The sequence below is a fragment of the Engystomops pustulosus genome, chromosome 1 (assembly GCF_040894005.1).
Source record: "Engystomops pustulosus chromosome 1, aEngPut4.maternal, whole genome shotgun sequence".
NCBI classification, from domain to species: Eukaryota; Metazoa; Chordata; class Amphibia; order Anura; family Leptodactylidae; genus Engystomops; species Engystomops pustulosus.
The window spans coordinates 266,447,479-266,591,657 of NC_092411.1; the positions used below are offsets into that span (position 1 = coordinate 266,447,479).

The window sequence follows — 144,179 nt, forward strand, 5'->3', positions numbered from 1 at the left end:
CATCTTAGGCCCCTTTCACACTTGCGTTTTTCACGCGCGTTTTCTGCGCGTGCTTTTGAAGTGCAGAACTTGCATTGCACTCTGACCCATTGTAATCAATGGGCTTTTTCAGACTTGCAATTTTTTTCACGCACACACGCACGTTTTTTTTTAATGCACGTTTAAATCTCAGCATGCTCTACTTTTGCAAGTCACGCGCGTGAAAAACGCACCATACTATGGAGATGCATCAGAAACGCATCACACTCTGAGACACGCGCACGTCCAATGCAAGTGCAATGCGTTTTTCACGCATCAATTGCCATAGAAAAGAGGGTTATCTGCTGGTGAAAAACGCATTGAGAATGCATTAAAAACACCAAAAAAAGGCGCATTAAAAACTGAGTCACTGAACAAACTCTGTCTGCAAACTAATTGAACTATGATGAAAAATGTCAGTTTTTCACTGACCAAACCCTGATCGCACCCTGAGCAAACTCTGATGTGATCTGCAACGCAAGTTTGAAAGAGGCCTTAGGGTCCCCATTGGTATTCACCCAGGGTCGGGACTGCTATTTCTTGGAGTTTTCTTGCTAAAAGTGACACCAAGATTAGGCAAGTCAGGGGGTCCAGACAGAGACAGTCCAGGGTCAGGGCAGGCAAAGACCTGGGAGTACAGGGTACAAGCCAAATACTGTTAAGGGTCAGAACAAGCAGCAGTTGCCTCCAGAAAAGGAACATAGAATCGTTGAGAAGAATAAGAGTCACACAAGAGGGTTTGGGGTAAGGAAATACTAGAACACAGATACCTTTCCACAGGACTTGCAGCAAAGGACCTCTACATTTAGGAACCACTTAGTGGGGGAAAGGTGCCTTTTTATAACTGGGGTTCACAGAACTGGACTGGGAGACTTGCATGCAAAGAAAAACGGGGTCGTGGCCATCGGAAAAACCCAATGGATTCGGAAAAATTGCGCTATTAAAAAAAAAGTGTTGCTTGACACACACTTACATGCACCAGGAAGAGGATGGTGAACTCCGGCGGACCTCGACGCAGCAGTGACACCTGGTGGACATCGGGCGCACGATCTTAGTGAATCGCCACAAGACCAGAATCCTCGTCGGAGAATGCGCAGCTGGATCATGACAGGACCGGGTAAGTAAATCTGCCCCATTGTCTCTTGCCTCTGCTCCTCACCATGGCCAAATGCTTGCCAGCTTCTGATACTGTGTCATATCCCCAAAGAAGCCACATCAAGGCAGGTAGTTGTGTGACCGTGCTTGCATCTCACCCACACCAGTTTTCTGGAAATAAGCTACGTGTATAGAGTTGACTGCCATTAGAAACAGAAGAAAGTATATTGCAATTTGATCAGATCTGCATCATGTAATTCTTTTATAAAGATAAAAAACGTATATATAGTCCAGATGTACAAGGATTTCATGGTGAAGGTCCTCCTCAGAATAAAATTTAGTGGGTGGTTTGGGTGGCCATGGACCCCCTAAAAGGCTTGGGCCCTGGGCTACCGCCCAAAACTCCTTTTTTATAAATCAATGCTGGTGTTGGAGTCACTAACTAAGAGGGATTTATCATATGTTGGTGCATTGCGCACCAGGTTATGTTGATAACCCTGCCACTGGGCCACATGGGATATATAGAAACCTAAAGGGGCACAGGCACAATTGTAGAAGCATGAAGGGGTACAGGTTATAGCAGTAATGCCCAATACCAACCCACTCCCCTGCCAGGCACACCCCTTTCACACTGGCGTATGGGGGTGGGGATAATTACAATTTATGGTAGTGCTCTAGGAATTGTCATTATCCCAGGGACATTATTTCAAGCCCTTATAAATCTCCCCAAAAGAGTATACATTTTTGTGTTTATTAAAACTTAAATTTTGGCCTATCATTTTAAATATGCTGGATTACGACTTCTAAATGATCATATATTGTGACCTTGGTCAAGACTTGTTTTTTGTGAGATGGGCTGAATTTTTCTAATTTTATGTGTGGTTGGATGAACAGTGACCCTTTTTGATTTTTATTTTGCAGGTTCTAGAGGTTGTTACAGAAGAAAATATATGTATGTTGTATCTAGTGTTATTTGTTCAGACAAAAAAAAAATTTCCCTAAGGCCTCATGCACGCAACCAACTGCGGCAGACTCATTGCCCCAGAGCTTTATATTGGGCATGTTCACGTTGCGGTGAGGCGTGTCCCATACCTCACTGCACAGGGAATGCACCAAATGCCGGCACTGCAAAAGATTCCTATTCCTACCCATTTTTGCGGAACTTCCTATTGATTTCTGTGGGCCACCAAGAAAATACACATGTTTGTGTGCCTGAGGCCTTAGTCGGGGGACTTGGATCCCCTAGCATAGTTGTCCCCTGTGCTTCTTGGTCAATATCATATAACTTGGCAAACCTTAAATGTTGCAGTCGCTATTTAATGCAACACTTAAGGTAACAGTCGGGCTTGGTGTTATCAAGCTTTTCCCAGCTGTCAGTTATAGTATGGCTCCCAAAGTGATTGCACATAGATGTACCTCCTGTCACTCACTGCTCCTCCACCCTCTCCCTTGAGCTTCTATCTGAATTGCCAGCAAGTTGGAACGCAGAAGAGATTTCAGAGTAAACATTAGATTAGGGGCAAGTGAAGCTGGAGAAACTATGGTTTTCGCCTGTGTGGATAGATGGAGACAGATAACTACTATTTGGGACACTTCAATTCCTTAGTGCGTCAGTTTCTAAAATTGGAACCGGTCTCGTTGGAAAAGGTTTAACTGTATACAGGATGCGGCATTAACCTTAAAGTGAAATCCTTGTGCTTCCATACACCGCAGAATATGATGAGGGAAGAAGCTATTTATTCCCAAGGGTTAGTCTGAATTTCTGGATGATTTGAAACAAGAAAAAGAGAGCGAAGTGAACCCCCTAAAGTCTTGTTATAGGAGCTAAATGGCCTCATACACTAAATCCTTCATTCCCCATAACATTCCCTTTTTAGAAAGCAGTTTCATCTTCTATATGAAAGTTGTTTCATTTGCAGTCTTCACAAATATAATATTTTCTACAATCTTGCAGGATCCGCATGACAAATGTCTGCTCCTTCCAAAAGACTTACTACCTCGATCCCCAGAGCCTTGAGACATCTGTGGATGGATCCGATAGTATCCTTATCAGCACTCATCTCATGTGAAAGATTTGGAGATTTTTGCAGGAAATTACATCCATATATCTAGGTAGTCTCATGTATTCACACAAACTTTACATTCAGCTTTTTTATCTTGACTAAGCAGTAAAAAATATACTGTACATGTAATACATCTACAGTCATGGCCAAAAGTTTTGAGAATGATACAAATGTTAATGTTTACAAAGTCTACTGCATCAGGTTTTATAATGACAATTTGCATATACTCCAGAATGTTATAAAGAGTGATCAGCTTAACAGCAATTAATTGCAAAGTCAATATTTACCTAGAAAATGAACTTTTTCCCCCAAAACACATTTCAACTTCATTGCAGGCCTCTGCCTTAAGAGGAGCAGCTAACATGGTTTCAGTGATTGCTCCAGTAACACAGGTGTGGGTGCTGATGAGGACAGGGCTGGACATCAATCTGTCATGATTAAGTAAGAATCACACCACTGGACACTTTGAAGGGAGGCTGGTGCTTGGCAGCATTGTTTCTCTTCTGTTAACCATGGTTATCTCTAAATAAACACGTGCAGCCATCATTGCACTGCACAAAACTGGCCTAACAGGGAAGAGTATCGCAGCTAGAAAGATTGCACCTCAGTCACCAATCTATCGCATCATCAAGGAACTCAAGGAGAGATGTTCTATTGTTGCCAAAATGGCTCCAAGCGCCCGAGAAGGACCAGCAAGCGCCAGGACGTCTCATGAAAGTGTTTCAGCTTCAGGATCAGGCTACCAGCAGTGCAGAGCTTGCTCAGGAATGGCAGCAGGCAGGTGTGAGGCATCTGCATGCACTGTGAGACTGCGGAGACTCTTGAAGCAAGGCCTGGTGTCAAGGAGGGCAGCAAAGAAGCCACATCTCTCCAGAACAAACATCAGGGACAGACTGATATTCTGCAAAAGTTACAGGGAGTGGACTGCATCATTTTCTCTGATGAATCCCCTTTCCGATTGTTTGGAACATCAGGAAAACAGCTTGTTCGGAGAAGACAAGGTGAGCGATACCACCAGTCTTGTCTCATGCCACCTGTAAAACCTCCTGCAACCATTCATGTGTGGGGCGGCTTCTCAGCCAAGGGAATCGGCTCTCTCACAGTCTTGCCTAAAAACACATCCATGAAAAAAGAATGGGACCAGAATGTCCTCCAAGAGCAACTTCTCCCAACCGTCCAAGAGCAGTCTGGTGATCAGCAATATCTTCTCCAGCATGATGGAGCACCTTGCCATAAAGCAAAGGTGATAACTAAATGGCTCAGGGAACAAAACATAGAGATTTGGGGTCCATGGCCTGGAAACTCCCCAGATCTTAATCCCATTGAGAACTTGTGGTCAATCCTCAAGAGACGGGTGGACAAACAAAAACCAACAAATTGTGACAAGATGCAAGCATTGATTGTGCAGGAATGGACTTCTATCAGTCAGGATTTGGTCCAGAAGATGATTGAGAGCTGCCAGGGAGAATTGCAGAGGTCCTGAAGAAGAAGGGTCAACACTGCAAATATTGACTTGCTGCAGTAACTCCTTCTAAATGGCAATAAAAGCTTTAGTTACTGATAATATGATTGCACTTGTATTTCTATATGTGATAAAAATACCTGACAAACCAGAGGGCAACAGATCATGGGAAAATATAATATTTGTGTCATTCTCAAAACGAATGAACAGATAGTGTTGTCGTGTGTCCAGCCGAAAATGTCACTAAATAATAATTATCGTCACAATTCAGCCGGCCGCATCACAATTCATCATGGCCGTGTCATGGCTGCTCCATTTACTCATACCCTTATTCAATACCTTACACAAGGGGTTACTGCACCGGGACTAAATGGCACAAAAATCTTAGACCAAACTATATTTGTTAGCCACAGGAAAAGGAAAACCTTGCATAAATAGCTTGTGTTGGAAGAACAGATAATAAGATTTGTTGAAGTAGCTAAGTCTGGGCTGAAATACACGGGGGGGGGGTTTATCATGAAGTCACAATTTATGGCACACAGCCAGAAATTGCAACTATTTCCCTAATTACGCCACCTTTACACCAACGGGGCATGGAGGGGTATGATGGCAGGTAGGCCGACATGGGGCGTACTAGCCCCCCACTGCGTTCTAGCTACGGCCTGCACCAGGAACTAGTGCAGATTATAGCGCAATTCTACACCCAACAGGGTATATAATAGCCAACCGCGGTACATCAAGAGGCTCTTGCTATTTGGCAAAAATGACATCAAGTGCTGGTGCATGGTGTGCCAACGTATGATAAATCCCCCCATGGTTCATGTATTGCCCGCATTTACTACCGAAGAAAAGCTATGGTGTAATGTACTTTTGAATAAAGTTGATCCATGTTTTCTGGCACAAAATTTGCCATCTGAACCCAGCATTAACCCCTGGTTAATAAACATTTATGTTTCTTACTCCTTTCCTCCCAAATTCTTTTATTTGTAAAGGAAAATAAAAATCCTTTAGTGGTGTAGTGTGGAGATGTGCTGTCAGGAACTGAAGACATCTGGTGGCTGCAGCAATAAGTTACAATTTAGTCCTCATACAGTACTGTCACTTACGAGGGAAAGGTAGATACCACTTCTGTCTATGTTAGATCTTTTTATTTTCCTTGTTCAGACCTGTATGAGGCTTGTTTTCTGTGGGAGAAGTTGTATTTTCTAGTAGAACGTTCCAATGCAATGTACTGGGAAGCTAGAAACAAATACAATTGCGGTGAAATTAACAAAAATATGCAGTTGCTCCATTTTCTTACAAGCTCATGCTACAAACTATGGTGACTTATCTGTGCACTGGTTACAGATAAGGGGCTACACCTTTGGCTCATTATTGGCTTATTCCAGTGTTGGACTGGGATGCCGGGGGCCCAGCAGTGAAATTATTTTTTAAGGCCCACCCTACTGCTGAATAGAAATATTCCGATTATTGTGGGAGTCCAGGACCAGATAATTTCCAGGCACTGGCAAAATAAGCTGTGAAATATAAAATAAAGTAAAACCTTTTCCTTCCTTACGGCATGAAGACTAAAATGTAACGAATTGCTGCAGCCACCAGATGTCTTCAGTTCCTGATATATCCCATTGTATGCACATATAGTGGGAAATGTCATCTTGTTTATCCCCCTCACCCTTCAAAGTGTGATGTGGCTATCTAACAACTGGGGGGCATATGCTGTGGCTACCTATCTACTGAGGGGCATGTGATGTGGCTATCTAACAACTGGGGGGCATACATACATAATCTACTGTATATACATTGTAAATGCATTTTGCGTTTTACGCCATGTGAGCACATCCTTAATTAATTCATTAATTAATAAGGGGGTTCAGGCAGGGGGTGCAGTATATATAATATATTGGGGGTGCTCAAAGGACTGAGCTATGTGATTAATCAACCATTAGATTTGATATTTAAAGACTACAGGCAGTCCCCGGGTTACATACAAGATAGGTTCTGTAGGTTTGTTCTTAAGTTGAGTTTGTATGTAAGTCGGAACTGTATATTTTCTAATTGTAACCCCAGCCAAAATATTTTTGGTCTCTGTGACAACTGGATTTTAAAAATGTTGGGTTGTCATAAAATTCAGAAAAAAACATTGATAACTGTTAAAACTGTATATTGTAGCCTAGGATTAAAGTACAGTAAATTAACAAAATCCAGAGGTCCATTTGTAACTAGGGGGTCGTATGTAAGTCAGGTGTTCTTAAGTAGGGGACCGCCTGTACTAAGAAAAATGATTATACACAAGTAAGATGCACTGTTTTGCACTTATCTTCATAATTTCCTGAACAGAGCATTGACACCTCCGTAGTAGCCAAAGGACTGGAGTGCAAATACATATATATATATATAGCTCCTGTCCTATAAGTGTTTTGGTATATGGGATGTGATGTGCCGAGCCATATATAGGCGGTCCCCTACTTAAGAACACTCGACTTACATACGACCCTTAGTTACAAACGGACCTCTGGATATTGGTAATTTATTGTACTTTAGTCCTAGGCTACAATAATCAGCTGTAACAGTTATCACAGGCGTCTGTAATGAAGCTTTATTGTTACTCCTGGTTCTTATGACAACCCAACATTTTTAAAATCCAATTGTCACAGAGACCAAAAATGTTCTGGCTGGGATTACAATGATAAAATATACAGTTCCGACTTACTTACAAATTCAACTTAAGAACAAACCTGCCTGTATGTAGAACATCTTGCTCAAAGGGTAGGATAGTTTAATGCAAGGCAAAACACATGTCAGGTGGTGTCCACCCTTGGTCTGTATATACCTGTGTATGTATTGTGTATAGGTCCATAGTCCTCTGTTATTCCTCTGGGTAATGTGCTAATATTTTATGCTTTCTACATTTTGGTTTTTGTTTCCTTTTTCTTGTGTTGTTATATAGTGGATTGTTTTTTATAAGGTGCCAGCTCCCTTGGAACGTCCAGGAGTCCCGTGGTAAAGGGCCTTACAAACATATTAGCTGTTATCAAATAATTATTATTTATTATTTTCTTGTTGTTATAATTCTCTTATTATTTTTTTCCTAGTGGTTTCCGATTCCTCCCTTTTCTGAGCCTTCACCTAATGATTTACAATGCACACACTGCCACCCTGTGGTATCCACCAGACACTACATGTTACTCTCTTCTGTATTCTTATTTATGAAAACATAATTTGCAGGAAACTAGATTTCCTGCTGTTGTTTGGAAACTTTTCATAAGGATCTGCATTGAGGCCATACATTGAGGATAGCGCATGCTATATCCTTTGATCAAGGCCGAAGGCACACGACCGTGCCTGGTCTGGGAAAAACAGATTATTGTGTGCTGGTTGGGTTCCATGGACCTAGTAGAGAAATATGTAAGCAGTTTGGCTCTTCTGTACAGTCAGCAGACAGAGTCTCCTTGTATCATATATCACAATAATGCACAATGATTCCCAAATAGTTCCTTTCCATGGGTGCAAAGTTACACCCAAATCAGTTTGTAAACTTATATAAAACTCACCTGATGTGAGTCATTCACACTAAGTGAGTTATGTATATTAAAATTGACTTGCTTTGCCCCGCCTCTTTGTTCCTGATTGACATCCTATGATATTCTGGCGGATGGAGAACTCTGTTACATCGTTGGGCACTAAAAGTCATGTGACCCGGATGACATCATCAAAGCTCCTGTTACATCTGCAAAATCTACCTCATGTATGTATACAGCCTGCATGGAGGATGGGGAGTAGTGATGGGAAGTCTAGCACTTCTTAGTAAACTGGATCATTAGGCTCCGCTCACTAAGAAGAGCCAGATCTTCTGGCTCCTGAACAGCTCCCTATAATAGTCAGTCACCCCACTCCACACTAACCCAATTTTATCAGGTTAAAGGGGGCATGGTGAGCCAATTAGGGGCAGGGTTAAGTGAGCTGTTGTTCACACAAAAGAGTCTGCTATTCATGCCGGCTTGATCGCGAATGACCCATCCCTAATGTGGAGAAGTAGAATTCCATGGAGGCTGCTGTGGTTTCATGTGATCAGACATATGCATAGTGTACAGTTAGCTAATTCTAGGATGATGTTGTGATGATGTTACCCTAGTCACATGACATGCTGAGAAGAGGCATGGGATAAGTCTGTGGAGGAGTAGATGGGAGTGGCCGGCCAAGCAGAATAAGCCTTCTCTAAAACCAGAAAATATAACATAACGTTGATTTATGTGATAAGGGAAACTATATTAGCTAAAAGAAGGGTGTCACTTAATAGGACTCTATATAAACCTGTCACTATGTGTATATGTGAAAATGTGGTGAAAAGTTTTCTTTAAATTGGTTAAGATGAAACATTGTTGAATATTTTGGCGCACAGTGTGGGAATTTATGTCACCTCTTCTGAAGCATCACCTCTTTCCATTATGTCAGCTCCTTTATGAACAAACTGTTTTTATTTTAGTTAGGGACTTGAATCAACCTACATATGAAAATGATGATATTTCATTATCGTTTGGTAAAATTGATCAATCATATACCAGACTAGAAAATCCCTCAACTAAAAGAATTGATGGGTGGTCATACAGAATATTGAATTTAATTGGATTTCTGCTGTTTTTTATTCCCTATACAATTTATTTATAAATTATTTTACACTTTTAATAGTAAAAAACACTCGGCTAGGTTTAGACCATATTGTAACATTATGTTATAAGGATATGTCAGTAGATTTCCTGACTTGTTCTTAAGATGGGGGGAGTAGGATATATCCCATTGTATGCACATATAGTGGGAAATGGCATCTTGTTTATCCCCCTCACCCTTTAAAGTGGAAGAGGAGTGAACATGGATGTTCAGGATGCCCCCCCCCCAGTGGTATCACTGTCCTTATTTGGACAGTGACATCATTGAGAACCTCTCTGAGCATACGGTCAGCGGAGGCCGGGGATGGATACATTACCTGTCATCCACCCACTATAGACTCTAGAGGTAGCAGGATGGAAAAACGTATCCTGCTGCCTCCTTCCATCTGTGTTTCCCCCAGTATACAATGTATACTGGGTAGACGGAGGCAAAGAAGGAGCCTCCATCTGCCACTATGTATGTGTACAGTACATTCAGCAGATACATGGGGAGCTTTCCTGGTGTATACACTGAGCATATGCAAACAATGAGGTGTGAATGAGGCTTTACAAAGATTTACACATAGATCCATCAGCCGCTGCTCACTGCCATTCTTCATGTATAAAATTTATATATTTTATAAATGAGATAAATGATCATAAAATAGAAAAGATTTTGTCAACTAAAAAAACTAATGTGAACTAAAACTAGCAAGATTATACAATATAATAACACGTACCTGCTTCTTCCTCCATTGGGGCACAGGCGATGGACGAGGACTGATGATTGTTATTCTGTGGATTTTGCAGCTGATAAAACTGTGTCAGTGTTTACTCAAAATTACGTATTTAATTTCTTGAGTAAAGCATCCTGGTTCCTGTATTACACTGCTTGTGCCTAGGGCAGTTTCTAGGTAATTTGTTGTACAGGGCGAATCTCAAAAAATCGTCCCTCTTCACCTCGAGGTTATTAAAATATATACAATGTGCCCAAATTTTTAGCATAAATAGCCCCCCCATAAATTCTATATATATATATATATATATATATATATATATATATATATATATATGTATATATATATGTATATATATATATATAAATATATATATTAGAGACAGCAATTTATCTATGGATCATAGTGTATCCAGCACTGTCCCACTAAGTTACCTTAGACCAGTGATGGCGAACCTTTTAGAAATCGAGTGCCCAAACTTCAACCAAAACCTACTTGTTTACCATCAAGCGCCACCTTGACAATTTAAACAGCTATCTTTTGTTCCACAACATTCAATCGTATCAGCGCCCTGAGGACACCAATACAGTTGAAAGCAGGAAGGCAAATTCAGACATCATTGTAGCTTCTCTCCAGGGTCTCTCTGTACAGGAAGAATTGTGGGGCCAGTAGTAGGACCTCCAAAAATATTCTGGTCCTGTTCACACCTTCTTACTCCTCTTGCAGTTCCAATCAGACAAATAAATGGCACCTTAAAAGATTTTGTTCTGTCTGGTGAACTTTGTCCTGGGGGGACAGCCTGGGTGCCCACAGAAAGGTCCCCAAGTGCCACCTCTGGCACCCGTGCCATAGGTTCGCCATCACTGCCTTAGACAGTGCTAAATTAATTCTAACATATACAGTGCCCCTCCCCTTATTTAAAATGTACAGTGTCTTCCAAATTATAAAATTGCGCCTGTCGTGAATTATTATAATAGCAATTTACATATTTACTTCACCAGAACAAAGCTAAATACATAAAAACAGCAGCAGTATGGAGTCATATACATAAGTACAGAACTAGAACCAAGCAGTGTACAGAAACACAGGACAAGGTCCAATTCCTGTTCCCTATATATATATATACACTCACCGGCCACTTTATTAGGTACACTTGTCCAACTGCTCGTTAACACTTAATTTCTAATCAGCCAATCACATGGCGGTAACTCAGTGCATTTAGGCATGTAGACATGGTCAAGACAATCTCCTGCAGTTCAAACCGAGCATCAGTATGGGGAAGAAAGGTGATTTGAGTGCCTTTGAACGTGGCATGGTTGTTGGTGCCAGAAGGGCTGGTCTGAGTATTTCAGAAACTGCTGATCTACTGGGATTTTCACGCACAACCATCTCTAGGGTTTACAGAGAATGGTCCGAAAAAGAAAAAACATCCAGTGAGCGGCAGTTCTGTGGGCGGAAATGCCTTGTTGATGCCAGAGGTCAGAGGAGAATGGGCAGACTGGTTTGAGCTGATAGAAAGGCAACAGTGACTCAAATCGCCACCCGTTACAACCAAGGTAGGCAGAAGAGCATCTCTGAACGCACAGTACGTCGAACTTTGAGGCAGATGGGCTACAGCAGCAGAAGACCACACCGGGTGCCACTCCTTTCAGCTAAGAACAGGAAACTGAGGCTACAATTTGCACAAGCTCATCGAAATTGGACAGTAGAAGATTGGAAAAACGTTGCCTGGTCTGATGAGTCTCGATTTCTGCTGCGACATTCGGATGGTAGGGTCAGAATTTGGCGTCAACAACATGAAAGCATGGATCCATCCTGCCTTGTATCAACGGTTCAGGCTGGTGGTGGTGGTGTCATGGTGTGGGGAATATTTTCTTGGCACTCTTTGGGCCCCTTGGTACCAATTGAGAAGCGTTGCAACGCCACAGCCTACCTGAGTATTGTTGCTGACCATGTCCACCCCTTTATGACCACAATGTACCCTGTAACATCTGATGGCTACTTTCAGCAGGATAATGCGCCATGTCATAAAGCTGGAATCATCTCAGACTGGTTTCTTGAACATGACAATGAGGTCACTGGACTCAAATGGCCTCCACAGTCACCAGATCTCAATCCAATAGAGCATCTTTGTGATGTGGTGGAACGGGAGATTCGCATCATGGATGTGCAGCCGACAAATCTGCGGCAACTGTGTGATGCCATCATGTCAATATGGACCAAAATCTCTGAGGAGCTTCCAGCACCTTGTTGTATCTATGCCACGAAGAATTGAGGCAGTTCTGAAGGCAAAAGGGGGTCCAACCCATTACTAGCATGGTGTACCTAATAAAGTGGCCGGTGAGTGTATATATATATGTATCCCCACCCAGCATATAGGTAGAGCCTGTACCCTGCTCCCCATCACAGTTTATAGGTAGCAAGCATACTGCCCCCCCACATTATATAGGTAGCCAGCACATTGTACCCCTCTGCATTGAACTGCTCCACAGCCCCTCCCTTCTGCTCAACCAGAATTCTGCAACTCAGGCCAGTGGGGAGGTGCAATAAAGCAGCTCAATGCAGTAAAGAATGCAGCAGTGTGAGCAGCCTCTCCCACTGCTCCAAGTCCAGCTACATTCCTGAAATATAAATGCATTTAAGTCTTGCTGCTAATAACAACCGGGCCACCATTAGGAATTTTGGGGCCCCTGACTTGTGTCCATCCCCATTGGCACCCAATCCCAGATTGATACATAACATTGTATACACATTTTTTTTTGACCAAAATATTTTAAGCCATGACAAGCTAGACTCTTTTAACAGGACCCTACTCTATAGCAGGTGCCCACTCAGTATATAAATAGCCCCTGCACATGCCCACTCAGTATATAGATAGCCCCTGCACATGCGCAGTCAGTATATAGATAGCCCCTGTACGTGCCCACTCAGTTTATAGATAGCCCCTGCACGTGCCCACTCAGTATATAGATAGCCCCTGCACATGCGCAGTCAGTATATAGACAGCCCCTGTACGTGCCCACTCAGTATATAGACAGCCCCTGTACGTGCCCACTCAGTATATAGACAGCCCCTGTACGTGCCCTCTCAGTATATAGATAGCCCCTGCATATACCCACTCAGTGTATAGATAGCCTCTCATACAAAAATGGAAAAAAGAAAACAAAAGGAAAAAATCCGCTCACTCACGATACTGCTGACAGCGTATTGGAGTTCACATTCTCCTTTGCAGCCCCAGGTGCAGGGAATCAGTCAGTCTTGCCAGCCGACCGGAACATGTAGAAGGATAGGGAAATATTCCAGCACTCAAAATCTTCTAAAATCATTGCCTTTTATTCTTCATATAAAAAAGCGTGCAGCCATATCTGGTGTGACCACCGATACACGATCTACGGACTAAATTGTAGAGCCCTTAGTCATGATCTGACTGATCATGTTTAGTGCCAGTTTAGTATATAGATAGCCCCTGTAGCCCACAGTCAGCTCCCCCTACTCCACCCAACAGTCCACAGTCAGCCCCCCACAGTTCACAGCAGACACCCCACTTTAATGAAATGGCGACACCGCCACCCAATAGTGATGCACCCAGGCCGGAATAGGAGAACACGGAGTCGTGGGGCAGGGGAGAAGAAGCCGAAAGTGCATAGGGGATAAGTGTTCAATTGTCTGACCTCCCTATAAACTTCTATGAAAGACAGGTCACAAGGAAGTGCTTGTAGAGGTGGTCACACATGTATCCCTTATCCATTACCCTATAAGAATCATTTGTAGGACAACCCTTTTAATAGTCAATTTATAGCAAAATGATTTACACACAGCTCAGTTACTAGATTACTTTTTGTTTAGAAAACATCATTGACATTGTGTGACGCAGAGACTGTAGTGTATTACAATGGACCTTGCAATTTACAGTGGAGTTTAAAGAGTAACTCAACCTTTGAAGAATTTCTTTTATTTCATACATGAATAGTACAGGAGACAATAGTAAACTATTTAATATGACTCATTGAGTAAAGCAGCTTCTCTGTGCCTTGTTTCTGTCCTCCTCAGAGAGCTAAGGAGGCTAAAGCTTAACTCTTTCCATACGTGGAACATATTTACCTTGATGATTCAGCTCTGTGGGGAGATTAGACTATCCAGAGACTGTCCTTAAGGAGTTAAGTTATTAGACACTTTATCAGCTTCTCCTTATCTCTCAACTGTCAGTGGATGCAGGACAGAAAGCTGAGTTACACAAACTTCTTAAATAAGGAAGAAAGGCAGGGGAAAAAGAAGGACACAGGATTTCTTTAATAAAGCATTATACAAAATTTACTATTATCGTCTGCTTTATTCATTTATAAAATGTTGCCACAACATTAGTTATGCTTTTATGGCAATTTATGGAAGTGCTATTTAACCAACAAATATAGATACACTTTGCCATTTTTTGAACTGCAATGAAAAGAGAATGGAAATAGCATACAATTTTTATATATTTATATATTTAATAAAATGGAAAAAAATAATAATCATCTAAATATTACAGGTCTAGCAGAATACATGTGATACATTTATTCAACAGCTTTGCCTGGGATATAGAAAATAAATCCAACCTATTTACAGATTTATTGTATTTGTTCGCAGATGATGGGGTGCTCTCGTTTCATCTTTATACAATGATAGACATTTCCCCCTGGAATGAATAAAGAAGTGATGCAGCAGCAAGGAAATGCCTCTGGTGCACAAAAAAGCCCCTTTCCATAGAAAAAAATTAATGAAACATGAAATATCTGGGAAGCTTATACAGTTTCCAACACAATGCTGGTTGTAGCTGTGTTGTGAAATGGGTGCTGGGAGACTCGCTATAATGTAAGAGTTCACATTTAAGATTGTTTCAGATAAAGCAGGGTATATACTTTGTAACCACCACCCATCTCTGTAATGAAATGGGCCACTCCCCATTGTCTTCTCATTCAAATTTGTTATATAGGTTATCAAACCAGCAGTGTAATATACAGAGGCAGACAATAAATTATTTCATGTTATTATAAAAGAAATCTTTAGGCAAAGCTGTTATGCCTAGTGCCGGCCTGAGGGGGCAGTGTTTAAATTGTAGTATACCTGTAGCACATGTAAGCTCAGTTCACATCTTTCTGAGGTCTTCAGTGGAGATAAGCGGATCTGACGTTCCAGTGTCCCCCCTCGTTAATTCTAGACATTGCAAGTTGCTAGAGGCGTCAATATGCCGCATTGGCTGTACGGACGCCAATCCGGAATACGTCTGGATCTCGTAGGTGAACCCGAGTCCTAAACCTGAACAGGAATGCCGGTTCCACTCCCCTCTAGTCTTTAGTTATTTTCTGCAGTTGTTGTGAGGCCATACCAAGGGTGTACGGATACACAACAAAGGTGCAAGTCTATCCATTATACCTTACCTAACTGTAAGGTTGCTGAAAAGACTTTCTCCTGTTCTGTGTGTTCCACCACACCTGGTTTTGGCTCACAATGACTGAAAGAAATAACTGGAGGTCTAACAGAGATGTGAACTGAGACCTACATGTGCTAAAGGTGTTCTAAAATTTAAACACTGCCCCCTCAGGCCAGCACTAGACATAACAGCTTTGCCTAAAGTTTTCATTTATATAAGTAACATTAGAAATCCAAAAACCAATGTGAACAGGATCAAATAGGTATAGTAAGAGGTTTGGCCATTGCCTGGATTGTCCGTATAGGATTAATAGTAATGCAAAAAGCAAAATTCAGTGCACAGGCCCCAATATAAAAACAAGTACATCCTAAATAAGACACTTAACAGAGGTCCAGGACACAAACTGAACCTCCAATGTCATCATAAATAAAGACAAGTCTTGGATTTGTTATTTTAAAACGACATTGAGAATATATCGTAGACACACCATAAAATAGTCAATAGTCAAGATCTTGCTTCAAAGGAGTTCTCCACTGCTCCGTAAAAGCGATGGGTCCGCTAGTCAGGCTAGTCCCGGCCAGCGAATAACAGTCTCAAAAAGTGTGACCCCCGCACTGGAGGTCCTTGTCTGACTAGTCCTTGAATAGACATTGTGTAATTCTTAATGTTTCCTGTGGGGGAGCTGTAGGGAAATTAAATACTTACTTCCAGAGTTTTTCACATTACAGCTGACCACTGGGTGTCCCAGTAGAGAAACACTTTGTAATTTTTTTTTTCAGAACCACGAAACAGAAAACCCCTTTGAGATAATGAATAATATGATGGACTTTGTAGATTTCTGGAAAGAGAACTTCAAAAGTAAACTTCTTCATGCTGCACTAAAGCTACATCACAGCAGAAATGTAGGCTTCAACATTGATGTCATATAATGTCAAAATTTGAAAAAATATACCAAATCTGAATTGTATGTAATGAAATAAAGGGGTTATGATTAAGAAAATGTTGATGTCTCCTTCAAAAAAATAACATTTACACCACAAAACTACATAGATTAGTGCAACATCTGCCAACTACTTGGGTTCACATACATAGAAAAGGAACATTAGTATATGATCAGACTACACAGAGTTTAATTGTTGTCTGTTACCATGGAGACTCTAAAGAAGCTGTAAAAATAAAACTGTATTGTTTACTATTGAGACTTGTAGTCACTGAAGAGTAGCTTGTAGATGTACTCCCCACCTCCCAATGCCCCTAACTATATGGTTTTTCCTCGCTTGAGTAATATATGTATAATACATACTATATAAATGGAGGAAAACTTCTGAACCCCACATGGAGCTACACGCTCCATGTGGGGTTCAGAAGTTTTCCTCCAGATACACTGAGAGCATTTCATTCAGGGAATAATAGATATTCTGTCATACAATCTGCTTAGTGCAGACCCTATACCACCAATTATTTACACATTTTTATGAATGCTAAACTCTCTCTTATACATGTGCTGTGTCCACAAAACCCATAAACTTAAAAAAAAGTACATTATTTAAAGGGAACCTGTCACCAGGAGACCCATTTTTAGCACTCCCCCAGTCCCCACAGAGCATGGTACATACACTGCCAAAGTGTTTTTGTCTAAAAAATTGGTTTTACAGAAAAAAAGATATGTTATATTGTACCTTTCATTAGCATCTGCTGTGTGACTAGGCAGTTGCCCAATAGGAGGGTCTGGAAAGGAGCAGTTCCCCCCCACCCTTGGGAAACATGTGACCTTTTCAAATATATCAATAACTCCCCACACTCGGGATTGGCTGTAGAGGAGCAGGGGGCGTCGCTAAGCCAAGTGATGGGTGTTTTCATATATTTGAAAAGGTCACATGGAGTAGCTGTTTCCCAAGGGTGGGGGGGGGAACTGCTCCTTTCCAGCCCCTCCAAATAGGCAACTGCCTAGTCACACAGCAGATGCTAATATAACATATCTTTTTTTCTGTAAAACCAATTTTTAATACAAAAACACTTTGGCAGTGTATGTACTATGCTCTTTGGGGACTGGGGGAGTGCTAAAAATGGGTCTCCTGGTGACAGGTTCCCTTTAAAGCTACTTTAATCTGTTCCAGGTATGTTGGTACAATCCTGGCTTGGTACGATCCATTGACCTCAATATATTCAAATGCTGAGGTCAGATGCTGACGCATAGAGGTCACAGAGATGGAGTCGGTCGTATGACAATGGCCAAACGAGAGCTGCAGAAGCAAGACCTGGACCATCAGCACTGGGACAGAGGGCGGAGTTTAGTTATTGTATGCGCTATTATATGCATTATAGAATAACTATGTGTTTGTTATCCATAATTTTACTATACAGGCGGTTCCCTACTTAAGGACACCTGACTTACAGACAACCCATAGTTACAGACAGACCCCTCTGACCTCTGGTGAAGCTTTCTGAATGCTTTACTATAGTCCTAGACTGCAATAATCAGCTGTAAGGTGTCTGTAATGAAGCTTTATTATTAATCCTTGGTCCCATTACAGCAAAAAATGTTTAAACTCCAATTGTCACTGGTGTAAAACATTTTTTTGTCTGGATCTACAATTATAAAATATACAGTTTCGACTTACATACAAATTCAACTTAAGAACAAACCTACGGACCCTATCGTGTACTTAACCCGGGGACTGCCTGTACAGTAATAAAGTTTGGAGGTGATAAAGGTGTCCAGTAATCAGGGCAAAACTGACCGCCAACAAAAGTTAACATAGCCCTTGAGCCTAAAATTCTCATAAAAATCGGTGAAAATCCTGGCCGGGTGAGAACACAAGCACATGTTTGTGTGAATGCACCCTAAATAGGGGTTTCTCTTTGTAAATAGATGGTATATACAGGTTTTATGCTCATGGAGGGGTCTGACTTTTGGATTCTCCTTAAATCCTAAAAATACAGGGCCACAGAACTAGTTTAGCCTTATGTCCCATTCACAGTCTATGGGCCTTTAAAATTTTGTCTTTTATCTATTAACACTGTTAGACGGGGGGAATCAAAGACTAACTAGAGAGTGAGTGTTATACACAGGGAAAGGGCAGTGGCTGATGGACGGATTGAGCTGTATCACACTGAGCTGTCTGCTGTGAGATGTAAGAGGAGATGCTAAGGAAGGGATTGAGCTGTATCACACTGAGCTGTCTGCTGTGAGATGTAAGAGGAGATGCTAAGGGAGGGATTGAGCTGTATCACACTGAGCTGTCTGCTGTGAGATGGAAGAGGAGAGACAGAGGGAGGGATTGAGCGGTATTACACTGAGCTGTCTGCTGTGAGATGGAAGAGGAGAGACAGAGGGAGGGATTGAGCGGTATTACACTGAGCTGTCTGCTGTGAGATGTAAGAGGAGATGCTAAGGGAGGGATTGAGCTGTATCACACTGAGCTGTCTGCTGTGAGATGTAAGAGGAGATGCTAAGGGAGGGATTGAGCTGTATCACACTGAGCTGTCTGCTGTGAGATGGAAGAGGAGAGACAGAGGGAGGGATTGAGCGGTATTACACTGAGCTGTCTGCTGTGAGATGGAAGAGGAAAGGCTGATGGAGGGATTGAGCTGTATCATACTGAGCTGTCTGCTGTGAGTTGAAAGAGGAGATGCTGAGGGAGGTATTGAGCTGAATCACACTGAGCTGTCTGCTGTGAGATGAAAGAGGAGATGCTGAGGGAGGTATTGAGCTGAATCACACTGAGCTGTCTGCTGTGAGATGTAACAGCAAAGGCTGAGGGAGGGATTGAGCTGAATTACACTGAGCTGTCTGCTGTGAGATGGAAGAGGAAAGGCTAATGGAGGGATTGAGCTGAATTACACTGAGCTGTCTGCTGTGAGATGGAAGAGGAAAGGCTAATGGAGGGATTGAGCTGAATTACACTGAGCTGTCTGCTGTGAGATGGAAGAGGAAAGGCTAATGGTGGGATTGAGCTGAATTACACTGAGATGTCTGCTGTGAGATGGAAGAGGAGAGACAGAGGGAGGGATTGAGCGGTATTACACTGAGCTGTCTGCTGTGAGATGGAAGAGGAGAGACAGAGGGAGGGATTGAGCTGAATCACACTGAGCTGTCTGCTGTGAGATGTAACAGCAAAGGCTGAGGGAGGGATTGAGCAGTATCATACTGAGCTGTCTGCTGTGAGATGGAAGAGGAAAGGCTAATGGAGGGATTGAGCTGAATTACACTGAGCTGTCTGCTGTGAGATGGAAGAGGAAAGGCTAATGGAGGGATTGAGCTGAATTACACTGAGCTGTCTGCTGTGAGATGGAAGAGGAAAGGCTAATGGTGGGATTGAGCTGAATTACACTGAGCTGTCTGCTGTGAGATGGAAGAGGAGAGACAGAGGGAGGGATTGAGCGGTATTACACTGAGCTGTCTGCTGTGAGATGTAAGAGGAGAGACAGAGGGAGGGATTGAGCGTTATTACACTGAGCTGTCTGCTGTGAGATGGAAGAGGAGAGACAGAGGGAGGGATTGAGTGGTATTACACTGAGCTGTCTGCTGTGAGATGGAAGAGGAAAGGCTGATGGAGGGATTGAGCTGAATTACACTGAGCTGTCTGCTGTGAGATGGAAGAGGAGAGACAGAGGGAGGGATTGAACGGTATTACACTGAGCAGTCTGCTGTGAGGTGGAAAAGGAGAGACTAAGGCTGCATTCACACTACAGTATGGGGGACGTATATACGGCCGACGTATATACGGCCGATATACGTCCCCCATACACTTCTATGGGCTCGCGGCGCCCTACGGCAGCGGTACGGTGCAGCACACGTGCGGCACCGTACCGCTCCGTAGCCCGGGAAAAGATAGGACATGTCCTATCTTTTCCCGTATTACGGCGCCGCGGCCATGCATCGCTATGGAGAGGGGCGGGGGTGAGCTGCGCTCACCTCCTCCTCCTCTCCCCGCGCTGCCGTGTGCCCGCCGTGCTACGGTGCGGCGGGCTCACGGCAGTGTGCATGCAGCCTAAGGAAGGGATTGAGCTGTATCACACTGAGCTTTCTTCTGTAAAATAGATGAGAAAGTAGGTGTAGCTAAGCTGCTGGAATTGCTGGAGCTTGTATCTGAGGTTCATGCATAAGTTATTTGGACAGACTTTAGTGATGAAGTAGCAGTGCCACTGTGCTTTGTATGGCATTTCAAGGCTGCTGCCTGGCACAAAGGGTAAGAAATTAATAATACACATCTATTGGTAAAAAGATTTTAGAGGTTTTTTTATAAATACAGAGAAAAAGTTGGTGAATGTGTATATAGCATTAAACAGTGCTTAGAAAGTGATAGCATATTTTATACTCAAAGATTACATAATTCCATCATTTTTCCAGAAACAGCGCCACTTTTGCCCGTGTGTTGTGTCTGGTATTGCAGCTTATTTGATTTTCTTAAATGCTGATGCAAACTAATGCAAAGCCTGTAGAACCCTTCTTCTTATCCTGGACCATTGAACATCATGAGTTAAATGAACTCCTCCACGCGGTATATGTGCATTATAAGTTTTACTTGGAAATATTTCTCTCTACTTTCAATACATTAATATAACTACTAGATAAAAATAATGTGCAAAATATGAGACTGTCCCTTGGCTTATGTTTCCAAGAAAGTCAAAGTTGACCTCAAGCCCATTCCCAAAATATCATAATGACCTGGAGAAGTTCAGTCCAATATGATCATGTAACACCATAAATACGTTGTGTTCAGTTAGGCCAAGTTTTGTTTCTTTTCGGATGTCTATGTCTTACAGTAAACTTCAAATAAGGAGGAAGCTGAATGCATGCGGTAGAAGATAGAGAAAGGCATGGCCAGATTGACAACTGTGATCCAAGGTTCAAAACCAAAGACGATTTCTTCCAGGCCGTTGTCGTATTGTGGACGGCAGCCAAATGCCGGAGGAATCCAAAGCTGTGATATAACATATAGAAGAACATCTCAGGTTACAAATGAACTGTCACAGTGTATCATGGCACGTATCAAAAACATGTACAGTTGCCACATCAGGTCCTTTGGCACCCTAATCTCACAGATTTAAAGGTAATCTACCATCTAAATCCATCATGATAAACTCATAGACCCAGGCTCTGTGACTGTGGTAATCTTCTTATATTTATTATCCATGGCCTCCTTCCTTCTAAAATCAACTTTTTAAATTATGCTAATGAGCCAATAGGGCTTGTGGGTGTTACTAGAGCCCCTCTGTGCTGTAGCTTCACAGTCTACTGTTTGAGATTATAGAAGGGAGCAGGGGGTGGGGAAGACAGTGTAACAGCTTGTGAATCTACAGCAATGAGGGGCACTGGTAATGTCTCTCAGAATCCTTCTGGCTTAGTAGCATAATTGTAAAAGTTGATTTTAGAAGGAAGGAGGCCATTGTTAACAAAGAGTGTGCATAACTTTCCGTTTGACTTTATAAGATAAGCTGCCATTTTTGTGTACTCGGCCTAGCCATTATATGCCTTGTGTCTTGTATTGTGTGCAGGTTTCCCCCTTCCTAGGCTTTGTCTCTAATTCTCCGTTATCACAGAGAAAAGAGGAGATTATCAAAAGCTACAACAGCAGCATATAGGACATTGTAGAGCAGTACTGGTCAGTATATAAGTGACTAAAGCACTCTGGTGCGATAGCAAACATGCTATTGGTTTTCTCTCCTTCCTGCCGCCTCCTACCCTCTTCGTAGACTTTTATGGGCACACATAATTTAATGATTTAGTAGACTACAGTCCAAATTGAGAAACCAAGATACATTCAGGTGAAATGGTCCATTTAGTAGGGAAGTGAAGGAAAAAAAGAGCTTTGTAAGACAAAAAGTATTTTCCCTGACACAAGCCCACCTATGTGACAAGTCTGGAGAGGATTAGGCCCCGTTCACACGTTGCGTTTTGGTTGTGTTTTCATTGCATTTTGAAGCGCATTACAACAGCTGAGGAGAGGGGATCTGCCTAATTAATGTTAACACATTTGTTAACAAAAGGAAACAGTAATGCAATGAAAACGCAACCAAAATGCTACGTGTGAACGTGCACTTAGGCTGGCGGCACACGTGGCGTTTTGAACCCGTTTTTGGACCATTTTTGTCCCATTTTTAAGCAGTCCATTAAAAAATGCATGCTCCTTTGAAAAATGCAGCAGTTTTTTGACCGTTTTTTGTCCGTCTTCCAATTATCCTCATTAATATAATTTGAAAAAACTGACAAAAACTGATGTGTTTTTAAAAACCGCATGCGTTTTTTAATAGACTGCTTAAAAACAGCCCAAAAAAGGGTTCAAAACGCCACGTGTGCCACCGGCCTTAGGGGGGGCTATTACCTGCTTTAAGTATCTTGCTGTCTATCAATATACATGTTACTGATTTAGCAATTGAATGACATTGCTCTCGATTACTGATTTTGCGGAGATATAAGAGGGGGTGCTCTTATGAGCAGGGGGTCACCTATTTTTTACAGTTATCATTTGCTGACTGTATCCTTCATGAATGCAGTTACAAAAAAACAGGGGCTCAACCTATATTCTTGCCATGCAGATTCACAGCAGTGCAAAACTGACTATTAGGCTACATTCACACTACCGTATGGGGACGTATATACGGCCGACGTATATACGGCCGATATACGTCCCCCATAGACGGCAATGGGCGCACGGCGCCCTATGGGAGTGGGCCTGTCCTATCTTTACCCGTAATACGGCGCCGTGCGGCATGTATCCCTATGGCGAGGGGCGGGGGTGAGCTGTGCTCACCTCCTCCTCATCTCCCTGTGCACTGCCGTTGCCCGCTCCAGTACAGTACGGGCAACGGCAGTGTGAATGTAGCCTTAGGCAGATGCCAATTGCCCAATTTTTCAAGAAGAAATTCCACCCCAACAACACATTTTTAAATCAATCCATGAATCAACATCCCATTTACAGTGCGGGTGCATGGAGAGGACTCACGGGCTGAGCTCTCTCCATAGCCGGTAATTATTACAGCAAAGGCTGTAGTAATGGTAACACCCGCGACCGGTGCCGCCATCTTTCGTGGGGATCGACGCTCCCCGTGACATCGTCGGGGAACGGCGATCCATCGCCATGGCAGCCTCAGGTCTTCCGAGGCTAAAATCCCCATATACTGCCATACTGTAGTATGGCAGTATATGATAGGATCGTACAGACAACCTAGGGTTAATGTAGTCAAAAAGTTTTTAAAAAATTATAAGAAAACCTAAAAACTCAAATCCCCCCCCCTTTCCCTCGAACTAATATAAATATAAATAAACAGTCAAAATCATAAACACATTAGTTATCACCACGTCCAAAAATCTATCAAAATATAATAACGGTTTTTCACTGTGTTTAACTCCGTAACGGAAAATCGCGACCAAAGTCGAAAAATGAAAATTTCGATAAAAAGTGATCAAAAGGTTATACAGTCGTAAAAATGATAACATTGTAAACGTCATCAAAATCCGCAAAAAACAACACCTCCCAAAGCTCCATATACCAAAGAATAGAAAAGTTATTAGCACCAGAAGATGACAAAATCCTCCAAAAAATTTTTGTACAGGAGGTTTTAATTTGTATGAAAACATTATAAAACCTATACAAATTTGGTATCCCCATAATCGTACCGACCCAAAGAATAAAGTAGACAGGTCATTTGGGAATAAACATAGAAGCTTTCTATAGAATGACAGAAAGCAGAGATCTAGGAAAGCGTGAGGAATACCTGAGTGAAATTGGCCCCCCCACCTTGTTCAAATTAAACAAAATTGGCATCAAACATTTGTGCTACGTTTGTGCTGGTTTGTGCAGCAGAAATTTTCGTTTGTGCCGCTATTGTTTTTAAGATATTAATGGAAGTTTCCAGAGGTCATCAGAGGTCAACCAGTCCCCCCCACATTGCCCAAACAAAACTGCTGCCGAACAATTCTCCTACGTTTGTGCTGCTCAAATTTTTGTGTATGCTGCTCTTGTCTTGAATATATGAACAAAAAATGAAAGGTCAAAAGTTCAATCAGCCCCCCCACATTAACCGAATCAAACAAAACTGGTGTCAAATGTTAATGCTACGTTTGTGCTGGTTTGTGCAGCAAAAATTTTCATTTGTGCCGTTATAATTTTTAAGGTATGTTCAGGTGTTTACATAGGTTAGGGTGTTTAGGATGAACTGGTAAAAACAAACCTAGTGACACTTCCCTGGTTTGATCACCAGGGGGAGCTAGCAAACACATTGTACTTTGGAAGAAATTAACTCTGATGACCTCTGGAAAAAAGTATGAATATATTAAAAATAATAGAGGCACAAACAAAAATATTTGCTGCACAAACCAGCACAAACGTAGCACTAACGTTTGACACCAGTTTTGTATGATTCCGTTAATGGGGGAAGCTGGTTGAACTTTTGACCTTTCATTTTTTGTTCATATATTCAAAACAAGGATTTGAACAAAGTGGGGGGCCAACTTCACTCAGGTGTGAGGAATTGATTCACAAAGCATATTGGAAAATTGTTTAACTTTTCTTTACACAAATATCAATTATTTGCTGAAAGTGGACAACCCCTTTAATGCATGACCTTCTTGTATCAACCTTTACAAGATTCTGTGCCAGCGAGTTCCATACTCTGATTGCTTTTATGAGCACTCCATGTACAATCTGCTCAGCTCCTCCTGCTCTATGACATGCTGCCTGCATATAGGACACTATGTACAATTTACTCATCTCCTCCTGCTCTTGCTCCTGCTCTTATAAGCTTGGTCCGACCCCTTTAAAAAGAGGCTGGAGACTTAAAACTCATAAAGAGAACTGTCCCTTTTGATGCCAATTAGTGTAACTTGAAACCACTTACTATAACGTCAATAAAATGACTCTGCAGACTATGTTAAAGTCTACACAGCAAAGCTGTAAATGAGTTTCACAAAACAGAGAATGTCTTTTGTGACTCTATGGATAGCCCCTTTTTAAAAGGTGAGATGATAAAAAATCCATTCAATAATTTGGATTAAAAAATATATATATTTGGTATATATAGTACATAAAATCTGATATAGGCCACAAAACTTACTGATGAGTTGAGTTATAAGCTACATTCCAGTCTCATTGTGACTCCAAAGTCACCTAGCCCCCAGTGTGTGTAGAGGAAGTCAGTCTCTCTTTTCATGCTTATAGAGAACCTGCCGTTTAAATTAACCAACCCAAAATAAATACTCAATTAAAAACTATTAAAAAGTATTGTCCTTATCCCTAAATGGTTCCTTTCCATGACTGCAATGTTAAAAAAAATCATTGCTTGCATTGTCCTGCCCCCTTGTTCCTGATTGACAGGTCTCATTGCTAGGACATGCTGCAATATCATTGAGCACTTAATGTCATGTGACCACGGTGATGTAATCTATTGCTTTTAAGCAGTAAGATTTGCAATGCTTACCCCATGTATGTACCTGATTACATAACATATCAAAAAATAACAGCATGCCTCAATTGAGGCATGGGGAGCAGCTGAAGTCCATTGAGGCATGCTATGATTTCATGGGATCAGATACATACATGGGGCAGACATCTTACTCAGTAAAGGACTTTAGATGACATCATCCTGGTCACATAACATGTTGGGAAGAAGCATGAGACATGGGGAGGAGTAGATGGGAGAGGCCAGCCAAGCAGGACATGCCCCCCCTGATGCCAGGTAATATAACATAACGTTGATTTATGTAGATGTAAAGGAAACAATCTTTAGCTTTAGGGTTTATGAATAGAGCTCTATGGGAACCTAACTTGTATTTACTGTTCTCAGCTCCTCCACTCCCAATGATAGCCCCTTGTGGTCTATATCTTACACGTGTCAGCTGACATCCTGTTTATGACAGGAGGCCATTACAGTCCATCACATGACCATGTTAACAGAATACATGGAGTGACCACCCCTGGAAATGGAGGAACACATGAGATGAATGCACTTTTATGTTGGCGTTTGGTTGGACAACCCCTTTATGATGTCTAAAGCGAGTCTCATGCATAGAGAGACCTTCATCAATTCCACACATCCACACATAGGACTCACCTGATGCAACAGAAGACCAGAACGTAGCTTATAATTCATGAACAAACCCACCAAGAAGAAGATTACTTATGCTTCTAGTTACATCACAGACATTATCAAAAATCTTCCGCAAAAGAAGACTAAATGGACAAACCAATGAAGGGTGAAAAACGTACCGAAATGTTGCAAAGGAAGAGGAATGCAGCAATGTTTTTGAGAATTCTCCTTTTCTTGTTGAGTTTTGCCGACCTAGTCGCTTGCATCGCTATGATGGATGGAGCCAATCTAATGGAGTTATTGTTCTCTTGATTCTTCTTGTCCTCTGCGGAGGCGTCTCCCAGAGACAGTTCTGAGTTTGACATGTAAGGGAACTCCTTGTTACAAATAGTGACAGATTCATTGAAAACCTCATACGAAGGGGTAAGGGACAATGTACTTCTGTTAGACATCGAAAATATCCTTTCAATCGTCCGCCCATCCATAGGTTCCTCTTCTTTCCGGTGTATACACTCAATTATAAACAGATTCTGGATGTATTTTTCAATGATAACTAAGATAGAATAAGGTAAGTTGTACCACGCATAATCTGGATGGGTCTCGGCACAGATAATGGCCAATATAGAACCCCAAGAGATGAGCCAAGAACCACATGCAGAACCTACAAGAAGATCCGAGTCTAATTTCTTGGCCGGGCTCTCACTGTCATCCAATGACTTATTTTCCAATCTGTATATGAAAAGACCGATGATCCCTGCCGTGCACATAAGTGTCAGCACCGTAATGGCAAATACGTAAAACATGGTGAGGGCCGACTCACTCTTGCTCTTCGAACGTCCGATTTGGATGAGATACACAACCAAGACGGCAATGGTGGTTGTGAGAACGATCAAGCCCATGATGGTGCCAGCTGTTATACCATGGAACTTAAAGTGGATCTTCTGCTGCTGGTGATGCTTTACAGTTCGTCCAATGTTCTTCCATAGGACATAGAGCATGGTGGAGGCCAATATATGGTACTCAATAGTGAACGGGTACAGGTAGTATATGCCTTGTGAAAAGATGGAGCATACATTGGAGGTGCAGTTGCATTCTGGGGTATGGTCATCTATAAAGAAATAAAAAGAGTTAACTTGAGTTGTAGAACCTGAATCACTTCTAAGGTTTAAAGGAGGACCAGTCTGCATTACATAATAATGTAATAATATGAATAATGCAATAAGGTGGCATCTATAGGCAAATTTGTGGTCACATATTACCACTTATCTGAAAAGATAAATTATGCTGAGAGGCCGGAGGGCGGATTAAAAATTCTGCTTTCACTAATCTTGGCTCCAAAGCACCTAGAACTATGCTTCTGGTGTCATTTAAAAGTTAAGAATCTCGGCTTTCAACAAACAGTATCTCTGGTCATAATGAAGACAGAACCCCAATGCTTGTGCACATGGGCCAATGATGGTGCCATCTGAGGTGTCCAAAAAGGTATTTCATACCCTATAAGAGGGGGCTGTTATTTTAATGGTGAATATGCTGATGACAGATAATCTTTATGTGGCCCTTCCAATTAGATTGGACTATACAGTACTACAGAATACCTTGTAGCTCTTCAAAGGGAACCTTTTACCAAATTTTCACAAATGCAGGCAGTGACAGGTACCCATAGAGCCCTATTAACTAACTGACACCCTTCTTTTAGCTAAACATTGTTTCCCTTACATCACCATAAATCAACTTTATGTTATCTAACCTGGCATCAGAGGGGGCATGTCCTGCTCAGCTGGCACTCCGATCTACTCCTCTCCATGTTCCAAGCCTCTTCTCAGCATGCCATGTGACCAGGGTGATATCATCTAATGTCCTTTACCCAGTAAGATTAGAAATGTCTACCCCATGTATGTATCTGATCACATGAAATCCTAGCAGCCTCCATGGACTTCTACTCCTCCCCATCCTCGCATGGTGTGATTTCATGTGATCAGATCCATACATAGGGTAGGAATTGAAAATCTTACTGGGTAAAGGACCTTAGATGACATCACCCTGGTCACATGACATTAAGTGCTCAATGAGATAACAGAAACAGAAGGATAAACAGAAAGTAAATTTTAATATGCATAACTCAATTAGTTTGAATGACTAACATCATGTGAGTTGCATATAAGTTTTCAAACTGATTTTTTAACATTGCAGCCAAGTAAAGGAACCGTTTAGGGATAAGGGCGATGCTTTTTAAGCATAGATTTAAGAAGTATTTATTTTGGGTGGGTTAATTTAAATGGCAGGTTCTGTTTGGGAATCAATGTTTTGATTATACCACCTCTCAAGCACCTTGCCACCTGCTTGTAGAGTTTTTACTTGGTCGAAATCCATTGGTAAGTCAATGGGGTTTCAAATAGTAATAGACAATAATTCATGCTATACATTAACATCAATCAATTTTGGAGTTAAGATTTTTTTAGAATAATCTTATTTTGCGGATTCTATAGTCGTAGTAGTATTAATGATTTTCTTACCCATTGTTATGTTCGAAAACCCAAGAGTAATGAGCCTTTCCTTATGTTCATTCAGCTGGTGCTTGGACTCTGATAGAACGCCATTAGCCCATAGCAGGAGGTTTGTAAACACTGCATGGATCAAGCCAAACCTAGAACACATGTCATGAGCAAACATACATTTAACATAGTCATCAGTCAAATGCTACTCAATACTGAACACCTTAGTAAAGAGATATCGGAACAGGTAAAAGCCAAGGTCTACAGGCTCAACGTGATGAGTTTTATCCAGTATTGACTTTACAGATGATCCTTTCCTTACCTTTCCCCCTGGCTGGTGTGTTTAACAAGATGAGCATCTTGTTTCATATTATAAGTGCCCAATTACTGCCTTCATCTTATATCTTACATCTGTTCCAGATTTCTCACCTGATATTGATAGTACACCCTTCCGGACTGACCCCCTGGTCAACCACCTTCTTAAAAGTTTTATTGTCTAACCCTCTGGTTTGAAGAATACAAACCGCTCTATTTGGTCCTGGCTTTGCTATTCGCTCATTTATTCCATGTTGTTCAGTTTTGTACAGTTTTGTTAATGGCATTGCTCTGTGGATGCAAAACCGGTTCTTAAAGAGAACCCGTCATGCAAAATAACCCCCCTAAACTAAATATATTTTCATAAACTGCCATTAGAGAGCATTGCCTCTATCCCTTCATTGTCCCTCTACATGCCTGTAAACCTAAGCACGGTCTCCTACAATAGACGGAGCTTCCTCATGGAATTATTATGGAAATCTCTGTGCCCTTGAACTGATCCCAGATGACAAGAATTTTACTCTCTTCTCTTTCTATTAGTCTCTATAATCCGCTGACAAACTACAAGATCTCATGATCTGCCACTCCACAGATTTGGACCCGCTTTTTAGGTGTAAAGTTATTCTGTATAGAGGTAAAATTCAATAGCAAATTGTCTCCAAGGGCATATGCAAACGAGGGGAGAAGAGTGAGGTTTTGCCTCAAATGAGTCACTTTTAAAAAGGCAGAAAGTGAGGGTTTAAAGAGAACCCGTCAGGCAAAATAACCCCCCTAAACTAAATATATGTTCACAAACTGCCATTAGAGAGCATTGCCTCTATCCCTTCATTGTCCCTCTACATGCCTGTAAACCTAAGCAATGAGGTCCTAAAGCTGTATGCAAATGACCTGTGAAATATCCAATGAAGCATTAGCATATTCAAGCTGTCCACTCTATTCATGAGTGGGAGGCACAGCCACACCCCCAGTGCTTGACTGACAGCCTGTATAATGGTGTGAGGCTGTATAATGATGTGCTTCCTGGTGCTGGTGGCCACGCCCCCTGCAGCCTGTGTGTGTGTGTATAGGAGAGATACAGCAGCTCCAGGCAGCCATGTTACAGCAGAACATGTCAGATTCATGTGTAGCTGATGTCTGTGTCTCTCCCCTGTATATTAGGAGGATGCAGCATGTCAGCAGATGCAGCACACACACTAGCCATGCTTTACTATACATTACACACAGACATGAGCAGGGGGAGGAGAGGGGAGGGGTAACAGGGGTGACATCACTGACTCTGACCATGTGACCAGCCTCATTTACATGATAAAGAATAGATGATTTTACAATGAATAATGTAAAAATGTAAAAATGTAAAAATAATGGGTTGGGTAACATGTAGAAGGCGGGGTAGAGGGAAGAGTTGTAGGGAGTCTAGTCCTGATCTGGTGCACCCCAATAAGTTTGCCAGGCTGGCGGATGAGGGGGATATCAGCTCTGGGGTAGCAATGCTGCAGAAAGACGTGGCCGCTAGCAACCAGGGGAATGTCTGCTCCAGTAAGAAGGGTAATGGGAGCACAGGCAAGGTCAGACAGGTGCTGGTAGTGGGAGATTCCATTATTAGGGGAACACACAGGGCAATCTGTCACAAAGACCGTGCATACAGAACAGTGTGTTGTTTGCCGGGTGCTCGGGTTCGGCATGTTGCGGATCGGGTTGACGGATTACTGGGAGGGGCTGGTGAGGAACCAGCGGTCATGGTCCACATTGGCACTAATGACAAAGTAAGAGGTAGGTGGAAGGTCCTTAAAAATGATTTCAGAGATTTAGGCCATAAGCTCAGGGCAAGGACCTCAAAGGTAATTTTCTCCGAAATACTCCCTGTACCACGTGCCACACCAGAAAGGCAGCGGGAGATCAAGGAGGTAAATAAGTGGCTCAAAAGTTGGTGTAGGAAGGAGGGTTTTGGGTTCATGGAGAACTGGACTGACTTTTCTGTGGGCTACAGGCTCTACAGTAGGGATGGGCTGCACCTCAATGGGGAGGGGGCTGCTGTTTTGGGGGAAAAAATGGCTAGAAGGTTGGAGGAGTGTTTAAACTAGAGACCTGGGGGGAGGGCAACTACACTTGTGCAGGGCAAATAGACAGTGTACATAGAGAGCTGGGAAGAGTCATAGTCCATGGGGGAGGAAGGGGGGCTGGAATAAGATTGGGGAATAAGAACAAGAGGAATACGGACAGGGAAAACCATATAAAGTGTATGTACACAAATGCCAGAAGCCTCACAAACAAAATGGAGGAACTGGAACTCTTGATGTTGGAGCGGAAATATGATATAGTGGGTATCAGCGAGACATGGCTGGACAGTAGCTATGACTGGGCTGTTACTATAGATGGTTATAGTCTTTTTAGAAAGGATCGTATAAATAAAAAAGGGGGAGGGGTTTGTTTATATGTGAATTCTTGCCTCAAGCCCGTCCTGCGAGATGACATCAGTAACGCAAATGTGGAGTCCCTATGGGTGGAGATAAGAGGAGGGAAAAATAAAAATAAAATATTACTAGGGGTTTGTTATAAGGCTCCAAATATAATGGAGGCAGCAGAGGAAATGCTGATAAGTGAAATGGATGCGGCTTCAAAGCATGGTGAAGTACTTATCATGGGGGACTTCAATTACCCAGATATTGACTGGGGGGCAGAAACCTGCAGGTCCTTCAAAGGCAGCAGGTTCTTGTCAACAACAAAAGACAATTACCTGTCGCAACTAGTCCTGGCGCCAACAAGAGGGGGGGCACTGCTGGACCTTATCCTTACCAACAGACCTGATAGGGTATCAAAACTACAGGTTGGGGGGAACCTGGGGAATAGTGATCATAATATCATTGATTTTGTATTACGCTTTACTAAGAACGTTAGTGAAGGGGCAACCAACACTCTAAACTTCAGGAGGGCAAATTTTCAGCAACTAAGGGAAGACCTTAAAGGCATAGACTGGGATAATGTTCTCAAAGACAAAAGCCCCCCCCAAAAATGGGAATTTTTCTCATATATTCTGAAAAAGTCCTGTGAGAAACACATACCTTATGGGAAAAAGCATAAAAGGAACAAGAAAAACCCTATGTGGCTAACTAGTCTTGTAAGGAAAGCAATAAGCGAGAAAGATAAAGCGTTTAAGGTGCTAAAACGTGAAGGTAGCGATGAGGCATTAAAGGATTATAGAGAGAAAAATAAATCCTGTAAAAAGCAGATAAAGGCCGCACAAATAGAGACTGAGAGAAATATTGCCAGGGAGAGCAAAAATAATCCCAAATTATTTTTCAAGTATATAAATGATAAGAAACTAAAAACAGAGAGTGTGGGTCCCCTTAGAAATAACATGGGGGCCATTGTGGAAGGAGATGAGGAAAGGGCCAATCTACTGAATGTCGCCTTCTCAACTGTCTTTACCCAGGAAAATCCCCTGGTGGAAGACACAATGAGGAATAATGTTAATTCTTTTTATAATGTCAACAGTTTAACCCAGGAAGAAGTACGGCGCTGCCTCGCAAGCACTAAGATAGATAAATCACCTGGGCCAGATGGCATACACCCCCGGGTTCTGCATGAATTATGTACGGTGATAGACAGACCGTTATTTTTAATATTTGAAGATTCACTGAGGACTGGTTATGTTCCACAGGAATGGCGCATAGCAAATGTGGTACCAATCTACAAAAAAGGATCAAATAGCGATCCTGGAAACTACAGACCCATGAGTCTAACTGCTGTGGTGGGGAAAATATTTGAGGGGTTTATTAGAGATGCTATCCTGGAGTATCTCACTGTGCACAACCTTATAACCCAGCGTCAGCATGGGTTTATGAGAGATCGGTCCTGTCAGACTAATCTGATTGGTTTCTACGAGGAGGTAAGTTCAAGACTGGATCTGGGGGACGCTGTGGATGTTGTATATCTGGACTTCTCAAAGGCATTTGACACCGTGCCACATAAAAGGTTGGTATATAAAATGAGACTGCTGGGAATAGGAGAAAATCTGTGTATTTGGGTAAGTAATTGGCTTAGTGATAGAAAACAGAGGGTGGTCATTAATGGCACATTCTCAGATTGGGTTGATGTTACCAGTGGAGTGCCACAGGGGTCAGTATTGGGGCCACTTCTTTTTAATATTTTTATTAATGACCTTGTAGTGGGTTTACACAGTCAAGTTTCAATATTTGCAGATGATACTAAGCTGTGTAAAGTAATAAATACTGAGGTCGATAGTTTAGCATTACAGAGGGATTTGTGGAAGCTTGAGGGATGGGCAGAGAAAGGTTGATGAGGTTTAATGTAGATAAATGTAAAGTTATGCACTTGGGCCATGGAAACAAAAAGTATAATTATGTTCTAAACGTTCAATTACTTAGTAAAACTGAAGCTGAAAAGGACTTGGGGGTATTAGTGGATGGTAAACTTAATTTTAGTGACCAGAGCCAGGCGGCTGCTGCTAAAGCAAATAAAATAATGGGATGTATCAAGAGAGGAATAGATTCTCATGATAAAGACATAGTTTTGCCCTTATACAAATCCCTGGTCAGACCACACATGGAATATTGTGTACAGTTTTGGGCACCAGTGTATAAAAAGGATATAGTAGAGCTGGAACGAGTGCAGAGGAGAGCAACCAGGATTATTAGGGGAATGGGGGAACTAGAATACACTGACAGATTAAAAAATTTGGGATTATTCAGTTTAGAAAAAAGACGACTGAGGGGAGACCTCATTACAATGTACAAATACCTGAACGGACAGTACAAGGATCTCTCCAAAGATCTTTTTATACCTCGGCCTGTGACCAGGACAAGGGGGCATCCTCTACGCCTAGAGGAGAGGCGATTTTACCATCACAATAGACAAAGGTTCTTTACTGTAAGAGCAGTGAGACTGTGGAACACTCTGCCGCAGGAGGTTGTTATGGCGGACTCTATGTACATGTTCAAGAGAGGCCTGGATGACTTTCTGGAGAGAAAAAATATCACAGGTTATGGGGATAAAACATTTATTTAATTCTTAAAGGTTGGACTTGATGTCTCCTTGCGTCTCCTTCCAGCCTTATATACTATGATACTATGATACTATGATACTATGAAATAACTAGATAAAGGCTGGGATGGGATCCTTGTGAGCTGCTCCAACAGGTAGAGGTGACAGGACTAGTGGCAGAGACCTGATGACAGGTGTCCTTTAAACTTGTGGGAGGTATCAGACTACCAAGAGCGAGGCTGGTGTTCGGTCGGGAGGTATTGAGGTGGAGATAGCTGTATGTTCGTTGCATAGATGTTCAATTGCCCCAAAGTAGAGACTACAGTGATGGGTGGATTAGGAAAGTAGTCAGAAAGGCCTAGCACTGGGAAAATAAATATTAGTAGAGTTGGCCCAGTAGAGGAGCGAGAGAAGGGAGCTTGATGCCCAGAGTAAGACCCTAATCCAGTCTGGTAAAGCAAAGAGCCCTCTGAAAGTTTGCTGTCTTATACAAGCCTGAAAAATTATTTTGGGGTGAACCAACTTGGGCCAGCTATTCTTCTCTCAAACCTGTAGATCAGTGATTTTCAACCTTTTTTTGAGCCGCGGCATGCTTTTTATACTTAGAAAATCCTGGGGCACACCACCAACCAAAATAGCACAAAATGACACTAAAACAGTCATATTACATATATTTATCTAAATTTATTTTACTCATTCAGTGTGAAACCTGGGCCTGTTTCGATAAACACAAAAGGGATATCCTGGCAGGAATGGTGGAAAGATACACACGAAGCTCTTCCTCAACAGTTCTCAGTTTCTCCCTGTTTTTAGTATATGGTGCTGATTATTATGTGGCTCATATACTGCAAAATAAAGGGGTACAATGAGAAGCACTATGGCCATGAGGCTCATATACTCAGCATATGAGCTGGTACTTGTAGTACTCCAGCCTCATGACTATAGTATTTCTCATTTTACATTTCTCATTGTTATATGCAGTATACTGCTGGAGTACTAAAAGTACCAGCTTATATGCTGAGTATTCTGCCAACAGTTCATATACTCAGGGAAAAGCTCATATAGTCAGCATTATTGGTGGGCACTACCTTGGCGGTGGGCAAATGCGAGAGTCTCTCCGCTCTCAGGATGATGCGCGGCCATCATTTTGACGGGTGAGGTTCAAAGCTTGTGCATGTGTTATTGTACACGTCTCCTACATTGTAAGAAGCCGTGACTGCGCATCGCTGCGCATTGCCGGGAAACAAAACACAGGGGGAACTTTCCCTGCGGCACACCCGACCATGTGTCGCGGCACACTAGTGGTTGAAAATCACTGCTGTAGATGACACTAAATATATATACAGGGCTGGATCGGGCCCCCACCACTTTGCCCCCCAATGGGCCCCCACCAGATGCAAGCGAATCACCAATACTTTATTTGGCCCCGAGGGAACAATAAGTTCCCTGCCCTGCCATAGACAATCGGGAATCAGCGGCTTCCTGTCGCTGGTGGCGCATAGTGTGACGTGGCAGCATGTGACGTCACGGCACCGCCTGTAGCAGGGCGCCGCCATCTTTGTTTACATCCACCCTGACACCGCGAGGGAGGATGAGGACGGCGCGCACCGGGGGAACAATGGAAGGTGAGAACAATTTTATTATTTATACCTAGCACTGTATATAGTTATTTATTATAGGGGGCTGTATGTAGTCATAGGGGACTGTATGTAGTTAGAGGGGGCTGTATGTATTTATAGGGGGACTGTATATAGTTATTATAGGGGGCTGTATGTAATTATAGGGGGCTGTACGTAGTTATAGGGGGCTGTATATAGTTAAAGGGGGCTGTATGTAGTTATAGGGGGACTGTATATAGTTATTATATGGAGACTGAATGTAGTTATAGGGGGGCTGTATGTAGTTATAGGGGCTGTATATAGTTAGAGGGGGCTGTATGTAGTTATAGGGGGACTGTATATAGTTATTATAGGGGGCTGTATGTAATTATAGGGGGCTGTACGTAGTTATAGGGGGGCTGTATATAGTTAAAGGGAGGCTGTATATAGTTAAAGGGAGGCTGTATATAGTTATAGGGGAGACTGTAGTTATTATAGGGGACTGTATATAGTTATTTTAGGGGGACTGTATATAGTTATACTAGGGGGACTGTATAAAGATATTATAGGAGTCTCTATACAGTTATTATAGGGGGACTGTATATAGTTATAGGGGGCTGGATGTAGTTATAGGAGACTGTATGTAGTTATAGGGGGCTGTATGTAGTTATAGGGGGACTGTATAAAGTGATTATAGGGAGACTATGTAGTTATAGGGGGACTGTATATAGTTATTATAGGGGGCTGTATGTAGTTATAGGGGAACTGTATATAATTATAGGGGGCTGTATATAGTTATAGGGGGTGTATATAGTTATTATAGGGGGACTGTATATAGTTATAGGGGGACTGTATATAGTTATTATAGGGGGCTGTATGTAGTTATAGGGGGACTGTATAAAATTATTATAGGGGGCTCTATGTAGTTGTAGGAGTCTGTATGCAGTTATAGGGGGGCTGTATGTAGTTATATGAGGACTGTATATAGGTATTAAAGGGGGACTGTATGTAGTTATAAGGGGACTGTATATAGTTATTATAGGGGGCTGTATGTAGTTATAGGGGGACTGTATATAGTTATTATAGGGGGCTGTATGTATTTATAGGGAGACTGTATATAGTTATTTTAGGGGGCTGTATGTAGTTATAGGGGGCTGTATATAGTTATAGGGGGACTGTATGTAGTTATAGGGGGACTGTATGTAGTTATAGAGGGACTGCATATAGTTATTATAGGGGGCTGTATATAGTTATTATAGGAGGACTGTATATAGTTATTATAGTGGGCTTTATGTAGTTATAGGGGGACTGTATATATTTATAGGGGGACTGTATGTAGTTAAAGGTCGACTGTATATAGTTATAGGGGGCTGTATGTAGTTATAGGGGGGCTGTATGTAGTTATAGAGGGACTGCATATAGTTATTATAGGGGGCTGTATATAGTTATTATAGGGGGCTGTATATAGTTATTATAGGAGGACTGTATATAGTTATTATAGGAGGACTGTATATAGTTATTATAGTGGGCTTTATGTAGTTATAGGGGGACTGTATATAGTTATTATCGGGGGCTGTATATAGTTATAGGGGGATTGTATATAGTTATAGGGGGACTGTATATAGTTATAGGGGGACTGTATGTAGTTACAGGGGGCAGTATGTAGTTATAGGGGGCTGTATGTAGTTATAGGGGAGACTGTAGTTATTATAGGGGGGACTGTATATAGTTATTTTAGAGGGACTATATAGTTATTCTAGGGGGACTTTAAAAAGTTATTATAGGAGTCTCTATACAGTTATAATAGGGGGTGTGGATATAGTTATACAGGGACTGAATATAGTTGTTATAAGGGGACTGTATATAGTTATAGGGGGACTGTTTATAGTTTTCAGGGGCTGTATATAGTTATTATACGGGGCTGAATGTAGTTATAGGGGGATTGTATATAGTTATTATAGGGGGCTGTATGTAGTTATAGGGGGACTGTATATAGTTATAGGGGGCTGTTTGTAGTTATAGTGGGCTGTATGTAGTTAAAGGGAGACTGTATATAGGTATAGGGGGCTGTATGTAGTTATAGGGGGGCTGTATGTAGTTATAGAAGGACTGTATGTAGTTATAGGGGGACTGTATGTAGTTATAGGGGGGTTTATGTCATTATAGGGGTACTATATATAGTTATTTATTATAGGGGGCTGTATGTTGTTATAGGGGGACTGTATATAGTTATAGGGGACTGTTTATAGTTATTATAGGGGGGCTTTATGTAGTTATAGAGGGGCTGTATTTAGTTATAGGGGGACTGTATATTTATTATAGGGGGACTGTATGTAGTTATAGGGGGACTTTATATAGTTATAGGGGGGTTTATGTCATTATAGGGGTACTATATATAGTTATTTATTATAGGGGGCTGTATTTTGTTATAGGGGGACTGTATATAGTTATTTATTATAGGGGAATGTATATAGTTATAGGGGGGCTGTATGTAGTTATAGGGAGGCTGTATATAGTAATTTATAGGGGGCTTCATGTAGTTATAGGGGGCAGTATGTAGGTATAGGGGGACTGTATATAGTTGTTATAGGGGGTGTGTATATAGTTATAGGGGGACTGTATATAGTTGTTATAGGGGGACTGTATATAGTTGTTATAATGGGACTGTATATAGTTTTAGGGGGACTGTATATAATTATAGGGGACTGTATATAGTTATTATAGGGGGCTGTATGTAGTTATAGGGGGGCTGTATGTAGTTTTAGGGGGACTGTATATAGTTATTATAGGGGGAATGTATATAGTTATACGGGCTGTATGTAGTTAAAGGGGGACTGTATATAGTTATAGGTGGGCTGTATGTAGTTAAAGGGGGTTGTATGTAGTTAAAGGGGGACTGTATATAGTTATAGGGGGCTGTATGTAGTTATAGGGGGACTGTATATAGTTATTATAGGGGGACTGTATGTAGATATAGGGGGACTGTATATATAGTTATAGGGGCTGTATGTAGTTTTAGGGGTACTGTATATAGTTATTTATTATAGGGGGCTGTATGCAGTTATAGGGGGACTGTATATAGTTATTCTAGGGGGATTGTATATAGTTATTATAGGAGTCTCTATACAGTTATAATAGGGGGATTGTATATAGTTGTTATAAAGGGACTGTATATAGTTATAGGGGGACTGTATATTATTATTATAGGGGGACTGTATATAGGTATTATAGGGGGACTGTATATAGGTATTATAGGGGGATGGTATGTAGTTATAGGGGGACTGTATGCAGTTATAGGGGACTGTATATAGTTATTATAGGGGGCTGTATATAGTAATTATAGTAGTCTGTATATAGTTATTATAGGGGACGGTATATAGTTATTATAGGGGGCTGTATGTATTTATTATAGGGGGACTGTATATATATTTATTATAGCAGTCAGTATATATTTATTATGGGAGTCAGTATATAGTTATTACAGGGGGCTGTATATATTTATCATAGGGGACTGTATATAGTTATTGCTGGGGGAGCTGTATATAGTGATTGTTGGGGGAGCTGTATATAGTGATTGCTGGGGGAGCTGTATACAGTGGTTGCTGGGGGAGCTGCATATAGTGATTGCTGGGGGGCTGTATACAGTGGTTGCTGGGGGAGCTGTATATAGTGTTTGCTGGGGGAGCTGTATACAGTGGTTGCTGGGAGAGCTGTATACAGTGATTGTTGGGGGAGCTGTATACAGTGATTGCTGGGGGAGCTGTATACAGTGATTGCTGGGGGAGCTGTATATAGTGATTGCTGGGGGGCGGTATATACAGGGGTGTACCAAGCCTGTCTGCTGCCTGAGGCGAGCCATAGAGAGACGCCCCCCCCCCCCCGCCAATATATGTGATATATCAGGGAGTATCAGGACCAGATCCATCATATTGGTTTGGTGTAAAAATAAAGCAATGCAAAATGCATACAGCGGGTATAAAATGCATATAGCGTACCGCCATGTAGTATAAAATGCATACCGCGTACCGCCATATAGTATAAAATGCATACAGCGTACCGCCATGTGGTATAAAATGCATACAGCTTATCACCATGTGGTATAAAATGCATACAGCTTATCACCATGTGGTATAAAATGCATACAGCGTATCGCCATGTACTATAAAATGCATACAGCGTACCGTCATGTAGTATAAAATACATACAGCATATCGCCATGTAGTATAAAATGCATCCAGAGTACAGCCATGTAGTATAAAATGCATCCAGGGTACAGCCATGTAGTATAAAATGCATACAGCGTACTGCCATGTAGTATAAAATGCATACAGCGTATCACCATGTAGTATAAAATGCATACAGCCTCCCCCCATGTGGTATAAAATGCATACAGCTTATCACCATGTGGTATAAAATGCATACAGCGTATCGCCATGTACTATAAAATGCATACAGCGTACCATCATGTACTATAAAATACATACAGCATACCGCCATGTAGTATATAATACATACAGCATATCGCCATGTAGTATAAAATGCATCCAGAGTACATCCATGTAGTATAAAATGCATCCAGCGTACAGCCATGTAGTATAAAATGCATACAGCGTACCACCATGTAGTATAAAATGCATACAGCGTATCACCATGTAGTATAAAATGCAAACAGCGTACCGCCGTGTAGTATAAAATGCATACAGCGTGCCACCAAGTAGTATAAAATGCATCCAGCGTGCCGCCATGTAGTATAAAATGCATCCAGCGTGCCACCAAGTAGTATAAAATAGATACCGTGTACCACCAAGTAGTATAAAATGCATACAGAATACCACCATATAGTATAAATGCTGCATATACATACAGCATATATACACATAAACAAACAGTAGATACAGCATATACACACACAAACATATATACACATATACATATATACACACACATATATACACACACACACATATAACATATATACACACATATTACACATATATATATATATATATATATATATATATATATATATATATATACACACACATATTACATACATATATATATATACACACATATATATATACACACATATTACATATATATTGTGGCAGGGTGGCTGCCACTAGAGAAGCTTTTGGGCATAAAATGTGCATTTTGCCTTATAAAAAGCTGAGTAGAAGACAGACCTGAAAAAGTTGGGTCTGTCTAATTAAGTTGATTAGTTTTCAGCTGGAGGGGCTGCACTAGTACATGGGGCAGACTTCACACTGGGCTCCACCCTGGGGAAGAGACAGGCTACGGCAAAGGCCTGTGGAGCGGTGGCAGTGAACTGTTACTGTGTTTTTGGGGTGGCTGGCAGTAGGCCAGCACCTGGTGAGGTAGGGAACCTCGATGTGTAGTTAGTGCCGGAGAGGCTTAGGTGTTATTTTTATGTTTTGAGTTTGTGTACTGCCAAATAAAGCTGGCTGAGGCCAGTTTTAACCTTACTCACATTGTGTGAATTCCCTGTGTGTGCTGGTCGTCTGCTTAGGAGACGACGATCCCCGGAGCTAATCCCTTACAATATACACACACACATTACATATATATACATATATATATATATATATATATATATATATATATATATATATACACACACACACACACACACACACACACACACATATATACATATGTAAACACATGTTACACATATATATACATATTACACATATATATACACATGTTACACATATATATACACATGTTACACACACATATACATATTACACACACATATATATAAATATATAAATATAAAGTAACCTTACCTGTTCTTGGAAAGTTCGGGGCCTTGTCCTGCAGCGGCGGTGGCGCAGTGCGGGAGCCGGGAGCGGGTAGGTCGAGAGCCAGGAGCGGGGAAGGGGGGGGCGTGAGCGGGGGTTCAGACGGGATGGAGGGGGAGCCGAGAGCCTTGAGGGGGGGGGAGAGCGGTAACGGAGCCTGGAACTTGAGCGGGGGCGGGGGAAGCAGGGAGCCTGGAGGGGGGAGGGGAGACATGAGCGCAGCAGGGTTGAGAAGGGAATGGAGGGGGAGCCGGGAGCGGAGTTATGGGCGGGACCGAAAGTATACGGGGAGTGGGGGAGTTTGATGCAGGCAGGGGGGCGGAAGCTCGGTGCCGGCGGCGTCGGGGGGCGGGCGCAAGGTGCCGGCAGCGTCGGGGAGCAAGGTGGGCTGCAACGCGGTCCCGTCCGGCGTGCGGCCCGGGAGCTCAGTGCCGGCCGGTGCCGCCCCCTCGTTGAGCAGGAGGTGCGCCGCCTGAGACGAGATGCTCAACTCGCCTCATGGCAGGTGCGCCCCTGGGTATATAGCGATTGCTGTTCCCTGTCTGGACTACATTCAATGGGGGCCCCCACCATATTTTGCGCCCAGGTGCCCCCACCAACCTTAATCCGGCCCTGTATATATATATATATTGGACAGTATATAGAGAAAAGAGTGGTCCATAAAGGTAGGAGGGAGGGAGTTCTCTGGAGCTTTCCAGAACAAGCTCTTCTAAATCTTTATTCCTGAAGGTGAAAAGCTATACCCAGTGCTACCCTAGCCCCTCTGTGATCTAGATTTACTCAATGTTACACGGCCTAACCCTCCCCTTTCTTCCTCAGCACTGAGCACTTCATCATGTATTCTCAGTCCTGAAATAACAAGGGGGAGGGTAAGGCCCCTTCTAAACTTGCGAGTGTGACGCGATGAACTCGCATCACACTCGCAACGCATGCTGCCCGGATCGCACGGCCTGAACGTTGCGAACCAGGACTGAACTCAGCATGCCAGTTGAGTCCCGGTTCTCAGCGTTCTGGCCGTGCGATCCGGGCAGCATGCGTTGCGAGTGTGATGCGAGTTCATCGCATCACACTTGCAAGTGTAGAAGGGGCCTTAGACAGTGTAACAGTCTGTAAAACCAGATCACAGAGGGGCTAGGGTAGCAACTCAACTTAATTAGCATAAAAGTTGATTTTAAGAAATAAGGAGACAATGGATAACAAATAGAAGAAGATTACCACAGTCACAGTGCCTGGATCTATGTGTCCCTGGCTTATCATGATGGATTTTGATGCTAGGGAGGACAGTGAGTTTGTAAGATAAAGGAAAACTTTAGGTACCTATTATAAACTAAATAAGGTATGGCGAAGAACGATTGAAGGGTACTTTATGCATTTTTAACCACATGTTTACTTGGGGGGTTAATATGACAGGTTCCCTTTAATTCTTTTTTTTTTTTAATCAGATTGATCTTTATTGGTTTTACAATATTTGTAGAAAACAAACAGCACAAGCAATACTTCATTTGGGGAAAACATCCCTACTTACCCCGTCCACCTCTACCCTCCCCTCTACGGTTCCAGCTCACGATAGCATCCAACATCTAAAATCCTAGGATGGGTCTTGTCCACCAAATCCTGTCTTATGGGATAACATAGACCATGCCCCAGCCCTTCAGCTCCCTTTCAAACATACATAATCACTCACACCCCAAAACTCATGCCCCCCAATCTAATCCTCCTCTCAGTAATGCTTGCGATGCCAATCCCGGTGTATCCGACCACTCACTCCATAATTTCTCAAATTTATCAGGTCTTTTGGTACACTGCACATTCATTTAGCAACAACCCATTTGCTTTGGTAAGGAATTCTGCCTCAGTGGGCGACACAGCCTGTATCCAGTGGGCTGCTATTGTCTTTCGCGCTACCAATAAGAGACGACCAACAGCTGCTTTACCTCTTTTACTCAACTGCACCTCCTCCATGCATCCCAACACAACACATTCCTTCGGCAATTGTGTAGAAAAAAACTTATCCAGAAGATCCAGCACTGCTGACCAAAAGGAAGAGGGGTGTGTCCAGGTCCACAACATGTAAGCCATATCTGCAGGAGTTTCCCCACACTTTGGGCAGGTAACATCAGGTCGGATTCCTATGTCATGCAAAACTTTGGGTGTGCAATAAGCACGATGAAGGACAACCTTCCAGACTCACTACTGGACATAAACGGGATCGCCTCCAGTATCCCCTCCCAATGGTCATCTGTAATATCACCTGCGTCCCTTTCCCACTTCTGCCTAACCCTAAGGGGATGACTGTGATGATGAATTTATTTAGTAAGAGTCGGAACATCTAACAATAATAGGGTCTGTCTTGCTTTCTAAAGAAGTCAGATTCCCAGCGGAACACCCCCCCACACCCACCCCATCCAAGGTCATCAGTAGCTTTGTGGTGCCTAAATGATAGCTGACCATACCTGCTGATACTCCTACCATTCTGTCATCCCCCCATCCCGTAGCTGTTGGAGCTGTGCCGCAAGGTAATAGAGCCATGGATTAGGGTGGGCTAATCCCCCATTTGTCTTTTGAGTGTTGCAATGTTTCCAGATTGATGCGGGGGTGTTTCCCCACCCACACCAAATCTCTGAAAAGAGCTTGGTCCTATAAAACCTGTTAAAAGGCAGCCATGTCGGGGCGTTGTGTAAATCTGGGGCATTACCACCATCTTTACAAGGTTCAGACGGCCTATTACCGTCAAGGGAAGCTTACGCCAAGCTACTATCTTAGCTCTAATTTTACTAAGAAGTGGCGTAAAAATACGTACTTCAAAGTCTCATACATAAGCGGAGAGACCTCAATCTAGAGACCACTGGTATGGGGGCCACCAATCCCACCAAGGCGCCATCCAATCGATCCACCGCCATCAAGGCCAATTTGTGCCAGTTAAGGATCCGAATTCCTCCAACAGGCGCATCACCGCTGCCAGCGAGGGTCGCATATATCCCAAAAACAAAAACGCATTATCTGCATCATATAACGCTATTTTGTTGTGTAGCTGGCCATATCCAAACCCTTCAATATCCGGAGATAACCTAACCGCAGCTGTCAGTGGTTCTATAGCTATGGAAAACAGCATGGGCGATAAAGGACAGCCTTGTTGGGTACCCCTAGTAAGGGGAAACAACTCCGATAGCTTTCCATTTGCCTGTATCCTCGCCCTAAGTGCAGAGTACATCACTCTAACCCAGGAGATGAATCTAGGGCCAAAGCCCATCGCCTGCATGACTTTCCAAAGGTATGACCATTCAACACTATCAAACTCCTTTGCGGCATCTAGTGCGAACACTGCTCTCTGGCCAGCATTATCTGTGGGAATCTGTAAACTGAGGAGTAATCTCTGGATATTAATAGAGGTCGATTTCTGGGGCATGAAGCCCATTTGATCGGAATGAATAATGGAGGAGATGACACGCACCAATCGGACAGGGCCTAAGCTAATATCTTCACATCAGTGGACAATAAAGAGATCGGTCTATATGACTCCGGAGTCTGGGGGTCCTTCCCTTCCTTAGGTAACACCACAATCTTCCTGCATCGACCGGGGTAGGTCCCCTTTCTCAAAGGACTTCTCAAAAACCTTTAGTTGCATAGGTAAAAGAATTCCCCCAAATTTCTTATATATTTCCGTTGGCATCCCATCCACCCCTGGGGCCTTGTCATTGGACATTACCTGCGTTTTCTCCTCTATCTTTTCCAATGTTAGGGGGCCATCAAGCCTTTCCCTGTTCTCCACTGATAGTTGAGGCATGGAAAGTCGGGACAGAAAATTCTCAACTTCATTATCTGTCGCTTGTGTCCGTGTTGTGTACAGTTCTGCATAAAAGGCCTGTAGGATGCCCGAAATGTCCCTAGTGTCAGTGCACACATCACCATTAGACGCTTTTAGGGATCCAATATAAGTTGTCCCTTGTGCCCTTGAAATGACTGATAGCAAGTGGCCTACTTTCTCCCCTTCCTCAAAAAATCTTTGTTTTGTAAACATACGTTTTCTAGCCGCCACCTCTAGCAAATGTGTGTTGATACTTCCTGAGCCTGTCGCAATCTGTGTTTTGTCAGTGCAATGGGGTTCTTAATAAAGTCTACCTCTGCCATAGCCTAATCTAATGCACGAGACCTGGATTTAGTGACACTCACGTGTTTTATCAGGACACCCCTTAAGAAGATTTTTATAGTCTCCCACGTCCGGCTGCTCATCACTCTCAGTATGCGCCTCAAAGAATTGGGCAAGATCACCCAGGACATTGCTCGTCACCAACGTTTGAGTCAGCCAGACGGGATTAATCTTCCACAACCTGACAAAGGCATGGGATTCCCCAGGGGTGGTGAAGGAGATTAACATAGGTGAGTGGTCAGACAATGTTCTCGGGAGATACTAAGCATCAGTCACTTGAGGCAACATTCCAGAGTCCCCCAACGCCAAGTAAATCCGAGAAAGAGTAGCATAAGTGGAGGAACAACAGAAAAATTGTTTAGAGTGTGGGTAGCGGACCCTCCACAGATCTATCATGCCCAATTCCGAGAGTGGTGTACCAAAAAGAGGTCACCCTGCCCCCCACACTTCCATCCGTCAGTAGTCTATGTCTATCCAGGCCTCCATGAGGAACGTTAATGAAGTCGCCTACTACCAGGTATGGTATCCCCGGATGTTTTGCAATATATGCCAACACCAACGTACATTCCACGTTTGTATATGAAGGAGGGATATAGACCGTAATAAGCAGAAAAGAGAACGTACGAATTTTGCATCTCAGACAGATATACCTCCCTTTTGCATCCACCAATTTATCCATACATTCAAAAGGTATTTCCTATGTACAAAAATGCTCACCCCCCTAGCGTATGAGGAATAAACAGCATGATATGCATTCCCTACCTAGGGCTTATTCATATAGTGTATACGGTCATCAGTCAAATGTGTCTCCTGAAGGCAGTATACGGCAGGTTGCCAACTAAGCAGATACCGGAAAACCCCCATATGCTTGGTCGCATCTGATAGGCCTCTCATGTTCCAACTAACTACTGTCACATTCAGAGCCATCTACCCTCACATTCAAACCAGCGTTGATGCCGCCCTCTCCCCCATCCACTGACGTTGCATCTATCCGCTATCTCCCAAGGCCGGAACCGGTCCCTCCCTCCACCCCCTACCCCACCAAAACCAGAACAAATGCCACAAGTAACCCATATAGTGCCTCCACCCGTATGGGCCCTTGGCAACACGTATTCCTATGATGTACCCGCCGGACATACATTGCATATTACATATACATAAACATCTTTGGTTTAGTGCAAACCATCGGGTGTGCACCCACTCACCTCCCCCCTTTCAACTAAACATTGGAAGAAAGGCAGGATCCTACTGCCCTTAATGCAGCTACTCGGATTACCACCTTCACTCCAAAACCAATAACTCAGTATAGAAACATAGGAATAGGAGAACAGTCCCCTTTTGAATATATCCTGTCAGAAGAGTCCAGCTTTAATAACTCCATTGGTCTGCAAGTCCATTGGTCTGACATGTCAGGGACTCTGGTTTTAAGGGCACTACAGCAGGTTCCGATCATTCTCCCTCCTCCTGTGCGCGGTCCCTCAGCTCATGATGGTCTAGCCATTGCAGAGTTGGGACCTTAAAGAAATACACTCACCGGCCACTTTATTAGGTACACCTGTCCAACTGCTCGTTAACACTTAATTTCTAATCAGCCAATCACATGGCGGCAACTCAGTGCATTTAGGCATGTAGACATGGTCAAGACAATCTCCTGCAGTTCAAACCGAGCATCAGTATGGGGAAGAAAGGTGATTTGAGTGCCTTTGAACGTGGCATGGTTGTTGGTGCCCGAAGGGCTGGTCTGAGTATTTCAGAAACTGCTGATCTACTGGGATTTTCACGCACAACCATCTCTAGGGTTTACAGAGAATGGTCCGAAAAAGAAAAAACATCCAGTGAGTGGCAGTTCTGTGGGCGAAAATGCCTTGTTGATGCCAGAGGTCAGAGGAGAATGGGCAGACTGGTTCGAGCTGATAGAAAGGCAACAGTGACTCAAATCGCAACCCGTTAGAACCAAGGTAGGCAGAAGAGCATCTCTGAACGTCGAACTTTGAGGCAGATGTGCTACAGCAGCAGAAGACCACACCGGGTGCCACTCCTTTCAGCTAAGGACAGGAAACTGAGGCTACAATTTGCACAAGCTCATCGAAATTGGACAGTAGAAGATTGGAAAAACATTGCCTGGTCTGATGAGTCTCGATTTCTGCTGCGACATTCGGATGGTAGGGTCAGAATTTGGCGTCAACAACATGAAAGCATGGATCCATCCTGCCTTGTATCAACGGTTCAGGCTGGTGGTGGTGGTGTCATGGTGTGGGGAATATTTTCTTGGCACTCTTTGGGCCCCTTGGTACCAATTGAGCATCGTTGCAATGCCACAGCCTACCTGAGTATTGTTGCTGACCATGTCCATCCCTTTATGACCACAATGTACCCAACATCTGATGGCTACTTTCAGCAGGATAATGCGCCATGTCATAAAGCTGGAATCATCTCAGACTGGTTTCTTGAACATGACAATGAGTTCACTGCACTCAAATGGCCTCCACAGTCACCAGATCTCAATCCAATAGAGCATCTTTGGGATGTGGTGGAACGGGAGATTCGCATCATGGATGTGCAGCCGACAAATCTGCGGCAACTGTGTGATGCCATCATGTCAATATGGACCAAAATCTCTGAGGAATGCTTCCAGCGCCTTGTTGAATCTATGCCATGAAGAATTGAGGCAGTTCTGAAGGCAAAAGGGGGTCCAACCCGTTACTAGCATGGTGTACCTAATAAAGTGGCCGGTGAGTGTAGGTAGTCCCCAGTGCCACCACTCTTAATTTAACCGGGAATAGCATTGGGTAGGGGACATTCACAGCCCTTAGTCTGCGTTTTATGTCCAAAAACTTGGCTCTCCTCCGCTGCACATCTTGTGAATAATCAAAGATATTTTAACCCCATTAATGGTGAGGTCAGATTTGTCCCATGCCTTACGGAAGATAGTGTCCCTGTCTCTAAAATGTAGAATCTTTGCCAGCATTGGTCTGGGCGGGCAGTCTGGTGGAAGCGGCCTTGTGGGGACCCTGTGGGCCCTTTCAATAGCAAACAGCGGGGAAAGCGTTTCCTTCCCAAATTTCGGAAGCAACCACTGCTCAATAAAAGTTGTGGGATATTGGCCCTCCTCCTTCTCGGGTATCCCCACGAGCCACACATTGTTTCTGCATGCCCTGTTTTCTAAGTCATCCATTTTGTCCCAAAGGGTGCCAATCTCATCCTGTGCCCTTCTAGAAGCTTTCTTACATTTTGCAATATCATCCTCGAGATCTGAGGTTCTCTGCTCCACTTCAGTAGTGCATTCAGATATCTTATGCACATCATGGTGCAGAATGTACAGATCTTCCCTCATGCCCCCACCTGCTGTGTGAGGGAGCTGATGCCTGTGTTACAGCGGGCCATCTTGAATATCTGGCTTTCGCGCTATGGGTGCCTTTAGAGGGCATATTTTGAGACAGTCTACAGCAGGATCTTCAGTTTTGGAGCCAGAACTTGGCCAGAAACCGGATAAAAGCAGAATAACCGGTGGGAGCTCTCCCAATGTGCGTCTTCCTGTATGCTCAGCCAGGCCATGCCCATCCTTTAATTCTTTACCCTTAACCCTACAGTATAGTCCATCCAAAACCCATTTCCATCCAATGGTCCCTAGAGAAATCTTAATTGTTGATGATTATATTGCTAGGAATATTTAAATCTGCGTGAATAGCAAAGCCAGGACCAAATGGAGTGGTTTGGATTCTTCAAACCAGGGGGGCGAGGGGGGTCTGACAAAAAAACTTTTAAGAATGTGGTTGACCAGCTGGCCAATCTGGAAGGTTGTACTCACAGTATCAGTTGAGAAATTTGGAACATGTAAGGTATTAGATGAAGACAGAATCCAACAAAGACAAGGCTTGGGTCAAAGTCATGGTCAGAGAAGTTAGTTTCATTACCTCCAATAATACTTCTTTACCCTTAACCCTACTGTATAGTCTATCCAAAACAGATTCCCAGTTAATGGCCCTGGAAAAGGCTTAATTGACAGTGATTATAATGCATGGAATATCTTAATCTAAGAAAATAGCAAAGTCAGGAAGAAATCGAGTGGTCAGCAACAGGACAACGGTTTAGATGCTTCAAGCCAGAGGGCGAGACAAAAAAAAATTATAGAAAGAGAAGCTTAGAAGATCGAACAAAGACAAGGCTTGGGTCAAAGTTGTAGAGGTTCATGTCATCACCTGGAGTCATAACCTCCATTATTACCGCTTTATCTCAGATTCCCACTCAATGGAACTGGAGAAGGTTTATAGGTGAGAAATCTGGAAAGTTAAGATGAAGGCAGAATCCAACAAAGACAAGGCTTGGGTCAAAGACAAGGCTTGGGTCAAAGCCATGGCCAGAGAAGTTGGAATATAAATTGGAAACTGTACCGCATGTGAAATCTAAAAGATCACAATGAAGATAGAATCAATAGAAAAACATTAGGTCATGGTCACGATCAGATGATCAAGTTCAAGACCCAAAACTAGATCTAATGGAATGTACCTTATGGGCAGGAAAGAGGTTCAAATTTATGTTTTTTTAAGCCACCATTAGAATAGGTCATTTGAAGATTTGGAAAGTAAAATGATTGATATCCAAAAGTTTCTAGATATTCTTGCCATTTAATATTTTTATGAATACATTGGCCATAAAATTATATTATGCAATCATTTTTGGAAAATGTGAAAAGTTTTTTTCCTAGGTCATGTATGTAGCCTAGTCATCTGCTATGTCTTAGGACAGAGTTCACATGTTTTTTTTAGTTTTGAGGATTATCTCTTGTATCACTTATAAAAGTCAATAAAAGTGAAAGGTAATTTGACGTTTTATACTCGTAATGAATGACTGATTGTACTTTCATAGCATTTTATAGATATATTAAAGTGAAAACTTTGCCAGCACTGTGTGAGTTCCTGTTATTGTTGGCGGTCCCAGTGGTCAGACACTTGTCCCTTGCTCCATGATTATAGATAGGGATAGAGGACAACTTCATTTAAATTAGTTGTAAACTTCTTGTCCCCCCTAGGTTAGATTAGGGTTACCAGGAGTGACTCTGTTGCCCAGAAAGAGAGGGAAATGGTACTTCATCTCTAAATTACATACATATGGAAAGCATAGGGGTTGATACACATTGCTGCCCCCTAAATAACCTCAAAATTATCTGCCTGTTCCTGTGGCAGTAATTTAGGGTTATCTCCATGTATACGCCGAGCAACAGTAAATTATTATAGATGCAATGGCCTCGATTTATCATAAGTCTCTTAGAGCACAACGGTTCTAGTTGTCCTTAGCAACCAATCAGAGCTCAGCTTTCATTTTCCCACAGCTGTTTATAAAATGAAAGCTGAGCTTCATGGGCAACTAAAACAGTTTTACCTCAGAAACTGGATGATAAATCTCCCCCACTAGGTTATTTAAGGTGAATTTGTGACCATGAAAAATGAGTGTAAAAACCCTTTCACATGAAGGTTTTTCTATCCGCAAACTAGGTCTATTGTGTTTTTATCCATTTTTTAACCTTTCTTAGGTGAAAAATCTGTCAGCAAAAATGGAAGTCTGCCTTAAATGATGTCTTTGGCTTCTTGCCTTTATTTAAATTTGGGCGTGTGATAATTTTCTGGACATGAGTGTAACAGAACCAAAAAACGGTCTGGCAAAATGTTTAAACGTGAATGCAATCCTCAAAAATGTGAGACCTTTAGACTTCAATGGAGAGGCACTAGATGCAAAATCAGATACAAATAGGACAGGGCCTGAAATTACAGCCATACAGACACAGCGCTAGGAAAGAATATCAGTGAGAATGAATCCAGTACACAGAATAGAGACATCTGCAATTATGGCTACAAGAAAACGAACCACAAAAAGGTTAATGTAAAAAGGGCCGTGAATGCAGACAACATGTAATAGGTTAGGAAGACCAGAGCAGATTGTGCAGTACATAGTGCCCTATCTGCAGGCAGCATTTTATAGAGCAGGAGAAGCTGAGCAGATTATACATAGTGTCCTATCTGCAGGCAGCATGTTATAGAGCAGGAGGCGCTGAGCAGATTGTACATAGTGTCCTATCTGCAGGCAGCATGTTATAGAGCAGGAGGAGCTGAGCAGATTATACATAGTGCCCTATCTGCAGGCAGCATGTTATAGAGCAGGAGGAGCTGAGAAGATTGTACATATTGTCCTATCTGCAGGCAGCATGTTATAGAGCAGGAGGAGCTGAGCAGACTATACATAGTGTCCTATTTGCAGGCAGCATGTTATAGAGCAGGGGGAGCTAAGTAGATTGTACATACTGTACAGGCAGTGGGGCACATTTACTAAGAACAGTACAGTCTGTACAAAAGGGTTGCGTTGTGGTGTGATCACTTCATGGATATATGTGCGAGCTGCAGGTAGCATGTTATAGAGCAGGGGGTGCCAAGTAGATTAAATATAGTGTCCTATCTGCAGGCAGCATGTTATAGAGCAGGGGGAACCAAGTAGATTAAATATAGTGTCCTTTCTGCAGGCAGCATGTTATAGAGCAGGAACTGAGCAGATTGTGCATAGTGTCCTATCTGCAGGCAGCATGTTATAGAGCAGGAACTGAGCAGATTGTACATAGTGTCCTATCTGCAGGCAGCATGTTATAGAGCAGGAACTGAGCAGATTGTACATAGTGTCCTATGTACAAGCAGCAGCATGTAATAGAGCGGCAGATTCTAAGCAGATTCTATATAGTGTCTTAGGTATTCAATACTTTCTATATGTATTCTATATTTAAATTCCTACTCTTTCTGTGCTGTGATGTCAGCCACTGAAATTATTGCTAGGTCGGCCTCTATGACTTCACAGCATAGAAAGAGATATAAATGTAGAATATCCTAGTTATTATGTAATTATCTGCTCAGCTCCTCCTGCTCTAAAACTTACTGCCTACAGACTAAACTTTCATGCTGACCAGTTCACTTTAATCTCTGAGACATAAGCAGACCTGAGATCAATAGCCACTATATGACCATCTGTTAGCTCCAAGCTCTGCCTAGTCACATACATCTGATGGAGTGAAAAGAGATGAGTAATATCCATTACTGGAAGGTCAGCGCTGCAGGTAATCCTCAGAGATACAATGATGGTAAGGATCAGTAAAGAGTTCACTCTCCGTCTACATGACTTCATAAAACCAATTTACATCTCACTTAATGGATCAGCACTGTGACTGGACTACTGCATAGAATCATGCAGATAAATGGAACTACATACAGGTGGTCCCCTACTTAAGGACACTCGACTTACAGACGACCCTTAGTTAAAGACGGACCCCTCTACCCCCTGTGACCTCTGGTGAAGCTCTCTGGATGTTACTATAGTCCCAGGCTGCAATGATCAGCTGTAATGTGTCTGTAATGAAGCTTTATTGATAATCCTTGATCCCATAACAGCAAAAATTGTGAAAATCCAATTGTCACTGGGACAGAAAAAATTTTGTCTGGATCTACAATTATAAAATATACAGTTCCGACTTAAGAACCTATCTTGTACGTAACTCAGGAACTGCCTGTATATGTCTTACTTCTCTCCATCCTGTTCCCTCTTGCCGAACGACGCTTATGCACAGCTGAGGCCATTGAAGTCTATACGGGACAGATGCAGCAGTACTGCATTCACCCCCGGCCTCCCCTGAATGTAGGGAGCACTTCAGTGATGTCAGTGTCTATATAAGGACAGGAGGGAAGAGGATACAGTGGGAAGAACATGGTGAGAATCCTTACAGCATATGGCAAAAGCTCCATGTGAACCCAGCTTTATTTTAGCAATAGTGGATTTTGGGCCCCCTGAGCACAGCAGGTAGAACAAAACAGCACCAAGCACAACTCTGAGGGTAGCAGTAGGTCCCCTACCTACTACAACTACTGGAATTGCTGTTTTTCTCCCCAGGTTTTTTCCCCAACATTATGGTGCACATAGGCCTTGTCCTATAGTGGTTAAATACAATACCCCATCGATAAGTAAATAATGTATTGGTCAAACATAAGGTGGTGGTGACAGGGACACTCCGTGTTCTAGTCCTTTTGCTAATGATGTAATGATAGGTTTCCCCTTATACAATAACCAGCTGAAAGAAGTGGATAAACAAAGTATTGATCAAACAAGAAGTAGAGGTCAAAGAGTTGCTCCGTCCAATAGCCCTATTCCAATTGACGTAATAATTTGTGACTTTACATGTGATAGTTTTGTTTGCATATGGCCAGGGCTTCCCAGAAAAGTCAACTTTCAGCAGTCCTCTGCCAATATTGACTGCATGCTTTTCAGCAGTATCGGCAGCACGTCCATAGGCCTGGGTAGCTGTGTTCAGACTTTCCTATGGCAGATAGAATGCAGCTCAGGGTGCAATATTGTTGAGCGATCACATTACATCTACTTGTATGGCATACATAATACATACTACTGGATACTGAATGAGAAACAGAAACTTCTAATAGTAAACATCGGGTCCTTAGTGACCGATAAGACAATAAGTAGCCAGGTGCTGCATATCAAATACCTTTGATTAATTGATCATCAGCAGATGTGACCACTGTTATAAAAGCAGAAGTTTTGATAATTTGCAGATCTGAAGCATTCAGGTGTGTGGTAACAAAATGCCAATGATGGATAGGACATTAGCAATGATCGTTTAGACAAGCCCTGAGATGGGTTATAACTAGAGATGAGCGAACATACTCGTCCGAGCTTGATGCTCGTTCGAGCATTAGCGTACTCGAAACTGCTCGTTGCTCGGACGAATACTTCGCCCGCTCGAGAAAATGGCAGCTCCCGCCGTTTTGCTTTTTGGCGGCCAGAAACAGAGCCAATCACAAGCCAGGAGACTCTGCACTCCACCCAGCATGACGTGGTACCCTTACACGTCGATAGCAGTGGTTGGCTGGCCAGATCAGGTGACCCTGGGATAGACTAGCCGCTGCCCGCGCTGCTCGGATCATTCTCTGTCTGGATGCCGCTAGGGAGAGAGCTGCTGCTGGTCAGGGAAAGCGTTAGGGTGTTATATTAGCTTACTGTTAGGCAGGAGTGATTCTACAAGAACCCAACAGCCCTTCTTAGGGCTACAATAACGTTATACTTTTTTTTTTTTGTTTGCTTGTGGCTGGGCTTGCTGGCACTAGTAGTGCAGCTAGTACCATATTGTGAGGAATTTGCAGGGGGACTTGCTACCGTTGTGTTTAGCTCTTAGTGACACACATATCCACCTCAAACACCAAAGTGGGAAAATTTATAACTCAGTGTCATCTCATCTGGCATAGCAGTGTGCTTTCATACTTGGCTAGAAAATAGCCATAGGAGAATCCAAACGGCTTACTTACGCCTACAGTAGCGTTATATATATTTGATTTCTGGTTGATCTGCTGGTGGCTGTAGTTGCTGCAGTGCATCTACTAGCAAATTGTGAGCAATTTGTAGTGAGAGTTGCGACCACTGTGTTTTGCGCTTAGTGACGCACATATCCATCGCAAAGACCGAAGTGGGAAAATTTATTAGGGGTTGTATTTCAATTAGGCACAGTCTGGCAGTTTCTTTTTATTTTACGTTTATTTTTTCATAACTCAGCGTCATCTCATCTGGCATAGTAGTGTGCTTTCATACTTGGCTAGAAAATAGCCATAGGAGAATCCAAACTGCTTACTTACGCCTACAGTAGCGTTATATATATTTGATTTCTGGTTGATCTGCTGGTGGCTGTACTTGCTGCAGTGCATCTACTAGCAAATTGTGAGCAATTTGTAGTGAGACTTGCGACCGCTGTGTTTTGCGCTTAGTGACGCACATATCCATCGCAAAGACCGAAGTGGGAAAATTTATTAGGGGTTGGATTTCAATTAGGCACAGTCTGCCATTTCCTTTTTTATTTTACGTTTATTTTTTTAATAACTCAGCGTCATCTCATCTGGCATAGCAGTGTGCTTTCATACTTGGCTAGAAAATAGCCATAGCAATAGGATAGCATTGTTTGGTTTTAAAAACTAAAAAACACAAAAAAAAACTAAAAAACACAAAAAAAACACAAAAAAAAGTAAAAAAAAAATTAAAGTTATAACTTTCATTTTCAAAATGTTTAACCCGAGGGCTAGGGGTAGAGGACGAGGGCGGGGACGTGGGCGTCCAACTACTGCAGGAATCAGAGGCCGTGGTCCTGGGCGGGGTGAGACACCACCTGCTGATGAGGGAGCAGGGGAACGCCGCAGAGCTACACTCCCTAGGTTCATGTCTGAAGTTACTGGGACTCGTGGTAGAGCACTGTTGAGGCCAGAACAGTGCGAACAGGTGATGTCGTGGATTGCCGACAATGCTTCGAGCAATTTGACCACCAGTCAGTCTTCCACGCAGTCCACCCATGTCACCGAAATCGGCACTCCTCCAGCTCCTGCACCTCAGCCTCCTGCCCCCCAGTCTGCCCCCTCCCAGGAAAATTTGGCATTTGAACCGGCATACTCTGAGGAACTGTTTTCTGGACCCTTCCCACAGTCACAAACCACTTGTCCGGTTGCTGCTGAGCAATTTTCCGATGCCCAGGTTTTCCACCAGTCGCAGTCTGTGGGTGATGATGACCTTCTTGACGTAGTGGAAGAAGTGTGTAAAGAGGTGTCCGACGATGAGGAGACACGGTTGTCAGACAGTGGGGAAGTTGTTGTCAGGGCAGGAAGTCCGAGGGGGGAGCAGACTGAGGGATCGGAGGATGATGAGGTGACAGACCCAAGCTGGGTTGATAGGCCGGGTGAACACAGTGCTTCTGAGACGGAGGAGAGTCCTCGACCAGAACAGGTTGGAAGAGGCAGTGGTGGGGCCAGACGGAGAGGCAGGGCCAGACCTGGTGCATCAGCGCCAAATGTGTCAACTAGTGAAGCTCCCGTGGCGAGGACTCCTGCGGCGAGGGCTAGATTTTCAGAAGTCTGGAGGTTCTTTAAGGAAACACCGGATGACCGACGGACTGTGGTGTGCAACATTTGCCAAACCAGGATCAGCAGGGGTTCCACCACTAATAGCTTAACTACCACCAGTATGCGCAGGCATATGAATGCTAAACACCCCACTCAGTGGCAACAAGCCCGTTCACCTCCGGCCGTGCACACCACTGCTCCTTCCCCTGTGTCAGCTGATAGTCAGCCCCCTGCCCAGGACCCTGGCACAAAAACCCCATCGTCGCCTCCACGATCCTCCACAGCATCCACCAGCGTTCAGCTCTCCATACCCCAGACGCTGAAGCGGAAACGCAAATATAGTGCAACCCACCCGCACGCCCAAGCCCTTAATGTCCACATCTCCAGATTGCTCAGCCTGGAGATGCTGCCCTATAGGCTAGTAGAGACCGAGGCCTTTCGCAACCTCATGGCGGCGGCCGCCCCTCGGTATTCGGTCCCCAGCCGCCACTACTTTTCCCGATGTGCCGTCCCAGCCCTGCACCAGCACGTGTCAGACAACATCATCCGTGCCCTGACCAACGCCGTTTCTAACAAGGTCCACCTGACCACGGACACGTGGACGAGTGCTGCCGGGCAGGGCCACTATATATCGCTGACGGCACATTGGGTTAACTTGGTGGAGGCTGGGACCGAGTCTGACCCTGCGGCTGGTCATATACTGCCGACGCCAAGGATTGTGGGGCCTACCTCGGTCCAGGTGTTTCAGGCCTACTATGCCTCCTCCTCCTCCCACCCCTCCTCCACCTCCTCCTCCGAACTACCATCCGTGGGCATGGCGCCATCAGTCGGTAGCTCAAGGCACAGCAGCAGTGCCGTCGCTAAGCGACAGCAGGCGGTGCTCAAACTGCTGAGCCTAGGCGATAAAAGGCACACCGCCCAAGAACTATTACAGGGCATCACGGCGCAGACTGATCTGTGGCTGGCACCGCTGAACCTGAAGCCAGGCATGGTTGTGTGTGACAACGGCCGTAACCTGGTGGCGGCTCTGCAACTCGGCAGACTGACACATGTGCCATGCCTGGCCCATGTGTTAAATCTGATAGTTCAGCGTTTCCTCAAGACATACCCCAATCTGTCTGATTTGCTCACGAAGGTGCGCCGCATCTGTGCGCATTTCAGGAAGTCCAGCACAGATGCTGCCACTCTCAGGGCAGCGCAGCGCCGCCTCCAACTGCCCGCTCACCGACTGTTGTGCGACGTGCCCACGAGGTGGAATTCAACACTGACCATGTTATCCAGAGTTTACCAGCAGCGCAGAGCGATTGTAGACTGCCAGATGTCAACTTCCACCAGAACTGGTAGTCAGGTCAGTCAGCTTCCTCAAGTCTACAATGAGGAGTGGACGTGGATGTCTGATATCTGTCAGGTGCTGAGTAACTTTGAGGAGTCAACACAGATGGTCAGTGGCGATGCCGCCATCATCAGCCTCACCATCCCGCTGCTTGGCCTGTTGAAAAAATCTCTGATCAGCATGAAGTCGGAAGCTTTGCGCTCGTCACAAGAGACGGGGGAAGAAGATTCCCTTGTTGATAGCCAAAGCACCCTTAGGTCTGTTTCTCAGCGCATATCGGAGGAGGTGGAGGTGGAGGAGGATGAGGAGGAAGAGGAGGAGAATGTTGGCGAGACACAAGAGGGGACCATTGTTGAGTCCTTCACTGTTCAGCGTGTATGGGCAGAAGAAGAGGAGTTGGAGGAGTTGGAGGAGGAGGAAATGGACAGTCAGGCCAGTGAGGGGAGTGAATTCTTACGCGTTGGTACTCTGGCGCATATGGCAGATTTCATGCTAGGCTGCCTATCCAGTGACCCTCGCGTTCAAAGAATTTATTCCAGCACCGATTACTGGGTGTTCACTCTCCTGGACCCACGGTACAAGCAAAATCTTTCCACTCTCATCCCTGGAGAGGAAAGGAGTGTGAGAATGCATGAATACCAGCAGGCCCTGGTGCACAAGCTGAAACAGTATTTCCCTTCTGACAGCGCTAGCGGCAGAGTGCGTAGTTCTGCGGGACAAGTAGCGAGGGAGAGTAGGCGAGCAGGCAGCTTGTCCAGCACTGGCAAGGGTACGCTTTACAAGGCTTTTGCCAGCTTTATGTCACCCCAGCAAGACACTGTCACCTGTCCCCAGTCTCGGCAGAGTAGGGCTGATCTTTACAGAAAGATGGTGAGGGAGTACGTAGCTGACCATACCATCGTCCTAAATGATCACACAGCTCCCTACAACTACTGGGTTTCAAAGCTGGACATGTGGCACGAACTGGCGCTGTACGCCTTGGAGGTTCTTGCCTGCCCTGCCGCTAGCGTCTTGTCCGAGCGGGTTTTCAGTGCAGCTGGTGGCATCATCACCGATAAGCGTACACGCCTGTCGACTGACAGCGCTGACAGGCTGAAGCTTATTAAGATGAATAAAGCCTGGATTTCTCATAATTTCCAATCTCCACCAGGTGAAGGAAGCTCAACCTGAATAATTTATCCACTCCTCCTCCTCCTCATTTTCCTTCTTCTCCTCCTCTTTGTACAGTAAAGCAGAGGAAACTGGCTATTTTTTGACAGGGCCCACTGGCTCTAGCTATAGTACTTTATGCATTTAATTTTTCTGGAGGGCCACCGACCCGGTCCTCTGTTTTCAACAATTTTTGGGAGTGCCACATACAGGCACTCAATCTATTCAATTTTTCTGGAGGGCCACCTACCTGCTCCTCTGGTTTGAAAACTTTTTTGGACTGCCACATACAGGCACTCAATCTATTCCATTTTTCTGGAGGGCCACCTACCTGCTCCTCTGGTTTGAAAACTTTTTTGGACTGCCACATACAGGCACTCAATCTATTCCATTTTTCTGGAGGGCCACCTACCTGCTCCTCTGGTTTGAAAACTTTTTTGGACTGCCACATACAGGCACTCAATCTATTCCATTTTTCTGGAGGGCCACCTACCTGCTCCTCTGGTTTGAAAACTTTTTTGGACTGCCACATACAGGCACTCAATCTATTCCATTTTTCTGGAGGGCCACCTACCTGCTCCTCTGGTTTGAAAACTTTTTTGGACTGCCACATACAGGCACTCAATCTATTCCATTTTTCTGGAGGGCCACCTACCTGCTCCTCTGGTTTGAAAACTTTTTTGGACTGCCACATACAGGCACTCAATCTATTCCATTTTTCTGGAGGGCCACCTACCTGCTCCTCTGGTTTGAAAACTTTTTTGGACTGCCACATACAGGCACTCAATCTATTCCATTTTTCTGGAGGGCCACCTACCTGCTCCTCTGGTTTGAAAACTTTTTTGGACTGCCACATACAGGCACTATCCAAATTAAATTGTCTCCATAGCAGCCTCCACACGTTGTCTCCATTGCTACCTCCAAAAGTCGTCCATATAGCTGCCTCCATACATCGTCCCTTTATCAAACGAGGTGTGTCAGGTAGAAATTTGGGTTGTTTTCATGGATTCCACATCAAAGTTGTTAACTTTGTCGCCACCCAGCTGTGTTATCCACAAAATATACTGGCAAACTTTTATCATTTACCAATATTATTTCAGCGCTTCTTGCGCTTCTGTTTACATTCCCCTCACCCGCCATATCCTAAACTTATAAGAACGCTACTACACTTGATCTTATACAAAAGGTTCTTAGAAGTGATGTTTGGGGAGTAGCCTAGAGACACGGGCTTGGATTGGCGAAAGCTCGCCTGGCAGCGGAGCGCCAGCTCCATGCCAAGATCCAACTAACATAGTTTTAACTGCAGCACCTTTAATCTACTACTAGTTCACTGCCTCCATACATGGTCCCCTTATCAAACGAGCTTTGTCAGGCAGAATTTTGGGTTGTTTTCATGGCTTCCATGTTAACTTTGTCGCCACCCTGCTGTGTAATCCACAAAATATACTGGCAAACTTTTATCATGTACCGATATTATTTGAGCGCTTCTTGCTCACCTCCTTTGGTTCCTCTCTGCCACCCATTGGTTTGAAGCCTGAGTCCATTTAGGGTATGTCGCCATGCCACTCTCTAGCCTGCCGCTGCTGCCGCTGCCTCTGCATGAAGTCCCCTATAGTGTCAGGGTCAATTATTGGATGTTTTAGATGCTATCTAGCTTCATTCTGTCACTCTGTCATGGCCATGCTGTTGCCCATAATTTTGGCATAATGGTGCGATTAGGCAGCCTCAGAGGCATCCATGCATGCTGCCCCTGCTGTTTCCTGTCCATTTCCGTGGTGTTTCCATCCTTTTCTGAGGTTCCCAGGTGTTTGGCCAAGCTTCCCTGTGCAGAGCCTTGGTCCCCTTGAAAAATGCTCGAGTCTCCCATTGACTTCAATGGGGCTCGTTATTCGAGACGAGCACTCGAGCATCGGGAAAAGTTCGTCTCGAATAACGAGTACCCGAGCATTTTAGTGCTCGCTCATCTCTAGTTATAACACTATTTAGAAATAACTAGAAAGTCCATCATTCTGTAGTTAAACTGATTAAAAAACATTCCAATTTAAAAAAGCTTAAAAGGTACACCTCAGACTCTACATGCCTCAGTAAGCAGGCCACTAGAGTACACTCTACAGTTGTGGCTTGTTTGGAAGAATTTTCTAAAAAGAATATGAATACAGGGCTTCATTTTGCAAAGTTAGATCTTAACAAACCAAAAGACATATGAAGCAGTGACCTTAGGACAGAACAACCCTAGGTATAGATACTTAGCCATATTGTACGGAGTCACAAATAGCACCAACTTTTATGCACTGTGGTGAAATGTGTTTTTTATTTTATAAAAAATTATAGAAATACCAATGTATTCAATGAATAGCTAAAGCTTGGCCAGAATGGAGTCATGTAACAGGTCAATGATTCCAAGAATGCCAGCAAATCTACAACAGAAGGTCTGAGAAGGAAAAGAATCAAAGTGTTGCAATGGCCTAAGGTCCACCCTTCCCCTCTCCATAGAGGAGCGTTCGTTGCCGAGAAACAGCAAAATCTAGGACATGTCCCATGTATTGGCCCTGGGCAGGTTGCGATGCGGTGAGACACATGATTCAGTGCCATGGACCTCTATGGGGGCTGTGATCTGGCCACAAATTTTGCAGTCAAATAATGTCCCCCATAACTGTGCATGAAGCCTCACTGAAATTCTTCCCTCTCCATAGCCGGGTGTCCATCACAACAAAACGGCAAAATATAGGACATGTCCCATACATTGTCCGGTGGCCACCTGGCAAGGTTGCTATGCAGCCTTGGTCCAGTGCTGTGGATCATGGCCCCGTAATGGTTGTGTGCATGAGGCCGAATTGAAATGCTGGGCAAAAAACTTATATGAATAAGGTCCAAATGAATGTCCAAAAACCTTAACGGATTGATGTAACATTGTGAAGAAGAATGGGCCAAAATTCCTCGAGAACAATGTAAGAGACGGAAGTTAGGCAAAATATGGTGATTGCTACTAAAAGAGGTTCTACAACATATTGATTGATGGAGGAGAATAAGTTTTTCACAAGTAGCCTTTAACAAAAAATAGAAAAAATATTCCTGCATCTGCGGACGCACCTCTGCATCTCTACGCCCTAGGCCCAGCACCACTGGTGCCAAATAGCTGATAAGCCAGCCCATAGTTCATTATTCTCGCACTTCTTTTTCTTTCATTTCCTTAAGTGCAGATACACGTTGACCTAGAATCATCCACGTCAAATACATACGTGTTTGATGAAGGCAGTGTGCCGAAACGTCACAATGTTACACGCTTTACAGCAATAAAAAATTCACAAGCTCCTTTGTAAAGTGAATTAATACAGGTTCTTTAGGGACACTTATGTATGACATATATGCAACATAAATTAAAAATATAATATAATTTACCTTTCTAGGGTTTTAAATGACTGGATGACATCCTTGGAATGAAACCATAAAAAGTAGACCTAGAATAAAATAAAAATGATGTGGTTTTATTAACAAAAGCACATGGAATGATAAATAGATAGATAGATACATTTCATTCAATCTATATGTGTTGTCAGGATCTGGGGTTGCTGGGTGGTTGACAAAATCACAGACTCCAATGGTAACTGTCCAAAATGTAGACTTCTTTTTACTTCAACGTCAGTATTCAAATGCAGCAGATAATTCTGAGTAATATGCAAATATGTTTTCTAGGATGGGATAAGGAAAACATTGCCTCTTAGCTCCCTTGTAAGGCAGCCATTTTAACATCAATTATGACTTTAAGGAAGCCTAATGACATGATAAAATCCAACCAGTATATCTATTCCAGAAGAAACAGATTTTCCAACTGTAGACAGCGCTGTTTTAACATAGTTACATCTCTTTAGTACAGTGAGGAAACTGGTTTAACTGAGTGAGAAGTTTTTCACTAGGGTTGGGAAGTAAGAGTTTTTCACTGTGAGTAGACTCATGTTTGATGGGATATAAGGTTACCAGTTTGTACACTGTTCTGCGTGCATCATGAAGCCCCTTCATTTTGGCAATCAGGGAGACCTCAGCTTCTGTGTTCTACTTTTCACCACAACATACCTGTGCAAAAATGACCAATGCAAATAATCACTATACTACACCTTTTATCATCAGAGCTATTTATCTAGACCAGTGATGGCGAACCTTTTAGAGACCGAGTGCCCAAGCTACAACCAAAATCCGCTTATTTACAGTGAAATGCCAAAATGGCATTTTAAGCAGTAACGTATTGCTACCTGTTCTTCCATATCTTTCAATCGTATTGGCTCCCTGATGCAACCAATACAATAGAAAGAAAGAGTACAAATTCAGACTCTCGTTGTAGCTTCTCACCAGGGTCTCTCTGTAGAGAAAGAATGAAGGGTCCAGCAGGGGGACCTCAAAAAGATACTGCAGCCCTGTCCACACCTTCTCACTTTTTCCGCAGTACCAAACAACCAATGAATTGTCGCTTAAAAATACCGCTGAGAGCAGCATCTCTAAAGTTGCCTGGGACTGCAGAAAGATTTGATGGATTTGTTTCTGTCTGATGAACTCTGTCCTGGGGTGATAACCTGAGTGCCCACAGAAATGGCTCTGAGTGCCACCTCTGGCACCCGTGCCATAGGTTCGCCAACACTGATCTAGACTCTTGGGTAATACAAACCCACCGAAAGTTTCCATTGCATTGTGCTACTGTGTACAAACCAAAGTCACCAATGACCCTACCTATGTCTGGGCAAGATTAAAACGGCCTGGTAGAAGCCTTGTTCTGTGCCCGCCGGATGTCTTACCAACTGCTTTATACAATACATCATCACACCAGTAGTTGGGCCAGTCGTCCCTACCATGACCAAGGCAGGACCATGAAAACCTCCATACCCTTACTTTGTCTAGGCCGCCCTGAGACAGTTTTCTGTTTGTGACTACTGCCCCAAGCACCTTCAAAAAGCTTGGTCAAAAAATTTCTTCAAAATGTCCATCCTGCTTTTCAGTCCATTGACAAACCCCCTTCCCAATTGGAAACATTAGGGCACATTTACTAATGGTCCGCACAGCTCATTTTCGTCGGGTTTCCCAACTATTTCTGTTTTGCACCGCATTTAAGTGGGGATATTGGCGCACGTGATCGGATTTTGCCGCAACCGCGCCAAATCGGGGGGGCGTGGCTGACGGACAACCCGACTGATTCGGACTAAGCGCTGGATTTGCAAGACATTGCACTCACATATACCAGGAAGAAGAAGGTGAACTCCGGCGGACCTCAGCGGGCAAGTGACACATGCAGGAAAATGGACGTATGATCTTGAAGAATCGCTCCGGACTTCATCCTCGTCGGAGAACGCACCTCGGGGATCGCGACAGGACCGGGTAAGTAAATGTGCCCCATTTGAGTGCATCGTTGACCAATAGTAACAGATGATCTAAACTAAATATGTTTGAGATCACTTAAAGCGGGTCAGCTATTTACTGCTGGGACTCCTTTGTATCTGATGTTGTAGGACATCTGTTAAGGGGATCAATGAAAATCATACAATTCTGATTGGCTGTGATTGTGAAAAAAAACACCCCTTTAATTCACTTTCTTCTTAAACGTTTCTTAACCATTTGTAAGTACAACATCAATTAAATTTGAGATCATACATGGCAGTCCTCAATACAGGACCCATATCTATTAACAAGAGCAAATACTTGTAATAAAGACAAGAGGAGGCACATGAATCTCCCCCCAGTTTTTAGGCTTCTTTGAACCGCATGCCATTTTGGAGGAGCAAGGCGGGCAGAGATTGGGCAGGGTTGTGAACAGCAGGCATGCCAGATTTACTATAATCTCAAACCAGCGGAGACTATAGCAAAAAACTCTGTTAGTTCAGGCCTGGTCTTAGGCCTAAATTTATGGAGTTTGCTCCTGCAGTCACTGAGAGGCCGGAGTGGATACAAGTTCCGGAGCACCAGGGAGGATAAGTTTAAGCCTGGCTTTTATAACGCCAGTCTAAATGAAACCTTGGTTTTCCCTGGTATTTATGTGGAGGTCTGTACAGCCCCTCTAAAACAATTCAGCAGGTGCTGCTTTATTCTGATATCTCAGTCTAGTGTGATCAGTGTTGGACTGGCCAACCAGAGCAACACAGGATCCTCCATTGGGCCCATGCTCTAACCGGATTTTAGAGGGGGTAGCATAGAATAATCCAATTTGGAGGCTACTAGGGTTTATTTCCAAGGAATTGGTGGAAGGTGTGACCCTAAAATAATTTTATCTTGTGGGCCCAAAGGACACCAGTCCTACACTTATCTTAATGTACAACCCAGGTTATCAAATGGACCATATAAGATGAAGACAATTAATTACATATAATCTTAAAATTGCAAGAAAATTGCAGAGATTATGTTAAATCCATGCATGCCTATGTGTCTTTTACTGTAATCTGGGAGATTATGAATTCTGCCTTCATACACAGCCCCATAATGAATATATAAATAATTTCTGATAAATTTATCTGCTTCAAAAATAGAAATTACGGTACTACAGTAAAAAAATGTTTTTTTAAAAAAATTTCCAGACATTTACAATACAATTCTAGTAAAGTAAATCCCACAGAAGATTCCTCGTCTATGGGTTTTAGGGTATGTTGTGAGTATTCAAATCTGAAACTTGCCCGTCGTGTTCTGCTAATTTTTTACAGCAGTAAATCTGCTGCAAAATCTGTAACAGTTTGTCTGGATTTAGCCTTTTCACTGAGTTCACTATGAAGGTTTTCAATAATATTAAGAATTTTTAAGGGGCTTCTTGAACTGGAATGAGATTCCATCATTGCTTAAATTTGTTCATGACAGAACAGATGAAGACCAACGATTAAAGGGGTTGTCTCAGATTTTTAAGACATGGCGAGGCTATACATGCAAAAAACTTATACTCACCTCCTCTGGACCCAGTGAACCACCGCGGACGATGGCGCAAGCCGACACCTGGGAGCGGAGTCTAAGTGGCACCCAGTTTTTCACGGGTTGAACTTGCTGCAGCATCGTACCACCAGGACGCTCCACAGGTACCACTTTGTCCGCGGTGGTGGCCAAGGTGAGGTGCAGAATCGTAAGGCAGAGACGTAGTCAGGGACAGGCAGGAGGTCAGGACAGGCAGCACAGGATCATAGTCCGGGATGTAGCGGAAGGTCACAACGGGAAATCAGTCTAAACGCACAGGGCAAGGAACACAGCTTTCTCAATGGCAGGGAAGCACAAAGGTCCGGAGGGGCATGAGGGAAGAGGCTGGCCAGCTATTAGATTTCCAGGTGGCCAGCGCCAATTAGCAGGGAGGCACGCGCTGGATTGCAGGAGACAGCACTGGATCGCCGACAGGTGCTGCAACGCTAAGGGGGCATGGGGAGGCACACCAGTTCACTTGCGACGCAAGAGGAGGATCACAGGAGCACCCGTGACATGGGGCTCGTGTTCTCCAGCAGCGTTCTCACTACCGGCCTCGGTTTGTATTCAGAGGCTGGCACTCCCATTCCGACCACTGCTATAACATTAGTTTCAATGTACAGGGGTTGGGCCGGGAGCGCTGGTCTCTGTAAACAGACAGAGGCTAGCAGTGACTGGCCGCACAGCACGACAATGGGAGTGCTGGAGGAGGTGAGTAATTTTTTTTTGTTTGTATAACCCCGCCAAGTCTTATATAAAATTTGTATAAAGTCAAGACAACCCTTTTATGATCCCAACTGATCACTCAATTTTAGGTACAATATAATAAGTTTGTAAAAAGTTCTAGCATTATCTGTTTGGTTATCTATATACATAAAACCTTTGCATACCTATTCTTCACTGAAAAGTCTGGATGGCACAAAGCAAAATTCTACTAAATTAAGACAAGAAATGACCCATTAAGAATAACAGCTACATAGTAATGACATGCCGGGTTAAGAAGACCTAATGATAGGACGATGTCATAAGACCATACAACTACCTAACAATTAAGGTTCATTTGATGGAACAATAGGCAATTCAGTGCATAGAATGGAAACAAGTGATCATAGTATTTATCTAAAGATTAAAAAGATGCAGAGAAATCTGTGAATTAGAGGAATTCATGTAAGTTGTAAAAAAAAAAAAAAAAAAGAAACTTTGGAGGAACTTTTTACCTGTAGTAGAGTGTGGATGGTGTGAGTAACAGGAAATATCCCCTCCGTTATAGATAAACACTCCGAATATCCAATGTAATAGCCGATTTTGAAAGAATCCAAAATGAGAGTGATGACCGCAAAAAGTGTAATCCCACCTTTAAGGGAACAAGAGGAATTAAAATTTTTGTTACTGATATTGAGAATTTTTAAAAACATACCATTATTTCAGATTCTCATCCACAGATGAATAGGCCACTCTAAGTGTTCTTAAGAACCATCATGAGGGCACCATAAAATACTGAAAGATCCATTATTTTACATTGCCCCTAAGAAACAAATGGGAATTATAACAAGTTGAAAAGGCCCAGATAATATCACTTAAAGGACATCTATCACCAGGATGAAAGACTGTAAACCAAGAACACAGAGATACTAGTGTGTGCCCCCTCTAGTAGGATCTGCTCTTCTTTTAGCTTCTTAGGCCCTGGCTTTCAAAATTATGCTAATGAGTCTGAAGGGCTCCAGGTTTCATAGTTGTTAATGGAACCTGGGGCCCTCAGGCTCATTTGCATAATTAAAGCCTTTTTTTTCCCCTTAAAAACAAGGGTATGAGTAGCTAAAAGAAGAGCAGATCCTGCCAGAGGGGGCACATGCCAGTATGTCAGTGTGCTTGGTTTACAATCCTTCAACCTGGTGGTAGATTTCCTTTAAGCACATTGGTGGGGGTTTTATGAAGAGCATATGATGCCCCCCTGCACCCTACTGCTGCTGGGCAAATCTATGCCAGTGCTATAGCCTGCACTAGTACCTCCATGGGGCATGGCCCCGGTCATGCCCCTCTGTGCCCCCTTGGCATTTAGGTGGCATAATACAGCTAGGAATTGTGACTATTTCAGGGCTTGTATACCAGAAAACTGGCAAACAAGCTCTAATAAGTCCCCCTATATGGCTATTCTCAATAATGCTGAAGATTAAGATATTTAAAAGTGTTTTTCAGGATCTGTTGGTCCTATATTTTTGGGTGATGGGGATTAGCAGCCCGATTATAACTGTACCTCAATTCTTGTATTTCCAACCTATAGCCACTTCCATCTTCATCTCAAGCCCCTATCCCTCTCATAGAGACACTTGACAGTGGTCACTCATGCGAGCTACTAATAGGGTTGCTCTAAGCCTTATCCATAATGAATGTGTCAGAGACACATTCTTCTTACAGAATTGAATAATCGATGAAAATATTCTCTAGGTATAGAAAGAGTTAATCTTTATCCTCCTTTTCTTATCTCAATGCTGTGTAAGGGACAACAAATACACTGCTCACTACAGGAGAAAGAAGAGCAGAAAATAGACATAAAGAAGATATTTTCCTTAACAATGTATATTACAAATTTTAATATTATCATCCGCACCGTTTATTTCTGTAGAGAAAAAATTAGCTTCAATGATTTAGTTACACTTTATGGCCTCTCTTATCTGCTCCCATGTAACACTTTACATTGGCGAGCTAAAGGGTAACCATGTATTGTACTTATGACTTTTAGACTTCATATGTCACCATCCACTACTTGGAACGGGAGGCATTGATATTTATCTTGTCTATCTCATACATAAATTAGATTTTAGACTAGCGTATTTTTCGGACTATAAGGCGCACAAAGAATCCTTTGATTTTCTCAGAAATGAAAAGTGCGCCTTATAGTCCAGTGCGCCTTATATATGAACCGTACTTACAGACAACAGCTGCCTTGAACAGTACACAGGTCTGCCACCTGCTGGTCAATCTTTCTTATAATAAGGTGTGCCTTCTAATCAGATGTGCCTTATAGTCCGAAAAATATGATAGTTAGCATATTCTCATATTCTTAGTCATGTAACTGCATTGATGCCGTTTTGATCCTGGCGGTTGAACAATCTCTTTATTTTCTTTACTACAAATTATAACCTGTTCTTACATTCCCTAGTAGCTCAGTGTTTTTTGGATCATTCCCAAGAGAATGGACACCGGTTTGAATTAAGGAGCAGAAGATTTCCCAATGAAAAAGAAAGAGCATCATCCGGCTCATTGACAATGTTCTCTTGGCCAAGAAAATTGCCAAACTGCATCATGTGAGTCCCATGACAGCTAGAAGAATATGAAATGAAGTACATCCCAAAGCCATACATCCCAAAGCCAAGAGCTTGGTGTCCAGGGAATATATCACCGAAAAAGGTGAAGTAGTCTTCACTTCAAAATCACCATAAGATGTATTGGCTTGAAGTTGGAAGAAAGTATGAAAAGTGGACAGCAGAATATTGGAAATTGATTCGGGGTGATGATACAAAAGTCAATAGACTTGGCTTTGTTGGGTGCAAAAGGATTTGGAAGGGAATTAATGGTTTAGGAAATGTAACCAAAGGTCAAGTTTGGCGGAGGAAGCCGGATGTTATGGGACAGTTTCTAAGCCAAAGGCGTTGAATACTTTACCAAGATGGATGGACGTCTCAATGCTAAGTTATACGAAAGTGTCCTAAAAGATGAGTTATGAGGTGTTATGAATAGTGTTCCAGCAGGACAATGACCCAAATGCATTGACCTACATCGAGATTGGCTAATGAAGTAGATCTACTAGATTGGACTCCACAATCCACAGTCCTCAATCAAGCATGTGTGATTAAATTTTAAAAAATGCATTCGTATGTCCTAGGGTCAACATCTGCAAAGAGTTTGTATGTTCTCTCCGTGTTTGTGTGGGTTTCCTCCAGGTCCTCTGGTTTCCTCCAACATTCTAAAACATACTGGTAGGTTGATTAGATTGTGAGCCCCATTGTGGACTAGTAGGCACCAACATTGGGAATGTGTAGAAGAGGATCACATTTCAGTTGACACATGCTTAAGTCTGATTGAGAGCATGCCCATGAGGATTCACGCAGATCAAAAATACTAAATAAAATAATAAAAATGTAAATTTAGATTTTTAAAATACTGTAGTAACAGTGCTGTTATATTCACAAGAATCTACATAACTAAGAATATGTTAATGAGTTGGGAATCAAATTTATGTATGAAATGATGTATGAGATAAGATGATGCAGTCTTACGTGAAAAACTGTAGCGGACGGTGAGATATTGAGTCGAAAACCAAAACTTCTAAATATTGGGGGGATTTGTCACTCACTGAAGTATGCCCACCAGCACCTACTGGGTCTTTCAGGAGGATCTCCAGCCTCCTGATAAATCCAGTGGTGGTTGCGCTGCAAAACAGTTCTACGCCAGGTTCAGTCTGGAGTAAAATTGCGCTATAGGTATAGAGAAGGAATGCCCTACCCCAACCCACCCCACTGTCAGGCATGTCCTCTTCATGCCCCTCCACACCCACTTGGAGTGGAAGTGACGTAAGGGTGAAATGGCGCAATTCCTGGAATTGCACCTATTTCAGGGCTTTTTTTCAGGGCTATTTCAGGGCTAGTTGTCTGGTGTACAAGTCCTGTAATAGGTGCAATTCCCAGCATTGTTACCTTTCGCTTGTCATTGGGAGACATGTATCACTCCTATTGCATTCTTTTTCCTATTGCAGAATCAAGCAGCGTACTAAAGTTACCTGCCTCACGGATCTAGTGCAGTGACCATATTTATCTTTATAGCCCAGATGTTTGTTCAACTTGTGTGACTTTGGGCTCTGAAATTGTCCGATTCTTCACCTAATAAGTCCTAAAACAGAGCATGCTAGACCCAGACTTACTTTCGCAGCTACTATTTGGGACTAAAAAGTCCCACACCGAAAAAAACAAAAAGTCGCAAAAGTAAGACTAAAGAGGCAACTCAAAACTTAAGATACATTGCAATGATAAAGTAGGACAACTTCAGGAAACTTGAAAACGTGGAAGCCGAAAAACTATGACACACGTGCCCCAATGTATATCACCCAGGCAGAAACGGACACAAAAATATGACAGCACACTTAGTTAGCCAAAAACTCCCCTCTGGCTCTTGCTTATACTCCAAGGGCTGTCCAGTTTTGATGTGTCACACAATTTTCTCAAAAGTTATAGAAGACAAATTCCCAAGGTTACATTAGATGTTTATTTTGGATTATAAACCCAAGGTAAAGTATTGCATATGTCTTAAAGGGGTTAGACCATGAAACAAGTTAGGCCCTATCCACAGGGTAGGGCCCAACTTCCTGATCGGTGGGGGTCTCAGTGATAAGAACGGGAGGTCTGATGGGGTCCGAGGTACCTCCATCAGACCCCTTGTCACTCCCCGGCAATCTCCGTCAGCTCCATAAATATGAATGGAGCAGAACGGACATGAGGGGCCATCGACTCCACTCATCTAGGGGAGCGACTAGAGGTCTGGCAGAGCTTCCTCGGACCCCATCAGACCTCCCGTTCTATGATATGTGGGGGTCCCATAACTCAGACCTGCTCCAATCATGTGGACAGGGCCTAACTTGTTTCATGGACAAACCCCTTTAAGGAAGTTTGTTTCATGTTAATTCCGAGTAAAGGTACTTAGACATTTAAACAACCGGCCCCTGTGACCTTTTAAACACTTACAATCTAATGGTCAGCTGTTCATAGATCTTTTAGTCTTCATATAATAGCAGAATAGGTCATAACAAAAGAATACTCTAAGATCCCTTTGAATTATTGTAAAATATTGTAAAGGAATTGTGTTTTATAGCATACAATACATTGTAGATGTCATCATATTTCATGGGCTTGGTTCTCAATGATAATAGGAAAGTATGAACAGAACTAATACAGGTTATATCTGTGGATGAGAGGTAGACATAGAGAAACGCCTAAGGCTAGGTTCAAGCCCTTTAAGAGCCTCTAATGTAGATTGTGTCAAAAAGAAAGGCACATTCCTATTTTTACTAGTAAAATGACACAAGTTTTAACCCAATAAGGCCCATTGTGTCACTGATACAGCACTGCCTTCAGAACACTACAATGGGATATACACTCACCGGCCACTTTATTAGGTACACCATGCTAGTAACGGGTTGGACCCCCTTTTGCCTTCAGAACTGCCTCAATTCTTCGTGGCATAGATTCAACAAGGTGCTGGAAGCTCCTCAGAGTTTTTGACCTCATTGTCATGTTCAAGAAACCAGTCTGAGATGATTCCAGCTTTATGACATGGCGCATTATCCTGCTGAAAGTAGCCATCAGATGTTACAGGGTACATTGTGCTCATAAAGGGAGGGACATGGTCAGCAACAATACTCAGGTAGGATGTGGCGTTACAACGATGCTCAATTGGTACCAAGGGGCCCAAAGAGTGCCAAGAAAATATTCCCCACACCATGACACCACCACCACCAGCCTGAACCCTTGATACAAGGCAGGATGGATCCATGCTTTCATGTTGTTGGCGCCAAATTCTGACCCTACCATCTGAATGTCGCAGCAGAAATCGAGACTCATCAGACCAGGCAACGTTTTTCCAATCTTCTACTGTCCAATTTCGATGAGCTTGTGCAAATTGTAGCCTCAATTTCCTGTTCTTAGCTGAAAGGAGTGGCACCCGGTGTGGTCTTCTGCTGCTGTAGCCCATCTGCCTCAAAGTTCGACGTACTGTGCGTTCAGAGATGCTCTTCTGCCTACCTTGGTTGTAACGGGTGGCGATTTGAGTCACTGTTGCCTTTCTATCAGCTCGAACCAGTCTGCCCATTCTCCTCTGACCTCTGGCATCAACAAGGCATTTCCACCCACAGAACTGCCGCTCACTGGATGTTTTTTCTTTTTCGGACCATTCTCTGTAAACCCTAGAGATGGTTGTGCATGAAAATCCCAGTAGATCAGCAGTTTCTGAAATACTCAGATCAGCCCTTCTGGCACCAACAACCTTGCCACGTTCAAAGGCACTCAAATCGCCTTTCTTCCCCATACTGATGCTCGGTTTGAACTGCAGGAGATTGTCTTGACCATGTCTACATGCCTAAATGCACTGAGTTGCCGCCATGTGATTGGCTGATTAGAAATTAAGTGTTAACGAGCAGTTGGACAGGTGTACCTAATAAAGTGGCCGGTGAGTGTATGTGAACAAAGCCTTAATGTGACCAAAAGGACACATAAATGAGATAAATGGCCACTATATGTCAGGATACTGCTAAAAAAGGCATGGTTTAAAACCATACTATATTTAAAATTTCAATCAAAGTTATCCATACATATGATTTTTTTCTATTAGACCTTATGGCATCTGTTTATAGGGGTTTTGCTATAAACAAATTGCATCCCCAATCCACAGGACAGGCGATAAATGTCTGATAAGAGCCCAAATCTCCATCAGCTATCCTGTGAGCTGTGCAGACTCTGGGGGGCTTTACCAGAGCCCCTTCATGCTGAAGCTTCACAGGCTATTACACTGTCTCCCCTTGTTAACTCAGCACTTCCCCCTCCCACTGCTTGATGTAATCTCACTACAGCAGAGAAAGTTTCAGCACACAGAGGGAGGGGGAAGTGCTCCTCCAATTCCAGCTTATTAGCATCCATTAAAAAGTTGATTTTAGAAGGAAGGAGGCCATGGATAAGAAATATAAGAAGATTACTACAGTCACGGTGCCTGGGTCTATGAGTAAATGTCCCTGGTTTATCATGACGGATAGGCTCTTTTAAGCAGAGTCTATCATTGCTTTTTAATGGTACTGTAAATCTCAATTATATAGGGATATATAGGTGCAGTAATCTTTCAGGAACCAAAATGAATAAAGTAAAGGTACAGAAGATTTGCTTGGGATACAGGAGTGCAGATGACAGTGTCTAAACAATATGAAAGTGTTATAAAAATGAAGGCTATGAAGCATTATAAATAGGGGTGCTCTAGGAAAGTGGGGAATGCATGGGGGAACCAACACAAAGCTGTCCGCTATAAGGGGGGGTAAAGAAAAGGAAGCATTATGAGGAGGGGGCTAATAAAATGTATAGGGGGACAGGAATCAGGTATTATACTTCATGGGCACACTACAAGGTGGAGCTAGAGGCAGGTCAAGGGGAGATCTTGGTGTGCTGAGCGTTCTACATCTTGTACCTCTTTTGCCATCCTAAAAGTTGGTAGTTATGAGCATGTATTTCATTTCTGAGAGTGAGCCTCTAAATTACCTCTAATGGCTAGCACCAACCTCATAACCACAATATCTCCCTGCAAAAATAGGGTATAAATGAACTCCACAAAATATACAAATATCATTTATACCAGAAAAGTCCATAAATATGTCAAACTTGGTGCGTATAAAAGTTTTATTCTACATAAAAGACATAAAACTTCCCACAATTCGAGCTCTAAAACTTTGAGGCAGATTGGTGAATCCGTAAGTGCCACCGCAGGTTGCTCCTACTGTACCTCACATTATTGAAGTATTTAAAGGGGTTTTCCCAGGAAACAAGTAAGCCCCTTTCTACAGGACATACCTTGCTGATCGGGGGAGACCGAAGGGGTCCGAGGCGATCTCCGTCAGTTTGATAGAGATGAATGGAGCAGAACGGACATGCACGGCCACCTGGTTCGCTCATCTCGAGGAGCGATGAGAGGTCGGACGGAGGTACCTGGGAATCCATCAGATCCCCCGTTCTCGTGATATGTGGGAGTCTCATGACTGAGACCCCCACGATCAGCAAGTTAAAGGAAACCTACCACTTGTAGTGGCAGGTTTCCGATGGAAATACCGGGCACCAGCTCAGGGTGAGCTGGTGCCGGAGCTTATTTTCGTTAGAGTTTTCGTAGTTTAAAACACTTTTTAAACGTTATAGCCGGCGCAGGCAGGTACGCGCTCGGCGCTTACCGTGCACGCGGCTCTCATTCACTTCCTATGTAGCCGCGCGCACGGTAAGCGCCGAGCGCGTACCTGCCTGCGCCGGCTATAACGTTTAAAAAGTGTTTTAAACTACGAAAACACTAACGAAAATAAGCTCCGGCACCAGCTCACCCTGAGCTGGTGCTCGGTATTGCCATCGGAAACCTGCCACTACAAGTGGTAGGTTTCCTTTAAGCCCTATCCTGTGGATGGGGCCTAACTTGTTTCCTATGAAACCCATTTAAGAGCATATTGAGAGAAATAGCTAAACAGGAAAGAGGGAGTGGTAAGGCAGAAAAGACCTCCAAGTGTGATGCCCACCTTTTAACCAACATTGTGGTACAAAAAAGTGGTGTTAAAGAAATCCAACTAACCCAAACTAATGACCCAATGACAAAAAAAAGGCCCACATGGCAATTTAAGCAGTAACTTAATCCTCCTGGCATTCTTACAGCTTTAAATTGTGTCGGGTCATGATCAAACCAATACAGTAGATATAAATTCTGAACAGGAAGAATTGACAGCCTGGGTGCCCAGAGAGAGGGTTCTGATTTCCGTCTCTGGCACCGACGCCATTTGTTCCCCACCATGATCTATGGTATAAAGATATATTACATCACTCACATCTGAGCCACCGGGCTCCGGCATCAGTATCCTTCTCTATGATACTTCTCCTTTGAGTGTAACTCCCGAAAATGTACCAAAGCATCCACACCAACTGAATGAGCATCAACGTGATCAGATAGGACAGGAGGTCTCTGTCCGTAATCCCAACGGCATGGATGGCCCAGGCGAACATCAGCAGAAGCCCAGCCAGGAAGATATTGAAGCCATACTGGCTGCTGAGGATCTCAGCATTTTTCTGTGGATAGTTATGAATTAAATTTAGATGTAATTTCTTCTCGGGTGACTTTTGAGGTGGATCCGGCAAAGGCAACGTCTCTAATTTGTGTTCATCCGCCATTTTTTCTTTTCTGGAATGAAATAAGAATATAGTTTTAGGAGCAAGAAAACGCTGATAAATTTTACCTTCATATGGGGGAACATTAAAGACGTTTAGAAAATATCACTACACTTGTCCGAAAGTTGTAAGTATTAATACAGTTCAGTCCCATTCTCATCAACCATGGACTGGTGTAGGGTAAGAAACAAGTCATTTTGAACAATTCTTTCATTTACTATAGTAAGGTAACGGGTAACTCTGACAGTAGCCAATGACCATGTGATTGTGCAGGAAGTCTGAGATCATTGGGTTTCAAGGGTGGGCGGTCTTTCAACCACATGCAATGCCATACATGTAACTGTGCCCTATATATTGCAAAAAATATCCCATAACAACCTTAACCATCTTAAATGAATTATCTTTCAACTATAGAAAAAATAAAAAGGTTTTGAGTGTGTGCTCACCCTTCAGTAGAAACGTCCCGATCGGTGGCCGTGCTGGATGCGATGAACTCCTGGTCTGGATCCAAGGTGACACGTAGCAATGACGAAGAGAGGATAAAAGGAAATCCGCACAGGCAACTTGGTAGGAGTTTAAAAAGATTTCTTGAGGCTTTATTAGTTACATATTAAAAATGTGACATCACGATAGGAAAAAGACAAGTAATAGGTGACGCGTTTCGGACAAAAGGTGTCCTTAGTCATACCCATGGGTATGACTAAGGACACCTTTTGTCCGAAACGCGTCACCTATTACTTGTCTTTTTCCTATCGTGATGTCACATTTTTAATATGTAACTAATAAAGCCTCAAGAAATCTTTTTAAACTCCTACCAAGTTGCCTGTGCGGATTTCCTTTTATCCTCTCTTCGTCATCTTTCAACTATATTGGGTTCCATTTTTGTATATGGTTAAAACTTTTGTATATGGTTAAAACTTCTGATCCAGTTCTAATCAAATTTCCCTGTAGGATGTCTCTTCCAGATTACTGAGTAAACTTTTCTGCTTTTCTATACCATAGGTTATCTAACAATCTGACCATTTAGGGAGGACATCATCTTTCTACCTAAACTAAGAGGTAGGTAAAAGTTCAATGTTCGTCATGTTGACGTAACAACCCATGCTGTCGGAACTGGCATTCTTTGATAATATCAGGAACTTATATTTGGCATTAGATCCAGGACTCATTTCAAGGATTCACAGGGTTTGGCAGCTAATAGGATAGGTCATCAATATCAGATTGTTGAGGTCAGCTGTTTCTAGTGGCCTCCAATGCTGGAGGAACAGGTCTATTCTTTTCGAAGTGGCCAGGCCGGGTGACTGTGAGATGAGCTGCAGTAACATAACTTAACCACTACACCGAGAACAAAACTTTAGTTTTTGTTCACCGTAGGCACAGCCTGTATGGCAGATTGGTGGGATCCTAATTGTCAGACACTAACAGTGTCAGGCACAATGTTCACCAGACGGGACTCAAGGCCTCCTCCTACATTCCCAGGCAGCCAAGGATGTACCGCAATCTGTGCTATGTTATAGCGACACATCCATGGCTAACTGGAACTACATGAGGTACAAGGAACTGTGGACAAGGCTGGATTATCAATGGAGTCCCTGCAATACATCCTGTTTAATGGAAGGGACCTACAATGATACACTAAATTTCTCCCCTTTCTCTCTACTTTATTGGTGTCCACAGGACGCTGATATGATTGAAAGCTGTGACAAAGCAGGGAGAAATAAGTTACGTCTTATATTGCCATGTTGCCATTTTGCAATAAAGAAGTGGGGTTTTGTTGTAGTTTGGTCTCTAAAAGGTTCACCAGGACTGTCTTAGGTCATCTAAATCTGTGCCTTCTAAGCAGAACAATCAACATAATTGAAGTTCCAGATGTTTACAATTATGGGCACTAACAGAGCCCAAAAGATGCCAATGGCTATAATGGGGTCGTTTCATCTTCCATTCGGTTGCCTCTTATCTGGCTGGATTAAAAAGTCCTCCAAAAAAGATGTGAGCTTAGCTTAATCTAGAACCCCAATTTCAGTTTTCCTGGAAGTTTTTGGTGCAGTTTTTTTAACCAATGAAATCTATGGATCATAAAGCAGACGTTTAGCAAAGGCCTTTGTATTTCCCATTGAATCTACTTGTCCATCTTAATAGATCCACTCTTGGCTTTAAGACTATGTCAAAAAATGTGTGCTTCATTCCAAAAAGATTCATCTTTGGAACAGAATTAAAATGGACATTTCCATAGTGGTGGCAACGATGGGCATATTCCACAGTTCATACAGTACTGTGCAATAGTTTTAGGCAGGTGTGGAAGAAACATACAGCCAAGAACTAACTTTAGTGTAGAGGAGCACAGAGAGTCCTAGAAGTCATGATATAGCCCCCACAGAGCCCTGTCCTCAACACCATTGAGTCTGTTTCAAGCCTACATCCACAGATCATCTGTGGTTGGTTCTTCAAGATGTTTGGAACAACCTCACTGCTGAGATGGGGGGTGGGGGGTCACACCAAATATTGCTTTAATTTACTATACATTTCCCTCTTGTTTTTCACTTTGAATATTGTTAATAGATACAAAATACACTGTTGACTCTTCCATTTTTAATGCATTCTCACCTGCCTAAAACTTTTGCACAGCAGTGTAAATCATATCTGATAACATTACGGTAACATGACAGGATATTAGGATAGGTTGTGCCTGGCGATGCATTAGTATTAAAAGTGTAAATTTAATACTAATGCATCATAAAAGTATTGTTGCAGCTTAAAATAAGTTTAATACACATGACTAGGCTTCTCCATTTACAATGGGGACATTTTTGGGAGCAAAAATATACTGCATCTATAGATGTACAGGCAGTCTCCGGGTTAGATACAAGATAGGGTCCGGAGGTTTGTTCTAAAATTGAATTTGTATGCAAGTCGAAACTGTATATTTTATAATTGAAGTTCTAGACAAATTTTCTTCTTTTGTTCCAGTGAAAATTGGAGTTTCAAAATGTTTGCTGTAATTGGACCAAGGATTATGAATAAAGCTTCATTACAGACACCTTACAGCTGATCATTGCAGTCTGGGACTATAGTAACATCCAGAGAGCTTCACCAGAGGTCACAGGGGGCAGAGGCGTCCTCTGTAACTATGGGTTGTCTGTAAGTCGGGTGTGTTTAAGTAGGGGACCGCTTGTACTGTATTGTGTAGTAGAGTATAAAACAGTGTTTTACATTTAATAATAATAGTATAAATAATATCATCATTAATACTAAAATATTCAAAATATTATTAAAATATTATTTTTTTTTCATACTTTTACTTCGCTTATAAAAAAATGATTAAATAATTTAGTTATTACGTAATACGGTTAATTTCCTCGGACTGGATAACTGCAGTTCAGGAAAATAAAACATTTCAAATCGATTTAGAGGTCAAAATAATTTTAAATACATTTAATTTATTAGACTTTGACTTTACCTATGAAAAAAAAGTACTAGATGATTGTGCTATTACATAATACTGTCATTGTATTGTATACTCGTTCAGTTTACATGCAGTCCTATGTAAATAGCCAGGATAGCACGAGAACATATCACACAGATTTCGCAAATGACAGACTCGGCTCTGCTACATCTTGACAAGATCAAAATGAAATCTAAATATAGACCAAAGTAAGAGCTAAGCAAACAAGCAAATATAATAAGAGATGTCATAGTGAGAGGGAATTCTCCGCTGTCTTACCACATCCACAGTTTCCCCCTTTCTCCAGCAGGAACAGGACGTCTGAATAATGGGACTAAATTGATGGGATTTTGTCCCAAGCTGCGGCTTTGATCCCTCTTATAGGGATGGTTTAGCAGTAGACGTCAGAGGGAAGCAGCCTGCAGGTGGATAGAATTTCAAGAAGAAACACCTAAGTCGTGGAGTCAGAGGAGGTAGTGTCCTGCTCCCTCTCCAGGACCTCACAGAAAGCCACCAGGAAATGCTGCCGACTGTCACGCAGCGAGCGGAGAAGTGGCTGGATGACAGATGCTAATGATGGCAAGAAAGGAGACGCAGCGCCAGATCATTTACACTGTGGTGACAACTTTAACTGTGGTAAGAAAAGTAGCTTAGGAGAGGAAGCGGAATATCATACATTACTATTATGTAACACCGACATACTCCATAGCGCTGCATGGAGGATATACACAGTCATCAATCACAGGGGCGTAACTACAGGGGTAACAGTCATAGCAGCCGCTATGGGGTCCACAGTGTCAGGGGGCCCCAGAATCCGACCTGACACACTAAAGAATGGAGGATGTGAACCATTATATACATATTGGGGCTTATTTACTAAGGGTCATGGATCGCATTTTCGTCTGACTGTTCACGGTTTTCGAGATTTGCGCAGCTTTGACAGGTATTTAAAGAGGACCCGTCACCCCAAATTAGTTCCCCCCCCATCCAAACATACCAACTATATCAACTCCCCGGACTCTTTCTAATGCTGCCCATTTCAAAGTCCTGGCATTAATCAAACTTCAGTAATCGGCGCTATAGCATATGATACATAACATACTTGATGTCCGATCGACGGACAAGCAGTCCGGCTTATTCATTAGGGAGTCGACGAGGCACTCCTCTTCTCCACAGACCGCCACTCCCCCGGGCTCTAATCTTTTAACTTTTAAATTGTGTCGCAATGCACTTACATGCACCAGGAAGAAGGTGAACTCCCTCAGACCTGAGCGGGGAAGCGACACATGCACCAGGAAGAAGAAGGTGAACTCCGGCGGACCTGAGCGGGGAAGCGACACATGCACCAGGAAGAAGAAGGTGAACTCCGGCGGACCTGAGCAGGGAAGCGACACATGCACCAGGAAGAAGAAGGTGAACTCCGGCGGACCTGAGCGGGGAAGCGATACATGCAGGATATCGGTGCACGATCTTAGTGAATCACGGCACAGTGCATTATCATTGGGCAATGCACTTTTGTGAATTCCGCAGACCGGGTAATTAAATGTGCCCCATTATGCTGCACATTGTACACTATAATATGTATATAAAGGTGCATTCCCACAAATGTACGACTGTATAAATGTGTGAGTATACAAATATGTATATTTTCTGAGGGGGTAGGGGGCCCCAATCAGAAGTTTGCTATGGGGCCCTGTCGCTGTGAGTCACGAGCCTGAATGTTATGTGCCTGCATAATCTGATACAACACACACCAAGCACTGACTGAGGTAGAGGGAATACATCCAGGGGGCATCCAAGCCTTGAAAAAGTGACAATTCTTGGCAAAAGAGCAGAAATTGCAATTTTTACCCCCCAAATCGGACCCCTCGTTTTCATGATCTGTGGTGGTCTCATCACTGAGACTCCCACATATCAGCAAGTTAGGCCCTATCCCATGGAAACCCCCTTTAAGCTTCCATTATAAATAGTGGAACCTACACACAGCTGTGTGGAGATGAAGCTGTCACGGCTTCCCCTCTCCTATTCATAGACCTTCTGTCTGCTTGTTAGCAAGACAAAGTTCAGCAGAGATTTCAAAGTGAGAAGCAAAATACAATGTATAGAGTGAACATCCTAACATCAAAACGAGTGTGTGGCATGGACCCACTATCTTGGCCAGCGATGACACAGACCAATTCTGAGTATGAATCAAAAAACTGGATGTCTGAATGTGATCCTACAGGTTGTCCCAAGCATAATAGTTATCAACCTATACACTGGATAGGGGATCTGATTTTCCAACGGCTGTGACCCCCACCGATCACGAAAGTTCCTATATTCAATAATGGAGAGGCAGAAATTGCTGAGCACAGCGCTCACATATCTTCAGCGCTCTCATAGACAGCCATTGGAAGTGCAGTAGAGACCGGAGGGCTGTGCTCAGCAATACTGACTACCCCATAGTATTAAATCACACGGCAAGACGAATACTTGACCCTTCTTAATTATTGAGAACAGGACCTTGATGTCTATGACCCGCAGACGTCCCTTTAAATGAGACCACGATCAGATTGGTAAAGGACGGAGGATACCAATCAAAAAAGTTGCAAAGCCACTTCAATACCCCTTGGTGTATGAGTAGTACATGTGACATTTTATAGTTTTTGTGACTTTATTTTAGTTGTAAATAGAGCAGAAGAACATTGCTGACAAATTTATTAAAGGGCCAAAGTTATTAAATCTGATCGTCCCAATGAGCCACCTAATAATAAATGTGCCCTAGTATCTGCATAATAGAAAACGTGTCAAGTATGTAAAGGTGTACGGGCTTGTGCCTCTCTGACCGCTCTGAAGACAAGACATTATAGAGGTAAAACACAAACTACAACAGTTTCAAAACCAAATCTTTATTGAAATAAAGAACAATAATGTATGAAATATACTGACTTCATGTATTATTATACCCGTTTTTATTATTAATCCATCACTGGAAGACATAAATTTATTAAATTCATTTACAAAACAAACAAAAAAACTGTTTTTCAAGGTACTTAATCCGGATCATACTTAGGGAAATTGAAAAGAATAAGGAGAAAGAATGAGAGACATTTGTGCAAATTTTGTATCATATCCCATCTAGGAAACTCCTTCCCTACAGGACTCCACTGGTGAGATGGTGCTGAAGGGAAACCCCTTTGGTCAAAGAGGAATGGACAGTAATGGCTGCGGTTTAGCCTCAGTGGATTATCTGCAGTGCTTTGCAGCATAGTAGATGAGATTCATACAAATCCTGTCCAAAAACTGCAACACAGAAATCCCACAGCGGGAAGTAACTGGTGTAAGTTGTGATATATGTTGACTGTGTGTGACTCACCGAAGAGAATTCCTGAAGGAAGAGGATGCATTATGCATTGTGTGTTGTGTGTTTTATGTTATTTTCTTCTTTGTTTACACTGTGGCACCTTAATTTCCCTTTGGCGGATCAATAAAGTTTTATTGAATTAAACAAGGGAGTTCAAAGAGACTTTGGCGCTGTGTAACTCACTGAAGAGAATTCCTGAGGGAGGGGAGATGCATTATGCATTGGAGTTTTAGATTATTTTCTTGTTTGTTTACGCTGTGGTACCGTAATTTCCCTTTGGGGATTAATAAAGTTTTATTGAATTGAATGAGCAGAGTAGCGCTAGGAAGTGGATGTCGGCAGCCATTCTTAGAGTCTATCCAAAGCGCAAAATGAGCGCTAGAAAATGAGAGCATTTACCTTCTACTAGCCACATGCTTACTTGATATATTACACTAGGACAGCGCTCTTTTGTCTTTTTCTTGTCTTTCTGCATCTGACCACATATTTGGAGCGCAACAGCACTCCAGTAGTGGTCTCCAGGTTTTACCTTCAATTGAATTGAATGAGGAAGTTGTGAGAGACGCTGGCTGAAGAGAAATCCACTTCTTTGCCCTCCCTCCTTCAGGAATTCTCTTCGGCGAGTCCCACACAGCTAACACAGTCAACCTCTCTCTCTCAACTCCCTCATTCCTGTGGGTAGGGGTTATGAGGGGTCCTGACTCGGCTTAAGAGAACACACATCCCTTGTGACTCCGAGTCTCCAGGCAAGGTTCTAGAAACATTTTAGCTAGATATGAGCTACAATTGCGCAGTATAAAGACTGTTCCATTAGGTTCAATGTAGAAAAACTGAGAACAGGTTCCCTTTAAAAAATGAAAAAAGGTTGAAGGAGCGTGAATAATTTCTCCACCCGCTGTGTGTGCATATATTTTCTGGTTGCCCAAATAAAAATTATTCTATAGATTTCTTAGCTGGAGGAGAGGGATATTAGGTCACTGGTATATAGTAGAGATTATGTATGCATGGATAGAGTATAGAGAATATATTAGAGAATCTGCTATTATTATCACATGGATGGCAGGTATCAGCAGAATAATGGTCATTATAAAGAAAACCAGCAGTTTGTATTCTGCCATTTACAGCAATATATTATTTCATTATTTACAAGGTGGTACATTTTAATAACAGTAGTAAGACATACAAGAGGCAAAGGAAGAACCTTCTCCGGACTGTGGCTGCCTGCAGCTCCTCAATATCATCCTCATGCGGTTCAGCTGCTATAGACTCTAGTGGAAAAACAAGGATATGTGTTATCAGAGTAAGAGTAATGTAATGAGAGACATTCATTGGGGAGCATATATTAGGCCTTGTACCCCAGATGTCTGGCATAACAAGCATGAAATACTCACAGTTCCTTGTGCATGGCACCGGCCCACTACATTTACCATAGGCTGCGGCAGGATTCATTTGGGGATATGATTGTCAACCGCTTAACACAAACATTGAAACGGACCCGTAAGTTGTCTGCTCCCATGCACTGATGGGATGGGAGTCCCTGCATCATACAGAAATATGATGCAAGGACTCCCTGTTTGCCGGGCCAGTTTTGTAACAACTCTTACAGTACCAGCACTGCAGTTTGGCCGGCAGACAGGGAGTCTGTGCATCATATTTATGATACAAGGACTTCCATCCTGTGCAGTGTGATAGGGTGTGGGATCTTACCAACATACAGGTCCGTTTCCACAGATTCAACAGGTTTGTGTGCAGCTGCCCTAAATGGTAAAATATATTCAAAAAGACGGAGACTACTAATATTATTCCCAGGACTCATGTCTTACATACTGCCTGGTACATAAAGGAAGAAGTTACCCTTTATTCCCTGTATACAATGTACAAACTTCTATGCACTGATATGTATACTGCCGATTATCAGAGTTTTCATATACAGGCAGTTTCCGAGTTACGTACAAGATAGGTTCTGTAGGTTCGTTCTAGAGTTGAATTTGTATGTAAGTCGGAACTGTATATTTTATCATTGTAACCTCAGCCAAAATTTTTTTGGTCTTGATGACTATTGGAATTTAAAAATGTTGGATTGTCATTAGAACCAGGAGTAACAATAAAGCTTCATTACAGACTCCTGTGATAACTGTTACAGCTGATTATTGTAGCCCAGGGCTAAAGTACAGTAAATTACCAACATCCAGAGGTCCGTTTGTAACTAGGGGTCGTCTGTAAGTTGGGGACCGGCTGTACTAGGTACAGGAATGGATGGGAATGAATACATTTTTCTATAAGAACTCATCAGGCATTGCACAAAAGCCGTGGGCTCCTCTCAGCCCAACCTGACGTCACTGCTGCATCTTTGGCAGTGTATTCTATATTCAAAGTAAAAAATATAAAAAATAAAATAAAGCCCATTACGTACCAGTGAGTTTGGTTCTAAAAACTTGCCCTCTGCGCTTTTGGTATTTTCCAGACCGAACTTAGAACTGGACTGACCGGACATGCTGAGTTCAGTTCAGAGATTCTACGTTTGGTCCAGCATCGGATCGAGTTTATCAAACCAAATTGACTGGTGGGCAGAGGGGTTTGCGGCATCTTACCTCTATGTCCTCAACCGAACAGCGACACCAGCATCACGAATCCCATGAACTGGACAAACAATATCCCTGGAGTAAAGAATGCCCACACTGACCATAAGGAAACATTGAAGCTGTAGAGAAGAAGCAAAATCCGTTACTGCAGGACCTGGTTATATCATCATCTAAAGAAGATTTACTCACCAGACTGTGGCTACAAGGAAGGTGACAATGGCGATGGGCACAAGCCCTGGATACTTGGCGTCGTAATCACAGATGCCGCAGTGCCACTCCAGATAAACGATACAGAACAGGGCTATGGACAGAGTGACCACCAGTGACAGGGAACCGACCAGGAGCCAGACGCTGCAAGGACAAGAAAACCGGTCATTACACGGTCACACGTTCCCCCAAATGGTACAACATAAACACAAAGAAGCCATTTTACAAGAACTTGTACACCGTTTTCTGGCATCCTAACCCTGATATTGTCACAGGAAATGGTAGTATTACCCCCCTTACCAAGTTGGCTTTGGAGAGGCATGAAGGGGGCCTGTGTGGGGTGTTCCTGCCCTCTGCCTGTGCAATAGATATAGCCGATGCAGGTTATAGCACAGTTATACACCGGGAAAGACCAAGTGCAGATTACCATCGGATAGATCAGGAGGCCGGAGTCTACTGATATACCGTATATACTTGAGTATAAGCCGACCTAAGTATAAGCCGTGACCCCTAATTTAAACACAAAAAACTGGGAAAACCTATTGACTCCAGTATAAGCCTAGTATATAGCATGCCAACTCCTGCCCCCAGTATATAGCCTGCAGCCCCTGCTCCCCAGTATATAGCCAGAAGCCCCTTGCTCCCAGTATATAGACAACCAGCCCTTTGCCCCGCAGTATACAGCTGCAGCCCCTGCACCCCCCAGTATATAGCCTGCATCAGCTTCCCCCCAGCTTATAGCCTGCAGCCCTTGCCCCCCCCCCCCCCCCAGCTTATAGCCTGCAGCCCCCCGCCCCCCACAGCTTATACAGTCACCGGCCACTTTATTAGGTACACCATGCTAGTAACGGGTTGAACCCCCTTTTGCCTTCAGAACTTCCTCAATTCTTCGTGGCATAGATACAACAAGGTGCTGGAAGCTCCTCAGAGATTTTGGTCCATATTGACATGATGGCATCACACAGTTGCCACAGATTTGTCGGCTGCACATCCATGATGCGAATCTCCCGTTCCACCACATCCCAAAGATGCTCTATTGGATTGAGATCTGGTGACTGTGGAGGCCATTTGAGTCCAGTGACCTCATTGTCATGTTCAAGAAACCAGTCTGAGATGATTCCAGCTTTATGACATGGCGCATTATCCTGCTGAAAGTAGCCATCAGATGTTACAGGGTACATTGTGGTCATAAAGGGATGGACATGGTCAGCAACAATACTCAGGTAGGCTGTGGCATTGCAACGATGCTCAATTGGTACCAAGGGGCCCAAAGAGTGCCAAGAAAATATTCCCCACACCATTACACCACCACCACCAGCCTGAGCCGCTGATACAAGGCAGGATGGATCCATGCTTTCATGTTGTTGACGCCAAATTCTGACCCTACCATCCGAATGTCGCAGCAGAAATCGAGACTCATCAGACCAAGCAACGTTTTTCCAATCTTCTATTGTCCAATTTCGATGAGCTTGTGCAAATTGTAGCCTCAGTTTCCTGTTCTTAGCTGAAAGGAGTGGCACCCGGTGTGGTCTTCTGCTGCTGTAGCCCATCTGCCTCAAAGTTCGACGTACGGTGCGTTCAGAGATGCTCTTCTGCCTACCTTGGTTGTAACGGGTGGCGATTTGAGTCACTGTTGCCTTTCTATCAGCTCGAACCAGTCTGCCCATTCTCCTCTGACCTCTGGCATCAACAAGGCATTTCCGCCCACAGAACTGCAGCTCACTGGATGTTTTTTCTTTTTCGGACCATTCTCTGTAAACCCTAGAGATGGTTGTGTGTGAAAATCCCAGTAGATCAGCAGTTTCTGAAATACTCAGACCAGCCCTTCTGGCACCAACAACCATGCCACGTTCAAAGGCCACAAATCACCTTTCTTCCCCATACTGATGCTCGGTTTGAACTGCAGGAGGTTGTCTTGACCATGTCTACATGCCTAAATGCACTGAGTTACCGCCATGTGATTGGCTGATTAGAAATTAAGTGTTAACGAGCAGTTGGACAGGTGTACCTAATAAAGTGGCCGGTGAGTGTAGCTTGCAGCCCCTGCCCCCCCCCCCCCAGCTTATAGCCTGCAGCCCCTGCCCCCTGCCCCCAGCTTATAGCCTGCAGCCCCTGCCCCCCCCCCCAGCTTACAGCCTGCAGCCCCTACCCCCCCAGCTTATAGCCTGCACCCCCTACCACCCCCAGCTTGTAGCCTGCAGCCCCTGCCCATCCCACCAGCTTATAGCCTGCAGCCCCTGCCCCCCCCCCCCCAGCTTATAGCCTGCAGCCCCTGCAAAACTCGGCTTATACTCGAGTATATATACAGTTTCTGTCATGTGGAGGGGAGCAGAGTATGATAAATCCCCCTTGTAATTGTCTTTTTTTTTTAGCCTTTTACCCCCTCTGTGTGTAATTATTAGTTCTCTTTAGGTTGGATGGTGGAGACCTAGCTTTTTGTTTCTCACTAATCATCCAAAAAATTAAATGTAATAATATTTCATGGATAAGTTATATATATCCCAAATTTGTCACTAAAAGCTTAATGGGAACCTGTCCCCAGGGACCTCATTTTCACTAATGACAGGTGGCAGAAGCCCATCCCACCTGCAGTGCAAATATTATCTTTCTGCCTTCTCTAAGCATTTGCATTACAATAGAATCGTGTGGTATAACTTACCTTGCACCCTGACAGAATCCTCTATGTTGTCCCAGGGGTTGGCTTTGATACAGGAGCACTGAGAGCTGAGGAGTCCGCAGAACAGACAAGTCACATGTTTTTTGAAAAGCATCCACACCAAAGCCCAACCCCTGGGACTACACAGAGGATTCTATCAGGCTGCAAGGTAAGTTATAACACACAATTATATTGTAATGCAAATGCATAGAAAAGGCAGAAAGGCGAATTTACAATGCACCTGTAATGGTCTTCTACAACCTGTCTTTCGTGAAAATGAGGTCCCAGGTGACAGGTTCCTTTTAATGAAGATATACCATTAAAATCCATCATGATAAACTTCTTATATTTGTTATCCATGGCGTCCTTTCTTCTAACATCAACTTTTAAAGTTATGAATAAGATGACCACAGCCATGGTGCCTGGGTCTATGAGGGTCACTGGTTTATTATGATGGATTTTGATGGTATAACCTTTTACCTGCCACCCAAAAAACATGAAAAAAAACATTGAGCCTCTTCCTCTAAGTCTGGAAGCAATGGATTATGGTGGAATGGGAACTGCTGGAATAAAGAACGCCCACCATAGAGGTAAGGATATAGTTTCTTTCTATTTTTCCAAAAATGGAAACCCCCTTGAATTTCCAGCACTTCTCCAATGCATTCCCCCATACTCTGGAGCTCTTGACAAGAAACGAGCAGACTTGATGGTTCAGCCATGTGACTCTGACATATTGCTGGATTGGCGGCCGAATAGCCAATAGGGCAAATTGACGCCCATAGCAATAGCAATGATTGGCCAGGGGGAGGCCAAAATGGAACGGTAGTTCCTCTCAACTCTACTCTCTAATTAAACAGATCAGACTGTCCCCACCTTCCAAAGGTAACACGAAAACTGTACAAGACACAATAACCCCACTGCTCCATCACCTGGTGCATACCTCCCCTATATAGACTGTGCTCGGAGGGACAGTCCTCCATAAAGGGATATTCTTGTCTGGGCACTCACGTTCAGTTTCATTAATCTGCCATATATAAACATTTCTTCAATTAGATGTCAATAAAAAAAAATTACCTGTGTGAAGATAATTTCTCATAAATGTAATCATATGGTCCCCTAGAAACAAGACTTTGTCCCTGGATACGACCACCTCTGCTGGAGGGATTGCGCAAAGAAACTAAAAGTTTTTGTAAATGAAATGTCCAGGAGTTACTGTATGTCCCACAGCCGTCCTGTGGTAATGATTGCTGAATCCTGGTGGTCAGGCAGGACTCAATAGCGCATGTCTGGCCACTGCAGCCAAAATGTGAGGTGGTCGTATCCGAGGAAAGTATCTCGCTTCTAAGGGACAGAATGACTACATTTATGAGAAATTATCTTCACACAGGAACATTTTTTTTTAATAACATCCAATGAAGAAATTTTTCCATATGGCAAATGAATTCAATAAAATGTAAATGCACAGATGGGAATACCCCTTTAATAATGTTTATGTATACAGTGGTAGAGCACAGTTTGTGCCTCTATGTGTTACGAGGCCTCGCACGTATCATACAGCAGTGTAGGTGTATCTGTAGGATCGCATACCAGCCCTCCTGGAGATGTAACTGGAGAACCTGAAAGAAGTCAACGTAGTAAGTCACCAACAGGGCAGCGAGGATCCAGAAGACTGAGTGGGCGTTCAGCCTGGGGAGAGGCTTCTCCTTCTTCTTCTTCTCATCATCTATCAATCATGGAGACACAGAAATGTCACACGTCTTCTATAGCAAAATGTACAGAACAACTAAAAATGTCATGTATTTATTTCTACTGCAGAGTCTTCAGCTGCTCTCATGACCCTCTATAGACTTGCATGGTAGGTGCAGCCAAGAGTGCATGTGTTCCCTACAGGGAGAGGGGAATACACCCCTAAAAGACACCTCTACCTGCACTCATCTACGAGGAAAACATGGGATCATGCCTACCCCAACCTTCATCAGTCAAGTTAGCTTTGCTCTATGGTGCCTTAAAGGGTTATTACTGATCAATATCAGACTGCCAGGTCCATCAGCCAGCACCGCTGCTCCACATCAGCCTTGGAGTCACTTTGAAGTCTTCCAAGCACAGTGCTGTATATAGTATAGTGACTGCAGCTCAGCCTCATCTACTTGCTTGTGAAGAAGTGTGATGTCACAGGACTCACCAGAGATCCGCAAATGCTTTATACAGCAGGCTGGGAGGTGTTTTCTGTGTGTTGACCCTCCACCTTTCAATACAGCAGAAATGCGAAATATTGATTTGCATTCCCGGATTGTAGCTGGAATTATAGTACTGGTGTATGAGATGTCAGAGCAGAACCATTCCCCTCTGCTGTATGTAAGAGCTATAGCAGGATTTTGGTTTCCTATTACAGCAGGACCCTCTCCCAGTGTTCCAAGTCCAGCTACAATCCTGGAATATAAATGCAATTTTCACAGTCCTGTTGCTATTTACAACATACACAGATCTCCAAGGACTATACCTAACGCCGTCTGCAGATTTGTATGGGCAGAACTGACGTCAGACTCGCTTTAGAGAGTAACTGTCAGGTATTTTGGGATCACCAACACCCTCAGCTCCCCTCTGCCTGTCCCCGCAATATGGTGAAATCTGGATGGATAGCAACCTGAGGGTCTACATTAGCGTCACTGTGTATGCTGTGGCTAATGGGCGACTGCACAGGGAAACCAGGTGCTGCCCTCCGCTCCATTTGGCGACGGCGGATGAACCGGAGGCTCGTGAGGACCCAGGACTACTTGCCACAAAGATTTCCCACATGTCGCCAACAGGCGCAGATGAGCCGAATATGTTGCTGACCCCAAACTTGAGCTGTATAGAGACATACTGCCAGTTTAGAAGTGCCAAACAGGCTGACAGGTTCTCTTTAATGCTCCATCAGATTTTGAGACCGGCCACTGCGGATAATACCTAGGTGCCATCATCATTGTTACAGGTGTGAACAGCAAATCATTCTGAAGCCCCGCCCACTTTTCCTGATACATCTGGGTCCTATCAGGCAGCACAGGGCTCCACAAACATGGCGCCTTCTCTGGGTTCCATGTTTTTGTAGCTTATATGTTGCTCTACGTTACTGTACAGTCTGATGTAACTACTGCATTACTAGCCGAGAAACTACAAGTCCCAGCATGCCTCGGGTGAGCTAAACGACACAGAGCGGAAGTAACCAGCGCTGTGACTAGTGCTGCCCCCTGGAGGTACACACCGCTATCTGCCCCTCCGGCCTCCCTCAGTAAGTCCTCCGCCTGCTGCTGGAACCGCTGCCTCAGCCCCTGCAAGTCTCTGTCTTCCAACAGCGCCGCCATCTTGGCACGTCACCTGACCGGAAGTGACGACGTGGCGGCCCAACCGTAACCCTGGTGACTGTCCGCTGCTGCGCCTGCGCACTATAGAGGTTGGGGGAGGCTTTTCTATACACTGCAGCTGTGTGCTAGAATGTTCTTCATGGCAGTCTCCTCCATATACACATATTGCACTTACATTATCAGTTGCAGCTTTTGGAAGCTAATGAAGCCCTTTTCAAATTTATTTTAATCTTTTATTGGAAATAATAACAAAGGAAATAACATAGTGTTTACATTGGATGTCAACTGGTGTCAGGCGGGTCACGCAGGACCCAAAGGAAAAGTGGCAAGAACATAGTAAAATAACTGGGTCAACAGAACCAAAAGTGAAAGTCCACAGATGTTGTTCCCTCTCAAACTACTCACTTAACTTTCTTACATACCCTACCCCTCATTAATAGGGTTTGCCCCAGTGAAAGAAACTCCCCTAGTAATGTTTACACAATAAAGATCATAATTTTAACCCCTTACTTTACAATTTTAGTCAATTTTATTGTTGTTTTAGCTCCTATCACTCCAGTGATGGTCAGCTTAAGAGTCCAGAGTGTGGGCGGCACTAGGTGAGCAGACAATTCATGATTCCTCTAGTGCAGTGATGGCAAACCTTTTAGACACCAAGTGCCCAAACTACAACCAATACCCACAAATTTTTTCGCAAAGTGCCAATGCGACAATTTAAGCAGTTACTGCTCTGCTCTGTCACATGTTTAAATTGTATGGGCACCTGTGGATACCAATACAGTAGAAAGAAGGAGAAGACATTTGGATTATCATTGTAGTCTCCTTCTAGGGTGCTGGGCTGCCTGGGACTGCAAGAGGCCTTGAGTCCAGTCTGGCAAACTCTGCACTGGGGTGATGGCGCGGGTGCCCATAGAGAGGGCTCTGAGTGCCACCTCTGGCACCCATGCTGTGTGCTGACAATGTGCTTAGATTATCAGGCTACAGGGTTTATCTACACTTGTATTTAGTTTCTGAACATGTTACTAGTATCTGACAGAAGAAAGAGAGAGATGAAACAGATCAGAATAATGAGATGGATGCTATGCACAAATCACATGGATAATCTGTTTAAAATCAGGAGCAGGTGGTATATAACCCCCCAAAAACTTGCAAAGGGTAATCAAGATTCCAGCGAGTACTGCTGGAGGGGATGTACGGCCATAGCATCAACCTTACATATGTGGTGGACCTGTGATCGAGTGGTGCATATATGGAACTATACTTTTGATCTTATTTCAATAATAAGGAATACCTATACCCCACCTTGCCCCGCCATTGCTCTACTGGACATATACATGAGGGGGTTCTCTGAGAACGAGAAATGGCTAACAAGTAGACTATGTGCGGTGGTGAGAATGATTATTGCAAAGCAATGGAAATCTGTTAGCCATGTTAATATAGATTCAATAATAGAGAGTATGAATGAATGCCATCGCTACGAAATGTATATGTGGGAACAAGGTATAATAAGAAGTAAACATTTTAAAGATAACTGGCGTCCGTGGCTAAGTTTAAATATATGAACCTAAATATGCCCCTCCAATTTTAATTTTAGTTTAGTTCATTAGATCACATATACCCTATAAATTTAGGAACTGAGATGCCTTCTTCGGTCCTGTTGTAGCAATCCGACTCCTGTTAGTACATTAGTGTATTAGGACAGTAGAATAATATATCTATTCTCTCTCTCTTTTCCATTCTTTCTTTTCTTTCTTATCTATTTACTTACTTTTTTTTTTTTCTCTCTCTTTTTTTTTTTTGGTTAAACATGTGCCATATTTAAGTATTGGGAGAAGTACAGTGAAGGGAGGATTTCTCCTCCTCAAATATATCTGCTGACATTTTCATGTTTAGGAAATAATGTCGATCTCATCTTTATATTGTAATAACTAGCAAATTACTGCAAGATTCGTTGGTTTGTTGTTTGAATTAATCTATGTATATTGATGAATGATCAATAAACATGTTTTTGTCTAACAATAGAATAATGAGATGGATATAAGACACAATGAAGCACTCAGCTCTGCTACCTCACCTATAAAACACACAGCACTGCTATGCCTCCCTCCCCTCAGATCCAGAGCTTATCTTCTCTGTAGAGCTGCTGCCATCTCCTCTGCTGCTGCTGGATAGGAAGTGCCTGTGTCTGTAGTTGTATCTGCCTCCTGTCCCCCCTCCTGCAATACAGGAGAAGCCCAACCAAAGTCAGGAGTTCATGATCGTATCCAGGGACAACTAAAATTAAATACAACAGGACTGATAGAGACAGGTTGTTGTATCTTGTTCATAACAGGGAATTAGAGAATGTGTTTCTATGTTATCCTGAGTATATTTAAGAATTTTGTCTTCATGGGAATAGCCCTTTAAACATTGGGTCAGGGACAAGGCATCTGTATTGGCTTGAAGTCTCCCGCATCTGTTCTCTACTGAGAAACTAAAATTTTGTAGGGACAACAGACTCCAATTGACCATTGATCCTGAAGATCCTGTAACCTGATCTACATACGCTATGTACGTCTGCCATTGGGATTGACTGTAAACTGCAGGTTTATGGGTAAATGTTACTGAAGGAGTGTTAATACCTAAGTCTTAGAATTACTCAGTTTTGACTTTTTACATGGAAAAGAGTTATCTGATTACTGTGTATCTGTTAGCAGAATATGATGTCAGATGTAGTTGGACCATAGTGCAGTATACAGGGGTGGACTACCAACAGCCAAAATATCAGGATACACTGCCTGACCAGTTGGTCTCATGTGTGTGGAGTCCACTGCCTTGTTCATGATCCAATAGAAGGGAATCAGGACATGTTCTAGCTAGCTCAAAATATGGCTAGCACATGTCCAATATTCCTAGTCCGTTATTATATAACGGACAGGACCTTTTTCGTTTTTCTTGAACTGCTTTTCTACTACATGTAAAAGGACATTTTGAAAAAACCCATTTATTCATATTCTTGATCTCTAACTGTCCATGACCAATCTACCTTTAAAATCTTCCCAAATCGTAACTTTGTGCCATCCCTTCTCCAGACCATAGATGGCACACTTTATAACACTCATGTGATGTGTAAGAAATTATATCAATCAGACCAGTCCAAATTTTTGTCTTGCTCAGGGTCCAATTGCGACGCTCACATGCCCATCGTAGACAGTTTTTGTAAGGCGATTAGCATAAGCCCCATAGGACTCGTCTCATACTTTATGCAGAGGATTTTGCAATATCTTTTGTGTTTCTACAGCCAGAAGTTACTTAGTTATACTGCAGTAGCTCTTCTGCAGGATATGGCTAACTGGTTCTTTCTTGGACCAATTCTAGTAGGTCCTAACCACTACTACTATCCTATAAGACCTTACATTGCTCAGCAGGGAGGGCCACAGCTTCCATTTTCTTCTAGTGCAGTGATGGCGAACCATTTAGCGACCAAGTGCCCAAACTGCAAACCCAAATCCCCTTAATTTATCGCAAAGGTGCCAACCAAAATTAGAGCAGTATCTTATTGCTCCCTGTTCTTCAACAACGTTCAATCTTACTGGCCTCCAGAGGACACCAACACAGTAGAAAGGAGGGAAAGTTTGCATCATTGTGGCTGTCTACACATTCTCCCTCTTCCTACAGTCTCATGTAGCCAAGTAAGAATCACTTTAAAATATCACTGAAAGCAGCATCGTTTAAGTTGCTTGGAACTACAGGAAGATCCTTTGAGTCCTGTCTGGTGTGCTGGGGCCAGGGCCGGCGCTATGGGTAGGCAAAGGTGGCAATTGCCTGGTGGCCTCTTCTCTTCTTTCAAATAAATCTTGAATTGTGTTTCTAGGTGCCATGGATCCAGAGATATTCAGGTTTAAAGTGAGAATATCAGGTGCCATTTTATATATAAAAATCACTCCCGACGGACGTTTAACAGTTAATATCTCCGTTTTCCTAAAACTTAGAAACACATATTTAGATTCATATAATAGAGGAGACTCTCTTCTTTCATAGAAAAAATAAGTGAGGTTCTATGTGTCACAGAGCCAGAGATACAGCCCCCTGAAGTGTCCCCCCTCCATATTCTTAGCCATCAGGCTGCAGGAGCATTTGCTGCACACAGGAGCTGCTGCACCTCACAGATAATGGAAATATTCACTTTATATGTTACTAGTACTACATTTTTAGAAGGGATAATATCAACTAATATTCATGTTTTTAACCCTTCTCTATGCAGAACTTCCTAAGAACACACTTTCTCTCTTATTCCTTTTTTTATTTTGTAATAGTTTTTTTTTTGTTGGGAAAATTGACTGATACGATGAACATTTGATCCTCTTCGCCTAATGTGACTACACCGCGACCAGAACATGTCCATAAAGTTATATGTAACACCAAAGACACCCACATGTTCTGGAATAAAGTTTTTATTTCCCATCATCCTCCATTATTTACACCAATGTTATGACGTTCTCACACTCATTCTTATGAAGCGCGGAGGGTTCTGTTATTATGCGGCTAATACAATGGCGCACATCTAAAAGTGACTTATTATCTCATTAGAGGGGTTTATGGATATATAGTTATTTATTTGGGTGACCATTGTGTAAGGAACAGACAATGATAGATCTGTGTGAATTTTCTGCGGTTCCCTTTGCTGGATATTTTAGTGAATACAGTATATTGGTGTGGGGTATGTATGATCTCCTCACATCTTACTGTTTTAGGAAAGTAGATTTTCTTTATATAAGTATCTGGATTTGTACATATTTTAGAGGAAATTTTGAATGTTAATTGCCAAATGTTTTGTCTTGTTGTCTGCTTTCAAAATTCTATAGGTTTTATGGCGTCTTTACTTTTTATTCTGTTTTATTGCTATATTTTGCAGGCTGTGACTGTCTAAAAATTTCTAGCTGAAAAGCAGATATCTAGTTATTACAGTGTTAATGATATCATGTGGATTTATTTATGTGAACATATCAATATGGGACATTTGTGAACTCTACACATGTCCATTTATTACATTTAGGAGATGTGAAGGTAAATATTTTATGTTTGGAACAAATTTTTTGCCATCAGTCAAATTTTAAGTATTTTTTATAAAATGTTTCAGTTTGAATCAAAATTGTACCTATGTCTATAAACTCTTTGATGCAATTTTGAAAATGGGGAAAGTATCTGCTTTCAGAAAATATCGGTCCCTCTCCCCAATGGGCCTCACAGTCTAATCAACCTACCAGTCATTTTTTGGAATGTGGGAGGAAACCGGAGGACCCGGAGGAAACCCACGCAGACACAGAGAGAACATACAAAATCTTTGCAGATGTTGACCAGCGCTGCAAGGCTGTAGTGCTAACCACTGAGCCACCATGCTGCCCATCAATCTTCCTATAATCTATCTCCTGTAAAATTCTCCAAAATTACAGTATGTTTTATCATACTAAAGGAGCCTCTTGCTGATTGTGACTGGTCATAAAATTGTTTTATTTTGGGGCCCAACTTTTAGTTTTGCCCAGGGCCCCACTTTGTCTAGAACCGGCCCTGGCTGGGGCGATGGCCCAGGTGCCCACAGAAAAGATTCTGAGTGCCACCTCTGGCACCCATGCCATAGGTTCACCACCACTGTTCTGGTGCATCTCCGCCTCCGCTGGGTCCTAATGCACACATGCCTCTTGGTCAGTGTGCCCTTGGTAAAAGTGTTTCTAACTAATCCTAGTGCATCCCTTGTTATCCAAGATACCTTCTCTCTACAGTGTTAAGTCCATAGCTTTTTTATCTACTCTTCCTGACCAAGCTAGATTTACAATTCTGCTTCTGACAACCAACACATCTGCATCCTGCTGATTACATGTTATCCAGCTGCATTGACCACTATCCTTACTGTCCTGACCTTGGCTTGCATATGACTAGTCTACCCAGCCTCTGCTATAACCTTACTATTCTTTCCACGACCCACAGGTGCTTCACAGCTAGCTCAAGATCCCTGTACAAGGGTTTTACTATTAAAGTCGATGGGGGCCTTGGTGTAGCACAAAGTTATTAGGTGACATAGTGGCATAACCCATCTCCCATCATGCACTTTAACCAAATTGTCCTTACACTTGCCATAATTACTTCTTACTAGAGATGAGCAGACCCAAAGTTTCCACTTGGTTTCAGGTACATCCCACACAACCTGGACATATTGCCGGATTGGTGGCCGAACAGCCAATCCGGATAATTGAACTTCAACTTTACAAACTAAAGCCACTCCTAGCCAAATAACATTGTCACTAGAGAGGAACTGTTATTCCATTCATCTATGTGTGGCTTAAATGTTGCTACAGAAAATAACTTCTCTGTCTCCCAAGGATGACGGCAGACTACGCTGGTTTATGTAAGATGTTTTATTGTATTTGAATTGTTGTATTGTTCTTCAGGTCAGAAGTAACATCCATTTAGTATTTTGTGCTATGATTTTGTATGATATTATACAGGGTTGATTTGAAGTTCAGTCCATGTTCCATATTTGCCATCTGTGTCCTTGAATTGTTTGGGAAAACGTTACACAGTGGGCATAATAACCTGGATGATGTCCCAGGACCTTAGTAAAGAACTTTCTCTTTACTTTAGGGTTAATCAATAACATTTCCAAAACAAGTTTGTCCTAAATCTTGATACCTTAAGGACCATACTGATCTTGAATTCACAATTAATTTAATTCATCAGCCTTATAGATGCATTTCTTCATTTGGATGTTTTTAAAACAAAAATTGTGAAGATAATTTTACCATAAAAGCAGCCATGTTGTCCCTTAGAAACAAGAGAGCTGACCTAGGATACCACCACCCCACACCCACCCGGTGGTGGCCAGACATGCGCTATTGAGTCCTGCCTGACTACCTTGATACAGCGATCATTACCACAGGACGACTGTGGGACGTGCAGTAATTCCCAGACATTTCATAGGCAAAGACATTTGTTTCCTTGTGCCATCCCTCCAGCAAAAGAAGAAATGTATACATGTGGTAGATGTATTAAAATTAGATTATATCTATAACATAAATGTTTCCTTATCTCAGATAATTACTAACATATAATTCTTAAAGGGGTTGGCCACTTATCAATAAATCTCTTCCATCAGACAGTTCTCTACATGTACATGTACCTGTGTCTTTGCCTCCCTTGAGAGCTTCAGCCTTTCTCACCATACTGCCATCTACCTATATACACAGCTTCCTCTCACGGCCCTAAGCCTTCCTCATGGCATCTCCCACTGTCTCTCTTATCACAACCCTTCCTATCTGACAGACACAGGAAGAAGGTAGAGTGCAGGGTGAGTCATAATCTTCTGCTGCAGCTCCTCCTATTCATCAGAGCTCACACATGTAAACAAAGAAGCATGAGAGTCTGCAGACTACACTACACAAGTATCAGAAATGCTGAATCACTTGATGAACATTATTAGTGAGGCAGTAAAGACACATGGGCAACTTATGTAAAAGAGTGGCCAACCCCTTTAAGGCTGTGTCCAGACATGGCATTTACTTTGCATTTTGAACCACTATACAACAGCTGAGGAGAGGAGATTAACTGCATTGTGTTGACATTTACAAAACAGAATATTAACACAATGCATTTATCACGGGTTCTCCTGCGACCCATATCTCGGATCGCAGGCTCACCTGTGCCCCTCTGTATATGCTAGGAAAATCCCATAAGAAGGTAAAACTTAACTTTTAACCCCTTAAAGGAAACCTACCACTTGTAGTGGCAGGTTTCCGATGGCAATACCGAGCACCAGCTTAGGGTGAGCTGGTGCCGGAGCTTATTTTAGTTAGTGTTTTAAACCGCGGTATCGCGGTTTAAAACACTTTTTAAACATTATAGCCGGCGCAGGCAGGTACGCGCTCGGCGCTTACCATGCGCGGCTACATAGGAAGTGAATGAGAGCCGCGCGCATGGTAAGCGCCGAGCGCGTACCTCCATGCGCCGGCTATAAAGTTTAAAAAGTGTTTTAAACCGCGATACCGCGGTTTAAAACACTAACTAAAATAAGCTCCGGCACCAGCTCACCCTGAGCTAGTGCCCGGTATTTCCATCGGAAACCTGCCACTACAAGTGGTAGGTTTCCTTTAACTACCTGGCCCTTTTTTGCTTTTCATTTCCATTTTTCACTCCCCACCTTCAAAAATCTATAACTTTCTATTTACTTTTCCATGGAGAGAGCTCTGGCTTGTTTTCTGTGTAACTGCACTTCATAGTGATAGTATTGAATATTCCATGCCATGTACTGGGAAGCGGGAAAAATTTATCAAATGCAGTGAAAATGATGAAAAACCACATTTGCGCTTACATTTTAAGACTTTCACTGTGCGCCCCAAATGACATGTCTACGTCATTCTTTGGGTCAGTGCGATCACAGGGATACCATATTTGTACAGGTTTTATAATGTTTTCATACATTTACAAAAATTAAAACCTCCTGTACGAAAAAAAAAAAATATTTTGCCATATTCTGGCGCTAATAACTTTTTCATACTTTGGTGTACGGAGCTGTGGGTGGTGTCATTTTGTGCGACTTTTGATGGCGTTTTCATTGCTATCATTTTAGGACTGTACGACCTTTTGTTCACTTTTTATTGATTTTTTTTTTTTTCAAAATGGCAAAAAAAAGTGCCATTTTCTGTTACAGGGTTAAACACAGTGAAAAAACATTATTATATTCGAGCAATTTCAGACGCGGCGATACCTAATGCGCTTGTGATTTTTACTGTTTATTTATATTTATATCAGTTTCAAGTGAAAAGGGGTGATTTGAATTTTTATGTTTTTTTTTTAATTATCATTTTTTTTAACTTTTTTTAATTTTTTTTTTTTCTATTTTTTAGACTCCCAAAAGTACCTTAACCCTAGGTTGTCTGATCAATCCTACCGTATACTGCCATACTACAGTATGGCAGTCAATGGGGATTTTCCTACTCATTCATTACAATGTGTGAAAGGGTTAAAACAAGACAGCCTCGGGTCTTCGGAAGACCCAAGGCTGTCATGGTGATGGATCGCCGCTCCCCGATGACGTCGGTGGTGATCGCGGGTAAAGTCTTTGTGCAATATATCACATAACCCTAGTGAAAAGAACAATATTTCATGTGGATAAATAAGAAAAAAAATTCATTAACCTTATACAACTTCAGCTCAGCACAGGGACAAGTGAACTTATAAGAGTTGGAAATATAGGAAGAAACAGGTTTGATCTCATCAGTCTTCTAACGGCAGTCTCAGAGTTCAAGGGATGCAAGTTCGCACCAACTTATTTGTCCCTATTATATATTCAGATTTGACCCCGTGTTTTTTGCTCCCAGCCCTTACAAGGGCAGTCCCAACTCTGTCCCTGCTGGTGACTATTATATCCTATTGCTAAAGGATATGGTAGTATACAATATGTAGCATGTGTATATGTACCATACTAGTGTATACTACCATACCCCCTCAGAAAATATATATATTTCTATACTCACACATTTATGCACTGATAAATATGCTGTACACTGTATATAATGGTGTACATACTCCATTCTTCAGTGTAGTAGATTGGATGCTGGGGCCCCCTGACAATGTGGGCCCCATAGCAGCTGTTATGGCTGCTACCACTGTAGTTTGTAGTTATGCCCCTGCTGGTGACCATCCTAAGGATAGGTGATAAAAGTCCTGGAATAGCACTTTCATTTTTCTAGAATTCAAAGTAGTGATATAGCTTTGCTTGCCTGTTTGGTAATTACAACGATATTGGAGAGGGAGGTATCACTGAGGTTAATTTAGTTTTTGAAATCCGACAAACAACTCCATTTACCATTTTAGACATCTAAGGCCTCTTACACAGGAGCAAGAGTGATACGTTCAACTCACATCACACTCGCACCTGAAACATCTGGCCCGAACACTGACAACCAGCAATGAACTCACATGCTGAATTCAGTTCCGGTTGCTTCGGTTCCAGACAGGACACGCTGCGAGAGTCATGTGAGTTGGATACATTACTCTGTCTAGTAAGGGGCCTTACTCCAGATAGATTGGGACTTATTTACTAAGGGTCCACGACTGCACTTTCTTCAGATTTTCCGATGTTTCTGTGACAGGTATTTAACAGGGGATTGTGTCGCACGGATTTTGGACCTATTGCGCTGGCTTTCATGAGACAGGAATCGGGGGATGATCCGTCTGATTCGGACTGACTGCAGGATTTAACTTTCACATTGTGTTGCAAGACAATGAACTTACATTAATCAGGAAGAAGAAGGTGAACTCCGGTGGACCTGAGCGGGGAAGTGACACATGCAGGATATTGGGCGCACGATCTTAGTGAATCGCGGCACAGGGCATTATCATCGGACAATGCACTTTCGGGGAACGCGTCAGGACAGGTAAGTAAATGTGCCCCATTATGTGAATCCAGAGACAGATTTATTGATTGAGGTGTTAGAAAAAGGTAGGTATAAAACCCCTCTAGCTCTAGAGGTACAAGAAACAACGCAAAATAAAATGGAAAACTATGGAAATTAATAGCACAGAATTGAAACCGTATATGCTAAGGCATCCAACCACTGTGGTAAATCTGATGTGCACTCCAAAATACACCAAAAGATCTCCAAACACACCACAAAAAAGCCTTCTCAATAAAACATTTCCCCCATGTTTACGAACATCTGATTACCTGGTCCTCAAATATGACCAGTAGGAGTGCAGTAAAGGGCAAAGGTTAGTTCTCACGTCCATCTCCTAATGCTGTTTTTTTGGGCCAAGTTTCCAAAGGGGGTCATACACTTCATCCAGTGAGTGTCCTCCTCAGACCATCAGCTGTGGCTTCTGTGTGGCTGTAGTTAAAACTTGTCTTATAGATATAGCTTGATTCTAGATCCTTGTGATATTTGCTAGATTGTACCTTATAAAATGTTATGGCTCACCACCATATATCTAATCAGTATTGTTTGCAGTGAAATTTCCCGTATTTATCTGTGTTGTTGAGTCTTCTTTCCAGGAATGTCATCTTAGGATTGGTCTCTGCGGCCGCGGTGTAACAGTATCTTATTATTGAAAGTAAACAATGTGTGGGATTCCGTTGCCCTGAGAAACAAAGAAAAAGATCATTTACAGACAACAAAGAGACACACAAAGCCCAGGCAGCACATGAATGCCGCTACATGCTGCGCACATTCGGAGCTGACTTTCCCTGACTTTGGACTGGAACCCATCATGATACAACTGAGAATTTGGTAGGTTTGTTTTGTCTTCTCGGTGATCTTTTACTCGTTGTATAATTTGTTTCCTTCATAAATTACGGCAAGATGTCTTTGGATTGGCCATAGACCACTCATACATAACCAGAATTGCACACCAACCAGCCAGGGGTGGACAGCCATGGGCCCTGGGCTGTATAATTATTATAGCCCCTACAAGTCTGGAATAACTTCCTACAAACGGTAGTAGAATCAGCTTCTTGAAGAAAGGAGGATGTGTCCCTTCTGTCTGTTTACTATCTGTGATTTCAGGACCTTTGGAGGAGTTTCAAAGGTCCTTAAATGGCTCTTTTGTACCTTAAAAGCATGAACAAATGTAAAAGGATTTCATGAGTGAAGGTCCTTCTCAGTATCAAATTTGGTGGGTGGTTAGGGTGGCCATGGGGCCCCTAGAAGGCTTGGGTCCCAGGCTTCGGCACAAACCTCCACCACTGCAACCATCCTAAATAGAGTGATTTGCCGAAAAATTGTAGAGATCACTCCTCTGCCACAAACACAACTTAGACGATTGGAGTCAAGGGGACATTTATCCTACGCTGACCCAGACAACATCTCCAGGACCTGGAAAGACGTGGCTGACCATGTAATGATTGGTAGTTCATAGTCCAATTTGCTGACCTTACCCAATTTTGTTTGTCTGCTGTCAATTTGTACTCAAATACAACATAAGGGCCATTCTAAGCTCATAATCTACCTTTTCCCTTGCTACAGTCATAATGCGGCAAAGACTTACTGCCAAAACTCGCTATTGCCGCTGGCAAAGTCTCTATTAGAGACTATCCCAGAGCGGTCTTTTAGTAAATTCAGTAACTATCCGCCAAAGGCAGTGTATGGTAGGAACGATAAAACCCCTAGGGTTCAAGTGCCCCAGGGAGCATCAAAATAAAGTAAAAAAAAGCATCTAAAAGTTCAAATCACCCCTAAATTTCCCTAAATCAGATATAAATTAAAAAACAAACATAGCCATTGTTAGGTATCGCTATGTCCCAAAATGCCCAATCTATCAAAATATAAAAAACTATTATTCCCTAAGGTGAAAATGCCCAAAAGCCTGAATCGCAACAGATCATTTTTTTTTTTTTAAAGTGATCAAAAGGTTGTTGAGTTCCTAAAATGGTAGCAATGAAAACATCTCTCGTCCTTTATCAAATTATACTTTACACAGCTCAATACAGAATATGACAAATATAACAATAAAATAAATATATTTTTTTGGTTGTGCAAAAGATGTATTTTTATTAAACTGTTACTGTATAAGAACAAGACAGTATTATAGGTGACTAACAGGCCACACTCTAAAAACATTGGAGGAATCATATATAGAAAACATATAGTGCAATACATACACTCACCAGCCACTTTATTAGGTAAACCTGTCCAACTGCTCGTTAATACTTAATTTCTAATCAGCCAATCACATGGCAGCAACTCAGTGCATGTAGACATGGTCAAGACAATCTCCTGCAGTTCAAACCGAGCATCAGTATGGGGAAGAAAGGTGATTTGAGTGCCTTTGAACGTGGCATGGTTGTTGGTGCCAGAAGGGCTGGTCTGAGTATTTCAGAAACTGCTGATCTACTAGGATTTTCACGCACAACCATCTCTAGGGTTTACAGAGAATGGTCTGAAAAAGAAAAAACATCCAGCAAGCGGCAGTTCTGTGGGCGGAAATGCCTTGCTGATGCCAGAGGTCAGAGGAGAATGGGCAGACTGGTTCGAGCTGATAGAAAGGCAACAGTGACTCAAATCGCCACCCGTTACAACCAAGGTAGGCAGAAGAGCATCTCTGAACGCACAGCACGTCGATCTTTGAGGCAGATGGGCTACAGCAGCAGAAGACCACACCGGGTGCCACTCCTTTCAGCTAAGAACAGGAAACTGAGGCTACAATTTGCACAAGCTCATCGAAATTGAACAGTAGAACATTGGAAAAATGTTGCCTGGTCTGATGAGTCTCGATTTCTGCTGCGACATTTGGATGGTAGGGTCAGAATTTGGCGTCAACAACATGAAAGCATGGATCCATCCTGCCTTGTATCAACGGTTCAGGCTGGTGGTGGTGGTGTCATGGTGTGGGGAATATTTTCTTGGCAGTCTTTGCGCCCGTTGGTACCAATTGAGCATCGTTGCATCGCCACAGCCTACCTGAGTATTGTTGCTGACCATGTCCATCCCTTTATGACCACAATGTACCCAACATCTGATGGCTACTTTCAGCAGGATAATGTGCCATGTCATAAAGCTGGAATCATCTCAGGCTGGTTTCTTGAACATGACAATGAGGCCTCCACAGTCACCAGATCTCAATCCAATAGAGCATCTTTGGGATGTGGTGGAACGGGAGATTCGCATCATGGATGTGCAGCCGACAAATCTGCGGCAACTGTGTGATGCCATCATGTCAATATGGAGCAAAATCTCTGAGGAATGCTTCCAGCACCTTGTTGAATCTATGCCACGAAGAATTGAGGCAGTTCTGAAGGCAAAAGGGGGTCCAACCCGTTACTAGCATGGTGTACCTAATAAAGTGGCCGGTGAGTGTATATATTAAACAAAATAAAATAGAGGAAAAAAAGGGGGTGGCTGATGGGATCACTGAAAGTGGTAGTAATAGGCAAGAAAGTTATGGCATCAATTACAGCACATTAAGGAGAACTAAATAAGCATTGCTCCTAACTGAGGCCCATCCCCACCTCTGAAGGGTACCCCGCATCTGAGCCGTTAGGTACCATTGGATCAGTGTGAATGGGTGAAGCATTGACATTCTTGCAACTAATGTCAAATATTTCACACTTCTATGATTTTTTTCCTTTCTGCCTCGAGTCGCTTTAAATGAAATAATTTCTTCAGTTCTATTACCTTTGCAATAGGAGGAATATGCAGGTACACTTATTGCTGTAGAAGGCATCTGGTGGCAGATCAAGTGAAATAATTTGTGGGTCTACTGGGTTAGTCTTATTCCCTCACATACAAAAGAAGGTCTCTCTTCCCCACAGATCCTCAAACATTTGCTGCAAATCACTCACGTAGTATGTGGAGTGTATACAGTCCCATAATCTGTGAAACATGTAACGTGAAGGAGGAAATCGGACAAGACAGTGAGCCCTGAATGTGAACCCACCAATCTCCCCCTACCTTCTTACCTGAACCAGTCTAGGTGGTGGCCATTAAGTGGTCGACAATTCCTCCCCATGGAAAAGAGCAAAACATGGAGACAAAGGCAAAACAGTACAAACTGATAAGAATAGTAGCCAGAATTCAGAGATCCGGACAACAAAGAGAGCAGGTGACGATTAACTAACGATGAACTAGAGCTAATGCTGCAGGAAAGAGACGGGTGCGGTTAATCAATCCAAACAGCATAAGCAGCTAAACCCATGTTCGCACTGAACATGTTCAGTAAGGTCTCCTCAGTTGTAAACCATGGAAAACTATAAAAAAACTTAACACTGTACTCACCTTTCTGATGCCCCACGTCCTCTTCTTGTTTCCGATGCTCCGGTGCCTCTTTGGGTCCTTCAGGTTTTTTTTAGCGTACTTCGGTTCCTCTTTGGGTCCCCTCATGATGCCGGCCGTTCACAAACAATGATGTCCCGAAGAGGAGCCGAAGAGGAGCCGAATACCCCAAAGAGGAGCTGAAGCATTGGAAGCAAGAAAAGGATCTTCGGGGGGTGTCTCTAAGGTGAGTACACAATTATTTTTTTTTATTAAAGGCTGGGCATACTCGGGCTGGGGCTGGCCAGGCTATATACTGGGGGCAGGGGCTAGCAGGCTATATACTGCAGGGGCTGGCAGGCTACATATTACAGGGGTTGGCAGGCTACATACTGGGGGGGGGTGGCATGGGCTGGCGGGCTATCTACTGAGGGCTTGGGGCAGGAAGGCTATATACTAGGGGGACAGGGTCTGGCAGGCTATATACTGGGGTCTGATTGGCTTTCAGGCTTTATGCTGGCTGGTGGCTGTGGCCAATGCATCTCCCACCCTAGGCTTATACTCGAGTCAATAGGTTTTCCCATTTTTTGTGTTAAAATTAGGTACCTCGACTTATACTCAGGTCAGCTTATATGGGAGTATATACGATAACTTTGGTAACTCCATGAACATACCATCCCAAAGAATAAAGAGAAGGTGTCATTTTGAGTGCTGGCCAGTGCTGGTAGACACTCACCGGCCACTTTATTAGGTACACCTGTCCAACTGCTCGTTAACACTTAATTTCTAATCAGCCAATCACATGGTGGCAACTCAGTGCATTAAGGCATGTAGACATGGTCAAGACAATCTCCTGCAGTTCAAACCGAGCATCAGTATGGGGAAGAAAGGTGATTTGATGCCTTTGAATGTGGCATGGTTGTTGGTGCCAGAAGGGCTGGTCTGAGTATTTCAGAAACTGCTGATCTACTGGGATTTTCACGCACAACCATCTCTAGGGTTTACAGAGAATGGTCCGAAAAAGAAAAAACATCCAGCAAGCGGCAGTTCTGTGGGCGGAAATGCCTTGTTGATGCCAGAGATCAGAGGAGAATGGGCAGACTGGTTCAAGCTGATAGAAAGGCAACAGTGACTCAAATCGCCACCCGTTACAACCAAGGTAGGCAGAAGAGCATCTCTGAACGCACAGCACGTCGAACTTTGAGGCAGATGGGCTACAGCAGCAGAAGACCACACCGGGTGCCACTCCTTTCAGCTAAGAACAGGAAACTGAGGCTACAATTTGCACATGCTCATCGAAATTGGACAGTAGAAGATTGGAAAAACGTTGCCTGGTCTGATGAGTCTCGATTTCTGCTGCGACATTCGGATGGTAGGGTCAGAATTTGGTGTCAACAACATGAAAGCATGGATCCATCCTGCCTTGTATCACCGGTTCAGGCTGGTGGTGGTGGTGTCATGGTGTGAGGAATATTTTCTTGGCACTCTTTGGGCCCCTTGGTACCAATTGAGCATCGTTGCAACGCCAAAGCCTACCTGAGTATTGTAGCTGACCATGTCCATCCCTTTATGACCACAATGTACCCTGTAACATCTGATGGCTACTTTCAGCAGGATAATGCGCCATGTCATAAAGCTGGAATCATCTCAGACTGGTTTCTTGAACATGACAATGAGGTCACTGGACTCAAATGGCCTCCACAGTCACCAGATCTCAATCCAATAGAGCATCTTTGGGATGTGGTGGAACGGGAGATTCGCATCATGGATGTGCAGCCGACAAATCTGCAGCAACTGTGTGATGCCATCATGTCAATATGGACCAAAATCTCTGAGGAATGCTTCCAGCACCTTGTTGAATCTATGCCACGAAGAATTGAGGCAGTTCTGAAGGCAAAAGGGGGTCCAACCCGTTACTAGCATGGTGTACCTAATAAAGTGGCTGGTGAGTGTATATATTGACATGGAATTTTACATGCTTAGTTAGGAAGATTCATTTGTTATGCAGAAAACAAACCCTTATACGGCTCTTTACACAGAAAAATAAAAAAGTTATGGATGTTTTTAACAAATAAGTTAAAGGGGCATCATCAGCAAGGGGTGTATTGTTTTTTACTTATTTTATGGGAACCATCTGCACTCCTCATTATCTTGAAATGCCAGCACTACACTCATTTCCCTGAAGACCAACGCAGTGACCTCACAAACTTTATTGTGTTCCTCATCTATGAGGTGTCTTAGGTTTCCACGTAAACCGCTATCAGATGAGAAAATCTTTAAAATCTGCAAATTTATTAAGGAAGCAATTCATAAAGAATAGATGTTTGTTGCTGTTGTGTAATCCTTCTTCTGGAAAATTTCCAGTATGATATTAAATAATGGAAGCAAATATTCAATTTTATTTGGGTTCATTTAAATCTGGTGTCGGGTGCTCTATAAACCACAAAATATAGTGTAATATAGGTTCCTAAAATTACATCTTCCATTGTTTATTGTAGTGTCTATTGTACTGTCAGTGGACAAAAATTGTAAAATATTATGGGTTATATGAGGTTCAAACACAGGACATTTAAAGGGGATCTACCGTCAAAATTCAGAATGATAAACCTTACTCATAGATCCAGGCACCGTGACCGTAGTAATCTTCTTATATTTGTTAAAATAATTCTAAAATTGACTTTTAAAATTCTGCTAACGAGCCTGAAAGGCTACTGGGGGCAGTTCCCAGAGCCCCTCTGTGCAGATTCACTAGCTGTTGCACTTTAGAGGAGCACTTTCCCCCACCCACTGTGTGCTCAGACTTCTTGTGCTGCAAGCACAGGGAGGGGGAAGTGCTGAGGGAGCAAGGGGTGGGTAGACATTATAACAGCCTGTGAATCTGCAGCACTGGGAACCACCATACTTGGCTTTTACAGTCATTAGTATAATTTTAATAATTGATTTTAAAAAGAAGGAGCCCATGGATAAGAAATATAAGAAGATTACCACAGTCACAGTGCCTGTAATTATAAGTAATGTCCCTGGTTTATCAGGATGGATTTTGATGGTAAATTTCTTTGAAAAAATATTTGCTTTTAATTTAGGCCAAGATTATTTTTTGTAATTGGGTTTCATAAAATGTTTAGAACCATTTTGGTTCATTTTTATTTAAAAGTTGATGAACTTTAATTATAATTCATCTTATACTAGCATTCAAGAAAATGACTTGTCTGATGGAGACAATCTGAATGCCAGATGTCACTCGATGTCTGACTGTTTCAATACTACTTTTTACCTGACTTAATTCCAGTTCCTGCACCCTAAACAGTCCCATTTGGCAATTGTCAGAAGACATCCAAATCAAGTGCAGATCATTGTTGCAGCCAATCACTGGCCTCATAGGAGACATATACACATACTGAACTTTACGTCAGTGCTACCTACATCACAATTTTGAAAAACTTTTAAATACAAAGTAGAGGGCCTATACTTCAAACCAGAACCCACTTACCTATCACAAATTGCTAACAAAGCAATTTAAGCAGTAACCTATTGCCACAGCTTCCAATGGTATTGGTGTCCTGTGGATGCCTGTTCAAAAAGGAGGAGAAATTAGGATTATTATTGGAGCTGTTTTACCCAAAAAAAGAAAAACCATAAAGCAGGAGATCCAATAGCTCCAATTCTAATAATGTCTATATCTCCTCAGCGTTCCTGCAGACCCAAGATGTATCTTCACGTAGAGTGGCGTGTCCTTGACTGCCCGGAACCACACGAGGATGCCTTGAGTTTTGTCTGGTAAACTCTATGATGGGGCAATGGCTTGCGTGCCCACAGGGAGGACTCTAAATGTCACCTCTAGCATGAATGCCATATGTTGCTGGGTCTATGGGTTGCAACTGTCTCTGCCTCTACCAATATACTTCTAAATCTTGACCAAATAGCTGAAAATCTTTGAAGTTGTAGACTGGACATAAACCAGTGTCATTTACGCTCTATTCACACGACCGTGTGCCTCAACCGGCCTGGAACCTGGGGGAAGCACACAGTCAGCAAATCCAGGCAGGAGTAGGACCTTCCCCATGTTTTGCCGGACGGAAACCTGGCTGTCATCTGGTCACAAATTTTGCAGCCAGATCACAGCCACAAAAACATGAGTGGGCCCTTACCTTGGGGGCTCTGTCCTATGTGGTAACATCTGGTGATGTTGTAAAATTCACAGTTCTTAAGGTACTGCACCTCTTCTCTGGACCCATCACTACTACTGACATGTATGTTTTAGGTCCAGGAGCATGTTGCCAACCCTCTTAAAGATGACTTTAGTAGAATGCTCGCTTTTGGTCTACAAGTTACATTGCATAGGAATCCATAGATATAAAGCCATGAGGGGAAATCTTAGCCACCTCTCATTTCTAACTCAAAGAAAGTTCCCGACTATTGGCTTTGAGCTAAGCTCAGACCCACCTAAACACCCGTCCTTCTCGGAGAGCTCTGACCTCAATTCCTGAAGAGCGAGAGCCTGACATAACCTGGATAACATAAAGGACGGCTTGTTCACATAACCAACCTTTTATTAGCATGCACTTAAGACCATGAATGGTCAGCTCTGTTGTCTGGCAACACCGATGCCTATGGCACAGCTCTTACACAAGGTTTACATGTTCTTGCCATGTTCGACTGGATTTCCTTTCAGTCCTCTTGTTTCCTGCACCTCCCAAAATAAAATACTAAAATTGCTTCAGAAGCCAAAAAATTTCCGATATTGATTACAATTGTAGTCAGGAAGTGGAAGGTCTAAGTCTTAACCGGCATCCATAACTGGGCTACTTCCTAATATTATATGCAACTGAAGAATCGAAACGCATTTTGCAAATATTTTTCTTTATATCACCTTGTTTCTATAGCCATTTTGTATATATTTTTATACTTTGGAATAATTTTATTAATAAAAAAACATTATCGGAACGCTCCGTGCCAGACCAATCTTTTGGTAACACTGGGGAATCCAATAGAAACCCTTATCGGATCTATTGAATCTACTGCTAATATCATATGTCAGCACAGTATCCTCTAGGCAACAGATGGACCTAAGTTGCTTAAATATTTAACTTTTCCCTACACACCCATTCCACTGACTAGAACCTACTCCACAGGTGCAACCATTTTCAATGCTGGGCAGGCTCTGTAGAAGCAGTACTTGTCCTGCCTAGCTTCTTCTCTAGTGCACTTCTAGTCAGTACACACAGGAAACTAAAACTTAAATTTTATAAAGTATTTTGCTGATATGACATAATAATACTAATTTAATAAGAAAATATACGTTTTTTAAGTTTTTTTAATAGAAAATTATTAATAATATTATTAATTGAAATATAATGTATATATATACAGTACAGGCGGTCCCCTACTTAAGGACACCCGACTTACAGACAACCCATAGTTACAGACAGCCCCCTCTGACCTCTGGTGAAGCTCTCTGAATGCGTTACTATAGTCCCAGACTGCAATGATCAGCTGTAAGGTGTCTGTAATGAAGCTTTATTGATAATTCTTGGTCCCATTACAGCAAAAAATATTTAAACTCCAATTGTCACTGGGGCCAAATTTTTTTTTGTCTGGATCTACAATTATAAAATATACAGTTTCGACTTACGTACAAATTCAACTTAAGAACAAACCTCTGGACCCTATCTTGTACGTAACCCGGGGACTGCCTGTATATGTGTTAAAACTTCCCTAAATAAAGGGGGAGATATTTGCATCCTCTATATACTCAGTGTATTCTATACCAGAACAATGCAATGCACTATAGAGAATTTTTTGCTTCATTCCTCGAAGTCACATAAGGGCAAGTAAAAAAAAAAACTTAAATTAAAACTCTAAGAACAAAAAAGACACAGAGTTGGTAAATGTAAAACAAGTCTAATTAGATATGGTATCCCCCTCCATCTAATAATGTCACGCAGACGATGTTAAACAGTATATAGTAAAACAGTTTATCAATAACCAAAGAATGTGATGGAGGTAACCCACCCCCCGAACACTTCTCATGTCAGTGGTCTCAGGTGCATATCAAATCACAGAGCAACCTGACTTTGAACCTTTAGAAAGGAAAGAATAACTTTCAAGGCGACTATTTGATACGTAGTGGGTTTCAGAGGGGCTAAGGATTCCGAAATGAATCTGAATGTAGCCCACTGTTCACAGGGCTCTGTGCAATTAACCCCTTGACTGTCCCCTCTATTGCTGGTTGCCTCTCCAAGTGCAGAGTGTGTGGTTGTGAGATAGGAAGCTGGAGTATACATCCGGCACTGCAGTTAAAATATAATCTCTATTCAAATACTACATAAAATATCAGTTTTTGTAAATTACAAGGCAAATGAGACTCAGTTTGATGCCCCCTGTGACTGTTTACACCTGTGCCTCCTCTCCTATATACTAAATATATGTCCCCAAGCCTATGACACCCACGCCCCTCAACTTCTATAGACTATTAATGCAAATCTACTATAAAAATTCAGCATGATAAACTTGACTGTGCTAACCTTTTTATATCAGTTATCCATGGCCTTCCTCCTTCTAAAATCAAAGGTTAAAATTATGCTAATGAGCCACGAGGGCTCTGGTGGGCGTTACTAGAGCCCCACTGTGCTGTAGGTTCACTGTGCAGGAGCATTTCCCCTTCCCACTGTAGGCTGAAACGTCCCCTGCTGCAGTGAGATAACACTCAGGCGTAGGGAGGGAGGGAGGGAAGGGCTGAGGTAGCAAGTGAAGACAATGTAACAGCCTGTGAAGCTGAATAATAATAATAATTCCTTTATTTATATAGCGTGCACATATTATGCAGCGCTGCACAGAGCTTGCCAAATCAGTCCCTGTTCCCAATGGGGGCTCACAATCTAATCAACCTACCAGTATGTTTTGGAGTGTGGGAGGAAACTGGAGGACCCGGAGGAAACCCTAAAAACGCGGAGAGAACATACAAACTCTTTGCGGATGTTGACCTGGATGGGACTTGAAACCAGAACCCCAGCGCTGCAAGGCTGTAGAGCTACCCACTGAGCCATCGTGCTGAAGAATGGAGGTAACACCCCCAGAACCCTCCAGGCTCATTAGCATAATTTTAGAAGAAAGGAGGCCATATATAACAGATATATCAAATTACCACGGTGCCTGGATCTATGAGTAAGTGTCCCTGGTTTATTACAATTGATTTTTATTTTTGATTTCCTTTAAGTGAAGTTTTTCATAGTGAATGTTAGGGAAGTGGTAGTGGAGTTTTTTTCAAATTGGATTTGAACACTTCCAACCCTTTATCAGGAGGTAAACTCAAACTTCCCACCATCCTACACATCCTACCTACAAAGAACATGAGGACAGTTTCCCTAATTTTTTTCCCTCTGTAGGCTCTAAACCTAATTCTCACTTCTCTCTAAGCTGGTGGGGGGTAAACAAGCTGCACTCACTTAGCTTCTATTTACTGCCCCACAATATAGACTTCTATATAATATCACACCTCTGTGACCCTCTGGCCGCAGGGGCGCCTTCCATGAGCCCTGGGCTGTATGAAAATTATGGTCCCCTCCCTACAAGTCTATTTTTTTAATGACACTCAGGCCCCTTCCACACTTGTGTTGCAGATCACGTCAGAGTCTGATCAGGGTGCGATCAGGGTTTGGTCAGTGAAAAACGCACATTTTGCATCAGAGTGCAATCAGTTTTCAGACAGAGTTTGTTCAGTGTCTCAGTTTTTCACGCGTGTTTTCAATACAATTTCAATGCGTTTTTCACGCGCAGGTAATGCGCGTGAAATAGACTCAGGACTGAGCTCTATCTTTTCTATGGCAATTGATGCGTGAAAAACGCATTGCACTTGCAAGTGTCTCAGAGTGCAATGCGTTTTTGATGCATCTCCATAGACTTGTATGGTGCGTTTTTCACGCGCGTGACTTACAAAAGTAGAGCATGTCGAGATTTAAACGCGTGTTAAAAAAAAACGAGCGTGTGTGCGTGAAAAAAATGCAAGTCTGAAAAGACCCATTGGTTACAATGGGTCAGAGTGCAATGCAAGTTCTGCACGTCAAAAGCACGCGCAGAAAACGCACGTGAAAAACGCAAGTGTGAAAGGGGCCTTAGTACTTACATACAGCACCCAGCTTCTTTGAAAATGAGGGTCCCATTTGCCCATATTATAATCCGCTACTCTCTGACAACAGTTAGACTTCAGCAGCGAAGTATTGTCATCACAGCATTACCACAGGTCCACAGACACAGAAGTTGTGAAATTATAACCTAGACCAAGACTCAGGTTGTCGTGACAAATATACTGCTAAAATTATGCTAATCCTACCTCAGAAAAAGACTATGCATTAACATAAACCTGTCCTAACACTATAATACATTAATTGTCCAGTAAACCCTCTGCAGTTTCTCTGAGGTAAAAATCTGAGGTAAAAATCTGAGGTAAACATATTCAAAAAGGCGCAATAATCTCTCCGGTTTTAAGATAACATTTCTTACTTTACTAGATATAACTGCACAATCCATAGATTAATAACTCATCCCTAGAATTCTGTCATATTGTTATATTCAAAAAGAACAACCCAATTTTTCTTCAATGGCATAAGTGAATTTTGGATTACAACTTTTCATAGTACCACTGCTTTTACAGCAAAGAACCCTCTTCTACATCAGAAACCTTATCTAAGTACAGAGGGTAGTCCTTGTTATAGGTACAGGCAGTCCCCTACTTAAGAACACCCGACTTACAGACGACCCCTAGTTACAAACGGACCTCTGGATGTTGGTAATTTACTATACTTTAGCCTTAGGCTAAAGCTATAACAGCTATCAAAGGTGTCTGTAATTAAGTTGTATTGTTAATCCCGGTTCTTATGACAACCCAATACTTACAAACAAATTCAACTTAAGAACAAACCTACAGAACCTATCTTGTATTTATCCTGGGGACTGCCTGTATAGTCCTGGGTATGAAAAGATCATGGAGGATGATGTCTGTATGGTGTTTTGATATATTTCTGTATAATTGGGTCACCTCTCAGCTGTCTTTTCTCTATAAAAAAAATACCTTAAAGGGCTATTCCCACAAAGACAAGATTCTTAAATATACTCAGAATAACAAAATAACACATTCTCTAATTCACTGTTATTAGAGTAATTTTGTCACAATTTGACTCTTGGTGGTATCGCTCACCTTGTCTTCTCCGAACAAGCTGTTTTCCAGATGTTCCAAACAATCGGAAAGGGGATTCATCAGAGAAAATGACTTTGCCCCTGAGCAAGCTCTGCACTGGTGGTGGCCCGATCCCCAAACGGAGACACTTTTAAGAGACACTTGCTGGTCCTTCTTGGGCACCCTGGAGCCTTTTTGGCAACAATGAAACCTCTTTCCTTGAATTCCTTGATGTTGCGATAGATTGGTGACTGAGGTGCAATCTTTCTAGCTGCGATACTCTTCCCTGTTAGGCCAGTTTTGTGCAGTGCAATGATGACTGCACGGGTTTCTTTAGAGATAACCATGGTTAACAGAAGAGAAACAATGATGCCAAGCACCAGCCTCCTTTGGTCCAGTGGGATGATTCTTACTTAATCATGACAGATTGATCTCCAGCCCTGTCCTCATCAGCACCCACACCTGTGTTACTGGAGCAATCACTGAAACCATGTTAGCTGCTCCTCTTAAGGCAGGCCTGCAATAAAGTTGAAATGTGTTTTTGGGGAAAAAGTTCATTTTCTAGGCAAATATTGACTTTGCAATTAATTGCTGTTAAGCTGATCACAATTTATAACATTCTGGAGTATATGCAAATTGTCATTATAAAACCTGATGCAGTAGACTTTGTAAAAATTTACATTTGTATCATTCTCAAAACTTTTGGCCATGACTGTACTATCTAAGTTGGTGTGGAGAAGAAAAAAAATGAGAATTAAGTTTGAGATAATGAAAAGGATTATTTATGAAGGAGTGTTGAATTGGTGATCCAGTAAGGTGGCGCACTCAGAGTGGGATTAACATATAGAATTTAATATAAGTCTAAAAACACAACGCGTTTCGGGGTTAGGAAAACCCCTTTATCAAGTGAACAAAGACTGAGAAAGATACATAAAAACATATAAGGAAGGGAGGTCAAAATGTTGATAAAAGCAATTCATTTAGTTAATGTTGCCCAGTTGTATAGTTCATAAACATATGAGAGATGCAGTAAAGGATCTATGTACAATAAAATATGAAATATGGAATATGAAATAACAAAATAGATCAAACTTTTGTATATAGAAAAAAAGAAAAGTTTTTTTAAAATCCTAAAAGTATGTAAACATATAAATGAATAAATAAATAAATAAGTATACATAAATTTAAATAAGTTTATATGCACTAAGAAGTTTTGGTAATAGTTAATTGGGGTCATAATGGGCTGAGGTAATTCTCATTTCAAGATGAGAATGAATTAGAGTCAGATTAATAGGATCAGATAAATTGGAGTCATATATTGACTATACAGTATTTTTATTACAACGATAGCTGGCTGTAAGGGATCTTTATTGGGCTTACCTATGGTGGAGAGAGGGTGGAGAGAGGATCCGTTCTCTTTAGGGGTGAGGCGGGATGTCTCGCCTCACCCCTAAAGAGAACGGAGCACCCGAACCCTCTCTCCACCATAGGTAAGCCCAATAAAGATCCCTTACAGCCAGCTATCGTTGTAATAAAAATACTGTATAGTCAATATATGACTCCAATTTATCTGATCCTATTAATCTGACTCTAATTCATTCTCATCTTGAAATGAGAATTACCTCAGCCCATTATGACCCCAATTAACTATTACCAAAACTTCTTAGTGCATATAAACTTATTTAAATTTATGTATACTTATTTATTTATTTATTCATTTATATGTTTACATACTTTTAGGATTTTAAAAAAACTTTTCTTTTTTTCTATATACAAAAGTTTGATCTATTTTGTTATTTCATATTCCATATTCCATATTTCATATTTTATTGTACATAGATCCTTTACTGCATCTCTCATATGTTTATGAACTATACAACTGGGCAACATTAACTAAATGAATTGCTTTTATCTACATTTTGACCTCCCTTCCTTATATGTTTTTATGTATCTTTCTCAGTCTTTGTTCACTTGATAAAGGGGTTTTCCTAACCCCGAAACGCGTTGTGTTTTTAGATTTAAAATTCTATATGTTAATCCTACTCTGAGTGCGCCACCTTACTGGATCACCAATTCAACACTACTGTCAAAGAAATCCTGAGTGGTGCGGCCACACCACACAGGAGTCTATCCACCAAGAGGCGGCACCAGACCATCTGTGACTTTACACGTTACTTCATAGTGTTGTGCCTATCTTAGCACAACACCACACGGTGAGCTTAAGATCCACTACTACTCCAACTCTATCTCTAAAGGTGTGACACTATTAGCGCTTTCTTTTCCCTGTCCACTCTTGCCACACTTCTTTTCATATTTATGAAGGAGGCCTAGGTATTCCAGATCTAAAAATGTATTTTTTGGCTGCACAGATTGGTAAGATGATAGTTGGAGAATTTTTGGTTAGTTGGGAGAAATTTTTAAGTTCTAAGGAGAGGATTTGGAAACATTATAATTGAACACAGATTCTGGAGACAGGAGTAAGTAGGAAATACTGTATAAGCTGGAATTACCAACTTTGGGAATGTTTATAGGAATATATAGACAAATTAGAGATATATTTATGCATCAAGGGATTTATAAGGAGGATACTTCTATATGGGAAAATCTAAGATTGAAGGATGACTATTTTAGACATGAGTATGCCTTCTGGCTCAAAAATGGTATGAAAACTATGGGACAAATTTTTGGAGAAGGAGGTCTCAAGACGTGGATGAATATAAGAGAATTTGGTTTAAGGAATAAATGATGTATGTAGATATTAGCAGTTGAGACACTAAAAACCATGATAGTCTTCGGGATGAATGCTGTAAATAAGTTCTTGAAAATGTGTGTAGACAGTAGAAGAAAGGGGAGATTGGCATTTATATAAGCAAAATTGCTGAGTAAAAAATATGGAGACCCCTATATAGGAAATTAAAAAAGTGAGTATGCCCCGTATAGAGGGCAATGGCCCTGTAACGCTCTGTACACGGGGAAAAGATAGGACTATGTCCTATTTTTCCCGATAGTACCGCCCATACGCAGTGCATTTCAATGGAGAGGGGAGGGGTCACCCTCCCCCTCTTCATGGCGTCAGACGTATACCGTATTTTTTGGACTATAAGATGCTTCTTACTATAGGACGCACCCCAGATTTAGGCTTCCAAAAAAAAGAAATATATATTTTACACAAATTAAAATATCCCTGTTGGTCGCACTAAAGCACAACACACACAAACATACATTTACACACTCAGCCCTGCATCATCCATCCACATACACACTCGGCTCACCTGTACACACTCAGCTCACCTATACACACTCAGCTCACCTATACACACTCAGCTCTGCATCATCCTTCCACATACACACACAGCTCACCTATACACACACAGCTCACCTATACACACACTCTGCTCAACTATACACACACACTCAGCTCACCTATACACACACACAGCTCACCTATACACACACACTCAACTCACCTATACACACACACACCTCACCTATACACACACTCAGCTCACCTATACACACACTCAGCTCACCTATACACACACACTCAGCTCACCTATACACCTATACCTATACACACACACAGAACCACACACACACATACTTCCCCCATTCCCCTTCTTCTTATCCTGTCCCAGGGCAGCATGGCAGTATGAGACCTGTGGTGATGTAAGAATCATGTGATCAGTCACATGATTCTGACATCACCGCAGGTCCTGTAGGACTTTGGAGCCTCCTCTCTGGGAGATCGGGTGCAGCTCTGTATCAGGGCATCACCCAATCTCCATTACAGCGGTCAGGAGGGTCTGGCAGTGCTGGATCCTCCTGACCTTCGTCTTATAGTCGAGAAAATACGGTATGTCCTCCCGGGCTGTAGAAGTTGAAAAAATACGTTTTAAAACTGTCGTAGCATGGGACCACTTAAAATGTATTTGGGGAAACCCTTGTATTGTAATATGTATGATCATGGGGGAAGAGTAATTGGACTTCTGATTGGAATACAAATAAAACTAAACAGTCACTGACAAGTATTATATTGTATATTGTAAAAATTCATTGGTTGATTTACTCAAAAATGTATTGTAATATTCCTCTTATACTAAATACCGTATGTCTTCATATGGACACATAAATTTTATGATACACTTCAAGGTACTTAGACATACATAGAATTACAAAAAATGATTGCAAATAATATATTTATATATTGCTGCAGATATAAAATAAATTGAAATAGGAAATATATGAATATGAACAAATGTTTTCATATATAAAAAAAACATTTATGGATCCGGGGGTTTATTTACATGAGATAATAGGGCCCTACTTATCCCATGTACAGACAGTCCCCTACATAAGAACACCCGACTTACATACTACCCCTAGTTACAGACGGACCTCTGGTTGTTGGAAATTCACTGTACTTTAGCTTTAGGCTACAATAATCAGCTATAACAGTTATCACAGGTGTCTGTAATGAAGCTTTATTGTTACTCCTGGTTCTTATGACAACCCAACATTTTTAAAATCCTATTGTCACAGAGACCAAAAAAAATATACAGTTCAGACTTACATACAAATTCAACTTAAGAACAATCCTACAGAACCTACGTAACCCGGGGACTGCCTGTATATGAAATTCTTATCAATAGAGGTTTACACTTGTATAAGACACCATCCACGCAATGGGAGACTGATGTAGTGTCTAGATATGGAGGACTCTTTGGTATACATAAAGCCCAATCTGGAACAAATAACATATGACAATACTGTATTTACATTATTTGTCTGAGATGAGTCGCTTTTTGAGGCTGCAGGGGAACTTCAGATGCCTGTATCTTTGGTTCAGTAGTGCCTAGAATTATGCTATTGATGTCATATAACAAATAAGTATCCTTTCTTTCAAAGTACACTGGAATTGGGGTTCTGTATGCTACAGACACTAAGATATAGGCAGTTATAAAAAGAAGAGGGAATAAGATCTTTAGATACATACGGCTTTGGAGTTTTAGTTAATCAGCGTTTTAACATAAGACCAGGGCCGGCGCTATGGGTAGGCAAAGTGGGCAATTGCCCAGGGCCCCTTGAACGAGGAGAATCTCTTCTTTCAAATGAATCTTGAATTTTGTTTCTAGGTGCTATGGATCCAGAGATATTCAGGTTTAAAGTGAGAATATCAGGTGCCATTTTTATATATAAATATCACTCCCAACGGCAGTTTAACAGTTAATATCTCATTTTCCTGACCCTTAGAAACACACATTTAGATTCAAATAAAAGAGGAGACTCTCTTCTTTCATATGAAAAAAGAAGTGAGGTTCTATGTGTCACAGAGCCAGAGATACAGCCCCTTGAAGTGCCCCACCCCTCCAGATTCTTAGCCATCAGGATGCAGGGAGAATTTGCTGCACACAGGAGCTGCTGCACCTCACAGATAATGGAAATATTCACTTTATATGTTACTACATTCTGATAAGGAATAAAATCAACTAATGTTTATGTTTTTAACCCTCTAATATCCAGAAGTATCTCAGAACACACTTTCTCTCTTATTGCCTTTTATTTCGTGATTGACTGATACGATGAACATTCCATCCTCTTCACCTAATGTGCCGACACATTAACAACGGGACCCAGAACATGTCCATAAAGTTATATGTAACACCAAAAACAAACACATGTTCTGGAATTAAGTTTTTATTTCCCACCATCCTCCATTCTATGTTATGACGTTCTCACTCTTACTCTTATGAAGCGCGGAGGATTCTGTTATTGTGCGGCTAATACAATGGCGACATCTAAACATGACTTTGGTTATTTCATTAGCTTGGTTTATGGATATATAGTTATTATTTGGGTGACCATTGTGTAAGGGAGCGCACAATGATAGATCTGTGTGACGCTCAGTGCAATTTTCTGCAAAAATAGTTTATTGTCCCCTGTGGATTTAACGTTCCCTTTGCTCCATATTTTGGTGAATATACACGTGTGGGGTCTGTATGATCTCCTCACATCTTACTGTCTTTTATAAGTATCTGGATTTGTACATATTTTAGAGGAAATTTTGAATGTTAATTGCCAAATGCATCACCTGGTTGTCTGCTTTCAAAATTCTATAGGTTTTATGGCGCCTTTACTTTTTATTCTGTTTTATTGCTACATTTTTCAGGTCTTGACTGTCTTTTTATAAAATGTTTCAGTTTGAATCAAAATTGCATGAAGGCGCCTATGTCTATAAACTCTTTAATGCAATTTTGAAAATGGGAAAGTGTCTGCTTTCAGAAAATATGTGGTTTGTTGGGTTTACATTTATTCTTTTTGCTGTAATTTCGATTTTATATTTAAAAATTGCTCTGGTCAATAACGCGGTAAAATATCCAGAAATGCCGGGCGGTGAAAGGGTTAATAGCCTTTGGTTGAATTCCCAGGTGAAGGCGCTTATCATCTCTCTCCTGTCTATATATCTTTCTATTCAGTTATCTATCTCATATAATCTGACCATTTATATATCTCGCTTTTTCTCTATTTTTCAATCAATCTTCTATTTCTCTTCTACTGTATTTCTCTCATATCCATCTACTGTATATATCAGCAGCTTTATTGTTAGCCATCTATAAATCTCTATCATCTTTCATCATTATCTTCTATCATAATAATTATAATGAATAATTCTTTATTTATATAGTGCACACAGATAAAGCAGCGCTGCACTGTGCTTGCCAGATCAGTCCCTGTCCCCAATGGGGCTCACAATTAGAGATGAGCGAACATACTCGTCCGAGCTTGATGCTCGTTCGAGCATTAGTGTACTCGTAACTGCTCGTTGCTCGGACGAATACTTCGCCCGCTCGAGAAAATGGCAGCTCCCGCCGTTTTGCTTTTTGGCGGCCAGAAACAGAGCCAATCACAAGCCAGGAGACTCTGCACTCCACCCAGCATGACGTGGTACCCTTACACGTCGATAGCAGTGGTTGGCTGGCCAGATCAGGTGACCCTGGGATAGACTAGCCCCTGCCTGCGCTGCTCGGATCATTCTGTGTCTGGATGCCGCTAGGGAGAGAGCTGCTGCTGGTCAGGGAAAGCGTTAGGGTGTTCTATTAGAATAGTGTTAGGCAGGAGTGATTCAACAAGAACCCAACAGCCCTTCTTAGGGCTACAATAACGTTATACTTTTTTTTTTATTTGCTTGTGGCTGGGCTTGCTGGCACTAGTAGTGCAGCTAGTACCATATTGTGAGGAATTTGCAGGGGGACTTGCTACCGTTGTGTTTAGCTCTTAGTGACACACATATCCATCTCAAACACCAAAGTGGGAAAATTTATTAGGGGTTTGATTTCAATTAGGCACAGTCTGCCAGTTTCTTTTTATTTTACGTTTATTTTTTTAATAACTCAGCGTCATCTCATCTGGCATAGCAGTGTGCTTTCATACTTGGCTAGAAAATAGCCATAGGAGAATCCAAACGGCTTACTTACGCCTACAGTAGCGTTCTATATATTTGATTTCTGGTTGATCTGCTGGTGGCTGTAGTTGTTGCAGTGCATCTACTAGCAAATTGTGAGCAATTTGGAGTGAGACTTGCGACCGCTGTGTTTTGCGCTTAGTGACGCACATATCCATCGCAAAGACCGAAGTGGGAAAATTTATTAGGGCCCGGGGTTGTATTTCAATTAGGCACAGTCTGCCATTTCCTTTTTTATTTTACGTTTATTTTTTTCATAACTCAGCGTCATCTCATCTGGCATAGCAGTGTGCTTTCATACTTGGCTAGAAAATAGCCATAGCAATAGGATAGCATCGTTTGGTTTTAAAAACTAAAAAACACAAAAAAAAAAAAAAAAAAGTTAAAAAAAAAATTCAAGTTATAACTCTCATTTTCAAAATGTTTAACCCGAGGGCTAGGGGTAGAGGACGAGGGCGGGGACGTGGGCGTCCAACTACTGCAGGGGTCAGAGGCCGTGGTCCTGGGCGGGGTGAGACACCACCTGCTTATGAGGGAGCAGGGGAACGCCGCAGAGCTACACTCCCTAGGTTCATGTCTGAAGTTACTGGGACTCGTGGTAGAGCACTGTTGAGGCCAGAACAGTGCGAACAGGTGATGTCGTGGATTGCCGACAATGCTTCGAGCAATTTGTCCACCAGTCAGTCTTCCACGCAGTCCACCCATGTCACCGAAATCGGCACTCCTCCAGCTCCTGCACCTCAGCCTCCTCCCCCCCAGTCTGCCCCCTCCCAGGAAAATTTGGCATTTGAACCGGCATACTCTGAGGAACTGTTTTCTGGACCCTTCCCACAGTCACAAACCACTTGTCCGGTTGCTGCTGAGCAATTTTCCGATGCCCAGGTTTTCCACCAGTCGCAGTCTGTGGGTGATGATGACCTTCTTGACGTAGTGGAAGGTGTGTGTAAAGAGGTGTCCGACGATAAGGAGACACGGTTGTCAGACAGTGGGGAAGTTGTTGTCAGGGCAGGAAGTCCGATGGGGGAGCAGACTGAGGGATCGGAGGATGATGAGGTGACAGACCCAAGCTGGGTTGATAGGCCGGGTGAACACAGTGCTTCTGAGACGGAGGAGAGTCCTCGACCAGAACAGGTTGGAAGAGGCAGTGGTGGGGCCAGACGGAGAGGCAGGGCCAGAGCAGGTGCATCAGCGCCAAATGTGTCACGTAGTGAAGCTCCCATGGCGAGGGCTCCCGCGGCGAGGGCTAGATTTTCAGAAGTCTGGAGGTTCTTTAAGGAAACACCGGATGACCGACGGACTGTGGTGTGCAACCTTTGCCAAACCAGGATCAGCAGGGGTTCCACCACTACTAGCTTAACTACCACCAGTATGCGCAGGCATATGAATGCTAAACACCCCACTCAGTGGCACCAAGCCCGTTCACCTCCGGCCGTGCACACCACTGCTCCTTCCCCTGTTTCAGCTGATAGTCAGCCCCCTGCCCAGGACCCTGGCACAAAAACCCCATCGTCGCCTCCACGATCCTCCACAGCATCCACCAGCGTTCAGCTCTCCACACCCCAGACGCTGGAGCGGAAACGCAAGTATAGTGCAACCCACCCGCACGCCCAAGCCCTTAATGTCCACATCTCCAGATTGCTCAGCCTGGAGATGCTGCCCTATAGGCTAGTAGAGACCGAGGCCTTTCGCAACCTCATGGCGGCGGCCGCCCCTCGGTATTCGGTCCCCAGCCGCCACTACTTTTCTCGATGTGCCGTCCCAGCCCTGCACCAGCACGTGTCAGACAACATCATCCGTGCCCTGACCAACGCCGTTTCTGACAAGGTCCACCTGACCACGGACACGTGGACGAGTGCTGCCGGGCAGGGCCACTATATATCGCTGACGGCACATTGGGTTAACTTGGTGGAGGCTGGGACCGAGTCTGACCCTGCGGCTGGTCATATACTGCCGACGCCAAGGATTGCGGGGCCTACCTCGGTCCAGGTGTTTCAGGCCTACTATGCCTCCTCCTCCTCCCACCCCTCCTCCACCTCCTCCTCCGAACTACCATCCGTGGGCATGGCGCCATCAGTCGGTAGCTCTAGGCACAGCAGCAGTGCCGTCGCTAAGCGACAGCAGGCGGTGCTCAAACTGCTGAGCCTAGGCGATAAAAGGCACACCGCCCAAGAACTATTACAGGGCATCACGGCGCAGACTGATCTGTGGCTGGCACCGCTGAACCTGAAGCCAGGCATGGTTGTGTGTGACAACGGCCGTAACCTGGTGGCGGCTCTGCAACTCGGCAGACTGACACATGTGCCATGCCTGGCCCATGTGTTAAATCTGATAGTTCAGCGTTTCCTCAAGACATACCCCAATCTGTCTGATTTGCTCACGAAGGTGCGCCGGATCTGTGCGCATTTCAGGAAGTCCAGCACAGATGCTGCCACTCTCAGGGCAGCGCAGCGCCGCCTCCAACTGCCCGCTCACCGACTGTTGTGCGACGTGCCCACGAGGTGGAATTCAACACTGACCATGTTATCCAGAGTTTACCAGCAGCGCCGAGCGATTGTAGACTGCCAGATGTCAACTTCCACCAGAACTGGTAGTCAGGTCAGTCAGCTTCCTCAAGTCTACAATGAGGAGTGGACGTGGATGTCTGATATCTGTCAGGTGCTGAGTAACTTTGAGGAGTCAACACAGATGGTCAGTGGCGATGCCGCCATCATCAGCCTCACCATCCCGCTGCTTGGCCTGTTGAAAAACTCTCTGATCAGCATGAAGTCGGAAGCTTTGCGCTCGTCACAAGAGACGGGGGAAGAAGATTCCCTTGTTGATAGCCAAAGCACCCTTAGGTCTGTTTCTCAGCGCATATCGGAGGAGGTGGAGGTGGAGGAGGATGAGGAGGAAGAGGAGGAGAATGTTGGCGAGACACAAGAGGGGACCATTGTTGAGTCCGTCACTGTTCAGCGTGTATGGGCAGAAGAAGAGGAGTTGGAGGAGTTGGAGGAGGAGGAAGTGGACAGTCAGGCCAGTGAGGGGAGTGAATTCTTATGCGTTGGTACTCTGGCGCATATGGCAGATTTCATGCTAGGCTGCCTATCCCGTGACCCTCGCGTTCAAAGAATTTATTCCAGCACCGATTACTGGGTGTTCACTCTCCTGGACCCACGGTACAAGCAAAATCTTTCCACTCTCATCCCTGGAGAGGAAAGGAGTGTGAGAATGCATGAATACCAGCAGGCCCTGGTGCACAAGCTGAAACAGTATTTCCCTTCTGACAGCGCTAGCGGCAGAGTGCGTAGTTCTGCGGGACAAGTAGCGAGGGAGAGTAGGCGAGCAGGCAGCTTGCCCAGCACTGGCAAGGGTACGCTTTACAAGGCTTTTGCCAGCTTTATGTCACCCCAGCAAGACACTGTCACCTGTCCCCAGTCTCGGCAGAGTAGGGCTGATCTTTACAGAAAGATGGTGAGGGAGTACGTAGCTGACCATACCATCGTCCTAAATGTTCACACAGCTCCCTACAACTACTGGGTTTCAAAGCTGGACATGTGGCACGAACTGGCGCTGTACGCCTTGGAGGTTCTTGCCTGCCCTGCCGCTAGCGTCTTGTCCGAGCGGGTTTTCAGTGCAGCTGGTGGCATCATCACCGATAAGCGTACACGCCTGTCGACTGACAGCGCTGACAGGCTGACGCTTATTAAGATGAATAAAGCCTGGATTTCTCATAATTTCCAATCTCCACCAGGTGAAGGAAGCTCAACCTGAATAATTGATCCACTCCTCCTCCTCCTCATTTTCCTCCTTCTCCTCCTCTTTGTACAGTAAAGCAGAGGAAACTGGTTTTTTTTTGACAGGGCCCACTGGCTCTAGCTATAGTACTTTATGCATTTAATTTTTCTGGAGGGCCACCGACCCGGTCCTCTGTTTTAAACAATTTTTGGGAGTGCCACATACAGGCACTCAATCTATTCAATTTTTCTGGAGGGCCACCTACCTGCTCCTCTGGTTTGAAAACTTTTTTGGACTGCCACATACAGGCACTCAATCTATTCCATTTTACTGGAGGGCCACCTACCTGCTCCTCTGGTTTGAAAAGTTTTTGGACTGCCACATACAGGCACTCAATCTATTCAATTTTTCTGGAGGGCCACCTACCTGCTCCTCTGGTTTGAAAACTTTTTTGGACTGCCACATACAGGCACTCAATCTATTCAATTTTTCTGGAGGGCCACCTACCTGCTCCTCTGGTTTGAAAACTTTTTTGGACTGCCACATACAGGCACTCAATCTATTCCATTTTTCTGGAGGGCCACCTACCTGCTCCTCTGGTTTGAAAACTTTTTTGGACTGCCACATACAGGCACTCAATCTATTTCATTTTTCTGGAGGGCCACCTACCTGCTCCTCTGGTTTGAAAACTTTTTTGGACTGCCACATACAGGCACTCAATCTATTCAATTTTTCTGGAGGGCCACCTACCTGCTCCTCTGGTTTGAAAACTTTTTTGGACTGCCACATACAGGCACTCAATCTATTTCATTTTTCTGGAGGGCCACCTACCTGCTCCTCTGGTTTGAAAACTTTTTTGGACTGCCACATACAGGCACTCAATCTATTTCATTTTTCTGGAGGGCCACCTACCTGCTCCTCTGGTTTGAAAACTTTTTTGGACTGCCACATACAGGCACTCAATCTATTTCATTTTTCTGGAGGGCCACCTACCTGCTCCTCTGGTTTGAAAACTTTTTTGGACTGCCACATACAGGCACTATCCAAATTAAATTGTCTCCATAGCAGCCTCCACACGTTGTCTCCATTGCTACCTCCAAAAGTCGTCCATATAGCTGCCTCCATACATCGTCCCCTTATCAAACGAGGTGTGTCAGGCAGAAATTTGGGTTGTTTTCATGGATTCCACATCAAAGTTGTTAACTTTGTCGCCACCCTGCTGTGTTATCCACAAAATATACTGGCAAACTTTTACCATTTACCAATATTATTTCAGCGCTTCTTGCGCATCTGTTTACATTCCCCTCACCCGCCATATCCTAAACTTATAAGAACGCTACTACACTTGATCTTATACAAAAGGTTCTTAGAAGTGCTGTTTGGGGAGTAGCCTAGAGACAGGGGCTTGGATTGGCGAAAGCTCGCCTGGCAGCGGAGCGCCAGCTCCATGCGCATCATGCGCTTCTTGCGCATCTGTTTACATTCCCCTCACCCGCCATATCCCAAACTTATAAGAACGCTACTACACTTAACTTGGTGCAGGCTGGGACCGAGTCTCACCCGGGGGCTAGTCATATACTGCCGACGCAGAGAATTGCGGGGCCTACCTCGGTCCAGGTCTCAAAGGCCTAGTATACCTCCTCCTCCTCCGAATTACCATCCGTGGCCATGGCGCCATCAGTCGGTAGCTCTAGGCACAGCAGCAGTGCCGTCGCTAAGCGACAGCAGGCGGTGCTCAAACTGCTGAGCCTAGGCGATAAAAGGCACACCGCCCAAGAGCTATTACAGGGCATTCCACATCAAACTTGTTAACTTTGTCGCCACCCTGCTGTGTAATCCACAAAATATACTGGCAAACTTTTATCATTTACCGATATTATTTCAGCGCTTCTTGCGCATCTGTTTACATTCCCCTCACTCGCCATATCCCAAACTTATAAGAACGCTACTACACTTGATCTTATACAAAAGGTTCTTAGAAGTGCTGTTTGGGGAGTAGCCTAGAGACAGGGGCTTGGATTGGCGAAAGCTCACCTGGCAGCGGAGCGCCAGCTCCATGCCAAGATCCAACTAACATAGTTTTAACTGCAGCACCTTTAATCTACTACTAGTTCACTGCCTCCATACATGGTCCCCTTATCAAACGAGCTGTGTCAGGCAGAATTTTGGGTTGTTTTCATGGCTTCCATGTTAACTTTGTCGCCACCCTGCTGTGTAATCCACAAAATATACTGGCAAACTTTTATCATGTACTGATATTATTTGAGCGCTTCTTGCTCACCTCCTTTGCAGCCTCAGAGGCATCCATGCATGCTGCCCCTGCTGTTTCCTGTCCATTTCCGTGGTGTTTCCATCCTTTTCTGAGGTTCCCAGGTGTTTGGCCAAGCTTCCCTGTGCAGAGCCTTGGTCCCCTTGAAAAATGCTCGAGTCTCCCATTGACTTCAATGGGGCTCGTTATTCGAGACGAGCACTCGAGCATCGGGAAAAGTTCGTCTCGAATAACGAGTACCCGAGCATTTTAGTGCTCGCTCATCTCTACTCACCTATTCAACCTATCAGTCATTTTTTGGAGTGTGGGAGGAAACCGGAAGTCCCGGAGGAAACCCACGCAAACACATAGAGAACATGCAAACTCTATGCAGATGTTGACCAGCGCTGTACGGCTGTAGTGCTAACCACTGAGCTGCCCATCATCTCCCTATCATCTATCTCCTATAAAATTTGCCCATATTACAGGTTTTTTTTTACCATACTAAAGGGAGCCTCTTACTGGCTGTGACTGGTCATAAAATAGTTTTATTTTGGGGCCCCACCTTTAGTTTTGCCCTGGGCCCCACTTTGTCTAGAACAGGCCCTGCATAAGACCATGGGCGTACCTACAGGGGTAGCAGCCATAGCAGCTGCTATGGGGCCCACAGTGTCGGTGGGCCCTGACATATGGGGTATTTGTTTTGAATATGCTATATGTATGTATTTGTGATGTGTATATGCTCTAAATGTGTTTGCATATGTGATGTGTATAAGCTGTATGTCTACGTATATGATGCATGGATAATGCATATGGTAATGTATGTATGTGTGTATATATGGAGTGTATACACTGTATGTATATTTTTAAGTGGTAAGTGGCACCCCATTCAGAAATCAGCTAAGGGGCCCTAGTTACGCCACTGCATAAGACAGATTTCATAAGGATATTTCATACCTTATCTGAAACTAGTGGCAGATTCCCCTTAAAAATAGCGCCATCCTTATCCAAAGGTTGTGCCTGGTATTACAGTATTACCATAATGAACAGAATGGAGCTAAGCTGCAATATCAAATACAACCCATGAACAAGTGAGCCTTATTTCTGCTAAAAATAAAGAGACAGTTCTCTTCCTACTCATCACAGGACTCTCTGATGGTGCGTGGCACACTGGATGAGAAGTGCAGGGTTATAGCTTTCATCTCCAATAACTTTTGTCCTTCATTGGTCCTACCATGTCCTGACCCTAAAAAGGTTACTCCATGCTCATAGTTATGATTCTATCTCCCACTATATTGCATTCTTCCACACTGGGCACATAGTAATGTGTATTCATTTTGGATAACCTTCACTCCCATTATCTGCAAATCACCTTTCCTTCATCAAGCTATGATTAATTTACCAGAGCAATAAGAAAGCATCCAATGGGCAGAGCAGCTTAAGAAAGATAATCCCGGGTCTTCCGTAAATATATCCCTCTTTATAAAAATGAGATAATTCACTAATAACCCATCTCTGCTTTTCTACCCTATGACAAGGGACAGAAGGCAACAAGCAAATGCAAGAAGTTAATGGAGAGCAAACAGATTATCTTCTCATCAAGGATTAAATAATCCTCATCAATGCTTCATGTACTTTATTTCTGGATGCGGGTTAGGAATTAATAATAACATTAGGATCATCCTTTTATTAAAAGCTAATTAAAGGAAATTTATCTAATCACTTAAAGGGAACCTGTCACCAGGGACCTTATTTTCTCTAAAAACAGGTTGCAGAAACCCATTACAGCTGCCGTGCAAAAATGTCTCTCTGCCTTTTCTAAGCATTTGCATTACAATATAATTGTGTGTTATAACTTACCTTGCACCCTGACAGAATCCTCTGTGTAGTCCCAGGGGTTGGACTTTGGTTTGGCTGCATTTCAAAAAACATGTGACTTGTCTGTGCTGCTGACTCCTCAGCTCTCAGCCCCCACCTTTGTGCTCCTGTACAGTTCCTCCCTCCCCCACTGATGTCAACTCACCAGGCTGTGACCTCTGTGAAAGAACAGGAGGGAGGAGCTGTACATGAGCACCACAAAGTTGGCTAACAAGTCAACCCCTGGGACTACACAGAGGATTCTGTCAGGGTGCAAGGTAAGTTATAACACACAATTATATTGCTTATAAGAGTCAGGGAGGCATTTTTGCACTGAAGGTGTGATTGGCTCTTGCAACCTGTCTTTAGTAAAAATGAGATCCCCCAGTGACAGGTTCCATTTAAGGAGAAACTTGGAACATTCTAGTTTTCATTCTAAGTCATTTTTAAGCCCACCAATTATGTTGTTGTTGAGTTTTACACAGAAAGTGTTAAGTTATATGTGACTGGAGCTGACAATGTACTGTATATTGAGTTTTAACTCACACATTATGTCAGTTTTATCTTCTAAACCATGCAGCCATTAACCCTTTTTTTGCAAACCTCAATAACAGGTGTGGCTAAAAATGTCTTACATTTACAACATCCCCCACCGGGGCGCGCTGATGTCACGACGGTTGGTATGGGGACCGGAGGGCTGTCCTACAGCCTGGCAGGTCTCCAGCAGGTGGTGTGTGTAAGAAAGGAGGGAGAGGCTGATCTACAGGTTCTCCCTGGACAACCCCTGAGTGTCTGTAAGATATGTCCCTGGGTAATGGATGGGGAAGCCTGTGGTGGTAAACAGCCGTATCCAGGGATCAGACGGAGGCAACGGTGTGCAAATCACAATTTCCTTTAAAGGGGTTGTATCAAGTTATATTGTTATCTCCCATTCACATATTTGGGGATAACAAGCTGATTCACTGGTGAAACAATGTGCAGAATAATATGTAGATAATGAGGCACATCCTCCATTCTTTAGTGAGTCAGGTTGGATGATGGGGCCCCCTGACACTGCAGGCCACATAGCTGCTGCTTTCCAGTACTTGGCATAGAATACTAAAAGGTGGCACCAGAAAGTACAATTTTTCCTACCGATAACAAGCTTCATACAACTCTGTACACAGACATGTCCAAATGATACAGCTTGGGAAAGGAGGGGAATGAAAAGCCACATGCAAAAACCTGAAAAACCCAGAGCTTCAAATGGTTAATAAAATATGACAAATATCCTAAATTATAAGGTATAAAAATATTTTTTTTAATTGATCTCATTACATTTCATATATTGTTATATACCGTATATACTCGAGTATAAGCCCAGTTTTTCGGCACAAAAAGTGTGCTGAAAAACCTCACCTCGGTGTATATACATGAATCAATGAAAATAATAAACTTACATACTCACCTTCCAATGCCCCAATGTTCGGCTCCTCTCCTGTCTTCTCCGCGATGCTACAGTCACCACGGCTCCTCTTCTGTTTCTGTCTGGTGTAACAAGCAGCAGAGACGCAGCCATGTGCTCTTCCAGCTGGCGCATACTATGACGTCATCAGTGGCCGCATCATAGTGTGCGCCGGCCGTCAGAGAGCCGGAGCATCGTGTAGAAGACAGAAGAGGAGCCGCGGGGACTGGAGCATCGCGGAGAAGACAGAAGAGGAGCCGCGGGGACTGGAGCATCGCAGAGAAGACAGAAGAGGAGCCGCGGGGACTGGAGCATCGCAGAGAAGACAGAAGAGGAGCCGCGGGGACTGGAGCATCGCAGAGAAGACAGAAGAGGAGCCGCGGGGACTGGAGCATCGCGGAGAAGACAGAAGAGGAGCCGCGGGGACTGGAGCATCGCGGAGAAGACGGAAGAGGAGCCGAACATTGGGGCGCCGGAAAGTGAGTATGTAAGTTTATTTTTTTAAGTGCTGGGCAAACTTGGGGCTGGCTGTATACTAAAGGAGGCTTGCTGGCTAATAAAGAGGAGTGGCTGTCTGTATACTACAGGGGGATGGCTGTATACTAAAGTGGGCAGGCTGGCTATATACTACTGGGGGCTCGCTGGCTGCATAGTACAGCGGGCTGGCTAATAAAAGGGCTGGCTGGCTGTATACTACTGGGGGATGGCTGTATACTACAGGGGGCTGGCTGGCTGTATACTACAGGGGGCTGGATGGCTAATAAAAGGGGCTGGCTGGCTACTAAAGGGGGCTGGCTGGCTGTATACTACAGGGGGCTGGTGGGCTATATACTGGGGGGGGTAGGGCTGTGACCAATGCATTTCCCACCCTCGGCTTATACTAGAGTCAAAAGGTTTTCCCAGTTTTTGGTGGTAAAATTAGGGACCTCGGTTTATACTCAGGTCGGCTTGTACTCGAGTATATACGGTAAGTTGTTATTAAGTGTAACTTTTAGATATATACAGGCGGTCCCCTACTTAAGAACACCCAACTTACAGACGACCCCTAGTTACAAACTGACCTCTGGGTGTTGGTAATTTACTGTACTTTAGCCCTAGGCTACAATAAACAGCTATAACAGTTATCACAGCTGTCTGTAATGAAGCTTTATTGTTACTCCTGGTTCTTATGACAACCCAACATTTTTAAAATCCAATTGTCACAAAGACCAAAAAAATTCTGTCTGGGGTTACAATTATAAAGTATACAGTTCTGACTTACATACAAATTCAACTTAAGAACAAACCTACAGAACCTATCCTGTACGTAACCCGGGGGGCTGCCTGTATTATGTGTTTATATTGCCATGTTTTCTCAATTCTAATATTATATACGATGAAAATATAAAAAGATTGTATTTGTTTATTGTACTTAAGAACATAAATATAGAATATATAGAATAAATGTAGAAAATTGAATAAATAAACAGATAAACCATATAAAAGGCCGGTGTTTTCCTTGACATGGGATCATACACACGGCTACATGTGTACGGTTTGTAATAAGGCCACAACTCACAGGGATTTAAAAGATAAAGATAAGATTTTTGTAACAACTTAACCAGCTCGGAGGAAATGCTCCCTGATACAATGTCACGGGACCCGCAGAAGTTTAGAATGTCGTATAAGGTGAACTTCCATGTAAGCACTAATGGGAAACACAATACTCTCTTCTTGACTGGCAGAGCAGAAAAAAGAACTTAAAGGGACTTATTCTTGTAATTTCTTGAATGCTTAATTGGGAGAAGCAAGGGAGAAATGTTGAATATATTGATTGTGAGATCTGGTAACCTGCGGGTAGCGCTCAACGTATGGAACAATATGCCTTCTTTGCTTATCTTGCACCAAGTTTAATATTTGATCTCTAATTTCCTTTGTAGGGGGAAGAGTGTTTCAGCTCAACAAGAGTCTGAATGAAATGATGCATTGCCTCTCTCCATTCACTGGTCATGGGATCCCGTCCCCCAGACATGTTGGGGTTTAAACTCATTGTCCTGATGCTATGGGACTACAACTCCAGGTTACAGGATCTATTTCCCTGCAAGACAAAGAGTTAGAGTGTGACATCGTTTTCACAGAGTTCTCAGAAGTAAAATAAATTCAGGAACAAGAAAATTGTTGTATGGGAGTGGAATGGAGGGGGGAGAGTGCGGCGTGGAGGGAGCGGGAGAAACCTGGGAAGGAGAGAGGAGATACAAAAAGAGGCGAAAGGAAGAAATGAGTGGAGGAAGGGATTGAGGTAATACCATATATACTCCAGTATAAGCCTAGTTTTTCAGCACAAAAAATATAGGTTTTACCAGGCTTTGTGCTAAAATTAGGGGCCTTGGCTTATACTCGAGTATATACGTATATACAGCCAATACAATTGTGTCATTACTCCAGTAATAGCAGGGATCAGAGAAAACTTCAGTCCCTATCAATTTCCTCCTTGTGATGAATCACAATCACAGAAAAAATGGAAAGGTTCTTCCTTTTGATAATGATCATTAGCACCAACACAAGCCACCAAACCCTACATTGCTGAAATATAGGCTGCCCAGGATATAAAAGTAAAACGCACTCGCACTTTTATTCCTAAATGGAGTTTTCAGGATTCTGATAAACTCCCATTTTTTCATTGTAGTCCAAACTGTAGTGGATCAACCCCCCCCCCCCCAACTCCCCCATCAGATGAGACATTATGGTTTATTCAAATAATTTAATTATTTGGGATTGGTCTGGAATCACTGTACTTGGTAGATCTCATTGTCTTCTGCAGTGTGCAGACACATGATAGCGTCCATATTTTTGGGACCTTTCCACAGATGAGATTGTGTATGAACAGGTCAACTAGTCCCCGGCTTAGCTCGTATGAATTTGCTTTTAGTAGCCGGAGGCAGATACCACAGGCCTTTTTCTGTTTAAGGGCCAACGTGAGTTTACGCATGACCTCCATTTACATGTTCATCCCTCCATTCTTTTGGTTTGCCTATGGGGACCTGGGAAAAATAGGCAAAAATATTAAAAAATATACTTACCCTGCTCTAGTTCCCATTTCCCATATCGACTATGGTACTTGGCTGGAAGTTTAGGGGGCCACAGACCTACTTTAGCCAATGTGTGACCTCCTCAGACCTGAATACAAAAAGGTAAAAAAAATTGACATCTTATGGTTAGAGTAAGGACCACTTCACATCTCCATAAGGTCCTTCAGTGATTTTGAACCAAAACCAAAAATTCTCAAACATACTGAACAGGTACAAGTCTTTCCATTATACTTTATTTCTGTACCTGCTCTGTGGCCCACATTTACTGAAAACAGTGCAAACTGTACCTTGATTTGTGGTGCCCATTCTTCATGATTCTGGTGTCCCCTGCACTGCTCCGACAGAGTGCACCATTTTTTTTTGTTGGAAACTTCGGTTATAGTGCAGCTCATGAACCACAATTGTGTCTCGGGCACTTCTTAAATACCTGTACAAGCAGTTTGCCCTGAAAAGAATGTGCAAAGTCTGCCAGAAAACTGGTGCAGGGGCTTTAGTAAATCTGGCTTATGTGTTCCACCACTCCTGGTTTTGTCCCATATTAAATGGAGAAAATAACTGAACAGATATGTGAATTCCGAGGAGGCATCCCATCACCCCTGGCACTATAAGCAGCCTAAGACTGTGCCGGGTACAACGTGGGTACCAGAAGGCGGAGCAGTGGAAGTACTCTTTCTTTATTTTTGCCAACCCTCCTTCTGCCCTCATAATGGAAATCCCTATTGAAGCGCACCCAGAATTATTTTGAAAAAAATTATATTGAGTAAAACATGTAACAAAATGATCTACAGCAAGATCATCAAAAAAAAAGAAATTATTTGCAGTTTTTCCTAAAATATCTGGAATACTTTATCCTGATTATATTAATTTCTATTTACCGTAAATTTCTTTTGTCATTTTTTTTTGTTAGTGAAAGACATTTCTAGTAGAATGACATCATGTCCTCACAACTCACTGAACGATCATGGGAATAAGTGGAGGTCAGTGGTGAAACCTTATGCCCAATTTTACTCTAATGTCCACAGCTTTAAAAGAGATGACAGGTGACACACAGGTACAAGTACACCCTTTATCCATCCCATACAGGCGGTCCCCTACTTAAGAACACCCCCGACTGACAGACAACCCCTAGTTACAAACGGACCTCTGGTAATTGGTAATTTTTTGTACTTTAGCCTTAGGCTACAATGATCAGCTGTAACAGTTATCACAGGTGTCTGTAATGAAGCTTCATTGTTACTCCTGGTTCTAATGACAACCCAACATGCAGACAGCAGATCACTCTCAACGGCGTCTCCAAACTCTGTGACATGTGCCAAGTGTGAACCTGCTTTCATGTGTGAAGAGCACAGGACCAGTGGCGAAACTGTGGACGGTGGGCCCTCATACCATCCTCATGGAGTCAGTTTCTGACCATTTGTGCAGACACATTCACATTTGTGGCTGCTGGAGGTCATTTTGCAGGGCTCTGGCAGCAATCATCCTGTTCCTCCTTGCACAAACAGCGGAGGTAGCGGTCCTGCTGCTGGGTTGTTGCCCTCCTACAGCCCCATCCACCTCTTCTGGTGTACTGGCCTATCTCCTGGCCTCTGGACACTACACTGACAGACACAGCAAACCTTCTGGCCACAGCACGCATTGATGTGCCATCCTGGATGAGCTGCACTGCCTGAGTCACTTGTGTGGGTTGCCGAGGCACTGTAGGGAGGTCATACAGGCAGTTGGAGGCCACACACAATATTGAACCTCATTTTGTCTTGTTTTATGGACATTATGTTGGATCAGCCTGTGGTGTATTTTTTCCACTTTAATTTTGTGGGTGGCTCCAAATTCAAGTCTCCATTGGTCAATAAATTTGATTTCCATTGATACATTTTTTTGTGATTTTCTTGTAATCAAATTTAACTTTTATAGAACAAATTATTCAATGAGAATATTAAATGCATTCAGGTGTAGGACAATACATTTGAGTGTTCCCTTTACTTTTTTGAGCAGTGTAGTTTTATATTACAGAAGGCCCATGATATTCAGGATTGTATAGCCTGGAGTAGAAATCTATTTACTGGCTATGTTTTAAGAAAGGAGGTGGAGTATGTCGAATGGTGATTTCATACATGCGATTTCCATACATGATTTTTGGCTCCTGAGCCCATTGGCTAAAAGATACTTCCACTAATCTCTATATTCATAGAAGACAACATCCTGGAACCAAATAGAGCCAAAGAACGAAGATGCTTCCACAGTATAGTCAACAGTATTATAGTTTATATGGATGAAAAAAGACATATGTCCATCAAGTTCAACCAAGGAAGGGATTGGATGATTCATTACCACTAAGGGATGTGATATTTGAGAAAGAATCTGTGAGGTCTCTTGGGGATAGCACATTAGCTTTGTGCCTTTAACTATTAAAAAAACCATTTTTTAATAGTAGCATTTATGAGCATGACACAAGGTTCTATATTGGTACTTAGATATTGAGTTAGTTAGTTCAGTCTCAGTCTGGAGAAGGTTTGGGTGAAGGAATAATTGATGACTGGGAGCTGTGATGGTGTATTTCTTTGCCCAAAAGGTAACTTTAAAAGTCAATCGGATACGAAAAGGTAACGCTATCATCTTGTTTCAGCCCCTTCTCATAATACCGAACATGGAAATAATCAATCCTAGAATAACATTATGGTCCTACATAATATTTTATTGTTTAGGACACAGAATACATCAGGCATCTTCTGTATGTTGTTAGTCTTAGACTTGGACGGCCTATGGGAGTGCCGCCTCAAGAATAAGATGTTCAATTTGAGTAAATCTAAACTTCATACGCAAAGCCAATAAATCAGAATGAAAATATACCCATAAAACATGGTAAACTTTATTACTGATAATCAATGTTACATAAAATACAGTAAATCTGCAGGCAGTGTAAAGGGACAGACAGACAAAAAAGAGTACACACAGTTCAATCAAGGTAACAATAGACCTTGTGTTCCGAGGTAAGTATGGCTACGGAAAGTAAATGGTGGACACAAATAACGCCACCCACACCTAAATCCGCAGTAAAATAACATAAATCCAGAGTGGAGGCTTAGGGAAAACAAATATGCAATACAGACCAAGAGCGTGTGTGTACCACCCCGACACATGTTTCGCACGATAGGCTTCTTCTATCTAAACTTGACAGTACAAGAGTTTGGTCACCGACAGAGGAGACACTTGAGCATGGACTACGGCTTGTCTAAGCTTCATTGGTTTGATTGTAGTAGATTACAAGTTTCAGTTGGTTTAGGTAGTGATTCAATTATGTTTTTGAGTACTGTTTACCTTCCGTTTGACGAATAGCAGAGGAAATGTCCAGCTCGAGGACAGTTGGTTAGGAGTAAAACAAGTTACTTTTATTTATATGACTTTAAAACAAAACTGGTACATGGATGCAACAATGGGATGTATAAGAACGTAGATTTCAGCCTACGCGTTCCCTGTTGGATTTCGTTGGACTATGCATGCTATGATGGTTGGGTAAGCTGATATTTACTTCACTAAATCTTGCACTTCCATTTCTTTAGGATGGTATAAAAGTAAATGTTGCCCAAGGTGTAGGGTCCTAATTTTCACAAATATTCCAGTCTTCCCTACGTTGAAGAAATCTTGCCAGAATATAAACTTGACAGTACAGTGAAAGAGGAGACACTTGAGCATTAGCCGAGGCTTGTCTAATCTTCAATGGTTTCATTGCAGTAGATGAAAATTTCAATCATAGTGATTCAACTATGTTTTCAAGTACTTTTTACCTTCCATTTGATGAGGGTGGTATAAAAGTAAATATCGCCCAAGATGTGGTCACTCCAAGAAGTTCATGTCCTCCTTTGACAATGTAGGGTGCTAATTTTCACAAATATTCTATCCTTTGTGCTCCATGCCAGTAAGTGATCCCACCGGTGATGTTGCGATGAGAATTCTAAACATATAATACTACTGCATACTGCAAACATAATAGAACCAACTATTCACCATTGACATATATTGTTCTACATAATACAAGAAATGTCTCCCTAATGCAAGTTTTGGCATCCTGGAACAGGTAGTCCTATTTACACCTAGAAAATGTGGATACAGCATGAATATAATAGGTCAATATGATGGATTATAGATTTCTAAGTACTAATTTACATTGCAGATTTCCTCTTGCACCACAATCACAGGGACAGCTGTACGTATAAGATGCACATTGTGTATCCCGGAGCTATAAGGATTAGTGTATAATCCACCTGTCACCTGTTGGCGGAATTACTGATGGACAATTATTGACACAACAATCCTTCCTATTATAATACTGTAACTGCCTGCAGATGCTCAACTATCATGAAGCATAAGGCAAACATATTGTATGAGACACTGTAACAATATCCAGTAATGAAAATGTATTTATAGTGGAGAGCTGGTACTGCCGCTGCATCTGTTGATGCACAAACACACGGATGTTTCACTTCATATGAAATACGATATTGACCGTACAGGTTCTATAGTGACATCACATCTATTAACAATCTGCCGAGTTATAACTAGATCTTTATTACCATCCACCTACTTCCGTGCTGATAATGAACTCTTTGAGGTTGCAAAGTTTTTGATAACATATTTATTGAGGGAATTTATCAAAACATATGCAAAATCGATCTAGTCCTGTGTAGAACTTCTTCTGACACATCCTGATATTATGAGGGGATTAAATGGGGGGAGGAGAAGACACCTTGTCGACCATGGGACAGTAGATAGGGGTGACTGCCAGAGCCCGATGGAGGGGGTGTGTGATAAAGGGTACAACTGAAGGATGGGAACTTGCCTTGGCTCCACCGATGGGACCTGGGAATGACTTCAGCAAATAAGTGGCCTCCTTAGACCATGGCACGTCACCAATGTGACATTCTGTGGTCCAAGGAGGCCATACATTGGCCACAGTGGGTCCTGTGACACTCTCCAGAGCTACGCGAGAACCAGAGCAGGGTACATATGCTGCAATGACGTGGGAAACTTGAAACCTACAGCTTACAAAGAATTTTTGCTCCCCTTGACACGCAAAATTGTTCTTGTGGAGGAACACACAAGGGTGCACTATCCATGAAGCGAGTTGAAGCTCTTGCCTCAGGCAGCACCATTTGGATCAAGATGGGGGCAAGATCAGGGGTGCAGTCACCTGCTTTAAAACAGGACATGACATCTAAATATAGTGTCTCTTCAAACCCAGTGTCAACTGGGTGACACGTCATGAAGAACCTTACTAAAATAACCTGATATATTACTCTTGATGAGGACGGATGGGGCAATGTTCTATATCTTGCCTCGGGCAATAGAGACTTTAGATTCAACCCTGGGAAAACATATATGAAATTCTCAGCCATATTTAATAGGGTGTGTGTGCTCACATTACAATACTTTCTGCGGAAGAATCCTAGAAGAATCAACTTTCGTAGATCTCACAATAGACCTCAATTGGGACTGTGAATTAGCCGCTGTTTTGAAATCTCACAAACCCCAAATCCTCCCCAGCTCCAGGGCATCCTTTTTATGGACCCAGACTGGATAGCATACTCCAGGTGAGGCCGAACCAAGCATTGTACAGTGGTAATATGACATCCCTATCTCGAGAGTCCATATCACTTCTGAAACATGACAAGATCTTGCTGGCTTTAGAGGCAATTTAATTTATGATCTACTAATACCCCCAGGTCTTTCTCAACAAGGGACTCTCCCAGATTTACTCCCCCAGGGACATATTTTGCCCTTGGATTATTAGCCCCCAGGTGAATAACCTTACATTTATCCATATTGAACCTCATTTGCGAAGTGGATGACCAAAGACTCCAAGTCACCCTGCAGCCCAAGAACATCCCACTGACCAATCACAGCTATGGCTAGAAGCTAGCGCGTCAATTTGCTGGATTGGCTGCCAATCTGGAAATATATCCCGGTCACCCGAGACACACCCTAACCCAAACTCAAAGTTCGGGTCAACTCATCTCTATTTGTGTAATTTATTGGTAATGTTAGTATGTAGTTTTCTCTTTCTGCATATGGATCGTTTTTGGATATGGATTATTGGATTCTGAAATTACTGATTTTCTATCCTCTAGATCATGTGTATTTTTTATGAAGTTTTTTCTTGTGCCCTGTTCTATACTGATTATCTCCTGTTTCTTATTAGTCTTCTTACTTTCTTACACATTCATTCATATTTCTAGTTTCATAAGCTTCTGTTTTCTCAAAGATTCTGTAACCTCTATGTTTTTCGAAATCAGTGATGATTCCATCATTGTTGTTTTGTAGTATAGTGACAGATATTGCTTCTTTTATCCTGTATTAAATTATATGATTTTCTGAGAATTTGCCTAAAATGTTTTCCCAAGAAATAGCAGAGTCTCTAGGGAAAGTGGATAAAAAAACATGGTCTTAAGCCTCTTGGGGCAATGTCTGTTTGATGTTGTAACTCGTCTTTCATTAATTCCTCCACTTCATGTAACAATCCTAACATATTCTTGATCTGCTCTTCTGTTATAGACTCAGCAGCCTTTGATTGAGTTTGGTTTCTTTGGGTTATCTGTGTAATTAAATATGTATATGTGCTTTCCTTTCTCTGGAAGTAATCGATTATTGTGTGAAAGGCACTAGTTGCTGCCCCCACCAGTAACCCTAGTCACCCTACAGCAGGGGTGTCAAACTCATTTGCACAAGGTCAAAATCAACCTCATGGTTGCCGTAAAAGGTCCAAATGTCATTTTATTACTGTATAAATTCATTTCTGCCTTAGCAGTTAAGCAAATCGTTTAGTAGTTACATTTATAGGGTATTACACCAGCATAGCTATTATGTGCGCCCCACAATAGTCACATTGACCCTAAACAGTAGTCAAGTCACAGTGACCACTTTTAATCAATAGTCACAGTGTTAACCAGTAGCCAATAGTCACAGTCCCCCCCTTTTAGCCAATAGTCACAATGTCCTACAGCATCCAACAGTCATAGTGCCTGCCCCACAGTAGCAGTCAGTGTCCACAGTAGCCAATAGTTACATTTACCCACATTAGTCAACTGTCACAGTCTGTTGCCCCATCCTTATTGTGCCCTCTTTTCTGTAGCTCTATCCTTATATGGACAGGCCACAGAAAAGGGGGTATTACCCCCTCACTTATAATGACCCATCTTTAACCCCTGATCTATAACTCCTCCTTCCTTCTTTATGGTTCACCTTTCTATGTTCCCCCGAAGTAATGTTCTTCCTCTGTGTAGAAGCTGTACACGGTTTAGAATCCGGTAGATGCGATAATGTCATCAGATTGTGTCTGCTGTCTGTATAGACACATACTGTACAGATGCCACACAGAGTAGATGTGAAGAGGATTGCTGCTGCTTTGGAGGAGCAGGGGAAAGGTGAGTATTTGAGTAATTGTAAGCACTTTAACTTTTTTATTTTTACATTGACTGTAGCCAGAAATTCCTTTCACTGATTATATTAGGATTACTGTCCGATTTAATTGAAGCCATGTAACTCCATCATCCCTAATCCTTTCTTAAGTGACACAGACAGTTTGTGATATGATATTACATAGCACTGAGGTTACAAACAATTTACAATGTCCCCAGATCAAATTTAATTTGAAGACTTTAATAATAATAATAAAATCCTCCAAACAATGGCTCTCCTAAGACAAGGCAGGATTGACGTTCACTCCCCGGAGTGTAAGGAACATCTAAACAATCATAAGCCAAATACTAAGTGCCAAAGTTTTAAGGGGGTTTCCTGCAAATAAATTTAAAAAAAAAATCTTTCTAAACTAATAAAGATAATAAGTGTATATAAACAAAATCACTGGCGCACTCAGTGGCAATATATTTTATGCTACAAGTTAGCACACGTCTGCGCAAGCTGAACTCTGGGTATCCCTACCCCAGAAGTACCTGCCTCAGGCGGCAGATTGCAGACCCTTTTGGGGGCGGTGGACTTGCTGGTACATGTTTCAAAAGCTCGGCTTTCTTCCTCAGGTAGCAAGTTTTCCCACCCACAAAAAAATGGAGGTCTGTAATTTCTATTGTAGGTCACTTCAACTGTGAAAGAGAGAATCTATTTTTAAAAATCCATGAATTCACATTGTATAATTTTTAAACAATTAAATAGTATTTTATTGAATAAAATAAGTATTTGATACCATTAAAAATTTGGTACAGAAACAAATTACATAGGATAGACGTTTCCTGTATTTCTTGACAAAGTTTGCACAGACTGCGGAAGGGATTTTGTCCCAGTACACCATATAGATCTTCTCCAGATCTTTCAGGTTTCAGCTCCCTCCAAAGATTTCTGATTGAGTTCAGATCTGGAGACTGGTTAGACCACTCCGGGACCTTGAAATGGTTCATACGGAGCGCCCTGGCTGTGTGTTTTGGGTCATCGTCATACTGGAAGACCCAACCATGACCATCTTCAAAACTCTTAGTATAGTCATCCTGTCCCCTTTGCAGACACCACCACCCAAGTATTAGGTTTCCACCCCCATGCTTCACATTTGGGACAGTGTTTTTAGTGTTATAGTCATCCTTTTTCTTCTTCTTGCAAACCCAGCAAGTGTTGATACAAAAAAGAATGAATTAGTTACTCACCGGTAATTCCATTTCCATTAGTCCACCATGACGGCCCACCTGGAGGATGCCCCTTGACCTCTGTAGGGACAGGAAGAAGAGAGGTTAAATTCCCCTCCCCGCATCCTCCCGCCAGTGACTTCAAAATAACCACACTGAGGAAGATGCAACAATGATTTATTTATATGTTTTCATCACATACAGTTTCATCATTGTG

At 42.8% G+C, this 144,179-nt stretch overlaps 2 protein-coding genes across 2 annotated transcripts; both read right to left on the bottom strand.

Moving 5' to 3' along the window:
• Positions 1-20,855: 20,855 nt before the first annotated feature.
• LOC140112929 (proton channel OTOP1-like) lies at positions 20,856-76,099 on the bottom strand. The gene is made up of 6 exons (XM_072132615.1): positions 75,755-76,099; positions 67,368-67,504; positions 62,638-62,696; positions 28,973-29,103; positions 26,639-27,567; positions 20,856-21,355 (listed from the first exon to the last, which is right to left on the bottom strand). Exons 1-6 carry the CDS (start codon positions 76,092-76,094, stop codon positions 21,185-21,187), a joined length of 1,767 nt encoding a protein of 588 aa, XP_071988716.1. The 5' UTR covers positions 76,095-76,099; the 3' UTR covers positions 20,856-21,184.
• A 6,306-nt stretch (positions 76,100-82,405) lies between these two features.
• On the bottom strand, positions 82,406-91,709 carry TMEM128 (transmembrane protein 128). The gene is made up of 5 exons (XM_072126082.1): positions 91,563-91,709; positions 89,909-90,044; positions 85,648-85,809; positions 85,468-85,577; positions 82,406-84,144 (listed from the first exon to the last, which is right to left on the bottom strand). Exons 1-4 carry the CDS (start codon positions 91,660-91,662, stop codon positions 85,478-85,480), a joined length of 498 nt encoding a protein of 165 aa, XP_071982183.1. The 5' UTR covers positions 91,663-91,709; the 3' UTR covers positions 82,406-84,144; positions 85,468-85,477.
• Between the last annotated feature and the right edge of the window lie 52,470 nt (positions 91,710-144,179).

What these genes read in the sequence shown, in the direction of transcription:
- TMEM128 (XM_072126082.1), bottom strand. Translation starts at nt 91,662, where the DNA reads ATGGCGGCGCTGTTGGAAGACAGAGACTTGCAGGGGCTGAGGCAGCGG. An exon ending in TTACATCTCCAGGAGGGCTG is followed by an intron (nt 85,810 to 89,908) that starts GTATGCGATCCT and finishes TTGTCCTTGCAG; the next exon opens with CGTCTGGCTCCTGGTCGGTT. An exon ending in TTCCTTGTAGCCACAGTCTG is followed by an intron (nt 85,578 to 85,647) that starts GTGAGTAAATCT and finishes TCTTCTCTACAG; the next exon opens with CTTCAATGTTTCCTTATGGT.
- LOC140112929 (XM_072132615.1), bottom strand. Translation starts at nt 76,094, where the DNA reads ATGGCGGATGAACACAAATTAGAGACGTTGCCTTTGCCGGATCCACCT. An exon ending in CCATCCACACTCTACTACAG is followed by an intron (nt 62,697 to 67,367) that starts GTAAAAAGTTCC and finishes ATTTTATTCTAG; the next exon opens with GTCTACTTTTTATGGTTTCA. An exon ending in TCATTTAAAACCCTAGAAAG is followed by an intron (nt 29,104 to 62,637) that starts GTAAATTATATT and finishes CATGTGTTCTAG; the next exon opens with GTTTGGCTTGATCCATGCAG.